Genomic DNA, 126811 nt, shown 5'->3' on the forward strand with positions numbered 1-126811 from the left:
GATCAAAGGGGGATTGGGACTAAGGCCAGTCTGCCCTGGGCCAGTATATAATGTGTAAACCATTTGCTCCTAAGTGTATTTGGTTAGGAAAGATAAACCTTGTGATTTATTAGCTAGCTGTAAATTGCTCAAATCATTTGGCATTGTCTAATTATTTTATCTCAGTTTCCCTTATTCCACTTGTCAAGGAATTTCCATAGCTTCTTACTACCCTGCCTCAGAACCATAGGCTATCTATTCAGGCAAGAAACCAATAATCTTGTTTGATCAATCTAATAAATGTTCCATTTGTGATTTTGCTCCATCCTTTGAGTGATTAATTACTTGGCTTCCCTACTACATAACAAAAAATAAATTTTCTAGTTACCTGTTTTAGTGAGAATAAAAAAATAAGATAGTTCATATCATTTAACACATTAAAAATGGAAAAACATTTCAAATTTAATTTTGAACTTTTAAACTCTGCATTCTGAAAGGCTTTCTTTCCCATGTGGTTTCATAGTCATGTAATACAGCCTGTTACTTTTTTACTTCTCACCGTCATTACAACTTTCCATGCAATTCAGGAGCATCTCTGGTGGTCCTTGTTCCGACACAATCTTGCAGTACTGCAACATGACATAGGATTACACTTTGCAGTAATTTAGGATTTCTCTCAACATCCCTTATGAATGAAGATAAAAATGTTCATTTCATAAAAAGCCTTTGCAGATCGTTATGTTTCAATCCTTGAAAATAACCTGAATGTGGAAAACGAGTGCACACATTTCTTAACATTTTTTAAAGTATTTACCTATAGTCTCAACTATAGCTTCGTTTACAGTGCCTTCAAAACAGGTAAAAGAGGGAATACGGCTATTTTTACCAAAGCGGGGCTTGGTAGGAAGGTCTACATTAGTCTTCGGGATTTAACTAGTACTCTGAAATCGCATTTGGGATCCGGGGGTGTCGAGGACAGAGTGAAGAATAAGGGGCACAGTGCATACTGGATCTTGTAGTTCCTGCGACCAGACAGGGCGTGGTGTTGCATGGCATGCTGGGAGTTGAAGTTCAATTGTTCAACCGGAACTCACGGCAGGCAGAATGTGGTTTGTCTATTAGAGGCACCGCTTACAGATGGGTACTTTCCCTTGGTTCTGCGCTTGCCGTATGGTGACTTCAGGGGCTGGGGAGGCGGACAAAGGGATGGAGGAAGTCAGCGGAGCAGCAGTTCGTAGGCGGCTGTTACTGCTGCCGCCAATTGAAGGAAGTTGGTACCCCGGAAGTGGCTGATCTATTGGGTTTGAAAGGGAGGCCGTTCCTCTTACTACGGTGGCCGGGAACTGGAGGTGCCTGCGCGCGGTGCTGAGGTCGGAGCGTCTGCTGTGCGGGCTGTGTCTGTGGCGGCTTACGCTAGAGCTGGAACGTTTCCCGGGTTGGTGGCTCCTGCACATTTTGTACACTTCTCCCGTTCTGATTCGGTGAGGGATTCGACCTGAGGCGAAGGGAGTCAGGAAAAGGTTGGGAGTTACTGTCTGGGTCCCCGATTGACGGGGATCCTTAGGGGGCCCTGCCCTCAGTGGAGACCCTGTGTCCAACAGTTTGGGCTTTGAGGGTTTTGGCTCCTCCCTCTTGTCTCCTTTCTAGTGTCATTTGTCTTCTGACTTCTTGCCCTTCCTGGGACTCAGAGCTAACAAACCTTAGTAAGCCTTCCCGTTCCCTCTCTCCTTGTGGCTTTCCTTATGTGTTCCAGGCACGACCTCTTCTCCCCTGCGCTATCGCATCCATTGAATTCCTCTCCCGTTTCTCCCCAGGGAAGAAGGTAAAAGAAAGGGGGGGGGGGAAATCAACAAAAAACCACCCCAAAATCGGATTCCTGAGATCGCAATCTTCTCATTCCTTAATCTTTCCCCCATATTTGGCCTTTGTTACTGCTTCAGACCTTAACATACTCCTCTGAATATCTTAATGCTTTTGCATCCAGACAAACTTTCAATGGCTTGATTTGGTTCTCGCTTCACCCTCCACTCTTCTACCTCCATCCACATGTGAGGGCTTTAGGTTGGAGAATAGATTCTTATGATGACTAATGAATGAGAAAGATGTCAGTGGTCAATCAGCATGTCTTCTGCTTATTGAGTTTCTATTTCTTAAGGTTTCTTCGGCTTACATTTTTGTGTGTATTGATTATTTCCCCACAGGGAGTTCATTGCTACCCTGTAAGTTAGAGGAGAATACATGACGTACATCTCTTTATATCTGAATTAGGTATTTAGATGGGATTTTTTTTTTTCTTTGCCTACCTGGAACATATGCCCCTTGTGGAATTTTTGCAATGATTTTATGTCAATTAATAAAAGATAGACTCAAGCGGATACTCTTTCCTCCTTGGTTGCTAGTGATTTTGTATTAAGATTATGAATTATTGAAAGTACCCAGAGGGATTGGAAAAGCTTTGAAAGGCAAAGACTGTGTATGTTCCAATTTACACTTTAATAAAGCTTCTTTCCCTGAATAAGGAAGAGTTTATAATTAATTCAATAATCTGATGCTATGTTGAATTAATTATCAGTTAATTCACTGTAAAATTTTTGAGAACAGTTTAAAGTTAAAAAGTAGCCAGTATATGGAATTGTATGATTTAGTAAAAAGTAAAAAAAAAAAAAAAAAAAAAATTAGCTGATGTTCTTTTCCTGTAAAATGAATGCAAATATATTGAAAAATTTACTTGTAATTGTTTATGAGGTATTTCTTTATATTTTGACAGATCTGGTAAAACAGCACTGTATACTATTCACTGATGTAGACAGAAATTATTGTCGATTCTGACTTTTTGGGGGCCATGTAACCCAAATGAGTTTGCAGCTTTTCTATTTTAATTATTGCACTATAGAAATTATAATAATAAAGTTACCATTTCTTTAAGCAGTCAAATGTAATCTTTATGTGTCAATAAAATATAAATATTAATACTTTTACCCTGTCAAATTGGAATTATTTCTAATTAATCAGAAATGGTTTCAGCCATACTATTTGTGGCTAAATGGAAATATTTCATAATTCACTCATGGAATTCTTTATTGGGTAACTGATAAGAGGCTCAATATTAAGTAAACTTTTTATATTTTTCTTGAGACTTTATTCATTTAATGGGCATTTATTTAATACTTTTTACTATTAACCCCAAATCATCAAAACGTTAATTGAGAGTGTTGCTCTTGTCCTCAGGTCTGTATTAAATTGCACTTAATTGTTTTAATTCATTGAGCTATTGAACATTATTTACATTTAGCCGAGGAAGAAACTGAAGCTCAAAGAGTTTAAGTTATTTAGTCTAGTTCTTTTCTTAACCAAATGTAAGGATTGGCTTACACAGCTGCAAAGATTTGTTCTCTACCCCTGAATAAGTAAAGAGCATTAATTCAGTAAATATTTGTTGAGGAGCTATTATGTACCAGATACTCTTCCAGGTACTGGAAATAACAGTAAGCAAAACAGATGAAAGCCCCGCTTATAGGGAGCTTACACTCTAACAGCATGTATGAAATGTAAACCTTGCCTTCAAGAAGCAGAGAATATAGCCAATGTACAGTAGATTGTATGTGTTTTAGAATGTTAACGTTGAAAGAGATTAGGGGAGACTTCATGAAGTATATGAGATTTGATTTATAACTTAAACAGTAAGTAGGAATTTAGTAGGTAGAAATTGGGAGGAAAGTAATTCTAGCTTGAGGCATAAAATGAACAAAATTCTGAATTGTAGGGGAGAGAGATTAGAAGGGACAGGTAACTGGACTGCTTTGTATCTTGTTTCTTGTACATAGGTGCACAGTGTTGGTTGAATTTAAAACAAATATTTAAATGAATGAAGTTAGAACAAGAGTGCAGGTACGAGGCAATGAGGAATTAGATGTAGTGTTATCGTAGTGGGAATGGAAGAAAGGGATGGATTTAACAGCTGTTGGTGAAAGAACCAGTAGGCTCTGTTAATTACTGAATGTTTGGTGTAGTGTAGTCAAAGGAGAAAGGAGACTAGATTATTAGGCTTGAATTGATTTTCCTGTTTCATCAAATTGTGAAATTTTTTTCTTTTTCCATTGATTTTTAGAGAGAGTGGAAGGGAGGTAAGGAGGGGAAGAGAGAGAGAGAGAGAGAGAGAGAGAGAGAGAGAGAGAGAGAGAGAGAGAGAGAGAGAAACACTGACATGAGAGAGACACATCCATTGGTTGCCTTCCGCATGCACCCCGACCAGGGCCTTGAATGGAACCTGCAACCCAGGCACTTGCCCTTGACTGGGAATTGTAACTGCGACCCTTCGGTACAAGGGCTGACACTCCATCCACTGAGCCATAACGGCCAGGGCCACAATAGTTTTTTTAAAAAAATACGTTTTTATTGATTTTTAGGGAAAGAGGAAGGGAGAGAGAGTTAGAAACATCCATGAGAGCATGTGCCCTGACAGGGAATGAACTGGTGAACTCTCGGTGCATGGGTCAATGCTCAACCACAGACAGTCACACTGGCCAGGCTCAAATCATGAGATTAAAAAAAAATTCCAAGATGCATCATTATTTTATGAGCCACTGGGAAAAAAATATTGCCAATTAAACAAAGATTGCCAACTCTAAAATGTTTTCAGTTTCAGAGTTAAAATGTACAAATGTGTGATCTAGAAATGATGAAATAGGGTAGTTCTTATGATGGTTAGTGAGCCTTATACCCACTTTATTTTTATTTTTTGAGGACTATTTATAAATCAATTTGTAATCTTGGATATGCCTTCAGTCATTTAGCATTTACTTATTAACTAGGCACTCTTCTAGGCCACAGTGATGTAGTGGTCAGTAACTACAGTCTCTACCCTCATAGAACTTTTTGTGTAGCAGGAGGAGGCAGACATAAATCAAAGATTCCATCAAAGAAATTTAAAGTTGCAGCTATTTTAAGTGCTATGAAAAAGCATTTGATGTAATATAGAAGAAAAACTGATTACAGTGGGGATAAGAGGGTGGATGGGAGAGGCCAGATGACAGATGATGATAATATCTTTGACAAAGTAGTGATGAAGATAGACAGAAGTGGATGGATTTTAGAGATATTTAGGAGGTAGAACTGGGTGATGGATTGGATATGAGGAATGAGGGAGAGGAAGGTGCCATCGCCCACTACTATCTTTTTGGCTTATGTAACTGGATGGTTTGTAGTATAATCAGTTCACTGAGATAGAGAACATTGTAAGATGAGCAGGTTTGGCAGGACATGCTTTGTTAATTTTTTATTGTGGCATCAGTGTTCAAGGTTAATTTCCTTTTTTTTTTTTTTTTTAAAACAACATATTTTATTGATATTTCACAGAGAGGAAGGGAGAGGGATAGAGAGCTAGAAACATCGATGAGAGAGAAACATCGATCAGCTGCCTCCTGCACACCCCCCACTGGGGATGTGCCCGCAACCAAGGTACATGCCCCTGACCGGAATCGAACCCGGGACCTTTCAGTCCGCAGGCCGACGCTCTATCCACTGAGCCAAACCGGTTTCGGCTTAATTTCCTTTTTTAAAAAATTTATTTTTATTGATTTCAGAGAGGAATGGAGAGGAAGAGAGAGATAGAAACATTAATGATGAGGGAATCATTGATTGGCTGCCTCCCGCACGTTGGACCGAGCCTGCAACCCAGGCATGTACCCTTGACCGGAATCCATAGGCAAACAGGCTGGCAGGGTAGCAGTTAGACATCAATCAGGCTGGCAGGGGAGTGGTTAGGGGGTGATCAGGCTGGCAGGCAGAAGCAGTTAGGGTCAATCAGGAAGGCAGGCAGGCGAGCAGTTGGGAGCCAGCAGTCCTGGATTGTGAGAGGGATGCCCTACTGCCCTTTTAGGCCCGATCCTACTGGGATGGGGCCTAAACGGGCAGTCGGACATCCCTCGAGGGGTCCCAGATTGGAGAGGGTGCAGGCTGGGCTGAGGGACACCCCGCCCCCGTGCATGAATTTTGTGCACCAGGCCTCTAGTGTTATATAAGATGCTTTGCTTCTTTACAGTCATACTAGATGAGCCATCACATGTCATCTTTCACAGATTCTTATCAGAGGTTATGTTTAGCCTACAGCTATAATAGGAAATTAATGTTAGATTAGTTTGTAATTACTTATTATTTAAGATTATTACTTTGCCCAGCCAGGTGTAGCTCAGCTGTTGAGTGTCAACCCAGGAACCAAGAGGTCACGGGTTTAATTCCCGGTCAGGGCACATGCCCAGGTTGCGGGCTCGATTGCCAGTGGGGGGCGTGCAGGAGGCAGCCAATCAATGATGCTCTCTCATCATTGATGTTTCTATCTCTCTCTCCCTATCCCTTCCTCTCTGAAATCAATAAAAAAATATATTTAAAAAAAGATTATTACTTTTATTTATTCATTTTTATTTTAAAAAATATTTTTAAAAATTGGTTTCAGAGAGAGGAAGGGAGAGAGATAGAAACATCAATGATGAGAATTATTGATCAGCTGCCCTCTATTGGGGACTGACCCTGCAACTCAGGCATGTGCCCTGACTGAGAATCAAACCAATGACCTTTTGGTGCACAGGACGATGCTCAATTGAGCCACACTGGTCAGGGCAAGACATTGATATTTTTAGAGTCCAGGCCAGTTGTTTTGTAGAATGCCTCACAAAATGAATTTGTCTAATTGTTTCCTCACAGTTTCAGGTTAAATAGCTTTTTTCAAGACTGTTAATTACATAGAAGATGTAAACTTTCCATAGCATCACATCAGGAGTAATATAATGATAATTTGTCCCATTATTGTGATGCTAAATTTAATCACTTGAGCTAGCCAGATTTGTATATTCAAACAATATCTTTTCCCTTTTATACTTAATAATTAATCTGCAGGGGTAATACTTTGAGATCATTGGATATTTTGTTTTCCAACAATTGTTTTTCTAGTTAGTGGTTTTAGTAGCTGTTGATGATCCTTGCCTGAATCAAGCATTGCATTGGCGGTTTCCAAATAGTGATTTTCCAATTCGCTCAGTCCTCCTATGTTTGCTGGCTATCTTCTCTAAAGAAGAGCTATTTCTCATCTCTCCTTTTATTTTATTATCACTATATAGCTAAAGATTTGAAAAAAAAATTTATCCAGTGTGTTATAACCTGTTATTCTTTTTTTTAAATTAAATAAATCTTTATTGTTCATATTATTACAATTGTTCCTCTTTTTTTCCCCCATAGCTCCCCTCCACCCAGTTCCCACCCCACCCTCTGCCCTTACCTCCCCTCCACTGTCCTCATCCATAGGTGTACGATTTTTGTCCAGTCTCTTCCCGCACCCTCCACACCCCTTTCCCCTGAGAATTGTCAGTCCAATTTTATGTCCCTGATTCTATTATATTCACCAGTTTATTCTGTTCATCAGATTTTTAATTCACTTGATTTTTAGATTCACTTGTTGATAGATATATATTTGTTGTTCATAATTTTTATCTTAACCTTTTTCTTCTTCTTCCTCTTCTTAAAGAATACCTTTCAGCATTTCATATAATACTGGTTTGGTGTTGATGAACTCCTTTAGCTTTTTCTTGTCTGTGAAGCTCTTTATCTGCCCTTCAATTCTGAATGATAGCTTTGCTGGGTAGAGTAATCTTGGTTGTAGGTTCTTGCTATTCATCACTTTGAATATTTCTTGCCACTCCCTTCTGGCCTGCATAGTTTCTGTTGAGAAATCCGCTGACAGTCATATGGGTACTCCTTGTAGGTAATTAACTGTTTTTCTCTTGCTGCTTTTAATATTCTGTTTTTGTCTTTTGCTCTTGGCATTTTAATTATGATGTGTCTTGGTGTGGTCCTCTTTGGATTCCTTTTATTTGAGGTTCTGTGCACTTCTTGGACTTGTAAGTCTATTTCTTTCACCAGGTGGGGGAAGTTTTCTGTCATTATTTCTTCAAATAGGTTTTCAGTATCTTGCTCTCTCTCTTCTTCTGGCACCCCCATAATTCTGATGTTGGTATGCTTGAAGTTGTCCCAGAGGCTTCTTACACTATCTTCAACTTTTTGGATTTCTTTTTTCTTTTTGCTTTTCCAGTTGAGTGTTTTTTGCTTCTTTGTATTTCAAATCTTTGACTTGATTCTTGCGATCCTCTAGTCTGCTGTTGGATCTCTGTATAAATTTTTTATTTCAGTCAGTGTATGTTTAATTTCTAGTTGGTCCTTTTTCATATCATTGAGGGTCTCGCTAAATTTATCAGCCTTTTCTAGGAAATTCTTGAAAAACCTTATAACCGTGGTTTTGAACTCTGTATCCAGTCGTTTGCTTTCCTCCATTTCTTTCACATGTGATCTGTTTTTTTGTCTCCACATTTTTGCTGCTTCTGTGAGTTGGTAGAGTAGCTTTGTGTGCTAGGTGTCCTATCGGGCCCAGTGGCTCAGCCTCCCCAGTTACCTGATGTGGACACTCTTGGTGCACCCCTTTGTGGGCTGTGTGCACAGCCTTGTTGTAGTTAAGTCTTGATTGTTGTTGGTATCACTGGGAGGAATTGACCTCCAGGCCAATTAGCTGTGAGGATCCGCTGAGTCTACGCTGGGTGAACTTCTGTGCTGGGGGCACCCTTATGAGACAAGACTTGCAAAATTGCAAAAACCTCTGCTCAGCTTGGGTGGGGCGGAGTCTCAGGGTGGAGTAGACAGCCTTGGCTTCCCGTCAGCCCTGCCCCTGGGTCTCAGTGTCCCTCGGTAATCGCTGCAAGCACCTCTGAGAGAAAGCCGCCCTCGAGTTTCGCCTGCTGCCAGACAGTCCAGTTTCTCCCCGAATGAGTCTGGGTTCCCAGATTCTCGCCCGGAACTGGAGTTCAGCGCAGTTGGGAGCTTCCATCTCCCTCCTGCTTTAGAAAGCCAGCCGCGCACTCAGCCACCTGTGCACTCAGCAGTCAGTCCTCTCTGCGCGCGCGTGCCTCCGGACCTCTGCCTCCGCAGCTCCCCTGAGTCTCAGTGTGCTTTCTCTTTTCCTGACAGTCCAGTTTCTCCCTGAATGAGTTTGGGTTCCTAGAAACTCACTCGGAACTGGAGTTCAGCGCAGTCGGGAGCTTCCGTCTCCCTCCCGCTTTAGAAAGCCAGCTGCTCACTCAGCCGCCTGTGCCCTCAACAGTCAGTCCTCTCTGCACGCGCGTGCCCCCGGACCTCTGCCTTCCGCAGCTCCCCTGAGTCTCAGTGTGCTTTCTCTTTTCCTGACAGTCCAGTTTCTCCCCGAATGAATCTGGGTTCCCAGAGTCTCACCTGGGACTGGCGTTCAGTGCAGTCGGCAGCTTCCGTCTCCCTCCCGCTTTAGAAAGCCAACCGCACACTCAGCCGCCTGTGCACTCAGCCGCCCGTCCTCTCTGTGCGCTTGAGCGTCTCCGTACCTCAGCCTTTTCAGCTCCTCTGATTCTCAATGTGCTTTCCTCTTTCCTTCTAGTTGTAGAATTTCCACTCAGCCAGCTTTCCTGTGGTTCTGGATGGTGTCCATTTTGTCTTTTAGTTGTAGTTTTGATATTGTTGTGCGAGGCGGCAGTTTAGGTGTTTACCTATGCCGCCATCTTGGTTTCTCCTCTAACCTGTTATTCTTATTGATGATTAAATTATCTCAAATTCGGTTGGTCTCTTCAAGCTGGTTTCTATGACCTTTGTTTATGTCCACATTGGTGTTTGGGTGAATTCTTACCTTTTGTACAGTAAGGTATCCCGGCTTACCTTGTATATTCCCTGCTTGAGACTGGGAATCAGCCATTTTACCATGGGGTCCTGGTTTATTTTAGTGGGAAATGGTACTTAGAAACTAAGGTTTGGGCATTGACTGTACAGTTAACCCGTGAACAATGCAGTAGTTAGGGGTCCTGACCCCTATGAGGTTGAAAATGTGCATATAGTTTTTGACACCCCCAAAACTTAACCACTTAATAGCTTACTGTTGACTGGAAACCATACTGAAAACACAGTCAATCAGCAAATATTTTGTATTATATATATATACTAGAGGCCTGGTGCATGAAATTCATGCACGGGGGGCGGGTGTCTCTCAGCCTAGCCTGCATCCTCTCCAATCTGGGATCCCCCTCACAATCCAGGACTGCTGGCTCCCAACTGCTTACCTGCCTGCCTTCCTGATTGCCCCTAACCGCTTCTGCCTGCCAGCCTGATCACCCCCTAACCACTCCTCTGCCAGCCTGATCGATGCCTAACTGCTCTCCTGCCAGCCTGATTGCCCCTAACTGCCCTCCCCTGCAGGCCTGGTCGCCCCCAACTGCCCTCCCCTGCTGGCCCGGTGACCCCTAACTTCCCTCCCTTGCCAGCCTGGTCGCCCCCAACTGCCCTCCCCTGCAGGCCTGGTCCCCCCCAACTGCCCTCCCCTGCAGGCCTGGTTCCCCCCAGCTGCCCTCCACTGCAGGGCTGGTTGCCCCCTAACTGCCCTCCCCTGCAGCCTTGGTTCCTCCCATCTGTCCTCCCTTGCAGGGCTGATCCCCCAGAACTGCCCTCCCCTTCAGGCCTGATCGCCCCTAACTGCCCTCCTTTTCAGGCCTGGCCCCTCCCAACTGCCCTCCCTTGCCGGCCATCTTGTGTCCACATGGGGGCAGCCATCTTGTGTGTTGGAGTGATAGTCAATTTGCATATTACCTCTTTATTATATAGGATACTTTATTCTTACACTAAAGTAAGCTAAAGAAAAAAATGTTATTAAGAAAACCATAATGAAGAGAAAGTACATTTACAAATATTTATTGGAAAACCTTCATGTACAAGTAGATTGACATAGTTCAAACCCGTGTTGTTCAAGGGCCAACTGTTCTCAGGGCTACTGGAATATCAATGTTTCTAGGCTCTGTCAATGGACACACACACATGCACACAACCACACACTGTTTTTTGAAGAAATGAGTTTATAGGATACCTTCAATTCAAATTCAAAACCATGGAGTTCATTTTCTTTTTTATTTTATTTTATTATTATTATTATTTATTTTAAAAATATATTTTATTGATTTTTTACAGAGAGGAAGGGAGAGGGATAGAGAGTCAGAAAAATCGATGAGAGAGAAACATCAATCAGCTGCCTCCTGCACACCTCCCACTGGGGATGTGCCCGCGACCAAGGTACATGCCCCTGACCGGAATCGAACCTGGGACCCTTCAGTCCACAGGCCGACGCTCTATCCACTGAGCCAAAACAGTTAGGGCCATAGAGTTTATTTTCACCTTGTCTTAGTTCATATGGTATCTCCCTTTTTATACAGGGAGGATTCTGATTCTCAACCACATCATTATATTTACTCATCGAATCTGTCCTACAACAACACACTTAAGTTAGTTTTGGAATTACTATACTGATACACCTTCCAATAACAGATTTACCAAGTAAAGATTTCTTTGCCATTTTATGTCCTTATAATATATCCACTAAACATGTATAGTAAAAGTAGGTGTTTAGAGTTATTTGTACTATTTTTTTCTATGTGATTATGTTATCAATTTGAAATAGTCTTTGATAATATTATGCTAAGCGAAATAAGTCAGAAAAAGCTAAGAACCATATGATTTCACTTATATGTGGGATATAAAATTGAAACTCATAGACAGACAACAGTATGGTGGTTACCAGAGGGAAGGGGTTAGGGCAGCCGTGGGCAAACTACGGCCCGTGGGCCGGATCCGGCCCGTTTGGCTGTTCTATCCGGCCCGCAGAGCCGAAAGAGCGGATGGTTCTCTTGCTCTCCCCTCTGCTCCTTTACTTTGAATTTATATTAGTTCACACAAACACTCCATCCATGCTTTTGTTCCGGCCCTCTGGTCCAGTTTAAGAACCCATTGTGACCCTTGAGTCAAAAAGTTTGCCCACCCCTGGGTTAGGGTGTAGTATAGGATAAAGGTGTCCAAATACATGGTTATGGAAGATATTTGTGGGTGGTAGGCACACAATACAATATACAGATCATGTATCATAGAAATGTGCACTTGAAACCTCTATGATCTTATTAACCAATGTTATCCCGATATATTTAATAATAAAAATAAGTAAAATGTAGTTAAGTGTCTACTAAACTTTTTAATAGACTCTTTTTATAAAATCAGTTATCTGCAAAACTAAAGTAAACATAATATTTTAAAACTTCATCATAGTATATAATTATGGAGAACTCCAGAACAGTTATATCAAATAGAGCATAGGCAGTTTTTAATCTTTGTAAGGCTTTAAACTTATAGCTCTATTTTCAAATTAATAGAATATTACTTAAAGTTAGAAGTGATTAGAAAAATTACATCAAACAATGCCATTTGAAAGCCAAAACAACTGTGATTGGGAACATTTTAAACAATGCTCTTCTTTTGACTGATACAATTCAAGCATTAATCGTTAACAATAGACATAATTGTTTTTCTGTATTCACACCCAGAATAAAAAGATTTATGTTATTTGTAAGTTCTTTGTATTTGAAGAATGCTAGTTGTGACTGTGTGTTACCTTGTAACATATTCGCACATTTTTCATGTATAAATATTTTCATTGGACAAGGGAAACTATTTCTCTTACAAATTATAACACTTATTATTTCTATTCTGAGACATAACCATAAACAGTCTTGAGTTTTGGTTAGTTATAAACATCTTGCTTATTAGAATATAAGGTTAATGAGGACAGAAATTGGGTTTCATGTTTCATTCTATCTCTCATAGTGCCTTACAGAAGTAACCACTCAAATACTTGAATAAGTAAATTTGATGTTTTATATTTAAACTAGAGGTCTGGTGCATGAATTCGTGCACCAGTGGGGTCCCTTGGACTGGCCTGCGGGATCAGGCTGAAACCGGCTCTCCGACATCCCCTGAGGGGTCCTGGATTGCCAGAAGGCCAGGTCGAGGGACCCCACTGCTGCACGATGGAGGCCAGGGAGGGACCGCAGGAAGGATCCAGGGCATGTCTGGCTTGTCTCGCTCAGTCCCAATCGGCCAGACCCCAGCAGCAAGCTAACCTACTGGTCGGAGCATCTGCCCCCTGGTGGTCAGTGCATATCATAGCGACTGGTTGACCGGTCGACTTTCTGTCCCCGTGGTGGTCAGTGCACGTCATAGCAAAGAGTTGAGCGGCCTTAGCATATCATTAGCATATTATGCTTTGATTGGTTGAACGGACAACCGGACACTTAGCATGTTAGGCTTTTATTATATAGGATGACATGTAATTAATTACTGGTCTCAGTAATATGGATGTACCTTTTTCTCACCAAAAGTAATTATTTTGTTGATTAATTGATTTGACTCATTGATAAGTATGTTACTTCTTATATGTAGACTGCATATTCATAGTTATCTTGGACTCATCAGAGGTCACTAAGGTCCTGGCATAATTAAATTTTATTTATCAAACTGCAGTAAACAATGTTCTTCTTAGATGTAATGCTTAAGACAAGAAATGCTCACGATAGCTCAGATATCATTAAAAATTATTGCTGTAGTCTTTGAGCAAGTGGTTGAAGTAATTTCAACTCTTTAATATCCCATTTAGGTTGGTTATGATGACGACTTTACAGTGTGTGAACATATAATGCTCAGTGCTGCCCAAGTGCAGAATTTTTCCAGTTGGAACTTGATCCAAGTCATGTGTGAGGGTAAATGAATGTCTGCTCAGTACTTAGTTTCTTCCTTAGATGTTTTTACATTTTTTAGTTTAAGAGAAGAACACATAAATAGAACATTTTATTGATGTCATCATTATAAATTTGCTGTGCAATGAGTGTTTTTAACTGGAGGATGTGATCCTGAGGAGTCCTAACAATGTTTATAAGATATATCCTTGAGACAAAACAAGTTTATTTGTCTTTTTGCTATAAGATCTTTATTCCTATTTTAAAATCAAGTTTCTGAATAGGTGTGTCCTGCCCTTATCATGTTGCCTTTCCTTTTCTGTCTTTTGTCTTTATCTCACTGTCATCTACTTTACCTAGTCCTTAGCTCTGAAAGGGGACAGTCCAAATAAATATTACATTGTTCTCTTTTTCTTCGTATTTGCCACTTAAAAGCAATAAGCATGCTAAGTCTATAACCTGAACACAAAGTTCAGTGCATGAAGATAGAGGACTGGCAAGTATAAGTAAAGAGAGGGAGTAAAAATGGATACAATAATTGATGTTTCTATAAACAAAGAACTGAGATGGAGATAAGAAATAAGAGAGCAGAAATGACAGATCAACATATTGAAAGACATTTAAGGTCAGACAAGGGATTGCTATTTGTTACTAAAAATGCAAGCAGGTAGAAAAGGTTGTAGTAGATGAACAACTTAGAGTGGACCTCACACTTCATTTTATTTGATTGTACAGCTAAAAGCACATCAAAAATTCTAAATCAATATCTATATTTTATCTTATTGCAGAATATTATTTGGGGAAGATGCTCAAGCATACACAAGTACTGGAAGTCTGCAGTGTTTTTATTGGTCATACTATGTGGCTAAGATATATTCTGTAGAATCATTCCCTAAAGTTCTGTCTGCCAGGAGTTTTTACTTGGCTTTAAATCCTCAGTGGGTAAAATATTCTATCTATTGCCATATGGGAGAGGCTGATTACCTTCATCTGCCCTTCAAGGACTTTGGTTTGAGTACCATTTTACATTTATCAGTTTATAATTTATCGACTGTCTTAATGCATGGTTACGGTTAGAAAAGTGACTCTAAAAATGACATCTGGGTCTCAATCGATGATTTTCATATCAAATGTTGTAGCCCTGCCTTCCAAAAGGACTCTGCTTGGTCTTCACTCTGCTTTTCACATCATTAACAATAAAGTTTAGTAATAACCTCATCTGGTAGCTTTATCTATGTTTACTGAAATAAAAGTTTTCTCCTTTTTAATGCTGTTATCTTTTAATTAAAAATGGATTTGTTACAATGTAAACAGGGAACAGAAATATGAAAATGGTGATGGAAAGATTTGTTGTAATATGCATTAGTAACGAAAGTTTACTTGAAAAAGGTTATTAGTTTCCCAAAGTTTTAAGAAATAAGCTATAAACCTATTTAAAAAGTGTTTGGAAATTGTGAAAAATGTTATTCTGGTGATTTTCCAGACTGAGGCTCTAACAACACTAGATAAAATAAACAGGAATTTTGACGTTTGAGTTTGATCACTGGGACAGTCAAGCCAGCTATTTTAGGTTCCATAGCAGATCTACGTGTGCTGGATCCTGAGTAAATTATCACTGCACGTTATACTTGATAGGCAATGAATTTTAATTTTTTTTTAGTTAAGAAAGCTTTTGGAAAGTGAAATTGTGGCTGAAAATAATTTAGAATTTTCCAGGGAGACTACTATTCTTAAAGTTCATTGTGGTTTCTTCATTTGTGTTTTTGCTCATTTGTAGTTAAACTAAAAGTACTGTTTATCTTGCTTTTCTCTGGTTTATTTCATACAAATATAAAGAAAACATTTTAATAGACTGAATGGACTAAAGTATTAATTTATTCTTTTTCCTCTTTCCAAACTCACCACATTTATGTTTAGGAGAAACAAAAGCTATAAATTAAGGAATATCCATCAAGTCATTTTATTTAGCCAAAGCTGCCCTGGGGAGTTACATTGAGGAAGTTAAAGTTTTCTACATGACTAAATAGCTGAATCCGATGTCTTTAAGAACCACAAGAATGAAGTTGTTTATCTTAAAAAGGAAAAATCACTTTGTGTCAGCATTTTTATCTTTCTTATAGACTGTTTAGGAATTTCGAAACAGAATGTCTTCTTGGCAGGTTTCTTAGTCAAGCAGTTTTAGTCATTTTGTTAGAATTTAATATAACCTGGACACATTTGTAATTTAAAAAAAAAATAAATCTGTATTGTTCAGATTATTACAATTGTTCCTCTTTTTTCCCCATAGCTCCCTTCTACCCGGTTTCCACCACACCCTCTGCCCTTACCGCCCGCTGACTGTCCTCATTCATAGGTGTACGATTTTTGTCCAGTCTCTTCCCGCACCCCCCACACCCCTTTCCCCTGAGAATTGTCAGTCCACTCCCTTTTTATGCCCCTGATTCTATTATATTCACCATTTTATTCTGTTCATCAGATTTTTAATTCACTTGATTTTTAGATTCACTTGTTGATAGATATGTATTTGTTGTTCATAATTTTTATCTTTACCTTTTTCTTCTTCTTCCTCTTCTTAAAGAATACCCTTCAGCATTTCATATAATCCTGGTTTGGTGATGATGAACTCCTTTAGCTTTTTCTTGTCTGTGAAGCTCTTTATCTGCCCTTCAATTCTGAATGATAGCTTTGCTGGGTAGAGTAATCTTGGTTGTAGGTTCTTGCTATTCATCACTTTGAATATTTCTTGCCACTCCCGTCTGGCCTGCATAGTTTCTGTTGAGAAATCAGCTGACAGTCGTATGGGTGCTCCCTTGTGGGTAATTAACTGTTTTTCTCTTGCTGCTTTCAAGATTCTCTCTTTGTCTTTTGTTCGTGGCATTTTAATTATGATGTGTCTTGGTGTGGTCCTCTTTGGATTCCTTTTGTTTGGGGTTCTGTGCCCTTCCTGGACTTGTAAGTCTATTTCTTTCACCAGATGGGGGAAGTTTTCTGTCATTATTTCTTCCAATAGGTTTTCAGTATCTTGCTCTCTCTCTTCTTCTGGCATCCCCATAATTCTGATGTTGGTACGCTTGAAGTTGTCCCAGAGGCTCCTTACACTATCTTCATATTTTTGGATTTCTTTTTCTTTTTGCTTTTCCAGTTGAATGTTTTTTGCTTCTTTGTATTTCAAATCTTTGACTTGATTCTTGCAGTCCTCTAGTCTGCTGTTGGATCTCTGTATATTATTTTTTATTTCAGTCAGTGTATGCTTAATTTCTAGTTGGTCCTTTTTCATATCCTCGAGGGTCTTACTAAATTTATCGGCCTTTTCTAGGAAATTCTTGAAAAACCTTATAACCGTGGTTTTGAACTTTATATCCAGTCGTTTGCTTTCCTCCGTTTCTTGCATTTGTTTTCTGTTTCTTTGTCTCCACATTTTTGCTGCTTCTGTGAGTTGGTAGAGTAGCTTTGTGTGCTAGGTGTCCTATGGGGCCCAGTGGCTCAGCCTCCCCAGTTACCTGAGGTGGACAGTCTTGGTGTACCCCTTTGTGGGCTGTGTGCACAGTCTTGTTTTAGTTAAACCTTGATTGTTGTTGATATTACTGGGAGGAATTGACCTCCAGGCCAGTTGGCTGTGAGGATCAGCTGTGTCTATGCTGGGAGAACTTCTGTGCTGGAGACACCGTTATGAAACAAGACTTGAAAAAGCCTCTGTGCTCAGCTTGGATGGGGCGGAGTCTCAGGGCTGAGCAGACAGCCTTGGCTTCCCGTCAGCCCCTCCCTAAGAGGCCCTCCGGGTCTCAGTGTCCCGCAGTAATCCCTGCAAGCACCTCTGAGAGAAAGCCACCCTCGAGTATTTTGAGAATAGTGAAACTGTGTATGATACTATAACTGTGGATACATGTCATTGTACATTTATCCAAACTCTTAAAATGTACAGCAGCAAATCTGAATCTTACTGTAAACTAAGGACTTTGGATGATAATGATGTGTCAATGTAATAACTGCCAGACAGTCCAGTTTTTCCCCAAATGAGTCTGGGTCCCCAGAGTCTCGGCCGGAACTGGAGTTCAGAGCAGTAGGGAGCTTCTGTCTCTCTCCCGGTTGAGAAAGCCAACTGTGCACTCAATTGCCAGCCCTATCTGCATGCGCGCGCCTCTGTACCTCTGCCTTCCGCAGTTCCTCTGATTCTCAGTGTGCTTTTCTCTTTCCTAACAGTCCAGTTTCTCCCCAAATAAGTCTGGGTACCCAGAGTCTTGCCCGGAACTGGAGTTCAGAGCGGTGGGGAGCTTCTGTCTCCCTCCCAGTTGAGAAATCCAGCCGCATACTCAGTTGCCAGCCCTCTCCGCACGCGCGTCTCTGTACCTCTGCCTTCTGCAGCTCCTCTGAGTCTCAGTGTGCTTTTCTCTTTCCTTCTAGTTGTAGAATTCCCACTCAGCCAGCCTTCTTGTGGTTCTGGATGATGTCATTTTGTCTTTTAGTTGTAGTTTTGAAATTGTTGTGCAAGGTAGCAGTTTAGGTGTTTACCTGTGCCGCCATCTTGGTTTCTCCTTCGACACATTTGTAATTTTGTGTATTCAATTTTTCATTTGACTAATTTATTTTGAATAATTTATTTTAAAAGAGGCTCAATGTAAACAATTTCGATAGTAAAGTATAAAAAAGAAAGTAGAAATGCTATTTCATCTCTTAGAGATTCCACTTTGAACATTATGGTCTTTTAGACATGGTTTTTATGCATGTATATGTGTGTGATGCAAAATATATATGCAGATAGATGCATAAATCATATTCATGCTCTTCTTTCTTCTCACTCTATGCCCTGGATACCTCCTTTTATAAATAATTAATAAACTTTATTTTTAGAGCAATTTTAGGTTCACAGCAAAATTGAAAGTATACAGAGTTCCCTTCCAGCACACACAACTTCCTCTACTATCTACATCACTGTCAACAAATGTTTCATTTATTACATTGACACATCATTATCATCCAAAGTCCATAGTTTTCAGTAAGATTCAGATTTGCTGCTGTACATTTTAAGTGTTTGGATAAATGTATAATGACATGTATCCACAGTTATAGTATCATGCACAGTTTCACTATTCTCAAAATCCTCTGTGTTCTGCCTGCTCATCAATTCCCACATGCCCCCAAACTCTGACAACCACTGATCATTTCACTGTTTTCATAATTTTGCCTTTTCCTGAATGTCATACAGTTGGAATCATACAGTATGTAACTTTTAAAAATTGGCTTCTTTCACTTAGAAATAATGCATTTGGTTTTTCTTGATATATTTTCATGGCTTGATAACTCATTTCTTTTTAGTGCTGAATAATATTCCATTGTCTGGATATACCACAGTTTTTATCCATTACTGAAGGACATCTGGTTGTTACCAGGTTTGGCAGTTATGAATAAAACTGCTATAAACATCTGTATACAGGTTTTGGTTTAGATACAAGTTTTTATTTCATTTGGGTAAATACCAAGAATGCAATTGCTAGATCATATCTTAAGAGAGTGTTCAGTTTTGTAAGAAACTGCCAAACTGTCTTCCAAAGTATCTGTACCTCAAATTCAAAATAATTTCTATGAGCAATGAAAGAGAATATCATATTCCTCCACAAGCTTGTCAGTATTTGGTGTTATCAGTGTTTTGGACTTGGGCCATTCTAATAGTTTGTAGTGGTAGTTCAATATTGTTTAATTTGATTTTCTTGATAACATTGATGTGGAGCATATATTCATATGCCTACTTGCTTTCTGAATATCTCCTTCGGTGAGATCTTTGGCTCATATTTAAATTGGTTGTAGTTCATGTTCTTATTTTTGAGTTTTAGAAGTTTTTTGTCTATTTTGGATAATAGTCATATATCAATTGTGTCTTTTGCAGAGATTTCCTCCCAGTCTGTGGCTTGTCTTTTCATTTTCTTGACATTGCCTTTCTCAGATCAGAAGTTTTTCATTTTAATGAAGTCCAGCTTGTCAGTTATTTCTTTCAGGGGTTGTGCCTTTGGTGTTGGAATTAGGAAGTATTCCTTCTGCTTCTATCTTCTGGAAGAGATTATAGAGAATTGGTAATAATTTCTTCCTTAAATGTTTGGTAGAATTCACTACTGAAGCTATCAGGGCCTGATGCTTTCTGTTTTGGAAGGTCATTAATTATTCATTCAGTATCTAATAGATATAGTCCTATTCAGATTGTCTACTTTTTCTTTTGTGAGTTTTGGCAGACTATGTCTTTCAAGGAATTGGTTTATTTAATCTAGGTAATCAAATTTTTGAGCATAGAGTTGTTCATAATATTTAATCTTCAAGTATTTTGGGAATTTCCATCTGATTTTTCACTGATTTTTAGTTTAATTCCATTGTGGAAAGAGCAGACATTGTATGATTTCTACTCTTTTAAATTTGTTAGGGGTTGTTTTATGGCCTAGAATATGGTCTATCTTGGTGAATATTCTATGTGAAATTAAGGAGACTTAATCTGCTGGTTTTGGGTGAAATAGTCTGTAGATGCCATTTACATCCAGTTGATTGATGGTGCTGTTGAGTTCAACTATGTCTTCACTGATTTCCTGCCTGCTGCATCTACCCATTTCTGATAGAGGGTTGTTAAAGTCTCCAACTATCATAGTGGATTCATGTATCCCTTCTTCAGTTTTATCAGTTTTGCCTCACATATGTTCCCTGGATAGATTTTTATAGTGATAATTATAAATTTATATCATTATATGTGTCATCATTTATTCATCAGCATTAGTATAATGATGTGCTAGATGTGAGGATATAATACTGAACAAGACACATTCTCTGCCTTGAAGGAGTTTATTATTTGAGAAATAAGTATGTAAAATGCTTGCTTCCTCAGGCTCACCAATTTCATCTCTTTTTTTTTTTTTAAATATATTTTATTGATTTTTTACCGAGAGGAAGAGAGAGGGATAGAGAGTTAGAAACATCGATGAGAGAGAAACATCGATCAGCTGCCTCCTGCACACCTCCTACTGGGGATGTGCCTGCAACCAAGGTACATGCCCTTGACCGGAATCAAACCTGGGACCTTTCAGTCCGCAGGCAGACGCTCTATCCACTGAGCCAAACCGGTCAGGGTACCAATTTCATCTCTTGTGATGATAATATGAAATTCTTTTTTTAAAAAATATATTTTATTGATCCGAACCAAGATGGCGGCATAGGTAAACACCTAAACTGCTGCCTCGCACAACAATTTCAAAACTACAACTAAAAGACAAAACATCTATCACCCAGAACCATGGGAAAGCTGGTTGAGTGGAAGTTCTACAACTAGAAGGAAAGAGAAAAGAGCATTGAGACGTGCACAAGCGCTGAAAAGCTGAGGTACGGAGGCGCGTGAATCGGGCTGGCGGCGGGCGACTGGGTGCGCTGCTTTTTTCAACCCGAAGGGAGACAAGCTCCTGATTACTCTGAACTCCAGTCTCTGGGGAGACGCTGGGGACCCAAACTCCTACGGGGAGAAGCTGGACTGTCTGCCATCAGGTCGGAAAGTGAGGGTGGCTTTCTTGTAGATGTGCGCGCAGCAATGACGCGGGGACTTGGAAATGCGGAGATGCAGAGATGGCTGTCTGGCAGCCATCGCTGTTTGCCACGCCCTAGGCTAGTGACTCCCTGAGACCCCACCCCGCACAATCTACAAACCCACCCAAGCTCTACGCGACGGCTTTTGCATATAAATGGTCTGCCCTATTGCATCTTAACTTAACAAACTGCAGCTCTGGTCAGACAGCTCCAAAACCTCCAAACCCCAAGCAAAAAGGAGAAAACTGTAGTTCTCGCTGTAGCTCCTGCTGGGTGGCCTCAGACAGTAGCTGACCTGCACCCCATTGGAGATCCAGAAGCTAGTGTATCTAGTGGTCAGTGTGAGACGACACCCGATTTCAACTACTCACATCCATAAGTGGCACATTCAAGAGGCAGACTCAGTGAGCACCAAAGCTCCACTGAAGCAAGTCCTGCCCCATAAGCGTGTCTCCAGCACAGCAGTTCTTCCATTATAGACACAGCGGGTCCTCACAGCCAATTGGCCTGGAGGTCAATTCCTCCCAGTGTACCAACAGCAATCAAGGCTTAACTACACCAAGACTTTGCACTCAGCCCACAAAGGGGTGCACCAAGAGTGTCCACCTCAGATGATAGGCTGAACCACTCGTCAACTACCACAGAAAACCACTCCATCAACACAGGGAAGCAGCAAAATGCGGAGACAAAGAAACATGTCACAAATGAAAGAAATGGAGGAAAGCTGGACATAGAGTTCAAAACCACATTTATAAGGTTACTCAAGAATCTTCTAAAAACCGCTGAGAAACTTGATGAGACCTCTGAGGAGCTTAGTGAGACCTTCAAGGACCTTAATGAGAATGGCAAAAAAATGGAAAAGAACCAGTCAGAAATTAAGCATACACTGTCTGAAATAAAGAATATACAGAAATTCAGCTGTAGATCAAAGGACCCCAAGAATCAAACCAAAGATCTGAAATATGAGGAAACAAAAAACACCCAACCAGAAAAACAAAAAGAAATAAGAATCTGAAAATATGAACATAGTGTAAGGAGCCTCTGGTACAACTTTAAGTGTACCAACATCCGAATTATTGGGGTGCCAGAAGAAGAGAGAGAGCAAAATATTGAAAACCTATTAGAAGAAGTAATGACAGAAAACTTTCCCTACCTGGTGAAAGAAATAGACTTACAAGTACAGAAGCGCAGAGAAACCCAAACAAGAGGAATCCAAAGAGGACCACACCAAGACTCATCATAATTAAAATGCCAAGGGCAAAAGACAAAGAGAGAATCTTGAAAGCAGCAAGAGAAAAACAGTTAATTACCCACAAGGGAGCACCCATACGACTGTCAGCTGATTTCTCAACAGAAACTATGCAGGCCAGAAGGGAGTGGCAAGAAATATTCAAAGTGATGAATAGCAAGAACCTACAACCAAGATGACTCTACCCAGCAAAGTTATCATTCAGAATTGAAGGGCAGATAAAGAGCTTCACAGACAAGAAAAAGCTAAAGGAGTTCATCATCACCAAACCAGGATTATATGAAATGCTGAAGGGTATTCTTTAAGAAGAGGAAGAAGAAGAAAAAGGTAAAGATAAAAATTATGAACAACAAAATGACAACAAATACGTACTACCAACAAGTGAATCTAAAAATCAAGTGAATAAAAAATCTGATGAACAGAATGGACTGATGAATATAATATAATCAGGGACATAGAAAGGGAGTGGACTGACAATTCTCAGGGGGCAGGGGGTGTGAGCGTTGCGGGAAGAGATTGGACAAAAATCTTACACCTATGGATGAAGACAGTGGCGGGGGGTAAGGGCATGGGGTGGGGTGGGGAATCAGGTGGAAGGGAGCTATGGGGGAAAAAAGAGGAACACCTGTAATAATCTGAACAATATAGATTTATTTAAAAAAATATACATTTTATTGATTTTTTACAGAGATTAAGGGAAAGGTATAGAGAGTTAGAAACATCTATGGGAGAGAAACATCGATTAGCTGCTTTTGCACACCTCCTACTGGGGATGTGCCAGCAACCAAGGTACATGCCCTTGACCAGAATCGAACCTGGGACCTTTTAGTCCGCAGGCCGACACTCTATCCACTGAGCCCAACCAGTTAAGGCAATATGAAATTCTTTTTATGTGAATTACTTTCATCTAATACTAGTAAGGGTCAAAATATTTTGTTATACAATGGCTGTCTTGTGTTCCATTTGGGTTTTTCTTTTTGTTATTGAAAAGCTCTTTATATATTAGGGACATTAATACTTTGTCTATATATAATAGGCATTGAATTTTTCCTAATTATTGAATTGTAACTCACCCTTATCAACATTCTTTTTCTTCTTCCTGTATAGAAATTTTCATTTTTATGTAATTACATTTTTCTTTTGGATTTCTAGTTTTGCATACCATGCTAAGAAAGGCGTTTTCTACAAGGTTGTTAAAGCAATTTTAATAAATACTTCTTTGTAGTAGATGCATACATGTCATGTGTTTGACTCATCTAGAATTTATAATGTAAAGTAGCTTTATTTTTTAAACTGGCTAACTTATTATTCTAGTATTATTTATTAAATTAGCCATCTTTTCTCACTAATATGAAATATATCTCATAGCAGGTACTAAATTCTCAAATGTGCTTGGATTTATTTCCCTACTCCCTATCATGTTTTATTCAGTGTCATCTTTTGCTAATAAAAATAATAAATTTAAGTATTACTAAACTTTAATTACTGTAGTTTTATAAGTGTTTTAATGTGCAGGAAGACAAATCTTCTCATTTGGAATGTTTGGTTATTGCTTTTTAAAGTGTTTTGACTTATAAAACTTTCCAAGATGGTTCAAGGGATCACTTTTCAAATTCGACCTTGCTTTAAAGTTAGGATTCTTAGAAATAGTCATTTAAATTTTTGTTGTAGAAATAAAATGGGTTTCTGTTTTTCTAGAACCGTGGTCGGCAAACTGCGGCTCGCGAGCCACATGCAGCATTTGGCCCCTTGAGTGTGTCTCTTCCATAAAATACCAAGGCGTGGGCGAGTCTATTTTGAAGAAGTGGCGTTAGAAGAAGTTTAAGTTTAAAAAATTTGGCTCTCAAAAGAAATTTCAATTGTTGTACTGTTGATATTTGGCTCTGTTGACTAATGAGTTTGCCGACCACTGTTCTAGAAGATTGAAATTCAGTTTTAGTTATGTGAAAAGTAAAACAATAATGAATTATTAAATTAGCAACAGCTTAACTAGTTTTACCTTACGATAATTTTATTCTAATCTCCTCTCTATAACAATGACAATAAAAGTATTCTTATTAGAATAGTCAAGAATATTTGTCTCATTAATTTCTGTTTCTTTCACAGCATCTGACCTTGGTTATTTATTTATTTAGGAGTCATTATCTAAGATAACAGACTTTCCCCATACAAAATTCCTCACTTTGTCTTCTGTCCCTCCCCGCCCGCCCCCCCCCCCCCGCCCCACTTTATGGCATCTTGAGTTTCACACTCTTGATAAGGACTGTCCAGAGGTTTCTGGTAGCTGGTGTTGGGAACTGTTTGAACTGAAGTCTTCCTTGTGGCTCACTTTTTTCCTAACTTAGGAAGAATATACATACATGTACAGACTCTTATTTTAAACATTTTAGATTTAGAAGATTCATGGTGGCTTTTTAAAAATAAATGTTTAAAATTATATAAATTACATATATTCTTTTTGTAAGATTTGGAAAAGGTTGATAATAGTGATATAAAAATAACCAACATGATTTTACATTTAGGGAAACTATTGTCAATATTTCTTTCTTAACTCCCCCCCTTCCTGTGCCAATATCATGTGATACAGAAAGTTTTAGACACTGCTGAGTGTTTCTCCATTTTTACAAACTCTTTGGAGACATTTTAAATGGCTATATAACCCATCATGTGGATGCACTATATATAATTCACACATTTTATAAGCTTTTTCCTTCTTTTCCAAATTTTGTTAAATTATGCAGTTTTCTGGAGGAAATAATTTTTTTTCTTTTTTTATTCTAGTTGTTAGTTTAAAAATTCTAATTACAGCTGGCAAAAGTGCTATTAATGATATACCTACATTTCATTAATTTCTCGGTTCACTGATTCATTTAATAATCATATTTTGAAGACCAATCACATGCCAGGAAGACATTAAGGATCTTCAAAAAGTTTACTGACTGCCCTGGCCGGTTTGGCTCAGTGGATGGAGCATCGGCCTGCGGACGGGGGGGTCCTGGGTTCGATTCCGGTCAGGGGCGTGTGCCTTGGTTGTGGGCGCATCCCTGGCGGGGAGGAGGCAGCTGATCGATGTTTCTCTCTCATTGATGTTTCTGGCTCTCTGTTCCTCTCCCTTCCTCTCTGTGGAAAATCAATAAAATATATATTTTTTAAAAAAGTTTACTGACTAATGCAGCAATTTCCAATCAGTGTGCCACAGTAATTTTTTTAATTTATTTTTTTCCATCATCATTTATCCCCCCATGCGCTCTTCCACCTCCTCCATCACCTCTGATCCCGCAGTCACCACACTGTTGCCCATGTCCATTAGTTCTCTCTCTCTTTTTTCCCTCAATCTCTCATGCTGCAATAATTTTTAAAACATGTAATACCTGACTATTTAGTCAGGGGCACTGACCGCTTTCCCTTAGATTGTCAAATTAAAAAATGACAACAGCCAACACAACCATAGTTGTTGGGTGTGAATGTCCTGTCTTGAGCCATAAATATATAGGTCATATAATAGAGTTGCATCTTATTGGTCATGTTGCATAATAAGGTTGCATCTGATTGGTTAATTCTCAGTTCCAGAAATCCTTATATACAAGTATAGGCACCTTATTTTTTAAGAAATCTCTTTGGAGCCCAGCAAGTGTGGCTCAGTTGGTTGAGCGTCATCCCATGCACCAGGAGGTCGCTGGTTCAATTCCTGGTCAGGGCACATGCCTGGGTTGCTGGTTCTATCCCACTCTGAAATCAATAGAAACATATTTTTAAAAAAGTCACTTTGAAGCAAAAAGGGCAGGTAATTACTACTATTATTATTTTAAATAAATCAATAAAATTATACCTGTTTTTTTGTCAGCTTTTAAAAAATATATTTTTATTGATTTCAGAGAGAAAGGGAGAAGGAAAGAGATAGAAACATCAATGATGAGAGAGGATCAATGGTTGACTGCCTTCTGCATATCCCCCACTGTGGATTGAGCCCACAACCTAGGCATGTGCTCTTGATCGGAATCCAACTCAGGACCCTTCAGTCCGCAGACTGACACTCTATCTACTGAGCCAAACCAGCTAGGGCCTTTTTTGTCAGATTGACAAAAATATTTATTGGAATGCCACAGACTTTTAGTAATTAGTTTATATGTGCCATGAGATAAAAAAAGTTGAAAATTGCTGGTCTAGTGTAAGAGACAGGTAAGAAACAAATAATTACAATACAGTGTGATGAGTGCTGTGATAGAGGAAGTATTCTATGAGGAAAGAGGAGGGGCATCTGTCCAATAGTATTAAAAACTGGAGACCTGGTGCATGAAATTCATGCACTCAGGGAAGGGGGGTCCCTCAGCCTGGCCTGCTCCCTCTTGCAGTCCGGGAGCCCTCGGGGGGTAAGCTGGCAGTCAGACATCCTTAGCGCTGCTCAGGGCTTCTGGCTGAGTGGCGCCCCCCTGTGGGAGCACACTGACCACCAGGGGGCAGCTCCTGCATGGAGCGTCTGTCCCCTGGTGGTCAGTGTGTGTCATAGTGACCATTCTGCCGTTCGGTCAATTTGCATATTAGCCTTTTATTATATAGGATGCCTTCAGGATATGGTGCATGTGAGGGAGTGGCAAAAGAGGAAACTGAGTAAGGGATCAGATGTCATTTCATGAAGGGCCTTGACTATCTGAGGGTACAAACATGAGCAAGGCAAAGTCCTGGAGGAACATGTTTGTAGCTGTAATTCTCACTTGTATATCAGCAGTCCTCAAATTAGTAGCTCAAGCCTAGACCTCATGCTTGAGCTCCAGATCTATATAAACCAATGGCCTTGTTGTCCTCTCTAAAATATATCTAGAATGTAAGCTCGTGACAGAAGTATAGTAGTCTGCACTTCATGTTGTTGATAGGCTCTGCAACTTTGAGTGAAATGATATGTAATTAAAGCAATTGCCCCATAGGTTAATTGATACAAACAAGAATTAAGTTCCTATGACATTTAACGAACATTATATAAGTAAATGATGTTGAACGAAATGACTTTATTCAAGAACCTGTTATATTTCACTGCCTTTGTTCTAAGCCTTATCTGCATTGCCTAGAATAGTGCCTGACAATAATTTACCAAATGATTAAATAAGTAATGATTCTGTACTGTTTCTCTCAGAGGCATCTCACACTCCACATAAATCAAATTCATGATCTCCCTCTAACCTGCCCCTATCCTAATATTTCAGTGATTGGCAGCATCTATTTAATTTTATAAGCCAGGAACCTGGCTGAGTTTATCCTTGACATATCCCTGTTTCTCACCTTCCACATCCATTTTATCACCAAGACTTAGTGAATTTTTGACACATTTTCTCATATATCTATATCTCTCCATCTCCACAGCTCCAGTCCAACCTACTATTATTTTACTTACTAGAAGTCCGATGCATGAAGATTCGTGCTAGAATGGACTTTCCTTTCCCTGGCTGCCGGCACTGCCTTTTCACTCTGGCTCAGCCCCTTTCCGCTCAGGCTCTGGAGCCGCCTCTTTCCGCTCCGGCCCTGCCTTCCCATGCTGCCCAGAGGCCCTGAGAGACTGGGGGTGGGGCAGAACTCCTGGGACAATGCAAGCATCCCACCCCCATCACTCGGCGCCTGTGTATGCAAATTAACTACCATCTTTGTTGGATTAATTTGGTAGTTAATTCACTCCTGATTGGCTGGTGGCATAGCGGTGGTACGGTCAATTTACGTTTGTCTATTATTAGGTAATATAGTCTTGTACAATAGTAGTATACTCTCACCATCTACTCTTGTCCCTTTTCAGTCTATTCTCTTTGCTGCTGTTTAAGTCAATAAACCCACTCTGATATTTCTGTTTGAAACCAGGTGCTAGGATAAAGAACAAAATTCTTAACATAGTCTACAAGGCCCTGTGTGCTCTGGCTCCTGTCCAGCCCTGTAGCCACATCTTGTGTTTCTTTTTTGGACTTTCTGTGCTCTCTTCACCTTGGCTTTTTAAATTCTTCCAATGGACTATGTTTTCTCCTGCCTCAACTATGATGTATAATTAGTAGCTTTTAATACGTGTTATAAAATGGAATGTCTGTTGTTAGAGAAATGAACATATCAGTACTTTTGAGTAGATATTTATAACCCTAAAAGTGTAATGTTCTGTGCAGCATTTTCTTGAAAAGTAAACTGTCCGTGAATTATTGCAAATAAGCTCATACTTTGAATTATAATTTGTTCCTCTTTCAGATTATATCACACATTCCTACTTTCCCCTTAAGTTAGTTAAAAAACAAATACTTATGAGCTACATTTATTCCTGTTGTAAACTTAAGCCATCCTATTTTTTTTAAATGCTGCAATATTAAGATAGGCAGTAATTGTAGGAAATGCCTTAATTTAAAATAAAACAAAAATTTAGGTTTTATATGAAAGCAGGGACTTAATGAGTGGAAGCTTCCATTCTGAAGATAGTCATCATTTTTCATAAGATTTCAAATCACCTTCTCTAATTACAAATAAAACAAATCTTGAACAGTTGCACAAAGCACCAATGCTGAGCTGTGTTACTAAGTTAACTTATTGTTTTTAATTGTGAGTATCTGGGAGAGATTATTGTCTAGTTTTGTATGCTAATTTATATTGTTGCATATTTGGTATTAAGTGTTTTTTTGAATTTAAAATATTAATTGAATATATTATATTCTGTTCTATAAAATGAGAAATTGGTTTGCTCATTTCAAATTCAAATTTTATTTAATAACTCAGATAACTTTAGCAGGTATTGTACCATATAACATGAACTTATTACTTGTTTTTATTTAACTTTTTTCTTTTAGTCAGTACAAAAGATTAAACTCTGTAGAAGAATGAAATCAAGTGATGGCTATTTCTTTAGAATTTGAATATGGAGGCCACAGGAACAGAAGAAGCTGACAAGCTAAAAACTAAATTTATATCTGCTTGGAACAACATGAAATATAGTAAGTATTTTGATTTAAAAATTGTATAAATCCAAAGATATATTTGAAGATGTGTATCATCTTCCTTATTAAATCACTGACAATTGCTTAAGGTTCTCATTGAATGATATATTTCTGTAAGGAATGTAGATAAGAATGTCTCCTGAAGAAAGAACCAAATATCATCATAAACAATGCTTAGAAACTAAAGCATGCTTATGTGCCCTCTTTTTTTTTTTTTTTTTTTTTTTAAATTCCAAACATAATTTATTCAGGTGATGGTAATACCTCCGTTTTTAGACTTACTTTCAGGCAACCTCATGAACCAGGAAGTAAGCAAAATAGACCTCTGAACACACAAAACAGACAGTATAAAGTTCATGCACTGATACCTATGAATTTCTCCTGGAAGTACCCTCAGACCATTATTTTTAACCTAGTTAATCTTGATTTGCAAACAAATTCAAGAGGGAAGGATCATATGGCGTGTTTTTTTTTTTTTAATTTGTTTTGTTTTATAGTTTATTACTTTTTATTTGTTTGTTTTTAATTTTTTCAGTTACAGTTGACTTTCAGTATTATATTAGTTTCAGGTGTACAGCATAGTGGCTAGATGTTTACATAACTTATGAAGCAATCCCCCCAGTAAGTATAGTACCATACATAGTTTACAATATTATTGACTATATTCCCTATGCTGTTCTTTACATCCCTATGACTATTTTATTACTGCCAATTTGTACTTCTTACTCCCTTTACCTTTTTCACCCGACCCCCTAACCCTCTCCCATCTGGCAACCAATCTTACAGTATTTTTGAAGCTCACTTCAGACTAAAAACAAATAGGAGGTGAAGAAGCCTTCAGAAATGGAGAAATACTCAGCAGAACCAGTTTCAACAGGAAGAAGTTCATAGCCATAAAATAAAAATGATAAAATTTAGTGAAATTCCTTGATACTGCAAATTCAGGTAAAACCTGTTGGCAGTTGACTCCTGGTTCACTGGAAGGCATGGCCAGCTAGCTATTTAGACAGTTATAACTTGATAATAACATGACATTGCATTCTGAAAATTATGAACATTAATTTTTAAAGTTGAGATCTCTCTATATAAAAGCCTAGGCGACCGTTTGACCTGTAGTTATGACGCACACTGACCACCAGGGGGCAGACGCTCAATGCACAGGCATGGAAACATGTAACAGACTGATGAATCTTAGAGGGAAGGGGGAAGAGGGAGGGCGGGAAGAGATTAACCAAAGATCTTATATCCATACTAGAGGCCTAGTGCACGGATTCGTGCATTGGTGGGGTTTCTTGGCCTGGCCTGTGGGGATTTGGCTGAAACCAGCTCTCTGACATCCCCTGAGGGGTCCCGGATTGCAAGAGGGCGCAGGCCAGGCTGAGGGACCTCTAGTATCCATGCACCTGGCCTCTGGTATAATTTATATACTATAAAATGCACCCTTTTAAAGTGTATGAGTCAGTGGTTTTTAGTATATTCACAAGGTTGTGCAATCATCATCACTATCTAATTCCAGAATATATTTTTAGCCCAAAAAGCAACCCCATGCCCATTAGTAGCTACTCCCTATTCCTCTACACCTCCCTCCAGCCCCTGGCAACCACCAGTCTATTTTCTATATCTATGGATTTCCCTCTTCTGGACATTTCATGTAAATGAAATCATACAACCTGTGGCCTTTCGTGTCTGACCTTTTTCACTTAATGTTTTCAAAGTTCACCCATATTGTAGCATGTATATATCAGTACTTTATTCCTTTATATGGCTGAATAATATTTCATTGTATGACTATACCACATTTCTTTACCCATTCATCAGTTCATGGACATTTAGGTTATTTCTACTTTTTGGAATATGAATAGTGTTTCTCTGAACATTGTGTACAAGGTTTTGTGTGAACATGTTTTCTGTTATCTCGGAGTAGAATTTCTGTATCATTTGTTAACTCTAAGTTTAACTTTTTGAGGAACTGCCAAACTTTTCCAAAGTGGCTGCACCATTTTACATTTCCACCCTTAACGTTTGAGGGTTTGAATTACTCCACATCCTCACCAATACCTTGTCCATCCTTTTATTAGAGCCATCCTAGTGGTTGTGAAGTATCTTACTGTGAGTTTGGTTTGCATTTCTTTGATGAACAATGATGTTAAGCATCTTTTCATGTACTTATTGGCCATACATGTATATATTCTTTGGAGTATATATTCAAATTCTTTGTGCATTTTAATTGGGTTGTCCTTTTGTCATTGAATTATATACTCTAGATAAAACATCCCTTAGCAAATACATGATTTGTAAATATTTTCTTCTCTCTTCCCTCCTCCCTCTCTAAAATCAATAAAAACATATCCTTGGGTAAGGATTAAAAATTCTTTTATACCAGAAGAACATTGTTACCTGTTTGAAAGTAAATTAAAATTATTTTTTCTTTTTCATGTTCTTCAAGTGGAGTAAATGTAGTTAAAATACAGATTTTCAGTTCATTGTCCAAATATTTTGCTACTTTTGCAAAAAATGCACATCTATAGTTGATAATTGATGATTTGAAATTAAATAAAAGAAAATGTTGCTAGACTTTTAGTGCATAACCCTTTAATTGCAAAACAATTTTTTTCTCACTTAGGTTGGGTGTTGAAAACAAAGACGTATTTTAGTAGAAATTCTCCTGTATTATTACTTGGAAAATGTTATCATTTTAAATGTGAAGGTAAGTGCTAGATTTGTAACCCATTTAAAAATATGTAGAAATTCATTGTGTAGCTGTTTTCACTATTTTATTTCTAGATTAACCTACTTTTGGCACATTTCTGTTGTTTTTTACTTCTATTTTAAAAATTGTGGTAAAATATAAAATTTACTTCTTAATCATTTTTAAGTTCAGTGGTATTAATACTTTCTTAAGGTTGTGATACCATTACCACCATTCATCTCCAGAACTCTTCATTTGTAAAATAATGAAACTCCATACCATTAAACAATAACTCATTCCTCCCTTACCCTCAATCGCTAACAACCACCATGTTTTGTATAGTATAGCTGTGCTGGTGATGTATTTTTCCAGCTTTTATGTCTCTGAAAAAGTATATTTCTTTCATTTTTTGAAAGATATTTTTGCTGGGTATAGAATTCTGGGTTGATGCTTTTTTTCTTGCAGTAGCTTTGAAGATGTTGCCTCACTATCTTCTTGCTTGTTTTGTTTCCAATGAGAAATCTGATGTCATCCTTATCTTTCTTTGTACATAATGTCCTTTTTTTTTCTTGACTGCTTTTAAGATTTTTTTTAAATCACTAGTTTGGAACAATTTGATTATGATGTGCATTGGTATAGTTTTATTCATGTTTCTTGTGCTTGGGTTTTGTTGAACTTCTTGGGCTTGTTGGTTTATAGTTTTCATCAAATTTAGCCATGTTGTCTTAAAATACTTTGTCTGTTTTCCCCTCTCTTCTCTCTCCTTCTGGGTCTCCAAATATACCTATAGGGTGGGGCAAAAGTAGGTTTATAGTTGTTCATACGAAATATCCTATATAATAAAAGGCTAATATGCAAATTGTCCTCTTGACCGGGAGTTCTACTGGGAATTCAACTGGGAGTTCGACCAGGGGGCGGGGCTGGCCGGCCAACCGCCCATGGCCCCTTCCCCCAGCTGGGCTGGCTGGACCCCATCCAGGCACAAATTTGTGCACCAGGCCTCTAGTAATACAATAATGAATAAATAATAACAAGAATAAACTCTGTTTCATGTACCCACAATTGTAAATTTACTTTGTCTTCCCCTCCCCCGTGTGTGTGTGTATGATTAAATTAAATATTTCTGTGAAACTAAAACCTGAGTTGAAAAAAATTTTATCCACGAAGAAATTAGCTTGAAAAGTTGTTCCTTAAGACTGGTGTGATACATTTTCCCCCTCTTTGGGGATAGGAAGGAGAATGAATTATATACAAAAATAATGCAGGAAAAAATGTATGATGGGGAAAATCTGACAAAAATCAATTAAATTTAAGTGCAGATACACTCCAATGCAAGTAGGGGACAAACTGTTACTTCTTCTATTAGTAAGTTCCAAAGTAGTATGCATCATTTTAGGATTCTATCTCATAAAATCATACTTTTTGTTTTTCTAGAAACACCAGTTAAAAGCACCTCTCCTTTTCATTATATTCAACAATGTCTTAACAACAGAAATCAAGCAAATAAAGACAAATGCTTTTTTCTGGGATTTCTTATTTGCTAACTAGCTTTCCCTTCATATACTCATTCTGAGATTATAAATTCATATTTAGGTCCTTGAAATTAATATATAATGGACACCAGTTTCCTAACCTGGTCACTGAAGAAGACAGTTAGTTGACTGAAATTAGGTATGGCTAGAATGCCTTTAGCATTAGGGGGTCTGTTACTCATCCCTTGTCAACCTAGTTGTATTCACTATTGGACTGTGGTTCTAAGTTTAGGCTGGCTGACTGTACTGTCATTCAGAAATACTGTTGAGCATGAGCTATACTTTTTGTAAGACTCCCAGGAGATACATGAAGGGGAAGGGAAATAGAAGAAAATGTCACAGTAAGTTAAACCTATAAAAGTGTGGTTTTTCCTTAGTTAAAATGTCAATCGATTAAGCATTGTAATTTTTCTTATGCTCCATGAACTGCTTGAGTGTGATATCATGTGCAGCTCTATAGTAAACCCATTAGATACTCTAACTTCCACAGATGAGATTTGAGGAATGGGTTATAAAATGCTGCCCTTGATATAGCACCTATAATCAAACCTGGCAGACACCTATTATAAATATCCTATATAATAATGTGAGAAGTTTAGAATAAGATTTTAGTATTTTATTTTCTTAAGCAATAAAAAACAGCTGCAATTTTCTATTTCTACTATTCACTTACTACAATAAAATATAATGCTTTATATAATATTGAAGGGAGAGCATTTTATTGCAGTAAATGAAAGCCAATAATGAATATTTGTTCAGGAGACAGTGTGACAAAACAAATGTGTCTGAGGCAGAGGTGTGTGAGTGCTGGGCTGCCCGTTCACTAACTGGTCTCTCTGAGCTCCAGTTTCCTCATCCGGAGAATAAAAGAGTTTTATAAGATTCAGATCCAAAGAAACAGATAAAACAGCTTTAACACGTTAACTCTGACTTCATGTTTAAATAAGGTTATCATTACACTACTCAAGGGAGAACCTCAGAGAATACTTTTTATTCATTTTTAAATGTTATTAATTTTATTCTCTAAGTTATTTAATACTCATCATCACCCTGTCTCACTCATGCTGCTCCTCCCCCCAAATCCCTCCCAATTTACCTCCAGGATATCTTTGCCAGTAGCCACACTATAAAACTTCTTTCTTTCTGTACAGTCACATAGCTACCACTTGTTACAAGGTATCAACTGCTTACAGGTTATCCCCCTCACCAAAAAGTAAGCTTCTCCAGGGAAGGGAGGACTCTCACTTCTCTCCTACCTCCAGCTGCTGAGCACTCACAGCTGTCAGTGGGTGTTTGACAAATGATTTAAAATCAGTTACAGCTGGAAGGTAAATTTTACTACAGAAACAAATTCAAATTTATCTGCAGAGGTATTGGAGTGGTGACAGTGAACTTTTTTTGAGACCCTTTTTGAGAGCAGCGATTTTCAACCAGTGTGCTGCAGTAATTTTTAAAAAATACCTGACTAGTCAGGGGCACTGACTTCTTTTCCCTTAGATTGTCAAATTAAAAAAATGACCATAGCCAACACAACAATACCCTTCTGGTGTGAACACCCTGTCTTAAAACAAAAATATATCTATCTATATAAAACCCTAATAATCCAATCAACCAACAGCAGAAAGACCTGTTGAATGACCCGTTGGCGGGGGGGGGGGGGCGGGGGGGGCTGGCGGGGCTGGCGAGTGGGTGGCGCCAGGCCATCAGCTAAGGTGGGTGCCAGTGGGCCCCCCCCCCCCCCCCAATTGCCCTGCTCTTTGCTCCACAGATCGCTGGCCAGGCCTAGAGACCCTACCCTATATTTTGGGAACAGTCTCTTAGATTTAAAATTTAAAACCTGGCAAGGCTAACTCTAACACTGAAAAAAACAGATGATGCAGCGATGACATGCATGGACTCTGGCTTGCACATTTTGTGCTCAGCCCTGATTCTGACACTTATAACTGTGTGACAAAGCCAATTACTTAACTTCTCTCTGCTTCAGTTTTTCCACCCATAAGATGGGGAAAATGGTACTACTGCCTCAGAAGGATCATGTTATGTACTACTTTTTATAATCAGGGCAAAAAAATGTAGCTGTCCAGACAATAGCAAGATGCCTTTCACCTGTATGAAAAATATGGTCACTGGTGCAGTGTCCTGGATTGCAAGAGGGATGTCCGACTGCTGGTTTAGGTCCGACATCCCCTGAGGGGTCCCAGATTGCGAGAGGTTGCGGGCCGGGCTGAGGGCCCCACCCCATGCATGAATTTCGTGCACTGAGCCTCTAGTAGGTCATATAATAGAGTTACATCTTATTGGTCATGTTGTATAATAAGGTTGCATTTGATTGGTTAATTCTTGGTACCAGAAATCGTTATATACATCTATAGACACCTACTTTTTAAAAATGTCACTTTGGAGCAAAAGGGGAAGATATATACTATTATTATTACTTTTTTTGTAAATCAATAAAAACATACATATTTTTTGTCAGATTGGCAAAAAAATATATTTTTGGTATAGTACAGAATTTTAGTAATTTGTTTTTGTGTGCCATGAGATGAAAGTGGTTGAAAATCATTGTTCTAGAGAATAAACTAACACACTTTAGAAGTAGTCTTTTATTTTTGAAGTATTAATTGATTTGTAAAGAGCCTAACAATATAGCAATAATAAAATACTGAAGTAGCCTAAACTATGTTAGGACAATTCTCTTCCTTAAATAAGGCCAATAACTAATCCCAGTCACTATAAGTAGTTGAAAGAAATAGTAGCATTTTTGAATATCACAGAATACTAACTATTAAAACCAAATATTTTTAATAGGTTTTTTAGAGAGAAAGAAGGGGAGAGGGAGAGAGAAACACTGATGTGAGAGCAAACATGCCTCCTGCTAGGGATCAAGCCCATAATCCAGGCATGTGCCCTGATCGGGAATCGAATCAGCAACCTTTCGGTGCATGGGACACACACAGCCAGGGTTCAACAGTTTTAACATGCTAGGTTTTATTATATTTTTAAAACTAATTCAGATCAGCCTTCCTTCCTCATACTAATATAAAACAGTTTCATCATGCTATCTGTCACACTTTCCCATCAAGATCCCTCACTAATACACAAAAGATGGAGAGGGAGAAAACCTACTTGATGCCTTTTAAAATACATAACACTTATAAATTTCCAGTAGCCATTAATCATAAATATCTATATATTATACAGGGGGTGGGCAAAAGTAGGTTACAGTTGTGGATATATGAAACACAGTTTATTCTTATATTATTATTTATTCTTGTATTATGTGTTTTTCCATATGCACAACTGTAAACCTACTTTTGCCCACCCCTGTATAAAACACCATTTTGCATTTTTCTGGTGTTTTACTGCAAACGCACTTAATCTTTATTAAAAAGTTGAAGATCAAGATGGTATATTTTTGAAAAGTGTAATTATTTTGAGGACTAAATTTTCCAAGCTAGAAATACTTTAACTATAGCTAAAACTATGAAATTCTTAAGCTGTGCAGTAAACATGCAATTTAACTTTTTGATCTCAAAAAACAAATACAGCATAAAGATGAAAATTTACTCAAATACTTTTATCCCAAATGGAACGTTATTATTTATTTATTTATAATGTAAGAATAATAATCAGTTTAATAACTACAACAAGGTAGCATGAGTAGTCAATACCAGGATAGTCTGTGGTATGTACATGGTGTCCCCACGGCAGTCAATGGGACTCTGTGTGTCCTGGAGAAATGAAGTGAGAGACTTCAGGAAGTCCACAAAAAGCAGGAGGTTTTCAGCATCCCCGACGCTCTGGTGCACATGGACAGAGACACACCGCAAAGCACAATGGACAGAGCTTCCAATGCCACATCTCAGTATCATGTGGAACTAAAAGTGCTTCTTTACATCTCAGGACAGGAATGGCTTTGTCGCCCCATCCTTGAAAGATGAGAGCAGAGAAGTAACCCTTAGGGTAAACAGTGCCCCTTTCTACCATTTCCACAACTCCCAACCCCTCAGAAGGTCACGTGGGAAAACGTAGGCAGTCTGTTTATAGTTTAGGGCAGGTTTGTAGAAAGAATTGCTCTCAGATGCATTTTCTCTGCTCCCTAAAAAGCTTAGTGAAATGTTGGATCCACGGGAAGAAAAAGTAACACATTACACAAGCATCTCAATCATCATCCCATCGGGGGAAGGGACAGTAAAAACATATGTGTTCCCACTTGATGCTTCAATCATCAATCAAGGCAGGTTTCCTAAGAGACCATCTTGGGATGTTGACAACACAATGGTGGAGAGATCAGGCGATGAATGTTGTTCCTGAGTTAAAATATGTTTAAGAGAGCAAACTTCAGTAAAACTTCAGTCAACTCAGATTTGTTTTTTATTGCAATGTCTGATGCATCACCAAAAAAATACTACTGTGAAAATATGGCCAGCAAAAAAAAAAAAAAAAAAAAAAAAGAGTCTTCTAGTCCTAGCACTAATGAACAGATGCTAATTACAGGCAGTTACAAGTCTACTTGAAAGGTCAAGTGTGGGCAGCTCAACTCTAGGCCCCAGACACACCTACTAGGCTTGCAGCCAGGAAGGGGCTGGCTCAAGTGACCGCCCATCAGTGGGAGAAGGGCAGGAACAGGCATTGATTAGCAAGGGCGTGGAACAAGAACCATGGACAACCAGAAAACCAAGTAGTTCCAGAATTACCCAGTTCATAGGCATCCGAAGATTCTGATGCAATGAAAAGATCACTTGGCCAATACATAGGTGGCAAATCACAAAAAGTCACATCTGATGCAAAATGGGTATTTCTGAGAAGTCTCTAATGCAAAGTGCTGTGATTTTGCTTTTAAAAGATGTAACACGTTTTATGAAAAAGTTACCTCATTTTAAAACAGACCTCTTTAGAAGAGGAAAGCGGAACGCACACCTGTGACACCGTGATCCTATCTCCAAGGACAAGCTGGGCTCCAAGGCTGAGCTTCCTACCCAGGTGCTGCGAAGCTTCTCAAACCCCTGGCCCAGAGTCAGCATCAGGACTGGCTTCTTCCTCTGTCTGCTCTGCAGATTGGATAGAGGGAGAAAATGGATCCACATTTAAATTTCAGTTACTTAGGTGGCATTTAAGATGTATACTGTTTTATTCTTTTCTTTCTCAGTGAGCACTGCAGTAATGCTTGCTGCACCTTGATGGTAATTTATTGTTGATACTATTGCAGGAATCCCCCGTTTCTCCCCCTTTGCCCACCTCCACCCAACCTCCATCACCCCTCCCTGGCCCTCACCACACTATTGTCTGTGTCCTTGGGCTATGCTTATGTGTTATTTGGCTAATTCCTTCACCTCTAATGATATCTTCTGAATTGTCATCCAAGAACAGCATTACTTTCAGATCTTGGAGTAGTAATTCCAAATTAAAGACACCAGAACCGCAAAAATTTAAAAGAGGATGTGGAATATAATGAACAACATAAATGGATGAACAAAAATAGATCCAGAGACAGAGAAACACCGAACAGACGGTCAAACCTAAGAGGGAAGGCAGGGGAGGGTGTGGGGGAGGTGGTGTAAGAGATCAACCAAAGGACTTATATGCATGCATATTAGCATAACCCATGGACACGGACACTGGGGCGATGGGGGCTTGTCCTGGGGGGTGGGAGTGGCTGGGGAGGGGTCAATGGGGGAAAAAGGAGATATATGTAATACTTTAAACAAAAACAAACAAAAACAATTTAAAAGATGAGTTGTAATGTTCAGTGAGAAACCAATAGCAATTTTAATTTGGGATAAGAACATTTAATGTTAAAATACTTTAACTATGAAATGACATCCTAAATTCCATAGGGAGGTACAATGCATCTGTTTTTATGTGTCCTTAGAATAACACATTATAATGGGACTAGAGGCTCAGTGCACGAAATACATGAACTCCGGGTGGTTCCTCAGCCTGGCCTGTGCCTTCTCGCAGTCTGGGAGCCCTTGGGGGATGTCTGACTGATGGGCCTAAGCCGTCAGTTGGACATCCTTAGTGCTGCCACGGAGGTGGGAGAGGCTCCCGCCATGCTGCTGTGCTTGCCAGCTGTGAGCCAAGCCTCTGGCTAAGCAGGGGGCAGCTCCTGCATTGAGCATCTGCCCCCTGGAGGTCAGTGCACATCATAGCGACTGGTCGTTCCGCCATCAGGCTGAAACTGACCCTTTGACATCCCCTGAGGGGTCCCGGATTGCAAGGGGGTGCAGGCCAGGATGAAGGACCCCACTGGTGCACGATCAGGGCTGGGGAGGGACTGCGGGAGGGCTCCAGGGTGTGTCCAGCCCGTCTCGCTCAGTCCCGATCGGCCAGATCCTAGCAGCAAGCTAACCTACCGGTTGGAGTGTCTGCCCCCTGGTGGTCAGTGCACATCATCGTGACTGGTCGGCCGGTCAACTGTCTGGCCCCTGGTGGTCAGTGCATGTCATAGCGAATGGTTGAGTGGCCTTAGCATATCATTAGCATATTACGCTTTGATTGATTGAACGGATGGCCTGATGACCAGACACTTAGCATATTAGCCTTTTATTATATAGGATTATATACAGTTTCACTTTAGAAGAGGGCCAACCATAAAGGGTGGGTAAATGAATGATGCTCCAACCATTTGATGATTCACTCTACAGCTACCAGAGTCATGCAGTAGAGCTCCATGCAGTGCATGGAAGTACATCCTGGAGCGCTCTCTAGATGTCAAGCACAGTTTCAGGAGTTTTATGTCATTACTTCTCTTTATGACTTTTCTATATTTTCTAAATCTTTTTCATCAAATGATTATTAACATTCTTACCAGAAAAAGCAGAGGAAAGATGTTGCTCAGAGATTTTTCCACATGATATTGCCAATTCCTTCCCTACTCACTCCTCAGGGGGAGGGGGAGGAAGGGGTAACTTGAGAGAGAATCTTTAGCCAGAAAATTAGGAAAGCTCATAAGGTCATAACATAAAAGGTTGTATGAAGTTGATGAGCAATCATAAAATTGTATCACAGTACTTTAGTGTCTTTATTGTGTTACGGATACTACCATCAGTTAGATATATTGATAGGTAAAGGCAAGGTAATAGAAAACTTCTTTTAAGTTTGACTGAAATCTATACTAGGTTCTTAGGAATAGCTCTTAAAAATGACTTAGAAGAAATCATGTTGCAGTCTTAGAAGAACAAGGCAGAGCATCATTCATATATAATTTTGTGTAACCAAATAATTCAATTCTCCATTGTAGAAAAGCCAAAATGTTTTACACTAAGTAGGTATTTCTTTGTTTCCAGGATAACTGATAGAAAATTGTCTGAAATAAAGACATTAAAAGCAAACTTTCATTGTGCTTGTACTTTATATTTTAGTGCTATGACCTTGTTTCTATGGAAACTTGATAATAGGCAAATGCTGAAATTGAGATTTCCTGTATCCCTTTATTGAATGTCTCCCCCAAATTAAAAACAAATTGAAATGAAAGTTTTACTATCATGTTGAACATAAAAAGGTAAATCCTGAACTCACAAACTCTTAACTATTCTGACTTAACACTTTTTATCAGAATGCTTAATCCTTACCTGCTTTCTTACCAGCTTCTAAAATTCTGTCTAGGGCAATTCAAAGTCATTGCTCTTTAATATATATCAGCTTGTTTGCCTGGTAAATTCATGCTATTTTATGACGTCGTTTTTTATTCTTAATCATTATAATGAATTTATGGACATAGGATTGAGAGGTAGGTGTTGCCTCTGAGTTGTATACAATAATTTGAATGGAAATGTTCAAAACTAGGGTAAGTTAAGATAGACCCACTTTGTGGAGGAATTGTAAAACATGAGCTGCATTCTAAAGAGCTTTTAAAGCATCACAAGAACTGAATTTGGCATATCTATCACCTCCATGTCAGCTTCTGTTCAGTAGCTGTGTTACACAGTCATTTGAGATCTATAAGTCTCGGCTTCTTCATTAGCTATAGAGGGAGAATATACATGAGCCTTATTTGTAGTTAGAAGGGCCAAATGAGATATACATGAAAGTGAGTTGTAAATCTTTAAAAAAAATTATATAAAGGCTCTATTTTGGTTTCTATCACTATCATCCACTAACTGGTTTGTAAAATCACTCAGAGGCTTACTGTATAGAACCAAGCAGAGCAGAAGTTTTTACAAATAATTATTTGCTTTTTGTTTAAAGGCACAATTAATTCTCATAATTTGTTCATTTTTTCACAATACTGTCTTAAAAAATTCTGAAAAAAAGAGTACTTCCCATTTACAAAGCCACGTCCCATCTGGGTGAATCATAGGCTTAATCTAACTTTTAATGAAATGAAGAGCTTAACTAAAGTTTAAATAGAATAAAAGCTATAATACATTTCCTCTATGAAATCAAATAATCTCTGGCATTTAAGTGAGACAAATGGGGCTTTAACATATTTATGACAGAATGTTTTTTACTTAAAAGAACACAGTCTTCACTAGCCACGTTGTTACCCATAATTATTTTAATCAAACATTTTCTCTCTTTTTCCTCTCTCCTCCCTCTCTTTCCTCTTCTCCTCCCCCCTCCTCAACACTTTAGAACTTTTACCTCAACACTCTTTAAAAAAAATTTTTTTTTTATTGATTTGAGAGAGAGGATGGCAGAAGGAGAGAGAGAGAGAGAAACATCAATGATGAGAGAATCATTGACTGGCTGCCTCTTGCACGCCCCCTACTGGGGATCGAGCCGGCAAACCAGGCATGTGCCCTGACCGGGAATCAAACTGTGACCTCCTGGTTCAGAGGTTGTAGCCTTGAGCCAAGCCAGCTGGGCTTACCTCAACACTCTTGAAGTTGAACAGGATTCTGTCGACAGGAGGGGAGAGGAGAGAGGGAGCCATGAAGACAAGCATTCTTGTGGAGGATCTGGCATCTTAATGCCCCAAACTTTATATTACAAATTTAAGTCTAAATTTGTTTTCTTTTTTGAAAAAAAATTTTTTTTACACCAATAGTCTCATGAACACAACACCTCTCTTTTAGAACAGTCAATGTAAAAGAGGAGTCTGTTAAATCACTGAAGTAAGACTAAAACATACTTGTTTAAAAGTGGAAATTTTAAAGTAATCAGAACTCTGTGTGTTCTCCTTTGGGTAAAAAACAAGCAAGCAAACAAAAAACTATGTTCTGCAGCACTGGCAGTCACATTTCACATCATTCAGTTACTTTGTTTTCTTTCCCACAATTTTCTTTCCTTCTGTGTTCAAATTATAGTTGGAACAAATAAGGCAGCTTCTGTCTGAGACTCTGAAAGCAGCTCACTTAACACCATACAGCCTCTCCCATGTCAGTCTCTATTTTGAACTTAAATTACAAACCCTAAATTGTTTTCACGTGAATTGTCCTGACTATCAACTCGCTTAACAGGTGGGAGCACGGGTACCACCAAGCCCTTAACTTGATTCCTTCACTTAGGTACCATCTGGGTAGGTAACAATGGATAAATACTCCAATATTGGGATATTAAAGTTTTTATTGAGAAAGGAAAAAAACATATACCCCAAAGTCTTCATATAGTCCCACAAGACCTTAAATAGAGCTATAAATAGGAAAGACTGAGGACTGGAGGGTCTCAGGCAGGTTTGAAAAATGAAAATAGGGAAAAGAACTGGGCTTTCAGGTAGTTAAGAAACTGGCTAGACACGACGGGGAAGGAATTAGAGGTGGGAATGCCAGGCATAGCCTGTGTTGGTCCCTGGTCCTGCCCTGGGAAAGCCAGCTCCAGGCAAGAAGGAGACCGAGTGGTTAGAGAGCACTGACTTTCTCCTGGAAATGCAGGAGGAGGAGGAGGTTTGTGGAGGAAGATGACTTTTGGCTCTGTTATGTGGAACATCGAAGTGGAGCTCTCTGGTTGAAAGTTTGTTATAAATTTATTTTGGCTAAGTTTATTAGGTGACATCCCAACTTATATTTTCAAAAACAGCACACATTAAATCAAACACACAAAAAAGCAATTAGAGACATGTCTTAAAGTTAACATACTAATACCACATTTTCTTGTGATTGTTTTCACAGAGCAATTTGGAATCTGGTTTTAGTAAATGAGGCGTAAATAAAACTGTTAAATAAAAACATTTAAAATTGTATTGTTATTAGAGTATATAAAAAGTTATTGAAGCCATGGGTATAGAAGTGATTGCTTTGACATATTTTTCTTAAAATCTGAAAAATTTTCAGCCACTTTTAATTACAGCCATCTTCCATTCTTCCTATTCTCTCGTTTTGTATCTCTGATAAATCACTCTGTTAGATTTTTCTCATGTCTCTGAAATTCTTTGGTCATATTTACTATTACTTTGTCTCTCAGTGCTATGTCTTGAATAATTTGTTTAGTTCTTACTTCTGGTTCTTTAATTATCTCCTGAACTGTGTGTAATTAATCCTACACTGTTTTTAGTTATTATATTTTTTCATTTCTAGTAGTTCCATTGGGTTTTCTTTCCTATGTGCCTGGTCAGTTTTAATAGTATCTTTTCTGTTATTTGTACAACTTTCAATACCTTCCCATTTTTTAAACATATGCATATCTAATTTATCCCACATCTGCTAAATAACTGTGCTCCTGAGGTTTTGTTTTGTAATTTGCTTAAATTCTGATTATTTCTCATATTAGCTTGTCTAATTGTGATTTCTGATTGTGATAGTCAGCCTTCACTAAGCCCTCAATATTACCAGAAATTCTCTTCTATTTGCTTTATCAACTTTCCAATTTTTTTGTAATGGATTTTTGTCAGACATTCTTATCCTTCATAAAGTTCTCCAGTCTCTTCTGTCATAAAAAACAACAAAACAAAAGCAAAGCAAACAACAAAAAAATGGGTTTTTCCTTTGGTTCCATATATTTTACATTCATCTGACAAATGTTTATTGCACATCTACTATGGACTGAATACTGTGGCAGGTGCTGAAGATTCAGGGCAGCACAAAATAAACATATTCCTTCTCTTTGGCCCTGGCTAGGTTGCTCAGTTGGTTAGAGCATTGTTCCGATAAGCCAAGGTTGTGGGTTTGAAATCTGATCAGGGGATTTACAGAAAACAACTAGTGAATGCCTAAATAAGTGGAACAACAAATTTCTCTCTCAAATCAATACATAAAAATTTAAAAAATATATATTCCTTCTATTCTAGTGTACTTGAAATCTGCAGGGATGCAGTAGATTTAAAAAAAAAACAACAGTATATAGTTATGCCTTGCATAATGATGTTCCAGTCAGTGATGGACCTCATATATCTAGTACATGGTTGTCCCTTCCTCCTATCTAATAAAGAGGGAATATGCAAATTGACCGTCATGCCATCACAAAGATGGCCGTGTCCACAGTGGAGGCAGGGTTTCCGTAACACAAGATGGCTGCGCCCACAGCGGAGGCGGGGTTTCTGTAACATAAGATGGCTGCACCCACAGCAGAGGCCGAGTTCCCATAACAAGCCTTAATGAGCAATCAGCAGGGATGTGAGGCTGCACCCCCTGCCTGATGGGGCTTGACAGGGGACCTCAGGCCGTGCCCCTCACCCAGCAGGGCTTGACAGGGGACCTGAGGCTGCGCCCCCCGCCCCGGTGCTGGGCCAGGGGGACCTGAGGCTGCGCCCCCACCCAGCAGTGCTTGACGGGGGATCTCAGACTGCGCCCCCCGCCCGGCGGGGCTTGATGGGGGATCTCAGGCCGTGTCCCCCATCTGGTGGGGCTTCATGGAGGACCTCAAGGCATGTCCCCTGCCCCGGCCCAGGCTGGGGGACATCAGGCTGCACCCCCCGCCCCAGTGCCGGGCCAGGGGACCTCAGGCCGCACCCGGCCTGGTGGGGCTTGATGGGGGACCTCAAGGCGTGCCGCCCGTCCTGGCGCCAGGCCGATGAACCTCAGGCTGCGCCCCCAGCCCTGGTGCTGGGCCGGGGGACTTGAGAGTGTGCTGGGGGACCTGAGGCTGCGCCCCCCTGCCTGGTGTGCACCGGGGACCTGAGGCTGCGCCCCCGACCCTGCGGGGCTTGACTGGAGCCCTGAGGCTGCCCTCCCCTGCTGGCCTGATCTCGCCCCCAACTGCTCCAACAGCCCTCCCCTGCTGGCCTGATCTCGTCCCCAACTGCCCCACCTTCCCGGCGGGGCTTGACTAGGGTGGGGCTGGCTGGGTCTGGGTCCGTGCAATTTTGAGGCACCGCGGGTGGGCGGGGACTTGACTCTGAGTCCCGTGGCATGCCCCAGACTCTGACAGGAGGAAGATTTTCATATACATTTTACTAATTTTCTTTAATCTCTGACACTTCTATTATAGAGAAAGGGCAAATAGCAATATTAAAATATTTCCTCTAATTAATCCCCTTTTAATGTGCACGAATTTCATGCACCAGGCCACTAGTAAGATTATAATGGAGCTGAAAAATCCCTATTGTAAATTGTATTAAAGTATAACATATCATTATGTACAGTACAGAATACTTGATAATGATAATAAATGACTATGTTCTGGTTTCTGTATTTCCTGTATTATATTTTTAATTGTTATTTTAGAGAATACTCTTTCTACTTACAAAACTTTTTTGCTGTAAAACGATGCCATGTTAGGCTACCAGAAGCCTTATACATCTTGTGTTTACTATATCTCTTGATTGCATTATTTTCTCATGCTTCATTTGACCTCATGTGTAGTTTTGTAGAGTAACGTGCTGTACAGGTTTGTAGCCAAGGAGCAATAGACTATACCAGTGGTCGGCAAACTGAGTTTGCCGACCACTGCCTTAGGGAAAAACACTTAAAAAACATTTTAATAATGTACTAATGTCTTTAACCTGAAGTCAAAACTTCTGGGTAAGGGTAATGCCTTACGCAGTGGTCGGCAAACTCATTAGTCAACAGATCCGCAGTTTGCCGACCACTGGGCTATACCATTTAGCCTACGTATGTAGTAGGCTATATCATCTAGGTTTGTGTAAATGTACTCTGATGTTTGCACAACTAAAAAATCACCTAACAATACACTTCTAAGAATGTGTTCCATGCACGACTGCAGATATAATTAATTAAAGTTGTGACAAAGGAAAATCAGTCAGATAGTGGAAAGTTAACAGGACAACTAAGTTCATTTAGTACTAGCAGTTTTCCAGTAATATTTAGAGTAAATATTAAGAGGAGTCTAGATCTTAAGATAATAAGGAGGTAACTACTTCTAAGTAGGAGGTTAGGAACTATATGTTTGGCAAGCCACAGGATGAGGTGTGAGATTTACTAGAAACTATTATATCAAGTTTTAAAGTTAAATGTCTCTGAAGTGGAAATTTTGGACATATTTTTAGTGCCACGTTCAATTTTCAGGCATTTTATTTTTAATTAACTTTAACCTCTAACATTAAGAGATATTCATTGATAATGGGGCTTGGGTTTTATTCTTTTTATTATTGTTGAAACTATATGCTGCAACTTAGCTCCATTAAGCTGAATATATATATATACTAGAGGCCCGATGCATGAAATTTGTACAAGGGGCTTGGCCCTCACAGCCCTAGCTGCCTTGGCTGGCCTTGCAGCCCTGGCTTTGTCCGGAAGGTTGTCCGGAAGGTCGTCTGGATGCTTGTTCTGCTGTTTGGTCTAATTGGTATATTAGCTCTTTATTATATAGGATATACTAGAGGCCCATTGCACGGGATTTGTGGCCTGTGGGGATCTGTCTGCTGTGGTAGTGCTGCTCATTCCTGTCAGCTAAGTGGTGCTCCCACTGTGGGAGTGCATTGACCACCAGGGGGCAGCTCCTGCGTTGAGCTTCTGCCCGTTGGTGGTCAGTGCGCATCATAGCGACTGGTTGACCAGTTGTTCTGGTCATTCCGCCGTTTGGTCGCTGGGCTTTTATTATTGGGTGATTGTAATTTTTTCAAAATGGCCTTGAAGAAGAATAGGTACAGGAAGGATGAGGAATAAAAGCATGATAAAACTGCTTGAGCATCCTCTTGAAGGGTATTAGAAGTTGAATTCCTTGGAATTGAGAGTTGTAGGCAGATTTACCTACCCACCATCCACCCACCCAAACCAACCAACATTTATTAGGATCTACTTGTGTTAGGTATTGTGCTGCATTTTGAGGTTGTAAAGATTATTAAGACCCTCTCTTGGAGTAATCAAGGGATGTTCATTTTTAGCACTAGTGTTTTATAAAATACTAGTGGCCCGGTGCACAAAATTCGTGCACGGGGGGAGAGAGGGGAAGGTTCCCTCAGCCCAGCCTGCACCCTCTCCAGTCGGACATCCCTCTCACAATCTGGGACCACTGGCTCCCAACCGCTCATCTGTCTGCCTGCCTGATCCTCCGCCTGCCTGATTGCCCCTAACCCCTCTGCCTGCCTGCCTGATTGCCCCTAACTGCCCTCCCCTGCCAGCCTGATCTTGCCCCCAACTGTCCTCCCCTGCTGGCCTGATCTCACCCCCAACTGCCCTCCCCTGCCGGCCTGATCTCGCCCCTAACCGCTCTCCCCTGCCAGCCTGATCGCCCCTAACTGCCTCTACCTACCTGATCGCCCCTAACTATCCTCCCCTGCTGGCCTGATCTTGCCCCCAATAGCCCTCCCCTGCTGGCCTGATCTCATCCCCAACTGCCCTCCCCTGCCGGCCTGATCTTGCCCCTAACTGCCTCTGCCTTGGCCCCCATCACCATGGCTTTGTTCGGAAGGAAGTCGGACGTCCAGAAGATGGCTGGTTGACCCGGTCTAATTAGCATAGTACCCTTTTATTAGTATAGATTGGGAAAACAGTGACCATAGTTTTCACATAGAAATTATATGGTAATCAATTTGAAAAAGCCTTTAAAAATGATATATATGGGTTGCAACAATTTTTAAAAAATTATATTTCCACATAAAAGGATAACTATAAGAATTTTATATTTTTACTCTTTATCTTGGTTTTGATTTTATAATTTGAGTTAAATATTCATGACAATGAATACAGTGTGCACATTTTACTTGATTTTAAGTTCAAACACATTTTTATGTATTGATAATCATGATATTTTTATTGCAGATCTCATTTTAGAAAGCACTAATATCTATGTCCTGAGCCAAATGAGGCAAAAAGAAAAGATATATTTATATTATCCCCTCATAAAAGAGTCAATTATGTTTGGACTATAGGATATTATTATTAACAACAGTATTACTGGTAATATCTTATATTAGTGCTAGAGTATACAAAACATTCAAAGTTCATTCTCATTTGATTTTCAGAATAGTCTGATTAGGATGAATAAGATTTATCTTCATTTAAATAGAAAAAAAGATTAGAAAAATTGTAACATACTCTGTAGCATATGGATAATAATGGCATATAATACCATTATTGAAATCTCAGCATATATTTAGACTATAATTTATATTTTTATTTTGTAGATGAAAATAAAATGTTACCTGCAAGATCAGGATGTACAATAGAAGATCATGTGATTTCGGGAAATGTAGAAGAATTTCGTAAAGATTTTATTTCAAGAATATGGCTGACTTACAGGGAAGAATTTCCTCAAATAGAAGGCTCATCTCTGACAACAGACTGTGGTTGGGGCTGTACATTACGAACTAGCCAGATGCTCTTGGCTCAAGGACTCATACTACACTTTCTTGGTAGAGGTAAATCAAATCTGTTTTTTTGTTTTTGTTTTTTTTTTAATTTGAACGCCAGCTTTTAAACTGCATACAATTCCCCGTGGTTAATTTCTTGACTCCCTAATGTCTTCTAAAGTTGAAACTAATCTAACATATTGCATCCTTATTGAATTGGGTCAGGTATGACTTACACATAAACTTTCATGATTCCCCTTTCAAAAACACATGTGGAACATAACCTATTATTAGTTCAATTTTTAGTAGCCTTTGTTTTGGTGTGGTTATTACTTATTTACTAGAGGCCTGGTGCACAGATTCATTCACCAGTGGGGTCTCTTGGCCTGGCCTGCACCCTCTTGCAATCCAGGACCCCTCGGGGGATGTCGGAGAGCTGGTTTCAGCCCAATCCCCACAGGTCAGGTCCAGGGACCCCACTGGTGCATGAATCTGTGTACCGGGCCTCTAGTATGCATATAAGACCTTTGGTTAATCTCTTCCCACCTCCCCTCTCCCCCCTTCCCTCTGAGATTCATCAGTCTGTTCCATGTTTCCATGCCTGTGGTTTCTGCTCCTGCATTGAGTGTCTGCCCCCCTGGTGGTCAGTGAGTGTCATAGCTACTGGCCAGTTGGCTGGTCAGCCAGTTGCTTAGGCTTTAATATATGTAGATTTTTTTATTGAACTCTCTGGATTATCTCCAGTTCAGTAAATCCTGGGCAGGTCAATAGCAGTGACTTTGAGCAGATAGTTAATGTTTTTACATTATTTAAATTTACATTATTGTAACAAATTTTACACTGCTTTCTTTATTTTCTCTCTATATATCAATAATGCTTTAAAATTATTTTTATCTTTATAGATATGACTGTAATCAGTTAAACTGATTAGGCATTTCTTAATAAGGTCATCATACTTAGTCTTTTAGACTCAAAAATGTCATTGATACCTAACTTACATATATCTTTTTTTTTTTCTAGTGTGCTACCTTCCTTACCCTTCCTATTAGTACATTTTTAAATAATGTGTACATTTGTAGGAGGATTTTATTTTATTTTATTTTTTTTTAAAAAATATATTTTATTGATATTTTACAGAGAGGAAGGGAGAGGGATAGAGAGCTAGAAACATCGATGAGAGAGAAACATCGATCAGCTGCCTCCTGCACACCTCCCACTGGGGATGTGCCCGCAACCAAGGTACATGCCCTTGACCGGAATCGAACCCGGGACCCTTCAGTCCGCAGGCCGACGCTCTATCCACTGAGCCAAACCGGTTTCGGCTGTAGGAGGATTTTAGTTTACCATTTTACGCTATCCTATATGGTTACTAAGTGCTGTCATTTTTTGTTAGTTTTTCTGAATGCATGGCAAATATTTAGTAACTTTTCTATAGGGATTATTGATGAGATCATGTAGAGCAGTGGTTCTCAACCTTTCTAATGCCGCGACTCTTTAATACAGTCACGACCCACAGGTTGAGAACTGCTAGCAGGGTTGCCTAAGACCATTGGAAAACACAGATATTTACATTACGATTCATAACAGTAGCAAAATTACAGTTATGAAGTAGCAACGAAAATAATTTTATGGTTGGGGGTTACCACAACATGAGGAACTGTATTAAAGGGTCACGGCATTAAAAAGGTTGAGAACCACTGATGTAGAGAATGTTTATTCAAAAGTGGTGTGAATAATGCAAGGAAGAAGTTTTAAACTCTGGGATGGATTTATTTGTAGTCTTGTGAAATCAGGGGCAAGAATTGGAATATTTTTCATAGTCTTGACTAGATCTCTGAATCTAGGACTCATTTTATTAACTTGAAATTACATCTATGTTTGGGAACTGTCTTGTTATTAAAAACAGTGACATTGTGGAAAAGTTGATTTTTTTTTAAGAACTCTGATCTTTAATGACTTTATTTATTATACCTTTTCATTTACCAGCAAATTCATATTACTCCTTAAACAATGATTATGTTATTCTGAAAGGATTGTATGATAAAAAAACATTTAAAAAATATTTACAATTGCCATAGTCAGACTTCTATTTTAATACATAACAAAAACAAACTTGTTTTCTGAAGTTATTCTCTTATAAATCCTCTGAATGTTAGTGAATATGCTTACTGTGCCTTTGGGTGGTCAAGACTGGATAAGCAGTACAGGTAATGGAATACAAAAGACTTTATCCCATCTCAGTGCTGTCAAAGAAAAGAAAAGAAAAAAAGCATATCCAGAATTGTCTATTTGCCTGAGTTTGCTATTTCTCTCTCTCTCGCTTTCTTTTTTTGGAGGGGGTCTTTCATTTTGGTGATTTTCCCCCCTGTTTATATGTAATACAGTCCAATTTTAGAAATTATAGAAACTATAGAAGAGTCCAGAGAATAATATTGCTACTCAAAAGTAAGCATTATCAATATATTGACCTATTTCTCCACTCATACCTTTATTTGCTTTTTTTTTTTTTAAAGTGTACTTATTTATTTATTTATAATATATTTTTATTGATTTCAGAGAGGAAAGGAAAGGGAGAGAGACAGAAACATCAATGATGAGAGAGAATCATTGATCAGATGCCTCCTGAACGCCCCCTACTGGGGATCGATCAAGCCCGCATCCTGGGGCATGTGCCATGATCATGTGCCCTGACTGGAAATCGAACCATGATCTTCTGGTTCATAGGTTAACTAACACTCAAGCACTGAGCCAAATTGGCTGGATTTTATTTGCTTTGTTGTTGTTGTTTTTTTTAATCTTTATTGTTGAAAGTATCACATATATCCCTTTTTTTCCTCCATTGCCCTCTCCTTTTTAAATCAACTTTATTGAGATATAATCTACATATCATAAACTCACTCATTTAAAGTGAACAATTCAATGATTTTTAGTAGATTTACAGAGTTCTGCAACCATCACCATAATCTAATTTTAGGACAATTTCATCATCCCCAAAAGAAACCTCATATCTATTAGTAGATACACTCCCAATACACTCCTGTTCCATATGCAATTATTAATCTACTTTCTGTCTCTATAAATTTACCTCTTCTGAGCTTACTATTTTAGTTTAGTAACCCATCTGAGTTTAAATGCTGCATACTTACTTTAGTAGAATTGTTAAAGTCTAACTATTTAAAAGATCTGAACACCTTGCTTTGGAACTACTATAGCTTGGACCTGGCCTGATGCTTTGAACATTGAAAATTCAGACTCTGAATCATGGACTTCCCACACTGTAAAAAAATTTACTGCATCATTTGAAGCATCGCTGTCAGGGGAAAGAGAACTCAAAACCCCAACAATTTCTCTGAAGGACACAATTGGGAGGTACTCTGATGATCATGAAATGCGAAATGAAATTTATCACAGGAAAATCATCTCTTGGTTTGGTGACTCCCCCTTGGCTCTCTTTGGCTTACATCGACTGATAGAATATGGAAAGAAGTCTGGGAAAAAAGCTGGAGATTGGTATGGACCAGCTGTGGTGGCTCACATTTTAAGGTAAAATGTCTTACAATCTTTCATCTCATGGCAGAGGTTCTCAGGCTCAGAGATACTGATTTTTGCAGTGTTTATACGTCATAAGAACTTTTAAAGTCTAACTATGTGTGAATATTCATAAAGGAGCTTTTATTTGCAACATTTTGCATCTGTAGTTACATTTCATTTACTGACAGTTTTCTTAATTTGCTCACAGGTATAGATGTCTAAGTCTCTTTCTAACCAGGTTTTCATTAAACTACCTTATTGAATTATTCTAAATACTAACAACTCAACTTTGGAACATATATAACATTACAGGTTGTTTTTTTTTTATTAGTATAACTTGGGGGCTGTAATGTACTGATAGTATAACGAAATGTGAAGAACTAAAATGCACACATCAAATTCTTGTATGTATGGGACTATTAATATTATAATTTTATCATAGTAAAATAGTTTGTGACAGAATAGTTAGAAAAAATCGAAAGTCGCCCTAGCCAATTTGGCTCAGTGGATAGAGTGTTGACCTGTGGACTGAAGGGTCCCAGGTTCAATTCCGGTCAAGGGCACTGCCCAGGTTGTGGGCTTGATCCCCCAATAGGGGGCGTGCAGGAGGCAGCTGATCAGTGATTCTCTCTCATCATCTATGTTTCTCTCTCCCTCTTCCTTCCTCTCTGAAATCAATAAAAAAAAAAAGTCTAAGGTCAAATTTCTCTATACCTCATCTTTTTATGTGCCATTTATCTGGATACTACTTAAGTTTTTAAAAAATAGTCTTATTTGTTGTATGTCCCATTATTATTACTATTAGAGGCCCGGTGCACGAAGATTCGTGCAAGAATGGGCCTTCCTTCCCCTGGCGGCCGGCACCGCCTTCACTCCGGCTGGAGCCGCCTTTTCGCTCTGGCCTGGAGCCGCCTTTCCGCCTTCCCACATCGCCCAGAGGCCTGGAGCGGCTGGGGCGGGGTGGAACGCCTGCGTTGTTGCCAAGGCAACGATGCAAGCGTACTGCCCCCAGCCGCTCGGCGCCTGTGTATGCAAATTAACCCACCATCTTTGTTGGGTTAATTTGCATACTCACTCCTGATTGGCTGGCGGGCGTCTCGAAGGTATGGTCAATTTGCATCTTATGGTCTTATTAGTGTAGATAAATGGAATTATTAATATGTCATCCAGGTATAGTATGTTGTAGTAAATTTGTTCCATTTAGAGTCATATATAAATTTGAAATTATTACCAAATTTCTTGCAGACTATATTAAATTACTGTTATATTTTATAGGTCAGATGCTTACAATTGAAAAAGTATTTGCATAATGTTATTAAATGGATTGTTAATAATATCAAGTTCAGCTTGGTATGGCATTTATAAAAGCATAAGCATAAATGCTTAGCTTCTACTCTTCAAGGTGCAGAAGACTTTTTTATAAAAGGCCTGATAGTAAATATTTTAGTCTTTGCAGCCCTTATAAGGTTTCTATTGCTCATTTTTCTTTTCAGTTTTTTCTTTCTTGCTTTTTTTTTTTAAAAAACAAGCCTTTACACGGTAAAAACCATTCTTATAAAAAAAAAAAAACCCAGACCATAGGTCATACTTGGCTTATGGCCCATAGTTATTGATCCTTCTGTACTATTAAACAAACATGTATAATAAGTTAACATGCATGTTAAGTTAAAGATTATAAAGATATAGTTAAGTAAAAATATTTATATTTCTGCAACTTGTGTAGTTTCCTTTTACAAGATATTGTGATTTTTAAAAAAATATATTTTTATTGATTTCAGAAAGAAATGGAGAGGGAGAGCTAGAAACATCAATGATGAGAGAGAGTCATTGACCGGCTACCTCCTGCACGCCCTTCACTGGGGATCTAGCACGCAACCTGGGCATGTGCCCCTGACCAGAATTGAACCCGGGACCCTTCATTCCACAGGCTGATGCTCTATCCATTGAGCCAAACCAGCTAGGGCAAGATATTGTGATTTTTAAAAACTATCATGCACCTTTTAAAAAAATGCTTTTATTAATTTTAGAGATGAAGGAATAGGGAAAGAGAACCATGCGATCCACTGCCTCTGCTTCACGCCCCCTATTGGGGATTGAGCTGAGCCTGCAACCCAGGCATGTGTCCTGACTGGGAATTGAACTGATGACCTTTTGGTGCATGGGATGACACTCAACCAACTGAGCCACAACAACCAGGGCTACATTGTGCACCTTTGAGAACATTATACTCACTTAGAAATATATTTCAATTTTCAGTTAGGTCTATAGAATTCTAAGACTTGAAATTAGGAAATTTATTTGTTCATGCCATACAGGTTTTTGAATGAAGAAAAAAAAGTCATGCTATTGTTTAAAGAAAAGAAAAAGACTTTCATAAGTGTACCAGTGGACAAATAGAAATTCACTGCTAATCAGTATTGTAAGTTAATATGAAGCAAACCTTGAAGCATATTGTAATACCATTGGTTAGCAAGTGTTTAATGTTCTTTGAGTAATTTAGTGTAATAATCAACTTGGAAAAAATTGATCTGATTTTTGATACCACTCAGGGTAGTTTTGAAAGCAGACATTACAAGTTAAGAGAATGTCAGCGAAATTATGGTTTTCTTCCCTCTTAACTCTTTACTTACCAACTGAAAAGAACAGTTAGGATTTTAAAGGATGTACTTGTTATTTCTTAGAAAAGCAGTTGAAGAAGCAAAACACCCTGATTTACGAGGAATAACTATTTATGTTGCGCAAGATTGTACAGGTAAGGAATGTAAATAATTTTAATTTTTACCTGTTTAGTTGGTCAGACTTTTTCATATGTGTTTAGGTTATCCCAATTATATTCTAAACTAGTGGCCTGGTGCACGAAATTTGTGCACATTAAAAGGGAATTAATTAGAGGAAATATTTTAATATTGCTATTTGCCCTTTCTCAATAATAGAAATGTCAGAGATGAAAGAAAATTATTATTAAAATGTATATGAAAATCTCCCTTCTGTCAGAGTCTGGGGTGCACCATGGGACCTAGAGTCAAGCCCCTGCCCACCACCCACACGTGCTTCGAAAACGCAGGAGACCCAGACCCAGCCGGCCCCACCCCCATTGGGTGAGACCCAGACCCGGCTGGCCCCACCCCCATCAAGCCCTGCTGGGCGGGGGGGGGGGGTGCAGCCTCAGGTCCCCTGTCAAGCCCTGCTGGGTGGGGGGGTGCAGCCTCAGTTCTCCCGTCAAGCCCTGCCTGGCGTGGGGTGCAGCCTCAAGTCCCTCGGTGAAGCTTCAGGTCCCTCAACCTGGTGCTGGGGCGGGGGGCATAGCCTGAGGTCCCCCGTCAAGCCTTGCCGGGCGGGGGGCACAGCCTCAGGTCCCCAGGCCCGGTGCTGGGGTGGGGGGCACGGCCTGAGGTCCTTTACCCCGGCCAGGAGCCATGCAGCCTCAGGTCCCTGCTGTTCGGTCGTTATGTGACGGCATCCAAGCCAATTTGCATATTCCTCTATTATTAGTATAGATGATTATGAAGGTAGGGACCATGTCTTACACATTTGTGTTCCTATATAATCCCCTACACGTAGTAGGCATTTATTAAATATTTCTTAATATACTATGAATTCTTAGTTGCAATACTAAAATAAGCTATTAAAGAAAATTCCAATATTTAAAATGACTACTTTAGAAAAAGCTAGATGGGAAAATTTAACAAAGATATATATTTGGGCCGAGTGTGTGCCAAGTACCTTCTCATCAATGGATATGTTTCCAGGAGGTAAAATTCTTTGTTTGGATTTGCTTGACAATAGTGCTTCAGTACATCATCTAATGTTGCAGCTATTGTCCAGAATTTTGCCTTGTTTTATTGTTTTATTGTTTTGGTTCTTCTGTTTAATGACCAATATTTATTTATTTATGTATGTATTCATTTATTATTGATTTTAGAGGAAGGGAGAGAGAGAGAAACATCAATGATAGAGAGAAACATTGACTGGTTGTCTACCGAATGTGCTTTGACCAGGATTGAAACTGAAACCTGGGCATGTGCCCTGACCAGGAATTGGACCCGCCACCTTTCAGTGTTGGCAGTGATGCTCCAACAAACTCAGCCACACTGGCCAGGGCACCAATATCTATAATAATGTCAAACTCTGTTGGGAATAAAATAGAGACTTTAATTTGCTGATAAAATAAAAGTGCCTTTAAATAAGCCATCACATACTGTTAAATTTACTTTTTATAGAAATGTTGTTATCAGGATAAAATATGTTAATGTTTGGGGCAAGTTAAATATACTTCAATCATATAAAAGGGTAATATGCTAATTAGAACACGTTTTCCGGACGTCCTTCCGGACATCCTTCTGGACAAAGCTGCCGTGGCTGCCTGAGGCTCAGGCAAGCTGCCGATGGTGGCTGCCACTGCCAGGGCCGGCCCGAGGCTCAGGAAACAAGGGCCGTGCCGAGGCTCAGGCAAGCCGCGGTGGCTGCGAGGGTTGAGGTTCAGGCAGTCTTGGTGGCCAGCAGTGGCAGCAGCAGAGGCGTGATGGGGGCGTTGCCTTCCCCTGATTGGCCAGTCATCTCCCGCAGAGGGAGGCCATCCCCTGAGGGCTCCCGGACTGTGAGAGGGGTCAGGCTGGACTGAGGAGCCCCCCGCCCCCGCCCCGCACCCCCCATCCCCCAACCCCCGTGCATGTATTTTTGTGCACTGGGCCTCTAGTTTAATATAAAGGTATTTGCAAAATGCTTTATTTTGTAAAGGATACCCTAATAACTAAGTAGTATTTATAATGTGGAAAGAATGGTAACTAAGTACACATGCACTTTGTTTGTTTTTTTGTTAAGGTTAATTGTTTTTTTTAAAGAAAGGCTGATAGCCATATGAAAATGAAAATTGTAAATTTTCAGATGAGTATGATTTTTGCAGGTACTATATATATTTTTTTTAGCTAGGAAGACTTGCAAATAAAATTTGATGTGTTATGAGTGCTAATTAGCCAAAGAATGTACTTAAACAATTAATCATTAAATAAATTTATGAATTTGCCTTTTGTGCTAACAAACAGCCTTGATCTTTAAATGTTACATATTGTTAATTAAACAACACAAAGTTCCTTATTAGATACTAGTAAATGGTTTGTTTAATTTCAAGTAGTTTTTAAAACCTTTAACACTGATGTTTCAGAATCTTGAAGAGTTTATATTAGTATAGTGTATTTTGATAAATTATAAGGTTAGGAATTAGGTGAAGCCAGATTTTATCAATAATTTCCCCCCCTCTGCCATCATTAGTATTTTAAAAGGCTCTATTTTCCGTTTATTTCATCCTGTTCTTATTCGGTATTCTCTTCATTTGTAATTGCATCTCTTTCCATGGCTTTAAGTAGTTAAGACTTTACACTGTATACTACAGTACAATGTCCTTTATAAATTGGACGTTTGAAACTACATTTTCAATGTTGCTTGTGCTAATATGAGGTAACTTATGTTTTCTTCTGCCCTTCAATTATTTCTACCTAGATGTTTTCAAACACTTCAAATTCAGCATGTTAAAGATTAAACTCATTACTTCCCTCTACCCCACTCCTTCCTTTCTATTTTTACTTTACTAATAGTATCATGTCCATATGCATACACTTACTTATTCTCAACTCTCCTCAACCAAAGCTTACCAATTGCACTTAAAAAGTTTCTTTCTGAAATCTCTTCTCTCTTCTCTACTCTCATTGATTTAGATCAGACCCTTATCTGTAACTTGGACTTTAACTTGATTTCCTTGTGTCTCTCCTCTTTTTGATCTATCTGATCAAGAGAAACTGATCATGTCCCTTAATTTAAAAACCTATGACTGTCCATTTACTCTGGCCTCATTATTTTAGCATATGAAACACACGATGTCCTTTATAAATTTGTTCTGACCTGCATTTCCAGCATCACCTCCCAGCACTGTCTTCCATGTTGATACACCAGAGTTCTGTCAACCTTCAGGCCATTCCTTGCACGTACTATTATTATGTTTTCTCATGCCTTTGTACATCTTGCCTCTGCTTAGAATGTCCTTTATTATTAAAAGGCCTCTTGTTTACTTTTAACTTATTCTTTAAGAACATTCTCAAAGTTTACATCTTTGGTAAAGCCTTTCCTACTCCCGTCAGGCAGAGTTAGTTGATTTTTCTGTGCTCTGTAACATTTTGGAAATATCTCTATTAAATGTTGCACTTGAAATCACTTGTAATACCACCTTATGATGATCTGTTTCTTCCCGTAGATCAATGATTGTTAAGGTAGCAGGGGTAGGGGAAAGGCATCAGAATCATTTGTTTGGGAATCTCCTGGAGTGAGCTTGTTATGGAATTAGACTATTTCATAGTCCTTACATATGTTAGAACCGGTGGAAAAACAGAACGATTGAACTAGACACTCTGAAATCAGGGTCTTATTTGCTATTATACCCCTCTAGCATTGAACACCTCAGTAAATAGGAGGCCCTCAAAAAATGAAGGGTAAGAGGCATTTGATAAGGGAGGAGTTGTTTTACATGCCAATGGAAATATTATTACTTTGTCTTACTGTGGCAATATTTGCTTCTAGAGGAAGTAGACCTCTCTGAAGGGAAACTTCATATGATTGGGGTGTGTATTAGTTCAGAGAAGTGAAAGATAGGAGATGGTCATGTGTCCACTGCCTTAGAAAAGTGAGAGAATTTAAAGGTCTATAGTCAGAAGCCACCACTGAGTTGTTTGGAGAAAGTTGTTTCATTTGGAAAGTTGTTTCCATTGAAACAAATGGAAAGAACTGTTGTGGCATTTTTGTAGCTTTGGTTTCGACCAGCAACTTTCAACCAGTGTGCTGCAAGAATTTTTTATTTTTATTTTATTTTGTTATTTTTTAAAATACATTTTTATTGATTTCAGAGAGGAAGGGAGAGGGAGAGAGATAGAAACGTCAATGATGAGAGAGTATCATTGATCGGCTGCCTCCTGCACGCCCCCTACTGGGGATAGAGCCCGAAACCCGAGCATGTGCCCTTGACCGGAATCAAACCTGGGACCTTCCAGTCCACAGCCCAACGCTCTATCCACTAAGCAAACCAGCGAGGGCGAGAATTTTTAAAACATGCAATACCTGACTATTTAGTTAGGGGCACTGACTTCTTTTCCCTTAGATCGTTAAATAAAAAATAACAACAGACAACATAATAATAGCTCTCCACTGTGAATAATTCAAAATTATACCTGTTTTTTTGGTCAGATCGGCCAAAAATGTATATATTTTTGGTGTGCCACAGAATGTGAATAATTAGTTTATATGTACCATAAGACGAAAAGGTTGAAAATCGCTGATTTAGACTGACTAGTGGAAATGGGGAAGCTGGTGTACAAAGAATCTGATAGCTCACAGTCTAAATTTGGAATTTAAAGGGAAGAACTGGGGCACAAGGGACAGAATTTGTTAAGCAGTTCACTGGAAGAGCAGAAGAGTTTGGTTAAACTGACAGGGAGTGTGGGTGTAAGTAAGTTTTGAATAAAACTATTTTATGTTGAACAAAACAAAATAAAGTTTTGTCTGTATTTGCTTCTACCGAATTATCTCATTTTCTCTTGAATTATTCCACTTCGGCTCTCCCACCCATCATTTCACCAAAACTACCCTTCTCAAATAATTTAACCTTGCTGAATCCAGTGGTCCTTCTCAGTCCTCACATCACACAGTCTTTCAGTAGCAGCTGACACTGTTGACCACTTGCTCCTTTCTCTGTAACATTTTGTTTGCTTAGTTTCCAGAATACTACTCTTAGGTTCCCTCTATCTCCTTGTCCAGCCAACTCCTCAGTCTCCTTTGCTGGTTTTTCCTTATCTCCCCGATCTCTAAAATTGTTGGTGTGCTGTGCTCAGCCTTTAGACTCCATGTCTTTTTCTGTGTACACGGATTTGGCTTTACAGGACCACCTGTCTGTGGTCAGTACCCAAATTTATAGGTCTACCCTGGGCCTCTCCCCAAATCCAGGCTTTTGTGTCCATGACTGCCTTCCTCTCTGCTTGATGTCTAATAGGCATCCAAACTTAGTGTGTCTAAAAACTGAGTTCCCAATCCTCCCTCTTATATTTGCCTCCTCCCCTTGCTTAAACCTTCAAATCACCCATGACTCCTTTTTCATCTCTCACACTTTACATTTAATGTATTAGAGAATTATTTATCTTCAAACTGATCACTTTTCACTGCCTCCACATGACCATGCTGTGACCATTCCCAGTCTTCATAATTACTGCCTTTGTTCAAGCCATCATCCTTTCTTGCTGAATTACTGCAGAGGCTTTCTAGCGGTTCTCTGAGCTTCAGCCCTTGCCCCTATAGTCTGTCTTCAACACGTGAACCAGATTGGTGAAGTGTTAAGTCAGAGCAGGACATTCCTTTCCTAAAAAACTCCTCAATGGCTTCCCATCTCACTTCAAGTAAAAACTGAAGTCTTTACAATGGCCTTTAAGAGTGCACACAATCTGTCTTCACTCTCTCCTAGTCGGTAACTATCTCCTTACCTCATTTCTGCTCCTGTACCCCTTGCTCACTTCCCTTCAGAGGCACCGGCCTCTTATTCCTGGCACATGCTAGCTGTGCTTCTACCCTAAGGCATTTGCACTTGGTGATCTTTCTGCCTGGAATGCTCTTCTCCTAGGTATCTGCATTACTTGGTTTCTTACTTTAAGTTTCAAACAAGACCTTGCCCACCATCTGATTTTAAATTGACCCTACCCCCAGCATTTCCTATTCATCTTTCTCCCCTTGTTTTTCTTTGAAGCACCATCTGACATATATTTTATTTATTTATTGCCCATTTCCCTGTATAGAATGTATGCTCTTTTAGAGGGATTTTTCTCCATTTTGCTCACTCTTGAAGCCCCAGTGCCATGTAGTAGCTACTCAATAAGTATCTGTTGAATGCATAAATGAGGTAGGTATTTTTAACTCATTGAGATTTTGATAGTGACGTCAGAGATCAGGTGACTGGCCAGTGTGGGGGAATAAGGGTAAAAATGTTTCTGAGAACATTTAATACATATTCATTGTGTGTTTTTTTCAGTTTACAGTTCAGATGTAATTGATAAACAGTGTGCTTCCATGGCCTCTGGTAATACAGATGACAAAGCTGTTATTATTCTAGTTCCTGTTAGACTTGGTGGAGAAAGAACCAACACCGACTACTTAGAGTTTATAAAGGTAAGCGATGAGAGCTGTTTATTTTTTTAAGGCAATGATAGCTCATATGAAAAATACAGAAGGTTTGCAATATTTTTCAATGAAATGAGTAGTGATGATTTTATAGTTGTAGATCACAAAGTTTGACATTAGAGATTTAAAAAAATATTTAAAAAATTGTGTTTTAAAGAGAGAGGATGGGAGGAGGAGAGAGAGAAACATCAATGTGAGAGCAGTACATAAATAGTCTGCCTCCTGTGTGTACCCTACCAGGGATCAAGCCTGCAACCTGGCATGTGCCCTGATTGGGAATTGAATCAGCAGCTTTTCGGTGTTTCGGTGCATGGATGACGCCCAACCAACTGAGCCACACTGGCCAGGGCTGACAGAGATTTTAAATTTCATTAAAGATCAGATGTGATTTGAAGGGGGCAGTGTTCTATGACAAGATGAAATCTGTATAGCTAATCAAGGAGACACAGATGCAGCAAAAATCATAATTCTATATAATAAAAGCCTAATATATTAAGTGTCCGGTCATCTGGTTGTCCATTCAACCAATCAAAGTATAATATGCTAATGATATGCTAGGGCCACTCAACCACTCGCTATGATGTGCACTGACCACCAGGGGGCAGACACTCCAACAGGTAGGTTAGCTTGCTGCTGGGGTCCGGCTGATCAAGACGGAGTGAGACAGGCTGGACATGCCCTGGAGCCCTCCCGCTGTCCCTCCCCAGCTGGCCAATCTCCTGCATCTCTCCTGGCCCTGATCGTGCACTGGTGGGGTCCCTCTGCCTGGCCTGCGCCCTCTGCAATCTGGGACCCCTCGGGGGATGTCAGAGAGTGGTTTCGGCCTGAACCCACAGGCCAGGCCGAGGGACCCCACTGGTTCACGAATTCATACACCGGGCCTCTAGTCTGTAATATGTCTACATTTCCCATTATTGTTATTTGTGATTTTTAAAGGTATGTACCTTTATTTATTCATAAAATCCACATTAAATTATGTCAAGTAATTATTGAAACAAATTGACTTTTCTATTATGGCTGCATTATCTATTAATTTGTTTCATGTGTCACCATGAGGTCAATAAAAAATTAGGATGAGTATTTATATAGACAGAAATGATGAAGATAGACTGTAGAGAGGTTCCAACTTTGTTTTCTTCATATTAGCCAGTTAAAAATCTGTTCTATTTCATAATTCTTTTTTCCTAAAGAACCTAATTATATTATCTTGTTTTGGGCACCAAGATATTCAGTTGTAATAAAACTTTAACTTTTGAAATACTTAGTTTCTAGTTAATATTATAATATTTATATTATTTGCATAGTTTTAATAAAATTTCTAATTTTTTCAAGGGCAGAGGTCAAATTCCTTTTTGAATGGAGTATTATGAGATATAGTGATCTTGAAATAAAGTCTAGATTTGTGTTTTATGATTCATAAAATTTTTTTCCCCACATGAAGCATTAATCCCATATTGTGGTCCCTAAGTATATGGTGGAAAATATATCTTCAGGTTAAATTGTACTGATTCTAAAAACCTAGAGCAATTCTTTTCAGTATGTGGTATATGGAAATCTTTTAACTGGCGTATTGGCTTTTCCTAACAGTTACTAAAATTTTGTAGGTACACCAATAATATCATATATTAATAACATATTAATCCTTTAGATAGAAATGGGGTTTTGATTTCTAACATGTGGGTTCTTTAATGGAGTTATTGGTAGAATGTGTGAAGTTATAAATGATTTTATCTAGAGAGTCCTTTGAAGATTTTAATACTTGGGGCATCTTGTCATGTCTCAGTAGGTTCTAACAAAATCTGAACTGGATTCCCTCTCCTTTTTCCACTACCATGAAAAGATTAGAAACTGAGCCAATCTTAGAACTGACTCCTTTAGCCACAGCCCCATTGCTGGTGGAGTGGGCTGCAGATGGCTTCGAGGTATATTATCTCTGGCCGAGGGCTTTGCTACTTAGAGGTATTGACAGTATCTCTCAGATGGCGGGACTGCCTAATGCTCCTGAGTGATTCATTGGAGCCTGAATTGTGGTGAAATGAACCCTGGTTGGCATATAGGAGTTGCTCAACAAATATTTGTTAACTCTCATATTTGTATAACACTTTCAATACAGGTTAATCTCATTTTGCCCTCATAGTCAGGAACTGGATTGTCTTTATAAAACAGAAAGACAGAAGTTAAGTGCTGTGGTCAACTTCAGATAGCAAATTGGTAAGAGAGACTAGAACTTTTGGTTGGTTTTCATATTTTTTTCCATAAAACATGGACTTTTAAAAATGTAACATCTTTTGAGCTTTTACTAAATTAATTAATTAATTAATTAATTTATTTATTTTTAAAATATATTTTATTGATTTTTTACAGAGAGGAAGGAAGAGGGATAGATAGTCAGAAACATCGATGAGAGAGAAACATCGATCAGCTGCCTCTTGCACACCTCCTACTGGGGATGTGCCCACAACCAAGTTACATGCCCTTGACCGGTTTTGAACCTGGGACCTTTCAGTCCGCAGGCTGACGCTCTATCCACTGAGCCAAACCGGTTTTGGCACTAAATTAATTTATACTATAGTCCACTAAAATGAGAGAGCAGTGACTAGTGACACATTTTAATTTTTCAATTACAAGGTAAAAAGAGCTGAAGTGGCCGAGTGAAGTAGATCATATGCTAGGTGTTATGCTTGGTCAGAGGGGGTGGTTGGGTCAGAAGCCAAAATGAAATCATGTAAAGAGGGATTCACTTACAAGTGAAAAAAAAGTATCTAATAGCCCTAAAAGAAAAACGATCTTCCTCTTCTTCTTCTCCTTTCTTCTCTTCCTCCACCTTCACTTCCACCTGTATCATCTTGCTTCCTCTTCCTCTTCCTTCTTCATCAGCAGTTGTATTTTTTTCTGCCAAGCCATTGTATAGTAATCCCTCTAAAATTCACCATTCAGTTGTGTTTTTCAAATGTTTTCATCAGTAATTCCACAACCAGATGACCGGACACTTTCTCCTTTACCATTCTGTAAGGATAAAGAAATTTGGTGTGGTGCTTTATCAGCTCTTACCATGGGAAAGTCTGTCTGTCTGTCTGTCTGTCTATCTATCTATCTATCTATCTATCTATCTATCTATCTATCTATCTACCTACCCAGCCACCCACCTACCTATCATCTATATTCATTCATTCATCCATCCATCCATTCATTCATATTTTCTAAGGGACCAGGAATGAGGAAAATCCAATATGTTCTCCTTAGTCAGCAAGACAAATTAGGACTTTCCTTTTTGACTGATTACTTCAGTCTTATTTATTGCTCCAGGGATACAGCTCAATAAATTCACAGCACTAGATAACTATGAAGTTTTTTTAGGAACTGAAAAGTGTTTCAAGTTTCCAGATATACAGCCCCTTATATGTAATGGCATTCGAGCTCCTTAATCTGCTTCTAAGTGTTAATGGCTAAATCTGCTCCAATATGTTGTAAAGGGAATATAGATGTCAGGAACCAAAGTCTTTCTTCCATTACTGGAACTCATTTTTCTTCTGAGGAGAATTGGTAATGAGTCCTGCTATATATATTTTTTCTTTCTTTTTCTCAGCTGTGAGGGACTTAGAACTTTCACTCCCTCGTGGGTCCCTATGTCATAGCATTGTGTTTCAGCTGATCAGGTGATCTCAAGTTAAAGTAAGACACTATCTAATTGTGTTAGGATTTTTATTTAGGGGAAAGCAGTAGACTCATTAATGATAAATAACTATTATTATCAAGTTGTTTTTTTTGGTATAATTTCATTCTAACTTATTTTATAGTTAGCTCTAACATTTTAACCCAGTATGCATTCTCTAGTATATTTAAATTTTTTAGTTACAGTTTTCCTTTCCCAAAAATTCTCTATTTTCACAAGACTGAAAGGGTTATTTATAACAGTGAGAACCTAAAAACAATTTAAATATTCATAATGGGGATTTTAAAGCACATTTTGTTATCTTCATAAAATAGAATATTTTGTAGTCATTAAAAATAATATAGGTCTATATTTATTGATAGGAAATAATATTTATGACATAATGAGAGACAGTAGTTACAACAGTATACATTGTATGATGCCACATATAAAAATTTTATTTGTAAATCTACATGTGGATATACGTCATATAGATAGATGTCAAGATTTCCCCCCAAATGTTAATTATGATGAGCTGTAAGTGGTGGGGTTTTGGGAAATTTTTACTGTCTGTTTTTATTACAATGACCACATATTTTTAAGAAAATAATTAAGCTGAAAAATGCTATGGTTTGATTACTTGTTAAAGAGAAAGAAGCATTTGTTTATTCTTTATTTTTATATCTTCTAGATTTCAAAACATCTCATTTACGAGAAGGAAAGTTTAACTGTTGTTTAATACTTTGGGGTTGTTTTTCTTTTTTTAAAATAACATGTTAGTATTTTAGATGCTAAAATTAATGCAGGAACTATTGATAAGACATTATTGATCCCACTGGACATATTTTTAACTGACCTCACAGGACTTTTATTTTTTTTAAAGGTATGGAGTTATTTGGCCTAGCTTAAATAGAGTTCTCAGAATAGATGCTGAGGGGCATATCAAATTATTTATTCAGGTATCTCTGCTATTTTATAGTTAGTAAAATAATTTAGCTTTAAATAAAATAGTAATTACTATTTTCCTTAGATTAAAACATTTCCATTAGTCATTATATTTATTCCAAATGAAGTACTATAAAAATATCTGTCAGGTAAATGCCATTGGTTAGAAAATGGGTTTTAGTTTGGGATTCAGGGTTCAACGAAAACAGCAACAAGATCTAAGAAGAAATTCTAGCCTTTCCAAAAGCCCAATGAAAATACATTGATTGCAGTAAGGCTGCACCAGCAACGGAAAGGCCTGGTGTTCTGGCTTTGGCAGGAAATGTTATTGTCTTTACGTGGTAACGTTGTCTGTCCCTGTATTTGGCACACAGTAGTTGTTTCATGTTGCTGAGTGACATGCTGGTCAGAATACTTGATTTAGTCATGTTAATATTGAGTGATTTAAAGAAAAGGGAAGATAGTTTTTAGACAGAATGATTTCAGAACATGAGGACAAATGTAATAAAAATAAAACTGGTGGTGAAAAATTTGGGAACCCTAATATTGGTAAAACAAATTTAGTGGTTTTGAATATTGCCATTTGTTTCTTCACTCTAAATATGAATTAATTTCTTTTGGCAGGGTATTTTAAGTCTTGAATATTGTGTGGGGATTATTGGTGGCAAACCAAAACAGTCATATTACTTTGCTGGATTTCAAGGTTAGTGATTTAGTAAAGTATATTTCTTCATTGTTTTCTTTTGAAAGTCAGTAAGTTAATATCAGATCCTCTAGAAGCAGGATGATTAACAGAGTAAAATGAGTACCTTATAAATTCATCAGTCCTACCATAGCCACTCATTTGTCATTTGGTCCACAACATAATTGGATTCTGCAAAATGTATGTTTAATTTCTGTTATTGCATAAACAAGGCATAATTTATTGGTTTCACTAAACTTCAGAAGACATTGCTTTCACATTCTGGCAGTTGCTATTTACATATTTACTTTTTACCAGGGTTAGTGGTGCTAGTTGATGATAAAATGACAAGCAATATGTTCTTCCTGTCAGGATAAAGTAGTGCAATACATTTTTCATGTGCAAACTGTAGAATATAATTGTGTGTTTGTGAAAGTAATTTTATCACCAAAATTAAATGACAGTCTCATCACTTTATAAAAATTCTGCTTATACAAGCATATTTGATTATGCAAAAGTTAATCTGTCCTGTGCAAACCTATGTTTCAGTCAATGAATATCAGTCTGGCAAGCTGTTACTCCCAGGTTTTTTTCAGCTATTCTACATAGAAATTGGATTGTAAGCAGTGTAATAATAAGGTGTTTTTTGAATTACTTGTCTTCTGTTTTGTCCTTGTAGATGACAGTTTGATTTACATGGATCCTCATTACTGCCAGTCTTTTGTAGATGTCAGCATAAAGGATTTCCCTCTTGAGGTACTATGGATTAAGAGCTGTTTTCTTACTATATGAAGAAAACTCTAATTATTTAGAGATGTACTAGGCAGCTAAGCTTTTATGGTATTACAATTACAGCTTAATAATACATATTTTTACTGATTTATAAAACCATAACCCACACCATAGTCAAAGGTTAAATAATTTCTTACTGAATTTTAATTTATGATATACCTTTGTTTCCATTTGTCTTGTCTCTAACTTGTTAGACACCCTAGCCCTGCCACAATAATTGAGCAAGCCTCCAAGTAACTCTGTAAATATACAGCAGAACAGTACTGAAGCATAAAAATGTTAGGCATGTTTAAAACAAAGAAAGAAAGAAAAAGGGGAAAAAAGGAAAAGAAGATGATGGAGTAGGGTGAGAATGACAAGGTGATTTAAGGAGACTACCTGATAAATTATTTTGCTGAAGTCTAATAATTAAATCTTAGCCTCTAGTTTTCAAGAGCTTAGTTGGGTTTCTAATTTTCATTTTAGGTTTGATTTTGCAACAACTTTTTTTCCTTTATGCTAGTCATTTTGTGATCCAGCACTTGAATTCAGAAAATCTGAGAGTGCATAAGTGAGACATGTAATTAGTACATTGTTTTGGATATTTTTTTCCCAGTTGATGCTTTTACAGACTTTTAAAATAATTTTAGTCATTTGAGTGGCATGGATCACTAATTCCAAGGCTCCACAAGTTACAAATGTGGTTTAGTACTTTGTTTTAGTAATAGCTTGCTAGCTAATGATAATACCTAAAAATATTTAAGGAGAAGATTATGAAAACTGATCAACTGCAAGATTAAAATTGCAAGACCTTTAACTTTCAGTGATCAGAAAGACACATTATAAAACATTCTAGCACCCTTTGTAAACCGTCACCTCAACTGAAGTACAAGCCTCTTGAAGCCAGGTTTGCTTTCTGCTTTCTTCCTTCATAGTATCTTGTATGTAAACCTTAATAAATACTCCTCGTCGACGAATTGATACTGGGGGAGGCACTAGAGAACTGTGCTATTTGAAGCACATTGTAATTCTTTCTGCTGCATTGTGATCTTGTGACACTGAGGGGATGTTTAATTGTGGGTTCCCATGGTCAATGGTTAGTTCAGGGAAGAGTTTCAATTGTTGGGATGAGTGTGTGTGTGTGTATGTATGTATGTGTATTTAATAAGTTAAGATTTCCTAAACCAGAGACTATAGCTTCATGTTATACTTTTGGAATGACCAGTTCTAACTCTTATAAATACCAAACTCTTATTCTATTATTAAGAGAATATCCTATTCTCTTAATATTAATGTTTTATTAATAAGGTAAGAAAAGCCATATTAGTACACATGTTAGTCTGTTTTAATTCCTGGACCCTCAACTTCATGTTTCAGGTTTTAGGTTCATACAGTGGTGACTAGTTTAATCTATCCTAGTAATTCAGAGACTACTGGTATTAAGGCTATTAGAATGATGTGATATGATTAGATAGGCGGATGAGTGAATTAATCACTCATGTACCCTTTATGAATTACACATGTGAACTGCAGCTGGTAGGAGGTGCTTTTTAGTAAGTGTATTCTCTAGTTAACTAAGGAAGCTTCATATACATCACCAAAATAGCATATTTATACCTAAAAGCATTAGTTTCATCATTTGTTTGTATGTTTAGGTAATAGAATCCACTATTCCAAATAATAAGCCTAGAACAGTGCCTGGTATTTGGTAGATGCCTAATAACTATTTGTTGAAGCAATGAATAAATAATGTATTAAAAATTAAATAAACGAGAATTGACTCACCCTGGCCAGTTTTTTCAGAAACATTTTTCTTTTTTTTTTTAATGTGTTTATTTTTTTATTTATTAATTTCTTTATTGATTAAGGTATCCCATATTTGTCCTCATCCCCCCATTCCCATCCCAAACCCCTCCCCACGCATGCCCTTACCCCCCTGTTGTCCGTGACCACTGGTTAGGCTTATATGCATGCATACAAGTCCTTTGGTTGATCTCTCCCTCTTACCCCCACCCTCCCCTACCTTCCCTCTGAGGTTTGACAGTCTGATCGATGCTTCCCTGTCTCAGTGTCCTGTTTTGTTCATCAGTTTATGTTGTTCATTATTTCCCCTAGATGAGTGAGATCATGTGATACTAGAAATACACTTATAAGAACTGAAAATGAGACAAGCAATAATGGTTATGCTGAGAGGCAAATGAATCAGTCTGTAGTGATTTTCTTTCTGGGCCAACAGTTCTTTTGAGTCCCAATTTCAATGTCAAACAGTTCCTTATGTGTACATGTCAGCAATGATATTTCAGTTCTAGATGGTGCACAAATGGTGGTAATGCAGGTGCGACCCTCTCTGGTTTGGTCCTGGGCAACCTGCAACGACGCACAGCTGCTGACTGCTAATATGGCAAGGCGTCGTCAGCATCTTCCATCTCTGGACTGTTTCTCTTCTGTCTTCATGGCTGGAGCAGTCCTGTCAATTCCTCTCTGTTGCAGGAATCCACATGGTCTTGGAGTTGTTTTCTGAAAATATACAAACATATTCTTGACCAAAAGTTAATAAAGGAATCTTTTCTATAAATTTGACTTAGGATCCTTTTTCATATTTTGCCCAAACGATTTTCTTTTGGCTTGTCAGAAACATTTTTCATTGTCAAAGAATTGTATCAGGTGAACACTCCCTAAAATGTGTGTGCTACTCTTACCAATAGTCATAATTTTAAAAATTAAAAAAAGAATAAGTGCATAGTTCAAAGAATTATGATAAAATAAACATAGCCTTGCAATACGACCTGGGAAAATATTTTAAAATCTATCTTGTTCTGCAATAAACAGAAACGATTCTGAATTATAAATTAATGGTGGTTTGACTTCAGAATCCTCTTGGGTGAACAAAAGAATATAATTTTACATTTAAGTAATGTAAAATGCCTCCCTATAATATGAGTCCTTGTATATATAGTAACATCCTATAGCAGTTTCAGTGATCAGAGATTTATATCAGTGTTTTGTGGGTAATTAGTTTTTGGCAGATGTCAAAACAGCCATGAATAACAGTTTAGTGTTATTATCTATGATGACTGAAGCAATATTGTGAAATAGCACTAAGTCTATTCTGATTTAGTCTTATTGGTTCTTACATAAAAACTTTAATTGCCCTAGCTAGTTTGGCTCAATGGATAGAGCGTTAGCCAGTGGACAGGGTCTTGGGTTCGATTCCAGTCAAGGGCACGTATCTTGGTTGCAGGCTCCTCCCCAGCCCAGGCCCTGGTCAGGGCTCGTGCAGAAGGTAACCAATTGATGTGTTTCTCTCATATCGATGTTCTCTTCTCTCTTTCCCTCTCTCTTCCACTCTCCCTAAAAATCAATGGAAAAATATCCTTGGGTGAAGATTAACAGAAACAAACAAACAAAAAAACTTTAATCAAAGTGTTAATATAATGTAGGACGCTGTTGTATATGAGTTAAAAAATATTTTTTTGGAGCTTTGGACAAACTTTGGTCCTTTTTTATTCCCAAGTAGCAATAAACAAACAAACAAACAAACCTTGATTATTATTGTTGGCAGGAGTTGAGCATATGACTATTTTTAGATACCTTGTATGTAGAATAACTTTTTGTAAATATGACCTAGAACGTTCTGTGCCTTACACTAGTATATCAATATACTCCTGTATATTGTTAACTAACAAGCTTTTACTTAGCTCTTCTGTGCCTTTCCAGATCTGTTTTTAATGTCTCCTTATAAATAAAACACATGAAACAACGTTGGAAGAAGTCCGACTAAGACAATACTTGTGTTGATAGTACCTTGGGGGTTTCAGTTTAGCTAGATTGGATCTCACTATACAGTTAAGTGTTAGCTAAGCATTGTATAAAAGGCACAGTTTGGTCTGTATTTACTGCCATGATGTTGTATTTGAATCTTATATATGATTGAACTATTCGTAAGGGAAAAAGAGCAGTTTGAGTAGATGCAAATGAAGGGGGAAAGAATAGAGTGATTTTGATTGATTTACCAGAAACATAACATATATGAAAGCCTGTATTTCCCCACATTTTGGGAGATGGTTGCAAGGTAAAATCCCTTAGTTTTAGGCATTAAATATAGGGAAATTTTAATTTTATGAGTTCAAATTCAGCATAGATTGTTTCTTAATTGAGCTTATCCTTTAAATAAAAAATATAAAATATACAACAAAGAATTCCCACCTCTGTGTCCCATCTTCCTCTCACTTTAGCATGGTAATTTTTGTATGTCTTATACAATTTATTTATGCACATACAAATAACTATGAATATATATTTTATGGCCTTCATTTTGTCCAGAAACATCTTTTTAAATATATACAACAGCTAAAAGGAATTGGTGGCATCAGTGATTTTTAAAAGCAAGAGCATTTAAGCACTTTAAAAAAAAAAAAAAAACTTAAACCAAGTACCAGAATATGGTGGTGAAGAAAAAGATTGGAATGATTAGCTTTGTATTCTATCCCTTTCCTACTTTTGTATTCTCTACTAATAGCCGCATCCCATTAGCAAGGGTAGAGAGGCTAGAGCAGTCTCCCAGCCCATTGACATCTGTGGTGCAGTGACTGCTCAGAAAAGTGAATTAAAGGGACAGGAGGACTGGTAAGAAGGAGGCAAGGGCTATAATAGAACAATTTTCACCTGTGCCTTTTATGGAATAAACAAGAACTTAAGTCAAGTAGAAGAGTGGGTTGAAAGAATATGCAATTATGTACTAACTAGAGGCCTGATGCACTAAGATTCCTGCAAGAATGGGCCTTGCTTTCCCTGGCTGCCGGCACTGCCTTTGCTCTGGCTAGAGCCGCCTTTCTGCCTTCCCACACTGCCCAGAGGCCCCGAGTGGCTGAGGGTGGTGTGGAATGCCCCACCCCCCGGCCGCTCGGTGCCTGCATATGCAAATTAACCCTCCGGTTTTTTGTTGGGTTAATTTGCATACTCACTTCTGATTGGCTGGTGGGCATCATGAAGATACGGTCAATTAGCATGTTTCTCTTTTATTAGTGTAGATTGTGTCAATTGCTAAGACTGTTAAATTGACCTCTTTTCATATCACTGTGGAACATTTTTTAAAAATTAAACTTATTGGGGTGACATTGGTTAATAAGGTTATATAGGTTTCAAATGTACAATTCTAGGATACATCATGTGTATATTGCATTGTGTGGCCACCACTGTGGGACATTCATTAATCTATGTATTTGTTGGAAAAGTCTTGATATCCTTATTCAAAGGTTTATAAACATTAAAAAAACTCTTAACAAAACAGACTTAATTGCACTCCAATAGAAATATTTATTTTGAATATTTGAAAAAGTGAACTGTTTTATCAAATGGCCAGCTTGATTCTAAAACTTGTATTAGCTTATATCATTTTCAGTGGCACATTTTTCTTCCCTTTTGCAATTGTTAGACCACTTTGACACACTTTCTTTCTTTTGCATAATGGCACTAATGCCACATAAGGTGGAGATTTGGAGAATTGAATATACAGAGTGTTGGCTCATATTTTACAGCTTTGGAGAGTAGGAAGGACTCTGCATTGGATAGACTAAAACACCATTTGAGAAGCATATTTAAGTTTTGAGAAAAGCCAGATAACAAATTTTAAATTAGTAATATTCTTGTATGTACGTAAGTCCATCAATAAAAGTAAATTAATCCTAAAGAATTTTTAAAATTACAGACATTCCACTGCCCTTCTCCCAAAAAGATGTCATTTCGAAAGATGGATCCTAGCTGTACAATAGGATTCTACTGTCGAAACGTTCAGGACTTCAAACGAGCTTCTGAAGAAATCACTAAGGTACTTTTATTTAAAATATTATAATAATATTTGTAAATGACCTATTTTTATTTGAGATATCCTGTGAAAAGACAAAAATCTGTAAATTATTACACTTTTGTAAAATTGCCTCTCAAATGTTAAAGTTATTAGGAATATTGAACTAGAAAATAAAACTGGGGATTCCTAGCCTTTGATACTGGTGAAACCAACTAGTGAACAGTAGAAAGTATTGATTGCTCCACTAGGTGGCACTGTTGAAGTAAAAATCCTTTGCAAATGGATTAGGTTATCTGTGCAAGCAATTAGGTTATATTTTATTTGAAGAGGATTTTAAAAGGGCAATACCTTAGGGGGTAGAAAAAAATTAATGAAGTATTTGATCAAGCCAAATTGTGCATTATTTCTTGTTAGTCCAAGTGCTTCTTTGGTTTTTTTTAAAAAGAGAAATGGTATTTTTGGATTTCTCCGAACTGCTTTTATCAAATGAGCTGTGTTGTTACCTTCCAATAAGCTTGTCTAATCTGATCTATTCGACTTATAGGATCTGTGCAATAGGTTTATTTAACTCCTTCTCATTACCTTTAAACTTCTGCATTTTTCTGGTCCTTGAGTACAGTACTGCTAAACATTTATAGAGCCTCATGGATTGTCTATATTTAGTACTTTGGGAAATACAAAAGCTTACTTATTGGGGAAATAAACATAACCGTTTATTACTATAAATAGCTATAGTTTATCAGTTTACTAGAACCACTTTTGGGAATTCTTAACTTGAGCTCAGATAAAGTAATACCTTATTACTGCTTGACTTAGTTAATTTTTTTAGGAAAATAGACATAGTGGATTGAAAATTTATTTTTATCCTGTAAAAATAAAATGAAAACATTAAATAAAAGGTTTCATATAAGTTAGGTTTACTTACTTGACCTGCCATGAAAAAGGAAATTTAACAAAACCATGACAGAAAAATGAATGAGGAGAGAAAATGAGATATGTGAGAACCTCTTCTTATTCTTCATTTCTCATAGTTGTCGCCTTTTTACTCTCCGTTTTCAACCTGGAAGGCCAAGTGAACTTAACAAAATATGTATTCTACATTTCCCCCTCTTTTATTACTTGAAATTTGAAATATTTGTGTATTTTAGTTTGATAATTCTCTATCTTTATGAAGTATTGTATATGCTAAAATATACAAATTCAGATGATATTATAATACAGATTGATACTAATGAACATACTCCATTAAAAAGTTCCATTTCTTTTAATTTTTTTTTTACCCAGGTTAAAACAAGTCAGTTTAGAATAATAAAGCAAACCGAACCAAATTATTATTACTAAGTTGAAAAACAAGATTCACAAATGGGTTTCATGTTGATATTTTCTCATTAAAAACAGATTTTTTTTGTGGTTTTATATTGATAATTATTAGGATTTTTACATTGGAAAAATTAGAAATCATTTCTCTTAATGCATCAGAGTAATATACAATGTTGAGGCCAAAAAAAACCATATTGAAATATCATTCAGAAGTCCTGAGAATTTTGCCAGTCATTTAACTTTGCTTTAATAATAGTATTATTCTTAAGTTAATAGCATTTTGTAGTAGTATCAAAAACTCACTTTGTCAATTAGTAATTTGATTATTTACTTTTGATTGGAAGGTTGTAAGTTAAGCAGTTTTCCTTTTCTTCCTAAAAAGTGATTTTGGCATTTTTAGTAAAAAAGCTATTTTTCTCTCTTTAAAAATAAAAACAACTTGCCGAAACCGGTTTGGCTCAGTGGATAGAGTGTCGGCCTGCGGACTGAAAGGTCCCAGGTTCGATTCCGGTCAAGGGCATGTACCTTGGTTGCGGGCACATCCCCAGTAGGAGGTGTGCAGGAGGCAGCTGATGAATGTTTCTCTCTCATCGATGTTTCTAACTCTCTATCCCTCTCCCTTTCTCTCTGTAAAATATCAATAAAATATATTTTAAAAAAAATAATAAAAAATAAAAACAACTTAAAATTATTTTTTCTAGATAGGATGTATTTTGAGTCTAAACTATAATATTGAATTTGTAATGCTATATAAATGAAGGTTCTAAAGCCTTAACTACATGATTTTAAAAATGTTATAGAAATTACTAAATTAATTCTATGTTTAGAGAGTTCAGTTCAGCAAGTATCTGGGTAACGATTACATTGAAAGCATAAAATGACCAAGACATAATCCCTGCTTTTGAGCAAGGTAAGGCCTCTGCCCTAAAGTAGCATTTGTAGTTCAGGAGTGGGGATAGACGTATGTTACATTGAATATTGTAAGCGTCCATACAGAAATAGAAATAAGTTGACAGGGAAGAAAGGGTGTTGACTAGAGAGGGATGTCTCATTAAACTGAAAGTTCTTTATTGTGATGGTGATATTTAATTTGGAACTTGAAAGTTTAGGCTTAATTTCTGTTGGTTTAGGGAGAAGGAAGGGTTGATAAGGATGTGAAACATTGGAAATTCCTACAGACTACTTGGTCTGATCACTTAGGAGAACATTTGACAATTCTAGCAAACCTAAAAATATGTATACCGTTAGACACAGCAATGCATGTTGTGTACCTAATATAATCCTAACTGAAGTGTTCCAAATGCACAAAGTGTTCCTATTTTTCTTTTTTTTTTAATTTTTTAAAATTTTAATAAACCTTTATTCAGATTATTACAATTGTTTCTCCTTTTCCCCCCCATAGCTCCCCTCCACCCGGTTCCCACCCCATCTTCTGCCCTTACCTCTCCCCCACTGTCCTCATCCATAGGTGTATGATTTTTGTCCAGTCTCTTCATGAACCCCCCATACCCCTTTCCCCCTGAGAATTATCAGTCCACTCCCTTTCTATGCCCCTGATTCTATTATATTCACCAGATTATTCTGTTCCTCAGGTTTTTAATTCACTTGATTTTTAGGTTCACTTGTTGATAGATATGTATTTGTTGTTCATAATTTTTCTCTTTACTTTTTTCTTCTTCCTCTTCTTTAAGAATACCTTTCAGCATTTCATATAATACTGGTTTGGTGGTGATGAACTCCTTTAGCTTTTTCTTATCTGTGAAGCTCTTTATCTGCCCTTCAATTCTGAATGATAGCTTTGCTGGGTAGAGTAATCTTGGTTGTAGGTTCTTGCTATTCATCACATTGAAAATTTCTTGTCACTCCCGTCTGGCCTGCATAGTTTCTGTTGAGAAATCAGCTGACAGTCGTATGGGTGCTCCCTTGTAGGTAATTAACTGTTTTTCTCTTGCTGCTTTTAATATTCTCTCTTTGTCTTTTGCTCTTGGCATTTTAATTATGATGTGTCTTGGTGTGGTCCTCTTTGGATTCCTTTTGTTTGGGGTTCTGTGGGCTTCCTGGACTTGTAAGTCTATTTCTTTCACCAGGTGGGGGAAGTTTTCGGTCATTATTTCTTCAAATAGGTTTTCAGTATCTTGCTCTCTCTCTTCTTCTGGCACCCCCATAATTCTGATGTTGGTACGCTTGAAGTTGTCCCAGAGTCTTCTTACACTATCTTCAACTTTTTGGATTTTTTTTTTTGCTTTTTGCTTTTTCGGTTGAGTGTTTTTTGCTTCTTTGTATTTCAATTCTTTGACTTGATTTTTGTGTTCCTCTAGTCTGTTTTTGGGTCTCTGTATAATATTTTTTATTTCAGTCAGTGTATGTTTAATTTCTAGTTGGTCCTTTTTCATATTTTCGAGGGTCTCGTTATATTTATCGGCCTTTTCTAGGATAGTCTTGAAAAGCCTTATAACCGTGGTTTTGAATTCTATATCCAGTCGTTTGTTTTCCTCCATTTCTTTCATTTGTGATCTGATTTTTTGACGCCGCATTTTCACTGCTTCCCTGAGTTGGTACGGTAGATTTGTGTGCTAGGTTTCCAATATGGCCCAGTGGGTCTGCCTCCCCAGTTAACCTGAGGTGGACACTCTTGGTGCACCCCTTTGTGGACTGTGTGTACAGCCTTGTTGTAATTAAGTCTTGATTGTTGTTGGTATCACTGGGAAGAATTGACCTCCAGGCCAGTTGGCTGTAAGGATCAGCTGTGTCTATGCTGGGAGAAGTTCGGTGCTGGAGACAGCCTTATAGGATTAGACTTGCCAAATTGCAATAGCCTCTGTGCTCAGCTTGGATGGGGTGGAGTCTCAGTCTTGGCTTCCAGTCAGCCTTGCCCTTGCGCGCACATGCGTGCCTTCAGACCTCTGCCTTCCCTGGCTCCCGAGTCTCCGCCCGAGAGTCCAGATTCCCCCCACAAGAGCGTGGGTCCCCAGGGGCTTGACTGGAACTGGGGTCCAGTGCAGTCAGAACTGGGGCTCAGTGCAGTCAGAAGCCTCTGACTCCCTTCCACTAGGGAAAGCCTGTGGCAACCTCCGCAGCCTTTGTGCGCACTGGCACGCGCACACCTTCAGACTTCTGCCTTTCCCAGCTCCCGAGTCTCCACCCGAGAGTCCAGACTCCCCCAGTAAGAGTGTGGGTCCCCAGGGGCTCGCCCGGAACTGGGGTTCAGTGCAGTCAGAATTGGGGTTCAGTGCGGTCGGGGGCTTCCTTCCCCCTTCCACCAGAGAAAGTCAGCCAGGCTCTCAGCCGCCCTTCCTCTCTGCGCGCACAAAGACCCTTTGCCGTACCTCCAATTCTCTGTGAGCTTTTCTCTTTCCTTCTAGTTGTAGAATTTTCACTCAGCCAGCTTTCCTGTGGTTCTGGATGGTGTCCGTTCTGTCTTTTAGTTGTACTTTTGAAATTGTTGTGCGAGGCAGCAGTTGAGGTGCTTACCTATGCTGCCATCTTGGTTTCTCTCCTATTTTTCTTTAGAGCTATTTGTTTCAAACAGAGGAAATAAAAAGAGGAAAGGTTTTGGAAAAGGAAAGTATAGAGCTTGTCAAGGGAATGGCAAATAGTTTTTTAGGTATGTGCCAAAGATACCTATAGGGCAGGACTGTCTTCTGGCTGCCTGAATCTGTATGGGTGTGGCCTGGGAGATTTCTCCATTTCTAACAAGTCTCCCACATAATCTTGCACATCAAATCCAAGGGCCACTGGTGTAAGACAATGCAACCCCAGGTGTGATACTCAATTATTTTAGGTGGCACTGGAACAAATATTTTAATACTAGGATAAATATTTTAATACTTATGTATTTATTTATATTCATATTAGAAAAATATAACCAGAATATCAAACATGCGATTTCCTATTTATTATTGATTTTAGAAGGCTATTTAAGTTTGAAATGGTGGAAAGAGAAATCTTAATTATAATAGAGATGGGATACACAGCAAAAATAAAGGTATACAAATGTCTAAGCCTGCATTTGGCAATATGTTAATTTTATTAATTTCAAGCATACAGAGATACAGAGAATAACATAGTAATACCCTATTATAATGTGCTACCACTGAGCTTAAGAAAAAATAATTACATGTATAATTGGAATGTGTTATCCATCCCCAATCTTATTCCAGGCCTTTCTTCACAGTAGTAACAGCTATCCTAAATTTTATATAATACTTGTACCTTATGTAACCATAAACAACATAAATTATTTGAGATATTGTGAAACTTTTTATTAATGATATCCTATATAATAAAAGGCTAATATGCAAATTGACCAAATGGCGGAATGGCTGATCACTATGACATGCACTGACCACCAGGGGTAGACGCTCAATGCAGGGGCTGCCCCCTGGTGGTCAGTGCACTCCCACAGGGGGAGCACCGCTCAGCCAGAAGCCAGGATCACAGCTGGCAAGCACAGCGGCTGTGGCAGTGCTAAAGATGTCTGCCTAAGCCATCAGTCAGACATCCCCTGAGGGCTCCTGCACTGCGAGAGGGTGCAAGCCAGGTTGAGTGACCCTGCTGAGTGCATGAATTTTGTGAACCGGGCCTCTAGCATTTATATAAAATCTAGAGGCCAGTTGCGCGAGGAGGCGCCCCACCTCACGCTGTGCGAGGAGGCACCCCGCGGGGGGCTGGGACCTGCGCCTGACTCACGCAGCACTGGCTGCCATGGAGTCAGGCCGGACGGTGTCGCAGGGGTCCGGGACCCAAGCCTGACTCGTGCAGCACCGGCCGCTGCAGTAGTCAGGCTGGACGGTGCTGCGGGTGGCCGGGACCCAAGCCTGACTCATGCAGCACCGGCCGCTGCGGTAGTCAGGCCAGATTGGTGCTGCAGGAGGCCGGACCGGCACTGCGGGGGGCCAGGACCCTCGCCTGACTTGCAGCATCCCCTGGCCCCCTTGCCTGTGTCCACTCCAAGGCTGCCCGAGCCACCATGCTGGCTTGGGCAGGCCCCCCTGCCTCTGTCTCCATCTCCGCTCCGGGCCTCTCCTGTGCACGCAACCTCCTCCTGTCTGGTCGTGACCTGTTACAGAGTCCCAGCTTAATTTGCCTATTACTTCTTTATAATATAGCTTATAATATAGATGTATATACCCCTCTGCAACTAGTGTTTTCATATAATAGTGACCTAGAGGTTATCTATTTCTATACATGTTGGTCTAGCTCAGGGGTGGGCAAACTCTTTGACTCGAGGGTCACAATGGGTTCTTAAACTGGACCGGAGGGCCGGAACAAAAGCATGGATGGAGTGTTTGTGTGAACTAATATAAATTCAAAGTAAAGGAGCGGAGGGGAGAGCAAGAGAACCGGATAGAACAGCCGGATCCAGCCCGCGGGCCGTAGTTTGCCCACGGCTGCTAGCTTATTCATTTAAACTGCTGAATAGTGAGTAGTACATTCTATAATATACTACTTTTAATTTAAACTTTCTTTCATTGATGGTCATTCAGCTGATTTTATTTTCTAATGACTAATCCTATATAATAAAAGGCTAATATGCAAATTGACCAAATGGCGGAATGACTGGTCGCTATGATGGGCGCTGACCACCAGGGGGCAGACGCTCAATGCAGGAGCTTCCCCCTGGTGCTCAGTGTGCTTCCACAGGGGGAGCGCCACTCAGCCAGAAGCCCTGAGCCGGGCTCACTGCTGGCGAGCGCAGCGGCGGTGGTGGTAGTGGAGCCTTTCCCGCCTCCATGGCAGCACTAAGGATGTCCGACTGCCGGCACAGGGAGCGGGCCTAAGCCATCAGTCGGACATCGCCCGAGGGCTCCCGGACTGCAGGAGGGTGCAGGCTGAGCTGAGGGACCCCCCCAAGTGCACGAATTTTCGTGCATCGGGCCTCTAGTAATATATATAAGAATACTTAAAATGACCCCAAGTTCTTATCTAAATGGCGTCACCCCTTCAGCCCCATGACCTCTCTGACCTCACTCCTTAGCACTCTTCCCCCCAGCTTACTCAAGGCCAATCACATAATTTCCTCCTGGAAAATGCTAGGTGCCTTCTGTTTCAAGGATTCTCTTTGTTTCCTGGGCTTGCAGTCTCTTCCTGCAGGTATTCCCCTGATTCTCTCTCCTTTTCTTCTTTCAGGTCTTTACTCAAGTGTCACCTTCTTAGGCCTTCTCTGTCCACCGTTACTGCACTTGTTATTATCCCCTCCCCCCGTTTTATTTTTCTCTTTAGGGTGTTTATTTAAGTGCATGCATGCACACTTTCTGCTATATCATATATAAACACATTATGCTTATTTAACTTATCACCTGTCTACTCCACTGAAATGTAATCTTGACAAGGGCAGGGATACTTGTTGGTTTTGTTTATTATTGTGTCTCCAGTGGTTAGAGCTGCCTGTCACATTGTAGTTCAATAGATACTTTTTGAATGAAGGAGTGGATTAAAGATACTTTGTTATAAATTTGTCTTATTTATAAATTACCAAGAAGTTCAGTGATTGAATTATAGCAGATCTAGTATATTTTCATCTATTTCTGTTATTGTAATTTCCTTAAATTGCCATAATAGTGCATTTACTTAATACATAACTCAGTATCTGCTTGGGACAAAAAAAATCATCTTTATCAATATAATAAATGCTTGTATTTTAAAAAGTGAAATAATAATAAAAAGCTTATGCTGAGAAACAGGAGTCCCTTGTTATCTTACTCCTCACTCCACAGAGTACCTCCTCAGAGGTAGTCATTTTTAACTCTTCTAGCTATTTGTTTAGGTTTTCACCTCTACATTTCTAAGTAATGTGTTTATTCTGCTATTTTTTGATAATCCATTTTAGACATTACCTGTTAGTTTCTTGTTAATAGTACTTGAGGATTTAGCTATTCTCATATCCCTTAACCCCATTTTTCTTTCTCTCAGCTGTACACCTTTCACAGATTTTGGTTAAATCACTATTCAGTGTTCACATTATTATGCCTCCATGATACTGTTTACTAATCACATGATGTGCGATGATTACATTTCTTTTTTTCTCATGCCTTCATTTTCTCAGAGTTAATACTTTCCCCACTTTTCATTTCCTTAGTTTGCTTTGTACTTATTGAAAAATTTTACGAATGTTGACTCATATCTGTTACATATCTAGCAGCAAATTTTTCATAAATACAAATGTAAGAAAATCTATTTTTTTCTCCTTTTCTGGAGACTTTCCTCTCTGTTTTCTGTTCCCTCCAGTCTTAACTGCTCTCTAGACCTGATGCAGAGTTGTTCATTTGGAACTTCTTAATGCTACTTTGCTGCCTTGGATCCCCTGTCTTCTAAATCTCTCCTTAGTTTATTTTCTCGTTTTGCTGAAGCATAGATTCCAGTATCTTCCTAACTAAAGGATGCCTAGACAGTAAAGTTGTTTTTTTTAAATACATTTTATTGATTTCTTACAGAGAGGAAGGGAGTGGGACAGAGAGTTAGAAACATCAATGAGAGAAAAACATTGATCAGCTGCCTCCTGCACACCCCCCACTGGGATGTGCCCGCAACCAAGGCACATGCCCTTGACCAGAATCGAACCCAGGACCTTCTGTCCCGCAGGCCGATGCTCTATCCACCAAGCCAAACCGGTCAGGGCTAGACAGTAAAATTTTGAATTCTTGCATGTCTGACTATCTTTATTCTCTCTTTAAATTTATTGATAATTTGATTTGGTATAGAATTATAGACTAAAAATAATTCCCATCCCTGAACTTTGGAGACATTGCTCTACTCCCTACTAACATGCAGGGTTGCTGTTGAGAAGTTTGATATCATTCTGAATTCTTTTCCTCTAAATGTAAACTTTTTTTAAAATTTAATTTTATTTTTTTAATTGTTTGAAGTATTACAAATAGTAGTACATATGTCTCCTTTTTTTTCCCCCATTGGCCTCCCCCCGGCCTCCCCTACCCCCCAGTACATGCCTTTACCTGCCCCCCCTCAGTGTCTTGTATCCATTGGTTATGCTTATATGCATGCGTACAAGTCCTTTGGTTGATCTCTTACAGCCCCCCCGCCCCAACCTCCCCTGCCTTCCTGCTGTAGTTTGACAGTATGTTCAATGCTTCTTTGCCTCTGTATCTCTTTTTTTCCCATTTCTTTCCTTTAATAAATCTTGCCTCTGCAAGCTAGAAATAAACATATAATAACAAAAAATGTTTGAGTCCCAATTTCAATGTCCAACAGTTCTGAGTTCCCGTTTCAATGTCAAACAATTCCTTATGTGTACATGTCAGCAATGATATCTGGATGGTGGGCACATGGTGGCAATGCAGGTCCGACCCTCTCTGGTTTGGTCCTAGGCAACCTGCTGTGACGCACAGCTGCTGACTGCTAGCGTGGCAAGGCGTCGTCAGCGTCTTCCATCTCTGGACTGTTTCTCCTCTTGTCTTCGTGGTTGGAGCAGACCTGTCAATTCCTCTCTGTTGCAGGAATCCACATGGTCTTGGAGTTGTTTTCTGAAAATATACAAACATATTCTTGACCAAAAGTTAATAAAGGAATCTTTTCTATATAATTGATTTGGGATCCTTTTTATTTTTGCCCAAATGATTTTCCTTTGTCTTATTTAGACACCATGTGTGTTTTTCTTGGGTGTCTTGCTGTTAGCATTACAAATGAAAACCTCACCCCATCTGAGGGAGGTCTCCTGCCCCCATGGCTGCTTTGCTTCCCACGCCCAGCTCAGATCAGGACACAGGTGACAGACAGTGACTTGGCCCAGCTCAGATTGGGACCCAGGGAACAGACAGAGACTTGGCCAACAGCAGCTGCCCTATATCTAAATCCAGCCTAGCACCAGGAATGCTCAGGGCCTACTCAAGAATGCAAATAATCCTTTCCACTAATATTTACAGGGTAAACTAAGATTGTTGGTAGAGTATTAAATTTGACAGTAAAATAATAATCAAGTTTTCAGATTAATTTAAATAGGCTAATTGAAATAAGTGAATATTCAAGAAAATTTAATTATACTGGACAAAAAGCTGTTCCTAAAGTGGTAACTAAAATTTCTATTGGTAGTTCATCTCATGGTAAAATTCCTGAACATTCAATGAAACTAAAGCAGTCATATTTTTGTGCAAAAAATTAAAATTTAAAGTTATCAAGACTGCATTATACTATTTACAAAAGCCTCCATTAATCAAAAAAGGGGGGATAGTAGGGTAATATCATGTAAGGAAAAATATCCTATAAGTAAATTACATCTAAATGTAAACTTTTTTCCTCTCTAAAAGTTTGCATGTTTGATTCCCAGCACTACCACTCCATTGCTGCGTACCCTTAGCCACATTGCTTAATTTCCCTGAGCATTAGTTTTCTCAAGAAATGAAAATAGTAATGGCTACCTCTCTCTGTGGCATCATTATGAAGATTAAACAATTCACTAGGTGAATGTCTGATTAAACCATTTATTAGACAAATAATTTATAGTAGGTACGATATAAAGTATTAGCTATTGTTACTTGTAGCTAGTATTTGACACTTCATTATGTGTCTTGGTTTACATTCTTTTTAATCAATTGTCCTGTTTCCTTCCATTCTGGGAAATTTTTTGAGAAAAAAACAACAACAACACAAACCCACAATATTTCCTCTCTTTTGTTTTCTTCATTCTTTCTTTCTGGAACTCTAATTATACAGTTGTTGGACCTTTTGAATTGTTCCACTAATTTTCCTATTTTTTTCCTTCTATTTTCCATGTCTTTATCATTTTTATATGGGATATTTCCTCTATCTTCTAACTCTTCTATTGTTCTTAAATTTCAATTATGATATTTAAATTTCTAGGAGTTATTTTATTTTTTTATTACTCCTTTTTCATAACATTCCCTCTCTTTTTCTTTATATGAATGTAGTTTCCTTTTCTCCTCAAGGAAATTAATTAGAGTAATTTTGAAGTTTTCTTGTCCTTCTTTTGCTGTATATGATTTATTACAAACTCTTTTTATGTTTTATTTTTTGTTTTTTGCTTTAATCTTGCAGTTTTCCACTGGCTGCTTTCCCCCAAATGACTGGTGATCTTCAGTGTTTGTTTATATTTGAGTAAGGGACTAAAAAGCTGAGTGGAGGTTCTGTGTGTTTGAGCATGGTTTTTTCGCTGGTGACCTTCATCCTAGGGTAATTGGGTGATAAACCTGCATTTTCATTGGGTGACCCCTCCCCCCATATGTTGGTAAGTGGTTATCTTTTCTCTAGAGTTGTTTTATTTTTTTCCAGAGAAAAGTTCTGCCATCTGCGTGTAGAATATATGTTGCCTACAGTGCTCCAGGAGCAGGAAGTGAAGGATGCTAAGGCCCTACAGTTCAGTATTTTAGACTGTCACTAAATTCCTCAGCTTCTGTAGTCATCACTGTGCCTGGTGTACTAGAGTTTATAGCTTTATTTGTTTTTTCCAAAGAATAAATCTTTATTTTCCTATGTGTGGGATGGCCAGTGGGGGCTATAGAGGGATAGTTGTTATAAGAAAGGACCTGGGAATCGAGTCTATATGCAGGCTTTCAATCACTTTCCCTTTCAGTTTTGTGTCTCACCCTGTTTTTGTGCCTTTATATATTATTCCTCTCCAAGTTCTGCAAGGTGAACTTGCTCACCTTTCATAGATATTCTTCCAACACATACCTCTCCCAGCCCCTGAACTTAGATTGTATCTTCTCTGCTCTGCTGAATGTAAGGGGCCCGATGTTGATTGTTTTTGTCTGATCTCACACCTTTTCTTCCTTACCTTACTTGTTCCCAGCCTAATGGTTGTTATCAAATAAAACACTCCTATGATAAACTTACTACCTAGTAATGCTGGCATTTAAGGCCAGAAATGAAAATGTGAGTATTAGGAAACTAATCATTTGATTATAGAATGAATATCAACATAAGTAAAAAAATTTGCCCATGGCCAGCTGTCCTCTAGCTATAAAACAAAATTTATAATACAGCCCTTGAATTCCAGACACCCAATCTGGAATTCTTCAATCCAAAGCTAACATTTGTTGAATCCTTGCCATATGTCACATACTGTGCTAATTAAGCATCATATATACATTTTCTCATTTAATCTACACAAACCTTCTGAGGTAAGTAGGTATCTCTATTTTACAGATGAGTAATCTTACACTTACAAAGGTTCAGTAACTTTCAGAAAGGTCACAACTAATAAATGGTAGTGCTGAGATTCACACCTCAGACATTTAACTTGAGAACATGTGCTTATAAGCACTATTCTGTACAGTCTCCCATTTATACATCAATCCATGGTTTAGACAGTTGGCTCTCTAATCTTTATTTCAGGTAATGGTGAACGAATTATTTTCCTTGGGAATCTTTTCCATTTTGGACAGAACCTTATCATTAAAGAAGCTTCCCCACATTCAGCTGGAATCAGTCTGCACATAGCGTTTACTCCTTTGTCTCATTGAGTAAAAGAATAAGTTTGCTTCCTCTTCTAGGACAAACAGTCCCGTTTTCTCCAGTGGTGCACAATTTCCCATACACATCACTATTTTGCTAAAATGTATTTTTCAAAACACTTTAGTGTTTTACGTTTATTATGTTCATGCTTATATTTCCCCTCCTTCTAATCTGTATTTTCCAAGTGAAATCGGGGAGATATATATATTTTTTATATGGATCTTTTTTTACCTTTGGGATTTAATGATAGGAACTCTGATTTCTTTTAAAATCTTCAGGGGCTTCTAATTTAGTTGGGAAGACATGAAATGGATAATAAAATGACTGAATTAGAGTATACTTAATGCCAGAAGACTAATATGATAATAATGCCAATAATAATAGCCAACACGTATGGTGCCAGGCAATCTTCTAATTATTTTTACAAATATTACTGATTTAATCCTCACAACAACACTGTGAAATAGATGTTGTAATACTGACATTTTACAATAAGAAAAATGAGACAGTCTGGTTAAGTAACTTGTCCAGGATCACACAACTCGTAAGTATCAGCCAGGTTTCTACTGAGACTGTCCAAGATTCACGGTCCATGTTTGTAATCCTTACCAGAGGAGACGGCTAGAGGACAGAAACATCTTGAGCAGAATCATTAGGGTAGAATGTTATGGGATGTTTATGGTAGACGTTTAATGTTCAAGGGATTTGAGGCGTCGGGAGAAAGGAAAATTACTTGGACATTCCAAATATATATTATCGTAGATGCAAAAACACAATAGACAGGCTCAGTTAAGGTAAAGATTGACCTTTGTCAGGGAAGATATCGGCCTAGGATAGGACATGACTGCCCACCATAAGCTGCTTATAGTTAAAAAAGTTTTAATTTCAGCCCATCCTTTGTGGTTGCAAGGCTGCCATGCAGGCCTTCCATGAGCTAGTCAGGTTAGCATGTGACCCCTTTTTGTCTACACAGTGGTTATAATAGAACCAGACCGCTTAAGCTTAAATTCTGGCTCTATCATTTACTAACTGTCTGAACATAACAAGTCACTTAACTCCTCAATATTTCAGTTCCCTCATCTGTAAAACATGGATGATAATAAAGGCTAATAGTGAAGTATTTGAAACTCAGAGTAGATAATATTTTTAAGAGAGAAGATAGAATATATAGAGAAGATAAAGGATCAATAATTGATTAATATTTACATGCAGGAAGTGAAGTCAATGAAGGAGATAAAGAAGAAATAGTCCAGAAAATAGGAGAAACAGGAAAGCAAAATATTACAGAAATCAAGGGAAGTAAACATTTTAAGAAAGAAATGCCCAGAAGTGTTGATTGCTATAGAAATATCAAGAGAATAGGAACTAATAAAAGGCCTTTTTATTTGAGGACTAGAAGAGAATTTTCAGAACAGCGAGGATTAAAAGTTGAGTTAGAGCAATTTAAGATTGAGTAGTAAGGAGATAGTGGGGAGTTAACATCACATACACATTTAACTTCAACTCAACTATACAAACTCATAATAAAACACTTATATTATTTTTCCATGTGTACTCTTTATTATCTACTGTACATTACTATATACTGTACTATTCATTTATACATGGTACTGAATAGGGTTGTATATACAAAATTATGCATAACAACCTTTTTAAACAATTTGAAGGCTTATGGAAGTTAATTTTGACTATATTGCTTTTGGCTATTTGATTTTCATATTATGGGCTGACTTTAGAATTAAACCCTACATTAAGTGTAGCTCCACTGTGGTGAATACAGACCACATAGGTATAGACTGCTCTGTCCTGGGTATAGTTTTACATGTGTGCTGGCAGAGACTAGTGGAAAGGTTTCAGCCTGGGGACAAGTGGTCATCTCCTGGTCTATTTCTGTTCTTACAACTACTGGCATTATGATGGAAGAAATTGCTTACCTTCTGTCCTCTAGCTTTCTCCTCTGTAAATTCTGAAACCTGTCAAGTTAGTACATAGGGAAAATGTGATAAAATATTTGACCTTCTGAAAAGAAATCTATGATTTGCCTTTTAGATAATAAAGCTGTTTCCTGTATCTTTGGCTATATTATTAAAATGTATTTCATATTAACTCTCTCATTGAAATACTTTTAATTTAATATTGTTCTGTATGCCAGGGATACATATTTATTTTAGCCAGGTTTCGAGAGAATCTATAAATGTAACATATAAGAATTTGACTAACCTTTGATTTAATATTGGCATTTGATAGAATTTGGTTTTTATCACAGAAATTATCCTTTAAGAACAAATTATATTAAATTGATCATGATGAATGATATACCAGGTGGGGCAAAAGCAGGCTTACAGTTGTGAGTACATGAAACAGTTTATTCTTGTATTGTTATTTATTAATTATTGTATTATTTTCTATATGAGCAGCTGTAAGCCTACTTTTGCACCACCCTGTATAAGTACTCTTGGTATTATTTCCAGCATTCTCTGGGACTCACATAAATGTTTTGAAATCTTCCTCATAGTTCCAGGTTACCTATAGAAAAATTGGTTTCTATTAAAACATCCTTCATTCAAAATTTTAAATTTATTTTTTTAAATGAAAATTGTTTATATTTTTTTTAAATAAAACTTGTTTAACAGAAAGGTTTAAAATAGTTTAGAATGTGTTGCTGGCTTGTCCACAAATACCAAATGGATAGAGGTTATAAAGGTTGCCGTTGTCCTCACAAAATTCTAGCTATTGCTTTTTTCACTTCAGAATTATCTAATGCAACTCTAGAAGGTAATATGTAAAGTGTGGATTACTACTATGTAGAAGATTACTATTTTTTATGTTGACTAGATTTTTGCAGAAATATTTTTTCAAATATAGTGATCTTTAGAAGGACCAAACTTAATTTTTTAAAATAAGTTTTTATTTTTAATTTTGGTCATCTTAACAATGTTCTGGGGTAAGGAGCTTGGATATCTGTTTTATAGATGATACTCAGGTAGAGTGATTTGTTGAAGATCACATCAAGGTAAGTTGTAGAACTGGGATTATTAGAATGAACCTTCTGACTCAGGTTAATGCTTCTTTTTCTGGTATCAAGCAATCTTTCACAATATTGACTATAGTCCATGAAACCATTTTGTGTCATTGTCTACTACTACTAAAAGGAGATAAATATTAACCTTAGAGTGAGCCTTCCAACTAATGTGACCAGAAGACTTACTTTGGTGGGGTTAGGGAGAAGGTACTTAATTTTTGAAGGCGAGTCCTAATGGAAAAGCAGTTATTTAGCTATAAATAAACTATACAATTTTGTCTTTTAGCCAGAACATTAAAGCATTGGCACTGAATAAATATAAATGAGAAAAGCTAATGAGAGATTCGGGGCTAAAACATCAGATTTTGTCATGGGGTGCTACTGTGCACTGTTTGGATAAAGAATTCTTCTGTACTTTCCATTACAGATGCTGAAAATTTCTTCTAAAGAGAAGTATCCCTTATTTACTTTTGTAAATGGTCACTCCAGAGACTATGATTTTACATCTACTACAACCAATAAGGAAGACATTTTCCCAGAGGATGAAAATAAAAGATTAAAAAGATTTAGCACAGAAGAGTTTGTCTTGCTTTAAAAGATAAGAAGAACTCTTGGAAGGGGGAAAATGAAGAGAAACAAGAATACACAAAACTGGTTTATTTTCACAAATATCTTAATTTTATATGTTCTTTAAAAAAAGAACATTTAGAAATATACAAGTTTTAAAGATATTTTTCTGCGAGAGAAATGATTTATGAGTCTTGGTTTCTAATAAAATAACAAGTGATTCTGGCTGCATCACTATTCTGCTGAGACCTTCTAATTATGCCACCTTAACTTCTAAGCCTTCCAGTTTTTGAATTTTTCCACCCGAGGCCACCAGTTTCCTGAAGGTTTTGTGATATAGGCCCCCACATTGGGATTACCAAATAGTTTCAAAAGCTTCAGTTCATAATAATGACCAGAAGAACAAGAGAATGCATCTTCTGTGCTGCCTGGCCTCCTGATATTAATGCAACCATATTGGATGTATATTGATACACGAAATAATAATTGTTAGCTGTTATTATATGCATACAATTATATAAGCAGAATTGTGAATTTAGGTAATATTTAGCAATATGATTTTATAATGGCTTCTCATTTTTCTTGCTGTTGAGCTTTCTTTGAGGAGTAAATATAAAGTATTGGTTTTTCCCACAAACTTAAAGGTTACGTTACTCACAATAATGGCATCTAGTCAGATCAGATAAAGGCAATTTTAAGATAGAAATAGTATTTGTTTCTTACCTCAAAAATTAAATTTTATGGGGAACTCTATTTACTATGTAGTTTTGAAATCTAAAGATAAGTACCAAGAAAGATATCAACAGATGCTCCTCTATGTGATTTTTGTTATTTGTATAAATCAGTGTAGTGGTGTTTAGAAACTGAGGCCATCTAGAAGGTAAATCTGCCTTATGTGTGTTATGTGTTATTTAAAGGCCAATTTGTGATATAAAAGTACACGAGTTATTATTGAGCCAGGATTATAAATAACTACTTTAATAAAGATGTGAGAACATAAAATGCCTTTGTTTTGGTTTTAATGGGATTCTTTTAATCCTTTCATTTGAAAAATCATTGTCTCTAATGAATTCTCTTTATAACAAGGCAAATAATATTGTTGCTCTGAAAGCAAAATATTAACTTATTTTATGGAGCTTCCATGTTTCATTGTTGGAAAGGTGACTTATCTGTGGAAATTGTGCATCATTCAAAGTCATTGATTTCTCCCATCAGAAAGCCTATTTGTTAGGTTTGGAGTTGCATGCAAAATGGAACCAGAGGGTGGGCAGATTGCTTTCGTATGCCTGATGAGAGAAATCAGGTTTGGCATTTTCCAGTGAGGATAGTTTATTGAATTGAAATAAATAACTTAAAATCTAAAATTTTTCTTTTCCCTAGATAAGATTTGGACACATGAAGTCCAGTACTAATTTTCCTAGAAGGTCAAAGCAGCACAGGAACAAGAAGCCAGCGGTATGCCCGATTTTATACACTGCAGTCCTCCCATCTAAATTATTGCAATTTGTTGTTCCTACATGCCTGCAGAATTCACAGGAGTCTACAAGCACATCGAATAAGAGCGCCCATACCTTCCAGTGAATCAGAGCTAATTGTAAGTGTTCTCTTACAAGAACTCTGTAAAAGCTGTGAGTTATATAACATTCTGTCCTCAGCATGTTTGGGGATCATTTTTAAGAAGGATATTGGAATGAGATAAAATTACACCAGGACAGAGACAGAGTGGAGGTGAGAGGAGGCAGAAACTTCCTTTCCATGGAATTATATTGAAAATACTCAGAATATTGTCTAGACAAAACAAATGAATCCTACCATACAATCATCTCCACTACTGAGAATAAGTGTTTAGAATTAGAAGTTATTCTTTAAATCATTTAATAATATGTATGTATGAATGAATGAATGCATACATTCATAAAAATTGAGAGATAGGCTGATGGATTTATCTTGCCTCTTAATGCAGCTTCAGCTAAGGACCAGACAAAAAGTTGTGATCATCTTTTTTTGGAAAGGCAGCAACAAAATTACATCACTATTATTGGGATAGATTTGTATTATTTGTAGCTTACTGTGTATTCTGTTTTCAGACTTTGTTGTGAACACAGATTTCATTTCAAATTCTGACAGCCAGTAAACTCAGGCAGTAAAGCTTAAGGATCTCTTTCAGCCCGGAATGAAGGAAAGTGAAAAAGGACAAGCTTCAAAGATGGTTGTTCTGTTAGACTTAGGATAGGCAGATCCTCCTTTTGGACATTAATATTAAGATACTAGACTTTGCCATTAACATTTCAGAAATGAATTTTTAAAATGCTTGATGTGACTTTTGATGGTGAAGGTTTCTTTTCTCTCTTCTTCCTAAGACTTGACACTTTGAATCCCCTTTTGTCAATGTATTCACCACCAGCAGGCAATCCTGAGACTTATCATTAGCCGAATGAGTGCATGAAAAGATCTTTTATAGTATGAGTATGTTCAAAAGAATTTCCCTGAAGTATTGATTTTTTTCTTTTTTTACATTAAACTAACCACATTAAATCTGTATTAGTGATAATAGAACTTTAGCAGATTAAAATTTTAGGTTACTTTTGTGTTCTGTTAACCTTTAGGATTTAACATTGTCCAAGGGCAAACATATATAAAAGTATGTATGTTAATTCTTTCTTGTTTTTAGAACTAAAGGAACAAAAATGACTTTAATCTATCCAATTTTAGGTCAGAAATCTCTGTCTGCTTTTTTAGAGATCTATATTTACTTTCTATTTTTCAGTGCCAGAAAGTACTGTATTTCTTATCAAACCATACTAATCTAGGTGTTGTTTTTTTTTCTGTTATCTGCTAATTACTTTGCTCCTAGAATAAGTTTCATTTTCATGGTTTATCAGAGATCACCTTTGTAGCTTACATTGTATATCTAAGTCTTTTTAACTATACAACCAGAAAAACATTATAAAGGATGTTCAGAAAAACAGGAAGGAAAAAGAGGAAGAACAAATAGTGAAAAAACATTTAAAAGTATTAAATAATGATAAGAATTTCTATTGAAACAGACATAAAGAGGAAACTGAGAATTTAAAAATAATAGTAAAATAGAAGCAAGATATCCAGAATATATTGATAGAGGCAATTTCTTGGAAAGGATAAGGAATTATTATTTTCTATAAAAAGAAGAGCTAACGTCCTTTAAAAAATTTTAGGAGAATATTTATCATGTAATATTTATTATAGCCTCAGTATTGTCAGTCAACCACAATTCAATAGTACTCTACTCAATTGAGCTTTAAGACCAAACTAGAGATGAATTGAAAATGTGAAACATCAGACCAGGAAAATTGGAAATATCTTATTGATTCTAATATATAAATTTTATATTATTTTATCGTTTGAATCTTAAATTAATTTAGAAACCTTAAGCATTTTTGTGTATTCTTCATGGCTCTATAAAGACTTTCTTCTTGCCTATAAACTTTGAAAAATATTATATTTAGAGTTAGTATTGCAGACACATTTTTGAATTAGCATTTTCCTTTCTTTTTCACAATCCTCTTTGACAGTTGGTGGCAAGCAATGGCTCAAAACATTCACAACTACAGTTACAAAATTTCACTTATTCTCCCACAATAAGAAAAATAAGTTAAAAGTAGACAGTATATGTTTGTTATTAGGTAGAATATTACTGTGCTATCTTCTAACCAATTCCTCCAGAAATGTAGAAACTCAGTCTTTTCCTATTTTAGGTCAACGATACGATACAGATACCAGATGTCATCTAAGAGTGATTCATAGCCCTAGCTGGTTTGGCTCAATGGATAGAGCATTGGCCTGGGGACTTAAGGGTCCCAGGTTCGATTCCAGTCAAGGGCATGTACCTTGGTTGCAGGCACATCCCCAGTAGGGGGTGTGCAGGAGGCAGCTGATCGATGGCTTCTCTCTCATCGATGTTTCTAACTCTTTATCCCTCTCCCTTCCTCTCTGTAAGAGATCAATAAAATATATTTAAAACAATATGCTTTAAAAAAAGAGTGATTCATAAAAAGAAATTCTGCAAATAATTATTTTTCATTTAAATTATTGAAAATTAAATTAGTTATAAATATAAATGTTATATTTATATTTTATACTAAGATATATAAATTAATAAGAATTAGGAATTCATAAGTTACTTTATAAGCAGAAAGGGTAAGGGAAGTTAGAAATTCAATATGAATCTGATAACAAAAGGATGAGAGAATTATTGACAAGTTTTGAGTGCATCTAGGCAAATACACCCTAGTAAACTGACACAGATAAAAATATATGAATTAAAAAGGCTGCGGGCTGGGATAATTTAAAATTTGATGTGTAGGTATTGGAAGAAAGTAAGTACTGACCAATACCAGAAAGTGGAGAGGGGGCTGCCATGTTGCACAGCGCCAGCGAGCACAGTTTTCAGTGTACGTTCTGTGACTGTCACTCCCTGGAGTTGTACAGAGTGGCATACTAATATTTACGTACTACTTGGTACTTACTTAGCACTGTTCTGATCAGTTCACTTATTAAATTATAGCTAATGAATCTAAGATGGGGAATTGGATATGGGATTAGGGAGACAATATGTCCTGGGACTTGGATTATCACATAATGGAACAAATAAGGAGAGTCTAAGGTGAGCATTCTAGTTAGTAATCAGAGGGTTTTAATGGAGATACATATATATATTTAAATTAACTCCAAAATATTTAAAATAGATAGAACAGAAAAAAATCCAGCCCACATTTCTGCTACCTCGTCATATTATTTTTCCTTGTCTATATTCCCTATTTTTTGTTCATGTTCACATTACTCTAAGCATGCTTAATAGATTGAATTTTGATTCTCATTGTTTAAATCTAGCTATTTTATTTGATGGAGAAGGCTCCCATTCAGTCTTTCATATTTTGATTTGTATATTGACATTGTCTTAAGCGTCTGATTTACATGGTAGTTTTTCCTGTGTCTTATGACTGGCTCCTAATCCTGACCTACTGTGCTTGGCCAGTTCTGTGGCTACAAGCCAACGTCTATACCTAAACAGACTCTTATTTTTATATGTAATATGTTCTTGTAAACACTTAAAACAGTTGAATGTGAATGAGCTGAACCATACCTGTTTTCAGTGTCCCAGAGAGTATAAAAATATTTTATTTTTTTTACTTCTGTTTTTTAAAAGGTACTTTATTGTTTATTTTTTTAAAAATATGTTTTTTATTTTTATTTTTTTAGAGAGAGAGGAAAAGAGAGGTTGAGAGAGAGAAACATCAATTAGAGAGAAACATTGAGCAGCTGCCTCCTGTATGCCCCCTCCTGGGGATCAAATCCGCAACCTGGGCTTATGCTCTGACCTGGAATCAAACTGGTGACCTCTCAGTACATGGGACGATGCTCAACCAACTGAGCCACATCGGCCAGAGCTAAAAATATGTTTTTAATTATAATTTAAAAAAAATTATATAAGCTTGACGTGATTTTGGATGATATAGTTATAGCATTTCATAGGTGTCTTTATTTTCTTTTATAGTCATAGAGCTTATTGACTTACAGTCCAATGAGCATTTCTTTGAGACTTATGATTGTTTCTATCTTCATACTAATTATATTACATTTATGAGACCTACATTTCTTATCATGAGGTTTAGCACTTTCATTTTTCCATTTTTCTGTCATGTTTACAAAATAGGGGGAAATGAAGTGTAAAATCCCAATAGTATATAAGCTGCTATACAAAGATTGTGATATTACTGGCAGGCAGCATCGGCTCAGAGCTCAAAGTGTTTGTCAACTGATGTTCAAAAGTCCCAACTTTATAATATTTAAGGTGATTTAAGGAAATCAGATTGCATATGAAAGTCTAATGTCTTTGATTTTAGTCATCTTAGTGGGTGTGAAGTGGTATCTTGTGTGTGTTTTTTTTTTTTAATATATTTTATTGATATTTTACAGAGAGGAAGGGAGAGGGATAGAGAGTTAGAAACATCGATGAGAGAGAAACATCGATCAGCTGCCTCCTGCACATCTCCCACTGGGGATGTGCCCGCAACCAAGGTACGTGCCCTTGACCGGAATCGAACCTGGGACCCTTCAGTTCGCAGGCCGACGCTCTATCCACTGAGCCAAACCGGTTTCGGCTTGTGTGTGTTTTTTTTAAGAAACAGCATTATTGAATTATAATTTATCCTTTTAAAGTGTACAGTTCAGTGGATTGTAATATCTTTACAGAGTTATGCAATGATCACCACTGTCCAATTCTAGAACATTTTCATTACTAAAAAAATAAAAAAATACTCTATCTATTAACCTACTTTTTGTTTGCATGGATTCCAGGTATTTCATATAAATGGAATCACAATATGAGGTCTTTCGTGTCTGATTCTTTTCACTTAGCATAATGTTTTCAAGATTTATAGCACGTATCACCAGCATTTTATTCTTTTTGGTGACTGAATAATATTCCACTGGGTGGACATACCACATATTCTTTATTCATCAGTTGATAGACATATGTATGGGTTGTTCCCACTTTTTGACTATCTATAATAATAATAGCATAATATGCTAATTAGACTGGACAGCCGAATGACCTTCCGGACATCATTCCAGACATCCTTCCGGACGAAGCCGTGACAGTGGGGGCCGAGGCAGAGGTGGTTAGGGGCGATCAGGGAGGCAGGCAAGCAGTTAGGGGTGATCAGGCAGGCAGGCAGAGTAGTTAGGGGCAATCAGGTAGGCAGGCAGAGGCAGTTAGGGACAATCAGGCAGGCAGGCGAGTGCTTAGGTGCAATCAGGCAGGCAGGTGAGTGGTTAGGGACGATCAGGCATGCAGGCCTAGTGGTTAGGGGCAATCAGGCAAGCAGGCAAGTGGTTAGGGGCAAGCAGGCAGGCAGGCGAGCGGTTAGGAACCAGCGGTCCCAGATTGCGAGAGGAATGTCCAACTGCCGGTTTAGGCCCGATCCTGCTGCGGAATCCCGGTGTGATCGGGCCTAAACTGGCAGTTGGACATCCCCCAAGGGGTCCCAGATTGCGAGAGGGTGCAGGCCAGGCTGAGGGACCGTCCTCCCTTCCCCTCCCCAACCCCCACGAATTGTGCACCGGGCCTCTAGTTTTGAATAATTCTGTAATGAGCATTGTTTTCATTTCTCCTGTGTATACACTGAGTGGCCAGATTATTATGATCTCTGAACGCATAATAATCTGGCCACTCAGTCTGTGTATGTATATGTGTGTGTGTGTGTATTATATGTATGTGTGTGTGTGTGTGTGTGTGTGTATATATATATATATATATATATATATATATATATATATATATTAGAGGCCCGGTGCATGAATTCGTGAACTGGCTAAACTGTGGAGTCAGGCTGGCTCTGCTCAGATAGCCACGTTTGCACTACTAGCTGCATGGCCTTGAATAAGTTACTTAACCTCATCTATAAAATACAGATATTGCAACCATCACATTGGGCTATTGTGAGGATTTAGTGAGAAAATATGCAAAAACACTTAGAAAGTTGCCTGGCACATCGTGAGTCCTCACTAAGTTTAGCTCTTAAAACTGATCAAAATTTCATTCATCTATATCTTGAGATTTGAAAAGGCTTTAAGGGAATATTTGCTTTTTTTTTTTTTTTTTTTTTTTTTAACTAGCCTTGGAGAACAAGAATTAAAAAAGAAAAGAACAACAATGAACTCTCTTAATTCCATTCCAATATTGAATGTCTTAAGGCTCTTAAAATGTTTTGTGATAAAAATTGACACTTAAGCCCTAACTAGTTTGGCTCAGTGGATAGAGCGTCAGCCTGCGGACTCAAGGGTCCCAGGTTCGATTCCGGTCAAGGGCATGTACCTTGGTTGTGGGCACATCCCCAGTAGGAGGTGTGCAGGAGGCAGCTGATCGATGTTTCTCTCTCATCGATGTTTCTAACTCTCTTTCCCTCTCCCTTCCTCTCTAAAAAATCAATAAAATATATGAAAAAAATATCTAAAAAAAATTGATACTTAAAACACACACATACACACACACACAAAACGTGACACTTCTCTCAAGGAGCATAGAAATTTACTTAATGGTGGGGAAAATATGCAAACTGTCATGTTTGGGAGGGGAAGAGAAGGCATAATAGGAGTTATACAAAATAAAATTATATTTGCTTTCAAAAGAGAGCTCCCATCTGGTTATGGGGATTAGGGTAGTCTTCATGGAGAGGGTGGCATCTGAGATGAATCCTCCAAGTCTGGGATGGTAGATAGATAAGCAGGGAAGCGCTAGGTATTTGGGCTAATAAGGAAACAGCACAAAAACCCAGAGACAGGGTCCATGTTCCCCAAATGAAAGCGGGGTTGGGGCGCATTTGAAATGCATGTGTCTGGTTTTGGTTGTTTTACTGACTAGGGAGCACTGCTGGCATTTAATATGAGGATGATGATAAACATCCTGCAATAATGTGGGTAGGAATGAGTGATACAGATGAAATGTATGTCACTTATTACTGAGGGCCTGAGTGTCAGGCTGAAATTTATACTTATATAGGTAGATAGATGCCTGGGCAAGAGACACAGGAGGAATGTTGCTATGAAGGGAGAAACAAAGAGTATCGAAGTCGAATTACTGGGGTTTAGTTCTAGCATTTTAAAATATGAAGATTTAAAATTGGAAGATGATATCTCAAGCCCTACCCTTAGAGTCTGATTTGTCTAAATATAATTCTACTAGAGGCCCATTGCAGGAAGATTCCTGCAAGAATAGGGCTTCCTGCGGCCTTCTCCGCTGTCCCGCCTGCTTCCCTCCCTTCTCCACAGCCCCGCCTGCTTCCCTCCCTTCGCCGCCTCCCCGCTTGCTTCTCCACAGCTTCACTCCCTTCTGCAGTGCTTGGCTTCCTTCTATGCTGTCTTCAGTCTTTGCTCTGCCCTGGATATGCAAATTAACTGTCATCTTGGGTGGGTTAATTTGCATACTCGATCCTGATTGGCTATGGGTGTGGCTTGTGGGCGTAGCAGAGGTAGGGTCAATTTGCATGTTTCTCTTTTATTAGATAGGATAGAGTCTATGGATGAACTTAGTGAATTAAATGGGGCTGAGGATGGTCATTTAATGGGGATGAACCTGATGAACCCATGAATAGAATAGAATTCAAGGGTCTATGAACTTGAATGTGAAAAAAAATCACGTCTTTATTTTCACTAACAGCTAACTGAAACATAGTATTTCCTTCCACAAAGAATACAGGCACCAAAGTATAGCACTATCAGCAGTCCCTAGGATTTTGTCATTACTAAAAATCATAAATACTTTCTTGGCATACTTAATGCAGTTACCTTAAAATACTTACACTGCATTGAAATTATAGGTGGAACTTGCTGCTAGCACTTATTAATGTACTCATAAAGAAGCAAATATATTACAATATAAATATATAAAAATATTTAAATGACATTTCCTTTGTAACCATATGCCTTTCACTTACATTTAAATATGTTTTATTGAGAATCAGTCCATAGACTTTATCAGACCACCAAAGGATTGAAAGTGGGAAAGGTGGAGAAATAGAAGGTTGTGAGAATATAGGCAAGAAAGAAGTTGAGGCTGGCATTAGGAGCCGCGGCATTTTGAGTGTTGGAACTAGATGGTCTGAGCATCAGGAGAGGGTACAAAAGGATAGAGCCAGCACGTGGCAGTGGGCATGCAAAGCTACTCCTCTGAGTCAGAGGGGTTTCAGTGGAAGGCGCGTTTTCGCTGGTTGAATTTAGGAGGGAATTAATATTGTCAGGAAAAGTAAAAATTTGAGTCAGCATGAAGAAATAGAGGATTAATGATTGCAACGATGATACCAATGGCAACAACTGCTATTTATTGGGCACTTACTAAGTACTTAAATATTATTTAGTTTAATCTTCAAAGAAATCTTGGGAAAATAGCTATTTTTGTAGTTCCCATTTTACAGATGAAGAAACCGAGGGTCAAATAAGGTAAGGTAACTTGCAGTTAGCACAGTTGACAATTTGCTGGTCTGGGATCTAAACCTCTCCTGATTCCAAAGCCCGTTCTAGTTTTCCCTGCATCACATTGAGTTAGAGGTTCTAAAGGCACTGGCCAAAATAGCACATAGAGTGCAGGAGGACTGAGCTGCGTGGGGATGAAAGCAGGGCAGCTGTGGAAGAGGAGTCTGTGACCAGAATTTTGGAAAACCAGGCTTAAAGACACAGGCAGTTTGGTTAGTAGACTGGAGAGGTTGAAGAAGAGATGAGATGCCACAGACATATTTCTATATCACTGGCATTGAGAATCAGGTTCCCATTGTTTCAGAAAGTTCCAGATAGATGGGGAGTTTATGTCAGATGCTCCTTTTCTCTCTTCCCTCTGCACAGTACATCCTGCCCACACTGGGGTGAAGAGTCTGATCTTAGTAGCCTTATGAGGCGGCATTTGGAGCCTTCTCTTCTTTGCCTGGCCTTCAGACCCCAATTTTCCAGAGACCGCGATTGAGAAAGACCTTTTGTTGCTGTACAATAGAGGGGAAACTCCCAGGGCTGTAAAACAGACGGAGGACTTTGCAAAATATAGCAAGTTCATGTCTGCTAATATGTTAAGTGATTTGGCTTCCCTCGTGTAAGTAGTGATTTGTTGTTTTCATGCTAATACAAATTCTTGTATTAATAGGAGCATGGCCCTGGGTTTCTTCATCCGCCTGGGAAAAAATTACTTGTTTGATGGTAAACAAAGAACAGAAGAATTGATTCACTGTCCTCATTTTTAAAAAAAGATGGTATGAAGCAATAGTGGAATAATTTTAATTGTAACCTTCTAACACTTGCCATCAGTAAGATCATTTGTGTTCTGTTTTTAGGAAATGGAGTATTAAAGAGTACATAGTGCATTAGAAATGCAAAACATGACCGCATGTTCTCAGGGTTTTGTCAGTGTGACATGAAAGAGCGCTTGTACTGGGATGCTCAGCTCTGAGGGTATTCTCTGTTCAGTGTGTATTTACAGAGATGTATGAATATTTGATTAATGAGTCATGGGCTCTGGAGAAATTTAATAACAGTATTGCTGTACAAAGCCAGGCCCTTAACTGTTAACACAGCTGCCAATAGTGTCATTGACACTGCAGCCCTTTCTGAATCGAGTAGATTCTATGGAGTAAATTCCTCACTCAAGAAGGGATCTGTGAGAGGCATTATTCGGTTATCTGTTTTGAACTTTACTCAGTTTATAGGCTCTGATTTGTCAAGATCTTTTCAGTGAAACAAGCGGTTATACGGAAACTTAAAAATGATCTTTTTAAAATGATTACTTTCCCCAGAAAGTAGTTGAAAAAATCTTTGGTAAATAAAAAGCAGTTGATTATCCTCTTCAAGATTTTTTGTTTGGTACTCAGTAGTAATTTTTGCTTGCTTATCATATATGAAATATCCACAAGAAGAAGAAATAGGAGATATATTTGTGATTTAGGCTCATATCTATTTGAACGCCATAATCTAAATTCATTATGAAATATAATTTAATCCTCAGGAATTATTGAAGGCTAATTTATCCCTTCATCTATTTTTTTGTTTTCAGTATCTGTAGAGAAATCAATTCTAACTTTCAAAGGTAGGTAGGTATTTTAGTAATGTTACCTCATTTAACTGCTTGAGTAACAGGGAGAAATGTCAAAAAAAGATAAATTTAGTGCAGGTGCCTTTGCTGGAAGCTGTGACTGCAGGATAGAATTATCCATGCTATGCAGAATTTCCTGCAACACTTCTCCTTAGGGCCACAATGCATTACAGCAGACGTATAATGAAGCTGCTATAAAATCTCTGGTAATTAAGGGGGATTTGACAGTAATTGCAACAGTGAATCAACTTAATTATTACCTGCTTCAAAGAGAGCTAACCTGATGTTATAATCTAACCTTTTCTACTTTTAAAATGGGAGATTAAACAAGTATATGTAGCATTTAAGAATTAAATCTGTTGAGATAGAATTGTATTAATATACTTCTAATATATATTTTATGCACACATACACATCAACTTCTCAAGAAGAACTAGGATTGGGCTCACTGTGATCCATTAAAGTTATTGGTATGCTCTGGAAATGGACCCAAACCCACATTTCTGATTCAAGTCAGCTTCTCAAGACACACATAGACCTTGACTGTGGTCTACCTGCCTTCCACAGCATAAACAAGGATGCTTTCTTAATATTGGCACGTAAAGAAAAGAAATGCCAAAATTCTTATCATTGCTTATATTTAAATAGACTAGGTCTTAGAACCTTAAAATCTCATCCAAAGCTGCAAGTTGATCTGAAGGTGAAGGTTTCGATTCATCTGAAGTTTTATAAAACTTGGTATATCCAACCCTGGGTACAAAGAACAAGATGCCCAAGTTTTAGCCCAAGTTCTATCTGTGGTAATGCTTCTCATAAAGATCTTCCACTTCCTGTTGCCTGCTATCTTTCTTTTCACGGGAGTGGGAGTGGGCAAAGATGGAAGTATCGGTGTGGTTTTGCTATGCATCCATGAGTTATCAGGCACCTAGAACACTGAATACCAGGTTTCTTATTTATGGTTTGGCCCTCTCTCAGGCAGATTCCCCTAACCTTCTTTTCTGCTTTTAAGTTTTATACCTTGTGTCTTCATTGGCTTTAGCTTTACCAATAACCATATTAACTCTCTGTTAACTGTAGAAAGCTTGGACTGCAGTAGTTTTGTTTTGGTGTAATCTTTTTGTATGGTTTTGTGTTTGCCATATGTAGAGACCCAATGAACAGACTCAATTTCATGGGAGAAAACCGATGACGCATAGATTTGGTATAATTTTGGGGATGGAACAGTCTTAACCACTGTTTGCCACAGTAAAAGAATGTGTTCAGATGAAAGTGAACCAGAATTGATTCTCCATCCAGGCAGCAGGACCCCTGGGCGGCTCATTGATCTTCTTAAGATTTATTCTGGTGTGCTGCAAATTCAGCCTGAATTCTCTGGAGGAAGATTGAGAACACACATTCTATACCTTGTTTTCTGAGTCTGCTTCATACCACTAAACAAATTCTCAATATAGGAAGCAAATAAGGGGGGGGGTCAATAATTTAATAACAGTTAGGAAAATAAAGCCATGTGAGTTCTAATTTTGATTTGGTCACTGATGGACCTGGGGCAGATTGTCTGGGACCTCTTTCTGTTTCATTTCTTTACCAGACTGGATTACAGCCACTCCACGGGGGCTCTATACAACCCAGTTCTCTTGTTTGCTGAAAAAATGTTCACCGAAGCAGAAGCTCACCAAAGTAATGGCCTTTGTGAAGGTAGTGAGCACAAATTCCGCAAGTACCTGTTTTGTGGTCAGGGATTCTGCTATTCCATGTGAGCCATGGCTTCTTTTGTTCATGCTCATGACTTCATTTACCAGGGAGCGGTGATCTATGTATTTTTGGTTTTTAAAGGGTTCAGTCTTCTTTAGTGATGAACAGAGGAGGTTAAAGGCCATAAAGCCCAAACCAAGTGATTTCTACTTGATAAACAGTGTAACAAGGCCATGGAAAAAAGTTGGAGCCATTGGCCAGAGTAATAATCTTTTCCTTCCACAGCTTGTCTATGAGATAGAAAGGTGAACCAGGCAGGCAAGGTTCCTGCTCTCCTGGAGCTCACATTTAATTGTAACTTCCATTCACTGAGTGCTTATTATTCTAGGCACTTTATATGCATTATCTCATTTTTTATGCTATAAACAGAAATCTGTGCTTTATAGGGAAGAAACTTCAGACTCAGAGATTAATCAAATTGCCCAAGGCTACCCAGCTGGTATTCTACTGCAGATCTGTTTGATTCCATAAATGGTTGAAACCACTTAATTTTGGAATTGTCTATGGAATTAATGAACCATAGTGTTCCTTTTCTAGATAGAAGCAAAAACTAACTTTGTCATATTTACCATACCAAATATTTATCACATTTTACTATAAAAATACAATGAGCTAGAGAGCCCTAAGTTTTTATTTTTGCTTGTTTGTTTTTAAACTAGACTTATATGACACATTAATATCCTGTGTGTCACTAAACCCAGAAGGTAGCTACGGTTCATGAAGAACCCCTGAAATAGAACAGCTTTTTTAGTGCCAGCATTTACAATGTCTGAAATAACCTAGGAACCAGTGAATTTTGAAGCTGTTACCCTCAGTTCTTCTTGATCTTTGCCACAGCTAAATATGTACTAACTACTTAAGAACTTTATGAAGATTGGCAGCCACTTAGAGACCTGCATGGTAAAGACAAATTGTCATACTTCTTGGTTCTTACAAAATGATGGAGTTAAAAAATTTGGATTATACTTTCTGAGAGAAAGTTAATTACACAATCACCTCAATTATTCAGGGGTAGAATATTAGATTAAGGATATATTCATTCCTGCCTTCGGCAACAGAGAAGGACTTTTTAAGTTGACACGAATGTAATCACAATAAGAGATTAAGAGTGAGCTGCCATCACTTGAAAAATGACATATTGACATACATTTTTGAAGGGTGGCAATGTTTTAAGGGACTTTAAAGATTATATAGTCCATTGTCTTCTTTTTACAGATAAGGAAACTGAGGCCCAAAACGATAAAATTACTGGCCCAAGTTGCACAGCTACACACGATGGAGTTATGATTAGAATCTAGTTTATTTGTTTATTTGAGAGAAAATTTAATTTAAAAGATTTATGTTTGGCAACTTTAATGTAAATAGCGGCATATCTACTGATGTCTTTTAAAATCTATTCAGATTTAAATAAATTGAGTCGTTCAGTTGACTTTTAAGAGTAGAATCCCGGAAAGGGATGGAGTTCCTGTTATAGAAAATGCCTTTCCTTTGGTGCCCAATTTGAACATTGATGTAGATTTGGGATCATTAGTGAAACTAAAGAGAGGAAATAGAAAACTCATTGCAGAGGTAAGTCTGGGCTCCCTTCAAAAAATAATTCTACCCCTCCACTTCCTCCTCCTCCACCCCCTCTACCTGCCCCCCCCCTCCCCCCCCCCCAGTTCATACCTTGGCTTTTAGTTTTATTGTTATTGGGTCACTTTTGCAAGAGGCATTGGAAAATCAATCTTGATTGCCAGTTCGCATCGCTTCAAAAGGACAGTAGGATATGTAAAGAAAAAGAATGGAGATTTTTATGATAAAAAGCTGTTTTTATTGCCATGTAACATACTACCTGAAAGCATTGTGACTTAACCTAATGAGGATTTGTTATTTCTGGTGGTTCAGTGGGTTGCTTGAGCTCAGCTATGAGGTTCTTCTGCTCTACATGGTGAAGCTGCAGTCACTCCTGCAGGGCTGGAACATTCAAATGGTCTCTTATCTCCTAAGACCACTGTCCAAGGGAATTCTCATCATTATGTGGTCTAACCCAATTTTTTTTTACAGTGGGACAACTGACTCCCTAGGAGAGGGCCAAAGCAGTAGCTTCCAGGCCTTCTGAAGACTGGGATCTCACACAGCCACTTCCGTGAAATTCTATTGGACAAAATAACTCATAAGACCAGCCGAGATTCATAGGTAGACTCCACTGACAGATGAGAGAAATGGCAAAAAAAAAGAGACTGTGGCCACCTTTAATTCACTATAATTTCAAATTTTTAGAATCTCAATTTTTGTTTCTCTTTCTATCTTGTCTCTTAACTTTCATGCCACTTTAATGTTCACATTAAATATTCAACAAATGCTAGTATTTTCTTAGCTCAAGCAATAACCTGTATTTTTCCTCAGTTTTCCCCAAAGACAAAGAAATTCAGACATACATGACTCAGGAAAATACTAAGATTTTGATTTTGTGAAATCCTAGATTTCAGAGATTATGAAAAGATTTCTAATTATCTGTACTAGAGCTTCTACTTTTTTAGGGGTATAAAAATAAGGCCTCCAGTCCCAGGAAATTTAAATTTTGAAATAAAAAGAAATATGAACCTATGAGGGTGAGCCAGGGAGAATTTTGGCTGGAAATTTAGATGTGTAATTTGGTTCGGCAAGAAGACCCAATCCATTTTCCTGTTGGCTGCTTAATTCTGATTTCTCTAATAGAGCCTGAATTTGGAGGATCGTCTTCTCTGATCACGTTCTCTTCTGCCAGACCCACAGGAAGTGCCAGACTGCCTCGGCAGCGATGGCCCATTTGATATGGAGACGTTGTAAAAATGGGAATGAGGGATCAGCTTGGATTTCCCTAAACTTTATTTGTGTAATACTCACGAAGGCACCACACACAGCGCGCAGGCCTGCTCCTCTGCGGAAAACGCAGTGGCCACACAGGCCACACGGCCCTCTCACCTCCATCCACACCACGGTGGGGATGGGCGTTATGGAGTGGATTTCACTGTAAAGACAGCGATGTGATTTCGAATCCCTTTTCCCTGAAGGTACCAGCGGAATCACCAAGAGGCAGCATATTCCTTCTCAAATGAGATACAGCAGTTTATCATGTCAGCCTGCGCCAGGGAGGGTTAAGGCTATAGGGCTTCTGGCTGTCAGGAGCAGGATTTCATCTCGGGGCCCCTCAGGCCACATGGAGGAAGCGGAAAAAGTTCATTCTGCCTTCTCCATTGTCTGGTGTTCTGTCTCCTTTCCCCATCCCATGTCCTCTTGACCAACCTTATAGCCCAAATCCAAGACATTTGTGTAAAATACGTATTTAGATTTTGCTCTGATCCAATAAGAGAAGCCTCCCAATTGTATCCTAATCATTTTAGTTAAAAGAAATATACACGAATGGGTTGTTTTAATTGATAAATTCTAATATGCTTCTACAAACTTAGGGAGCTGTCTTTGAACATTTGGAACAATTCCGTGAAAAGAATGTGAAATCATTTCTGCCTACTAGAGATGCAGTCTATGGAAGCAGGATCATGAGAGACAAATACACACGTGTGATTCTTTTGTGGAGCTGCAATATTGAGATTCTGCTCACAGCTCCTATTAGCGTTCAGCCACCGATTTCAGGTTTTGCCCACAGTAATTGTTGCATTGTAAAAATCTTTTGTGTGTACTTTCTGAATTGCTGCGTTGTCTATAAATATTTAGTGATAATTCATGATTGGGTTGTATTTACCCCCGTAGTTATGTATTACAAATGAAATGACAGCATCTGCTGAAATTAAAAGTGGCCACATTTTCACTGGAGCTTAATTAAATGCCAAAATTTATCTACATTAACAACAAAGTAGTGAAATTTATTGATCAATTCACGTGATATAAGTTGACAAATGGCTTCAGCAATTTCCATAATTTTCTACACGTGTTAAAATTTGTAATGAAAAAGAACACTATATTAACATTAAATGAGAAATGAAAGGGAGGTTTTGTACCGGGGCCAGTGCCCTGGAGCAGTGTACTTTGTTTTCCGGGCCCTGTCCAGGCTTGCTGTTTGAGCTGTGTACAGATGGGTCTCTGACAGTCCTACAGCTGTTCTCCTAATTGTCCATTAAGTGTTCTATTGATTCTCTGATTCAAAGTACATGTCTTTCAGCTCAAGCTATCGTGTGAAGTGGCAGACACATTCCTTGTAGAATGACAGAGCTGCTTGAAACCTAAAAATGTGGTCTGCCAGTTTCAATTGAGGATCCTGCTTTCAAAGGAGAAGGCTTGGTTAAAGGCGCTTTGTAATAGCTGGTTAGGTTTTATTTTCTAAACTTTTAGCATCAATCAATTAAAGCAGCAGCAGCACGAAGGGTTTTAATTCCTGGTTAAGCATGTATAGATTGCGCCTCGCTGATTCAGGGCAGGGCAAGGGGATTGGTATTGGTCACAGAAGATGCATGCAGATTTTTCCCCCTGTGCACCTGACATGCGCAAAGTCATTTTCATTTGACTTGCAAGTTCACTTTTAGCATTTTTTAAAAAATTGAGATCATCTGCAATTCCAGATTATGCCAGTCAGAAGCCTGTTTAAAATCATCTCTCTTTAATCTGGAAAGCGAACGATAAGATGCATATCTGTTGCGAGGACCATAAATCTTCAGAGAAACAAATAACCATAGATAAAACTGTAAAAGTTATTTAGTTCTCCACTGAAAGCGGCTTATTAATCTAAAATTTCCAGTCCATTGTGTCATGATTTGGTTAGCACTCTGTATCTCATTTTGTGCAATTGTACCTCAAGCAAAGAGCTGATCGCTTCAGTCTGAACTTTATCTTTTGTAATCTTAAATGCAAGGAATAAAACAAAAGCCTCTATCAAAAGAGTCCAGAACGGTGGTTTAGGTCACCCCAAATGTATTTGCTTTCTTTTCTAAATGGGATGACATATCCGAATGTTTTTACCATTTAGGTTTATCTCTTAATTACTTTGTAATATAACATTGCAGGGGAAAATGGTCTTATTTATCTTGTAATCTTTCAACTACAAATGAAATGAATAAATAATGTTTGTGCCTCCTGTGTATCAATTTAATTAGGAGCTATCCCAGCGGCCCTAATCACAGATGAGGTTCTCTGGTGTGATTTTAACTATAAATAAGTTTTCAGATCCATCTAGATTTTCAAAGGGAAGGGAGACTATCCAACACACATAGTTAAATCTGTTTAATGCATTCAATATGCATATTTAAATGTATTAAAATGAGAACTATCGATGATATTAAGGAAAATCACTTTAAGGATGAAGTGAAAACTGCTTTCACAATTAGTTGTTCATTCTTTTTTATTTTTAATGTCTCCTCTGTATCTCTTCACAATAGCCCCCTGTGAAGAATATTCCCATTTCTCTTTCTCTCCCTATTGTTGGGTAAAGGAGCATGGCCACTAAACTAGGGTTCCTTTTGTCCAAAGCAAATGCTTTGTATCCTGATGCTCTGTCTGGAGTATGACTCTCTCTACTGTGACCCTCCTGCCTCCCTGCTGTAGCTTCCTAGGCAGGAAGTGAGTGGCCTGCGGGAAGAGTTGCTGAAACATGGAGACGGAATTTGTGTACTTTTAATTTCTATCTAATGTGTTTGGGATTTGAACGTATTAGGAGTTGTATCCTCTATTTGCTTTTTAAAAAGATTCACTTTGAAATTAATAAAATATGTGAATGAATGGAATATATGGTTTATATTACAGAATCTAGCCTGAATGTGAGGCTTTCTATATGTTTTGGAAATATGGAAACTCCAACCAAAATGTCCTCTTACCAAAGGATGATAAATCCTCCCGATCTGCTTTTTCTTGGGAAACAAGTGAAAAATCTATTTCTCACACGGTAATGTAGTATATATTGATACCTGCAAAACATTATGTGAATCTACTTAGACACCAGCACTTTCAATTACACTGTTAGCCAGTTTTTTAAAAAGATTTTTAGAAGCTTTCAACTGTAGACTTTTGTCTTGTTGAATGAACTTCAGCTACACTAAATTTTAAGTAAATTTGTGATGACTGAGCAATATACATTGGCTGAGCTAGAATCCAATAACCCACAGGACAAATTAATTTTCAACAAAAAGGGCAGAAACCTCAAGTGCCATGAGTATATGGAGTCTCATTCTATCTCTCTGGAGCCATTTTTGCAAATCACTACAGCTATTCATAATCTAAATCAGTCTCCTTTAGCAGCAGAAAGATCTTTTTTCATGACAAAACAGAAGATGACATTCATTAGTGCCTAACTTGCATAAGCTACCTTAAATTTATTGGTGCTCTTCTACTTATCCGAGTAAGAATTCCTTTGTCTACAGCTATAGGAAAATTCCAGTTGTACTACTTAAAAATATAAATTGTCACTTTTATCAGAACTTTTGGCAGTTTACTTTATTTTAGAAGTAAAACTGGTGGTTAAGATTTTAAGACTTCCAATGGGCATTGTTTCAATCATATTTAATAGGTGCCTAGGATAGTAATAGGATTGTGTATAAGCTTCCCTGCTGCCAAAAAAATCCACATGTTCATCCAGGTACTGCTGGGAGGTTTGTGGGGAAGTCAACCTTTGTGGTGGTGGGTGTGGTTAAATGCAGCATTTCCTGACAGCCGTGGACAGACTTAAAACCACCCAGCCTGTTTGCTTATATATCCAAGGGCTATGTGTGATTTTAAAAGGGGCAAAATGCTTAGAAGACATCATTGTGAAATGTTCCATAAACGTTTTAACCTAAAAAAAGAGCCTAGTCAGGGGGAAACTTAATCTCATGTTCATAATCTTCTGATTAGAACCCTTCTTTTGTTGGGCACATTTTTTTTTTTTCCAGTTTGTAAGAACTAGCCTTGGATCCATCTGGAAAAATTAAGCTGTTGCTACATCCTTAGGACCATGTTTTTGCTTTTTGTCTTCTCCTATCCCCACACATGATGGTTAAAAAATAAAAAAAGGAAAAACTGAGTATATATAATTTTGCATTGATAGCATTTGTTTGTGTTTGTTTTTAATCCTGACGATCAGATGCTTGGCTCGATGAGACAGGGAGGAGAATTACTTAGGAAGGATTTTTTGGAAGGGCACAATGGCACCTTGGCCCATCTCTGTAGAGCTGGAGGAAAAGGTGGGTATGACTTCGACTGAACCTGACTTGGCTATGGTAGCATAAAAAAGCCAGATCCTGAAAGAATCCTTCACTAAAGCTTCTTTTCCTGTGTGCCTACCTAGCATCTCTACTGCCCACATTCACATTTCTGTCTGTTGCTAGTCATCACTTATCCTAGAAGGCAACATTGGAGCGCGCCTTGGACATGACCTGGGATGAAGGGAGAATTGAACAGTACCATAAGTGGTGTGGCCCTTGAGTTGTAAGAAGTCTGGTGCTCTGATTACAATAAAAATAAATAGTTGATTCAACTGTGGGAATTGTGGGAAATTGGGGATTAAAAGGAGATGAACAAAGAGAGCTGCTGATACGTTCTAATTATATATTGGTATGGGGATGTCAGACTACTGATCAGCATAATCTCAGATGTAACCAGGATTGACAAGGATTGCTTAGTGGTCAAACCACTGTAACCAAGTTAGTGAGCCAACATGTAGAGTGAAAGTTAAAAGAGACCACCCACAATTTCAACAGTTTAACTTTGTTTTCAATGGAACTTGGTGTTCATGTGTAATACAAAGTTTAACATCACAGCAAATGGTACCTTTGTGAAGGTACCTTTTACAGGTCAGTTTAATAAATACAAATATATCAAAAATAAAGTTTATTATAAATTTCTCATTATCACCAAATGTGTATACACAATAAATCCATGTGAGCAGAACTGAGTTTGGCCTCTAGGTCTAATGACAGGGCAGAAGCCAGGGTATGATTATCTGAAGAATGAATTTTCTGGGTGAGGTCTTAGAAGTTTAAATAAGTGATTGATACCTAGAAGTTTTTATCAACTAGTATTAGCTGCCCAAAGCCTTATAGTTTACTAACTAGGTAATGCTCCCTCAAAGGTAGAGTTGATTTTGAAAATAACATGAAACAGTTGGTTGAAAATACCTCTCCTCAACACTGCAGTGCTACCATCCTGTTCTAAGCCTCTGTCATTTCACACCGGGATTATTGCAATAGCTTCTAGACCCTCAGTCTTTGCCCTCCTACTGTCTATTCTCAACACAGCCAACAGAGTGATCTTTTAAAAATCACATCAAAACCCTCACATGGTTTCCCAGTTACTCAGGCAGAAAACAAAATTTTTACAATGGCTCACAAGGCCCTTCATATTCTGGTCCCTGGTTACCTGCCGACCTCATCACCTCCACCTCTGCCCATTGCTCAATCTTCCTCAGCCACCTTGGCCTCCTTGTTCCTTAAACATGCCAGGCAGGCTCCTGCCTTAGGTCTCCGTACTTGCTTAGTCCTCTGACTGGAACCCTTCCACAGGATAATCTCATAGCTTGTTCCCTTGCATCTTTCAGGTATTTGCTTGCACAGCACCTTCCCATTGATGTCTTCTCTGATGCCCTCACATCCAATTCATCCTATTTCCATTCTCCATCAGTGCCTGTAATGTATTAGACCTCAATAAACATTTGTAGGATGAGTGAATGAAGTGCTTCAAGTAGTTCCTAGCATTTAATGAGAACTCAATAAATGTAAACTATATTTTATTCCAATTATAAACTTGTCATTGTGCATCGTAGAGGACAGCTCTCAGCAAAGAGTCTCTTTGTGCCTATTAATAGTAACTCTATATAGTAAAGCTCTTTTATTATTTCACTTTAGCCTCAAAATATCCCTTCCAGGTTACTACAGTGCTTAGCACCATGCTTTGTACATCCTCAGTACATGTTGGTTGAATGAAACAAATAGTTCAGATTCTGAACTGAGAACCTCCCTTTCAGAATGACAAGAGTAGAAATCCACTGTTCTTTGGGACCAGCTCCCCGATTAAGCTTTTCAAGACCAAAGCAACAAGGGAGGTAGAAATTTACAGGTTAACATTTCCCCTTCTTCCATTCTAAGTCTTTGTTCTTAGCCCTGGGTCCTTTTTATTTAACTTAAAATTATTGAGCAATTTCAACAGTTTAACTTTGTTTTCAATGGAACTTGGTGTTCATGTGTAATACAAAGTTTAACATCACAGCAAATGGTACCTTTGTGAAGGTACCTTTTACAGGTCAGTTTAATAAATACAAAGATCTGCTTTGTGTCAAGCACTGTGCTAAGTGCTAGGGGTTTGTAGATGGATATTATTTGGTTCAGTCTTTGAGGAGCCCAAGAACAGTGGAGAAAACAGATATGTAAATGATTGCATTTCAATGCAGTGTGGTAAATGCTGTATTACAACCATATACAAAGGTACAGAGGTAGCAAATAGGAAGGGATGGTTAACTTTGGGAGATGCTGTCATTGGAGGAGTTATTCTGGCAAGTAAGCTGGAGGCTGGAGAGGGGTAGGCATTTTAGATAGAGGGAGCAGCACATTCAAAGACACAAAAGATGTGTAACAGCATAATGTGTGCAGAAAATCACAAATAGTTTGGTATTACTGAAGCACTGTGTGTGTGTGTGTGTGTGTGTGTGTGTGTGTGTGTGTGTGTGTGTGTGTTGAGAGGTGGTGACATGTGTGGGAAGTCCCAGAGCATGTGGTTGTAAGGCTTTCTATGCAACGTTAAGAACTGGTACTATCCCATGTGGTCAGTGGGGAGATATTCAAAAGAGAAATGTGGCTCTAAACACTACTCTGCCTGCTCTCTAGAGGGTGCACTGAAGAAGGTAAGAGTGGAGGTAAGGAGACCACTAAGAGGTTATGGAAAAAATCTCGGGGTAAGAGGATGATGGCTAAGGAAGATGGTTACTGGAGATGGGAAAGAAGAAAGGGCTTTTGAGACATTCTTAAGACTCAGGCAAAACTAATTTGATGGATTGCATTTAGGGGGCATGAGGACAACAAAACCCTATTTGCTTCATAAAAGTACATTTCCAACTCCCAGATTCTAAGTAAGTTGGAGTCTCATTATTTGCTGAGAAGGGGCATTCTAGGAACAGAGCTATGGCAGACTCTACACTCTGCAGGCCCAGAACTGAATGGTTGTTTTCCAAGGCCAAGGATTCTATTCCAGTCTCTAAGAGTTGGAGTGAGTCTCAGAGGTCATTTAGTTCAAGCTTCTACTGAATGCGCGAACCATTTCTGTAGTATTCTAGACAGAAGATTATCCAGCTTCAACTTCAGTGGAAATCCACTTCAGTGGTGAGGACTTTGCTCTGTTGAGGGCTTGGCATATATTTGGTACTCTGTGCCCAGAGTGTCACACCCCAAATGATCACTTCCCACCAACCCTCCACCAAGTGTCTCTGGCTTGAACTGATGCTCTTCCACCAGCTACCTAAGAGGAATCCCACCTCTGTGCTCTCCTTTCAGAGTGCTGGATAAGGAGTTAGAGAACAACCCTTGTCCCCTAGAGTCAGGCCAGGAGCCTGTGCTGGAAGCAAACATCAGTTCCAACCTCTGCTCTTTTTGGAGTACTGCCTCTTCACACAGCAGAATCTATATTGGGCTATAATAATCCTGAATTGAGAGGCAGATTTCCAGAATGCTCACTGCTCCAGTCTGTGATACTCATCACATCTTGTAATGAGTGTGTTTGCTTCATCGAGCCTAAGAAACTCACACTTGAAGTTTTTCTGTTCAGAGCTGGCCCCAGTCTACAGAACCCTTTTCACCTTGGCAGCTAGGACGTCACCTCCCTTAGCATAGCTTCCCTCCTTTATAAAATGAGGAGAATAATATTCTTTCCTTCCTCAAAAGGCTTTTTATCAAGGACCCAATGAAATACTATATGTAAAATCATTTTACACATTCTTTTAAAAATGTATTTTTATTGATTTCAGAGAGGAAGGGAGAGGAAGAAACATCAATGATGAGAGAGAATCATTGATTGGCTGCCTCCTACACATCCCCCAACCTGGGCATGTGCCCTGACCTGGAATCTAACTGTGACCTCCTGGTTCATAGGTCGATGCTCAACCACTGAGCCATGTTGGCCGGGCTCATTTTACACATTCTAAGGATCTGTGTAGGTATTATTATTTACTAGAATCATCCTTGGTCCAATTCAGCTCTGAGGGTCTAACTCAGGCAGCTGGGGAAGTTGTAACCAATGGAAGGAAGAAAGTTAGTCCTTTGGAGCCTATAAGACTGTCACAGGGCAGAATCGCCCTTATTTTGCTGATGAAAACCAGATCATAGAGGACAGAGGACTTGCCTTGAGATTTGCTTGGGTCAGAGGACTGGCAGAGAAGTAGCAGCCCCAAAGCTGGAAAAGACAAGATTGCCAGCCAGCAATCCACAACTGCATCCTGCCTCTCGCTTGGTCAGGGGAATTATTTATCTCTTTACCAGGTGGATTGTTTGTTAACCTCTTTCCTTACCCCGAGAGAGAGGCCGGCTTCCTCTGGCCCACAGGCTCCTCGAAGACCCAACTGTGTCCTTTTATCGAATGGCTTTCCCAAGTAAACACAACCATGTTGTTTGTCTCTCAGTCGCTCTGCTGTGCAGGGACTGAGGGCTCCACTCTGGATCAGCGGGGACTCCAGTGCCAGGCCTCTGATCTATAGCGCGGGGACCGCAGGGCATCTGAGTTGTAACAAGAACAAGATGAGCTTGTGGCCTCGGGCTTCTAACCTGCTCCTCAACCCACACTTCAAAGAAAGTTATTACACAAGAGTTAGACTAAATCAAACCAAGCTGCAATGTTTGCGTATTGTGGACCATTTTCAGATCTCATTGTATCTCACCAGCGAGTCCCTCAGAAACCCAGCTGGGAGCAGCACAAAACGACCCAATGATAATTTAGTTGTAGGTCTTTAAAAATGAGTCCAACTGATTTATTTTGAAATTTCAGTTAAGCATGATGTCAAGAAAATCTCTCTGGCTATTTATCACCGTTTTTCCTCTTGCATAGTCCGAGTAGGCAGAATAAAATTAGAAGCCAGCTACTCACATGCTTCTAGTTTTTGAAATTGTAGGCTGATACAATATCAGAACACTAAGATGTTTTGATGATAATTTTCTGCCAAAAGAACTCTCATCATAGCAAGGAAGGACTTTATTATGTCATTTACTTTCTTTATTAGCCTTGTTGTACAGGTGCTGTGAGAAGAGATGATCTAAAGATAATAGGTTTCACTTTGGTTAGACCGACTACTCCCATTTTTCCAAATCACCACAACATGGAAGCATGAAAAATTGCATTTTTCTTTTTTTAGCTTTGAATAATGGCTACAAGATCCAAAGGTTTTTGAGCCATCAAATAAATAAAACTTCTATTCATTGTTGTCTAGGGTTAAGTATGTTTTTTATAATGGTTTAGAAAACTTTGGGTAAATAGAGCAACTATCATTTATTCTAGTAATTGAACCGTTGAAACCTGTCCCTCCTAGCCATTCTTTACATATTTATTGTGTGTGACAGTGAAACTTTTAGAAAATTCTTTATTTCCAACCATGAACCTTTGCAATGTCTCAGAAGCATGAAGGGTCAGGACTGGGAGAGAACACCAAGTTGTCTGAAGCAGTTAACTGAGATCACAAAGACAGGTGACTTACTCAAGGTCACACAGCAGTTACTCAGAGGCATGGCTGGAATTCAGGTCAGAGCTCTTTTGCTTATTACCCATATGTGGCACTTCTCTTGTGAAATCAGGGCTGACAGGTGAACCAAAAGGAAAGACTTTTGCATGAACAGAGACAAAAATGAACTGTTTATCACAAACCCAAAGGCCATCAGGTAAAACCCAAAAACCAAACATCAATCCAAACAACCAGAGCGGAATGAGAGGCTGCAAAGCCCTGGGAAACGACATCATGTAGGTCTGCAGCTAAGAGGAGAGGGGATGCTGCAGTCTGAGCACCTCTGTGGTGCAGGAATGGAATTTTTTCATAACCTGTTCCTGTTTCTATCTGTTGTTCCAATATTTGCATCCCATCCTTAGGGATCAGAATGAAGCTTTAAGTTGCTTTGCTTTGGAAAAATTAAAGACTGAGTTGCTGCTGAAGAGTTTCTCACCCTCTGTCCTGGTCAGCATCCAACCCTTTCCCGTGCAGGTGCTCCTACCCTTTCCCGTGCAGGTGCTCCTACTTGTCTTCTGAGGCAGAAGGCTCAGATCAGCCCGTCACCTAGTCTGGATCCTCCTCCCTGGCAGATACAAAGCATGTCACACACTCACTGCCCTCAGGGAAATCATAATCAGTTTCAGAGGTTTCAGGGAGTATTAGCATCTTGAAATTATTTGCAAATGTTCACGTATATGGGAATATCTATGAGATGAGTCGAAGAAGTACCTGATTATCAGGAAAGGTTAGGATTAACTGGTCCTGTTGGAGAGACAAGACTAATTTACAGAATCAACAAAACAAGGACAGTGTAAAATACTGAGATCATGGTGGGTCAGTGTGAGCCATCTCCCAGAATGAGGTGGGATTTTTAGGTGTGTCTTGAAGGATAGAAGATGACTGAATAGGTAGTGTGGAGAGAGCAAGCGTGCCTGATGGGAGAATATAGAGGATTGGAAACTAACATTTATTTAACAGAATATCTATTATACATCAGGTACCTTACTACATCTGATCTCATTTAATGGTCACAACAAGCCAGTGAGTTGAGGATTATCATCTCCATGTTACAGGTGAAAACAGATTCAGTAAAGTGAGGTGACTTGTGCACAATTAGAAGATTGGCAAAGCCAGATTTAAAACCCAAGTCATTTGACCTCAAACCTTTGTTCTCCATGCCCCCCCCACCCCCACTTCCCTATGGTAGCTATAGCATAAAAAAAGGAATGACAATGGAATGAGCATGGTACACACAGATGAGAGAATCTACTTGATTGAAGTGAAGGCTTCTTGCCAAAGAGCATGACTCATATGGTAATAGCAGGGTTAGATCCTGTCAGGCTAGGATAATAACTAACTTTTATTGAGCACTTACTATGTGCCAGTCATGATGCTAAACTCTTTATTTCATTTAATCCTCAAAATAACCCTATGAAGGGGGTACTCTCATTATCCTCATTTTGCACTTGGGGAACCTGAGGTTATAAGTAATCTGTCTAGATTCACACAGGCAATGGAGGGCTGAACAAGAATGGGCTAAATGAAAATCTAATCTGTTTGACTCCAGAGTTTGCACTCTTGAAACATGCTAGAAAATTAAGGTTTTGTGAGTGTTCACAGTGTGCCAGGCACTGTGCTTCTAACTCTCTATACATGCATTGTCTCACTTAATTTCTCACACAAAAAAGCCAGGAGATATAATTTTTATGTCCTCTATTTTACAGATGAGAGGCAAAGACACAGGTGAACTGAAGCTTAGGAAGGTTTAGTAACTAGTCCAAGGTCACACAGTTTGGCAGGACTGGAATCTAACCCAGGTCCTCTGGTTCTGGAACCAGGACTCAGAACTCCCATGGTGTACTGTTTGCCCAAAGCAGGGATTCTGGGAGTGAAGGGCTAAATACACGTATCTTAACTATTCCCTCTTCTCCCACCATCCTATCTAATAAAGAGGGAATATGCTAATTGACCCTCACACCATCACAAAGATGGCGGTACCCACAGCCAATAAGAAGGGAATATGCTAATTAACAGCCCCCCCAAAGATGGTGGCGCCCACAGCCAACAAGGAGGGAATATGCTAATCGACTGCCCCTCCCTCAAAGATGGCAGCACCCAGAGCCAATAAGGTGGGAATATGCTAATTGACTGCCACACCCTCAAAGATGGAAGTGCCCACAGCCACAAGATGGTGGCGCCCAGTCCCCTCAGCCCCACTGGGGCTGCAGGCACATGGCAAGGCCAAGCCTGCCTCCAGGCAGGCCCAGCCGCTCTGTGCACCTGCCTCCTAAGTCCCCCTGTCCCCTCAGCCCACCAGCCACCCAGGGCCAACCCAAGGCACAGGCAAGCCTTGGATGGTGGCTGCCCAGCTGCCCAGGGCCGCCCAAGGCTCAGGTAACCAGGGCCGGCTGAGGCTTGCACTGCCGGCAGTGGCAGCAGCAGAGGTGTGATGGAGTGTCGCCTTTCCCTGATTGCCGGGTCGCCTCCCACCCTTGAGACTCCTGGACTGAGAGGGGGCAGTCTGGGCTGAGGGACCCGCACTCCAGTGTATGAATTTTCATGCACCGGGCCTTTCATATTACTTATATTCTCCATGCCTTTTTAGTGGCTCCCCTATTACTTTAGGTCCTCATACTTTGGACCTAAAATCACTATTAAAGGAAAGCCTGGGGTAAATGTTTTTTGTTTGTTTGTTTGTTTTTTGTTTGTTATAAATGGAGATAATGTGATTAAGACTTAATTTGTTCATCAAATATTTAGTGAGCCCCTCCTAAGGACTGGTCAGGGTGTTGGGAATATAAAGATACACCCCCCCCCACAAAGTACTTATCTTCAAGGATTGCATAGTGTTGTGAAGATAATAGATACATAAACCAATGATTAAAATGTGGTCTGATAACTGATGTGACAGAGGTAGGGACAGAGTAATCTCAGAACATAGAGAAGGGGCACCTAACTCAGAATAAACAGGAGGGTGTTGGTGGGAGTTGGGGACAATGCCCCAAAGAAAGTGACACTTCCATTAATTGATTTTGAGTAGAGATTTTCTTGTATGTTTTCAATACTCGATAAGCTGTTTATGACATTTTTTTTAAATATATTTTATTGATATTTCACAGAGAGGAAGGGAGAGGGATAGAGAGCTAGAAACATCGATGAGAGAGAAACACCGATCAGCTGCCTCCTGCACACCTCCCACTGAGGATGTGCCCGCAACCAAGGCACATGCCCTTGACCGGAATCGAACCCGGGACCCTTCAGTCCACAGGCCGACGCTCTATCCACTGAGCCAAACCGGTTTCGGCTGTTTATGACATTTTGGAGCTGTTAGTTCAATGTGGTCAACACATTATCACTTAACTGCATGTTTTCTCTTACACACACACTGTCTTTCACACTTTTTACTCTCTCATTGAATACCTGCTCTCTTAAAAAGTCAACAACAAAGCCAGTGGTTTGTGAAGACATCTGCTGCTTGCAGGGCTTTTGCTGGCGATATCAAACATGCTGTTCTTAGGAAAAGCTTTGAATGTGTTCCTTATTTGACCAAAGCAGCAAACTCCGACGATGAAGCTCTGAGTTGAGGGTATCTCTCATCCCACGTAACTTTTAAAAAATATATATTTTATTGATTTTTTTTTTACAGAGATGAAGAAGAGGGATAGAGAGTTAGAAACATCAATGAGAGAGAAACATCGATCAGCTGCCTCCTGCACACACCCAACTGGGGATGTGCCTGCAACCAAGGTACATGCCCTTGACTGGAATCAAACCTGGGATCCTTCAGTCCGCAGACCGACGCTCTCTCCACTGAGCCAAACCAGCTAGGGCCCCATGTGACTTTTAACCAAGAGATAGTTACAAGATCTTTCCATGTCTTTATTATCTTTAGATTTTTAAAAGTTAGCTTTTTATAATATAAATTTAAATTGCTAAAATTCAATTTTAAGTGTACAGTTTGATGAGTTTTGACAAATGTATACAATTGCGTAATTGCCATTACATTCAATGTATAGAATAGCCTCAGCCAGTGTTGCTAAGTGGCTGGAGCATTGGCCTGCACATCGAATGGTCACCGGTTTGATTCCTGGTCAAGGGCACGTACCTGGGTTGCAGGTTCAATTCCCAGGGCATGTGCTGGAGGCAACCAATTTATGTGTTTCTCTCACATAGATGTTTTTCTCTCCTCCCCACTCCACTCTCTCTAAAAATCAATGGGAAAATATCCTTGGGGTAGGATTAACAACAATAAAAGGCATACAATATTTTCAAAACCTGAAAAATTCCCCTTGGGCTTTTTGCAGTCACTGGATCCAGTCATAGTAGTGAGAGCTATAGTGACCTGCTATCAAATGGCTGGAAAGCATGGCCAATCTAAGGAACCAACATTGATTGAGCACTTCCTAGATGCCCTACTGAAGTATATGCATAGATTTATTTACACTCCTATAGGCCTCGGGTGGGGCAGGGGGGAGGGTGGGATTATCTCCATTCTGCAGAAGAGGAAACTAAGGCCCAGAGAAATAAAATAACTTGCACAAGGTCATTGAGCTAGAAGTGGTGAAGCCAGAATTCCACCCAAATGATGTATCCCCCACTACCTTCTCACTGCTAATCTATAGAGGAAAAGCTATAAAGAAATATGGGAAGCCAAACACAAAAGACCAGATAGTCTAATTCTATTTATATGAAGTTCTAGAAAAGGCAAAACTAGTGATCAAAAGCAGATGAATGGTTGCCAAGGATGGGGGAGGGATTATCTGTAAAGGGGCATAAAGGAGCTTTCTCAGGTTATGGAAGTACTAGAGGCCTGGTGCACAAAATTCTGGAACAAGGGTGGAGGGAGCGGGGGGAGTCCTTCAGCTGGGCCTGCACCCTCTCCAATCTGGCACCCCTCAGGGGATGTCTGACTGCCTCTCGCAATCCGGGACTGCTGGCTCCTAACCCCTTGCTTGCCTGCCTGCCTATTGGCCCCTAACCACCTCTGCCTGCCTACCTGATCACCCCTAACTGCTCCCCTACAGGCCTGATGGCCCCTAACTGCTCCCCTGCTGGCCTGATCGCTCCTTACTGCCTCTGCCTTGCCCCGCACCTGGGACCCAGGATTCCCTCTTCCAGCCGGTTGTAGGCACCTGGGACCCAGGCTTCCCTCCCTCTGGCTGGCCGTAGGCATCCAGGACCCAGGCTGGACGCAGCCGCCGGGGACCGTGGGTGGGTGGCTTTGCCTGGGCTGTAGGCACAGCCGCTGGTGCCCGGGACTGCGGGGTGGGCAGCTTGTCTCTCTCCCGGGCCACAGCCCCAGCCATTGCGTCTGGGACCTCGGGTGGGCGGCTTGTCCCTCTCCCAGGCCACAGCCTGGCTGGTCTCCATTCCTCTCTCACGAGCTCATTTGTGCCTGGCTGTTCCCCATTCCTCTCTTCCCAGTGTTGAGTGTCTGAGCCATGACGATGTGATGGCCATTTGCATATTAGCTCTTTATTATATAGGATTCTACATCTTTATTGTAATGGCAGTTATGCACATACATTTGCCCAAGCTCATCAAAATGTATATGTGAAATTGATTTTTATTATATACAGATTATACTCCTATAAAGCTAATTTTTAAAAAATTTAAAATGAAAAAAATAGGGAAAGACCTTAGAACCATCTCTTTATGTAGAAGTCACAGCAACATGGTCACCTTTAAAAATGTAACTTGTCACATCAATTAATAAAAGTATAGAAATATTTTTTATGTAACTTAATGCTACAATTTTTTAAAAATATATTTTTATTGAGTTCAGAGAGGAAGGAAGAGGGAGAGAGAGATAGAAACATCAATGATGAGAGAGAATCATTGATCGGCTGCCTCCTACATGCTCCACACTGGGGATCGAGCCCGCAAGCAGGGCATGTGCCCTGACTAGGAATCGAACCGTGACCTCCTGATTTATAGGTCAACGCTCAACGACTGAGTCATGCTGGTCAGGCTAACATTTTTTGTTGTTGTTAATCTTCACCCAAAGATATTTTCCCATTGATTTTTAGAGAGAGTGGAAGGGAGGGGGAGAGACAAAGAGAGAGAAACATCGATGTGAGAGAAAACATTAATTGGTTGCCTCTAGCATGTGCCCTGACCAGGGCCTGCATGCAACCGTGAGGTACGTACCCTTGACCCGAATCGAACCTGGGACCATTCAGTCCATGGGCCCAGCCGGTACTTTATCCACTGAGCCAAGCTGCTAGGCTAGGGTGATGCTAAAAATTTTCAAATCTGGCAAAAAGAAATTAGTGCTCACTATAACTTTGAAATTAAGTCAACAAACTATTTTCTTGCACTAAATGAATAATTTAATATACATTTCTGAATTTTTTGCAAACATCTGGTGAATAGGGGTCTGATTAAGCATGATGCAAAAAGAGCTTGCAAGTCGGACTGTTTACTAACATTTCAATTTCTATGCCTCATTTATTAGACTTAGAATAAAAAGGTGAGAGGGCTGTTTGGGATTGTCTTTAACCTTGATGATATTTCCACTGAAGCAGCATAATGGCTCTTAATTGCTTAAGTGAAGAGAACATGTTGATGTGTCCTTCTTTGCCTAAGAGCTTAGAGCCTAAACCATTATGCTAATTCAAGCATTATATACACCAAAGTATTTATGGGACTGACACAAGTGATGTTGCAGGTAAAGGGCTGTGAAATGGTCTGTAAACAGAGAGAATTGATTTGAGGCCCGAAAGCAGTGCTGTTAAAAGTCACAGCCATTGAACAGCCAACCCTACAATTTCTATCCAGATTGTCAAACTGGGTCAGACAGTGTCAGCAGGGCTGCCATTAGAGATCAGATGGGTGGTTTAATAATATGTAAACCAACCACATAAACAGGTAGTTCTCATGGTAGAGGTCCACACCCGTCTGGTGTGTGTGTGTGTGTGTGTGTGTGTGTGTGTGTGTGTGTGTGTGTGTGTTGACAAAGAAAAACTTCCAGCAGGCACAAGTTAAACAAGACAGCAACAATCAACGTAAAGACATCCAGGGAGAATGAATCTGCAACCATATAAGAAGAAGGGACAATCAGATCCTTGCCCTTGACCTTCCAGGCTTCGGACATCACTTGTTTTTTATGTGTCTCTTTCTATAATAGGACTGTACATTTTTTGAGCCAACCTCAAAATAATGATGTAGGGCTTCTTGTCACCTGCATTATTACCAGGCTTCACTTCGGACATTAAAACATATATAATTGATTTATTTAAAAACTAGGTTCTATTTATACAGTCTCCAAAATTACAACTGGATGGTTTAGTTCCATCCTTGCTTTAAATGTGTGAAAACCAGAATTATCTAATTGTTTAGTCTGATTTTAGAAGACTAATGAAAAATTTCCTCCCATCCCAGCTTAAGGGCAGAGGAAAAGATCATGATTTCCTTTCTTCTCTTTTCCAAAACAAAACAAAAATCTGTGAATGTAAGAGGAGCAGAGGATGATGATGAAGACCATGGACTTTGAGTTTGAACCCCTACTCTGCCACTGACGGACTTAGAGCAAGTTATGCAACCTCCCTATGCCTTAGTTTCTTCCTCTGTAAAATGGGGGGTTTACCTCACAGACTTACCGTGGGGATAAATTTGTAAAAAGTGCCTGGCACTGCGTAAGCATTCATAAATGTTAAACATGACCCATAAATTGGCCTCATAAACTTTTGATGTGTGCCGGATATAATTTTCATCTAAGCACAACTTTTTCTATTCTCGGGGTTCACAGAGATTATTAGCATTCAGGTTTATTGGATATGTGTGGTATTTAAAAAACCAAACAGCTCACTGTTCACTCTTTTTTCCTTGTTTACCCCACTGCAGGTTTTCTGACATAGGGTTAGGCTCTGCCTCAGGAGCACATACTTCTCATCTGGTTTTCCTATTGGTGCTGCTCACGTGCACTCGCCACGAGTGGAATGACAGTGACATCCTGTCCTAATTCGTATGGATCAGTTCAATTTTTCAGGCCCCTTTTTCTTGGACAAGACCCTTCTGCTCTTATTAGATTGACACCTTATGTAAATTTGCTGCCATTTCAAGCCAAGCTTTTGGTATAGAGCTCTGCTTACATTGATTAATAGTTTTAATTAAAACATCTTTTTCTAGGTATATACCTGCTCAGGAAAAATTTGATGGATTTCAGAATCATGAATGATTCTATTTAAACTTGACACAGTATGAAATCGAGACATGGTTTAACCATCATATGATTTTACTGTCCTTTTAACTGTCTTCTTTCAGATTGTGCGTTAATAAAAAGATAAGATTTTAATTTAATTTTCATCAGTTAACTAATCAGTTCTAGGTGTGAAATGTATTATGGTATTTTCTAAGAGCTTGACATGTGAGATCATATCGGGGGTTATGCAGTTTATACTACAAACGTTCTGTGTTAAAATTTCTAATATGCTACTAATGTATATTTTAGAAAGTATTTTTAAATGCACATATGATATCCCTTCATTGTAGGCAAATATTTTTTTTCCAGTGCCTGCCACAATATTTTTAAACTACAGGTTCCTTTGAACCTTTGAACACACATGCATTTGTTTCAGGGATGCCCTTAGTAAGGCTGGCTGGGGAGAAAACAGAATATCAGGACCACCAGAGATGAGCTCTAGAGGATATTTGCTTTCGGTCCTTCTCATAGGCAGGGCTGCGCCCAATAATTCTGGTCCAGTAGAAATCTAGCTTATTTATAAATGTATCTAAAAATTTCACAGCCTCACATAGTAACCCATTCAGAGATTCTATAATCCAGGCCAGCAAGTCTTCAATAAATTTTAAACCTGGTTCCAAAGAACAACATGGATTGCACCCCTCCTGTCCTCTGGGCAAAGTCACAGAGGTGTACAAACAGCCGGAGCTGGTTCCCAGTCCCCTAGGCCACAGAGAAAAAGCCTTTAAGTCTATCAGGGATGAGAAATAGATTTCAGCACGAGTGTCCATTCTGATGGATTAGTGTAGTGCCTGGGGCAAGGTGTTTAAGGACCTGAGGCTCTGTCCTGGATCAGCAGGAAATCGTGCCATGATCTATTAGCAATGCCTGCCGTGGTGAAGCGCTGGAAGATAGAAGCATGGGCAGCATCTTTGCTAAGATTTGCCATTCCGAACTTGTATGTTGTGTTTTCCTCCCTGTTGCGCATTTTCTCTGGTTGAAGTTACTTTAACGCTAGAAAACCAGTACCAGTTTAGGTTAATACAAAGCAGATGTTTTCTTTTTCCTGCATTACATTTTAAGATTTTCATATAATTTGGAGAACATCCTGGGTGCTCTTTTTAGTTTTTTCCTGAAAAAAAAAAAAAAAAAAAAAGAATCAGAATTTCTTCTGAGAACCTGCAACTTTTACTTCCCTGAACAACTATATTGAGCACCTACTATGTGCTAAGCATGTACAGGTAAGCATCAATAGGCTATTTTATTTGTTCAAAATATCTTTATTAAATAAGTTAAAAAGTATGAAACTACCCTAAAATCTCCAGAAATGTTTCATGCTCAATACATCTGAATTATCATCCTCCCTCCCTTTATGTCTCTCTCTCTCTTTTTTAACATGCAGGATTTAGCTAAACACGTTTGGGCTCTCAGCATCCTTTCACCCCTTTTGCAAGAGGAAACATGGAAACACCTGATTTGGGAGTTGAGAGATCTGGTCTCCTTTCCTGGTCCCAACACTAACAAGCAGTGGGGCATTGGGCAAATCCCTCCATGGGCCTGAGCCTCCATTCCCCCTGCACTGGGGACACTGCTGGCCCCTGGGGTGTCGTGAGGCTGGTCATGTGGCAAAGGGAAGCACCAGAGACCAGAAAACATTTTATGTCTTGCTTTCTGTAGTATCAGCTTGGAGCTTTATGTATTGTTTAAAACTGAACAAAGGACAAACACAGGGCCGGAGAAAGAGGTCACACCAAATATTATCTAAAATATTTCCACCTTCCATTTTAAAGTCTTGCAAATATGGGGGACAGAGGAAGCAAGGATTTGGCCCAAGTCTAGATACATTAAGCATTAAATAGGCTGGAGTTCTAATGTGGCTTCTGCCACTTACAAATTCTTCAGAAAGTTACCTCTTATGAACCTCTGTTTCCATATCTGTACAATAGGAACAGCAATAGCACTACCTAAGGAGGTTGTATGTTGGATTAAATAATGATGGAAAATATAATAAGATTTAAATACATTTTAGCTATTATTACATTGCTTGGCAATGCTATTTGGGTAACACACAGGAATGTAATGTTTTATTTTTTATAATTATAACTAGAGGCCCAATGCACGAAATTCATGCAAAAGTAGGTCTTTGCAGCCACGGCGGCTGCCTGGATCCCTCCCTCGCAGCCACTGCAGCTGCCTCCATCCTACGGCTGCAGCCCCGGCTTCCTCCGGTCTAATTAGCATATTACGCTTTTATTATTATAGATAATTCCTTACATTTGTTAACAATAACCATGTGCCATTACATAGCTTCCCAACACCTTGCACAGCCAGCATTTTGGAGACTCCTGGTAAATAATACCATTTTCTCATTGAATCCTCACAGAGACTTTGCAAGCTGCATATACCTACGTCAGGGAGGCACTGAGACCTAGAGGTCGAGTGACTTGCCCAAGGTTACGGAGCTGAGAAGCAGCCAAGCCTGGACCAGGGCCTGAGTGCAGAGCTTCTGACTTCAGTGTTGGTAAAACACTCTCTCCTGAGGACACCGGCACTCGCCAGTCCTCTCACTGTAATGTATTCTTTCAATGGTTTGTGTTCTTGAACATT

The 126811-nt window shown here is 38.7% G+C and overlaps 1 protein-coding gene across 5 annotated transcripts; it reads left to right on the forward strand.

The window, feature by feature from the left end:
- Positions 1-1076: 1076 nt before the first annotated feature.
- ATG4C (autophagy related 4C cysteine peptidase) lies at positions 1077-91044 on the forward strand. 5 transcript variants are annotated; one of them, XM_080655027.1, is made up of 11 exons: positions 1077-1414; positions 29184-29327; positions 31954-32037; positions 48955-49188; positions 52332-52662; positions 55332-55402; positions 61706-61842; positions 67076-67154; positions 67813-67889; positions 73612-73731; positions 89907-91044. In XM_080655027.1, the coding sequence occupies exons 2-11, from the start codon at positions 29252-29254 to the stop codon at positions 90072-90074; spliced, it is 1377 nt and encodes a 458-aa protein (XP_080511153.1). In that variant the 5' UTR covers positions 1077-1414; positions 29184-29251; the 3' UTR covers positions 90075-91044. The 5 variants fall into 5 exon arrangements, with proteins under 5 accessions (XP_080511153.1, XP_080511154.1, XP_080511155.1 ...); XM_080655028.1 differs by having other exon boundaries at positions 1279-1460; XM_080655029.1 differs by having other exon boundaries at positions 1347-1499.
- Positions 91045-126811: the final 35767 nt, after the last annotated feature.

The sequence above is a fragment of the Plecotus auritus genome (genome assembly GCF_963455305.1).
Source record: "Plecotus auritus genome assembly, chromosome: 2".
NCBI classification, from domain to species: domain Eukaryota; kingdom Metazoa; phylum Chordata; class Mammalia; order Chiroptera; family Vespertilionidae; genus Plecotus; species Plecotus auritus.

Excerpts from the sequence above, each read along its gene's own strand:
- ATG4C (XM_080655027.1), top strand. The coding sequence starts at position 29,252 with ATGGAGGCCACAGGAACAGAAGAAGCTGACAAGCTAAAAACTAAATTT. Across the intron at positions 32,038-48,954 it reads TTATCATTTTAAATGTGAAG|ATGAAAATAAAATGTTACCT; the intron begins GTAAGTGCTAGA and ends TTTATTTTGTAG. Across the intron at positions 52,663-55,331 it reads GTGGTGGCTCACATTTTAAG|AAAAGCAGTTGAAGAAGCAA; the intron begins GTAAAATGTCTT and ends GTTATTTCTTAG.